Source organism: Lytechinus pictus, chromosome 5 (assembly GCF_037042905.1).
Source record: "Lytechinus pictus isolate F3 Inbred chromosome 5, Lp3.0, whole genome shotgun sequence".
In the NCBI taxonomy this organism is placed as follows: domain Eukaryota; kingdom Metazoa; phylum Echinodermata; class Echinoidea; order Temnopleuroida; family Toxopneustidae; genus Lytechinus; species Lytechinus pictus.
In genome coordinates, this window is record NC_087249.1 from 9396688 (window position 1) to 9517662 (window position 120975).

A 120975-nucleotide genomic window follows, 5' to 3' on the forward strand; every position below is an offset into this window, starting at 1 on the left:
TGATGGAACAGAATGAATGGATAATACATAAATGACTGAATATGACATAGTGGGGGCCTCAAATAGAATCCTGTGATCAAAACAAGAAAAAAAATACATGGGGGGTGGTTTGGGGCAATTTTGCCCTCAAAATGCTCAAAAGATACCTGGAAAATAAAGAAGCCTGGAAAATCCCCATTCCCTGCAATGTTGAAGCTTATCTAATGTTGCAAATTTAGGTTGTATATTGTGAAAAAAAGCCCCCACAAAATATTTTATCCATTTTATTTGCCTGGCTCAAAATTTTCTTTATACATATACCATTTTTATAGACAATTGAAAATATATTCCGGTAGTTGGTATAAATCATGATGGCAGTAATCGAAAGCTTCTTAATAATATGTGTGAAAATATTGGAAATATTATCATTCTACTTCCTCTCACGTACAAATTTACATGGAAACTGGCTGGGGATAGAAATTTTACTGGAACTGCTTCCAAATATTAGAATAAGTTACTTCTTTTACTCAGACAATCACCATCTGTCTTTCTTTTAAAAGGGACTTGGTACATTTCTTTTTTCCAATCCAGAGTTTTAGGATTGGAAATTTCATTTCATACTTTGACGTATTCTTTTTCTTGTTAGCGCAGTACATAAATAATGATAATAATGATAAACTAATGATAATAAGTATGATAATAATAATGATAATAATAATAACAATGATAATAACAATAACAGTTTGACTTTCCTATCTGCACATGACTGAGTTGTGCACTGTTTTGTGAAATATGAGCAAAGTTTTAAAATGTCATAACTTTCTTATTTACATCCAATTTTTATGAAATTTTCTTCTTTGTGCTAGATTTTTCTCTCCTGATTCAAATCAACTCATTTCTAGGGTGGATTTTAGGTTTCATTTAATGGTAAAAACAACCTTCTTTTATCACTGCTCATTATTTTGCAATAATTACAAACCATCTTTAATGTTCTTTGAAAACCCATTACCCGTAAAGTTCTTATGTCACCCACCAGCCATTAAATTGGTCATCAAAAAATCCTTTAGAGATATGGCCTCAAAGAATTGACAAAGACCTATATAGGTCTATACCTGGAGAAACACATAATTGTTTCCTGATCGTTCTAGACAGAATCGATTCCAATCTCATCCAATTATTATTTTCTGACGTAGGAACACCCTCGCACGTTGTTTTACGTACGTATAAGAAAGCTCATTACTCAACAAGACCGGCCAGTGGGATTAACAAGAGGCAACGAGGTGTGGCACGCAAGAGTATACGGTGGTCCAGATTGGATATACACTAAGGAGTCAGTTCTAGGTAGAATATAGGAGTTGTTACCCCTCTAGTCCTCCAAACTAGGTGTCACCTATTCGATTGGGGTCATCAATATATGATAACAGTCATCCCAATGAATTTATATCTTCACTGGAACTAGTACTACCCATGGGGGGAGGAGGGGGTGTTTCAGAAAAGTTTAAAGTCACACTAAATTCCTACTTGGGTAGGATACAGTTCATAATACATCATGGCATTGGTCGATAGGTGTTGAGGGGATGTGAGCTTTCAGTCGATAAGACAATGTTTGTAGTCAGCATCATAAGTTGTTAAAAAAGAAAGGAATTTTTATAGCAATGTTGGATGAGTGAATAAAACCAACACAAAAATTTCAGTTAATGCAATTATGCATGACCTTTAGTCTATATCCTTCTACAAAACTCTGTTATTTTTTATTAATTTCATATTCTCAGGGTACAATTTAAAGGTGCAGTCAATGTTTGACCCAACTGAAGAATCATTTAAAGTGGTAGCAACTAAAATATTTTAGTTATTAAACTACTTTAACAGATATACTGCAGACAAGTAGCAAACTATATAACATTATCATTAATGTTACATGTACCAAAACATAACAAAAGTTGGATTGATCTATCTTCATTAGATATTGAGTTATCAAACTGATTTTATATTTTGATGCTCTATTTGGTTCTAGGAGATACCATACTTGAGGTAAGCCCCCAAATAAAGACTAAACAATTAGATTTACCCACATTGTGCTGCACTCAACCCAGGTGAGGTGAATGGATACCCGGCAGGATGGATTCCTTGAATGCACTGAGCGCTGAAAGGCAGCTCGAGCTAAAGCCGGGGTAGTGTTAATAAGAACAATGGGCCTCAGAATAGATTATTTCTAGTTAGATGGCACTACATAAATACCTATTATTATCATTATTATTTATAAATTTGAATCAAAATAAATTCATTCTTACAAATCTACAGAAGATGTAAAGTTATCAGATTGAATCAATTTATCACGCTGTTTGTCTGCAGACATATTTCTAGAATTTTTATTTTTCTATCTTGCGATTTGCTTTAATATACTGCACACCCTAAAAGCATGTTAGCCAAATTTATTTGAAGAAAAATAAAGTTTAATCTACGGTAGATGTGAACTTGCCATAATGGATTCTGATATATTTCACTCTACCGCTTCTATCTTCCAGGTGACATCAACATTTGTTGGTCCAATGTACAATTTTATTCACCAAAATCCCCTAATAGAATTAAATTTTATATATAAAAGAAAGATCTAGAGTAGATGTTAAGTAATTATATTTGAAATTTGTATTCATGCAACAAACATTTTTATACATACAATGACCTTCGACCTATGACCTCATAAAACCACCAAATCTACACAGATCATCTCGGCACCCACATCCATACATAAGCTACATTTGATGTTGTCAATTGGCTCTTTGTTCTATGACCTTTGACCTTTAACCCAGTGGCCCTCAGTTCAGATCAGTCTCACTCCAACATGCTTTCATGAAGCAAATTTTGAGTTGATACCTCTTTATTTTTTTTGATGAACCCAAACATTATGGCACCATCTACAGTGGGCAGAGAGCATAAAAATGATCATATGCTCTTTAAGAGTAGTATATATGTATAGTGAAATTTAAAATCAAACCAACTTTATGGCCTATCATAAAGGAATGTGGCTACCCTAACACCTACACGTACTTGTACTTCATATTAATAATAAAGTACATTGCTGTTTCTATGGCAACAAACCACAAACAACGTCCCACCCACGGAACTTAGCGTGACTGAGCAATATATCCAAGTCGTATCCCTCATTGCATTGTGTGTTTTACACACCATCGTCATTGAATTTGTTAACCTTCAAGGTGTATTCATATCGCAGGACACCGCGGCTATTTGCCACAATGCTGCATGGGATCAGGCTACAAATTGCTAAATTGCATTGGCTTTGATTTGGAGAGAAAGCGATGCGGTCCTGTGTTGTCTGTCGGCATGGTAACTGCATCCACAATGTCCATGCCGCGGAACAATCAACGGTAGCCTTGGCATGGTAGGATAGGCTAAGGTGAAATGAACTTGGATGCAGTGGTGGTGAGCTTTGATTCCAGGCTTGTTTGGCTTTGTTAATTAAAAGACAATGTCGGCAATGGTGTTCATCTTTGGATGGAATGTAGCCGCGTGAGAATTTCACTCCTAACAGAAATCCACCAATAAAATAATAATGACGACAGTGATGATATTTTTTTTAGCTGTAAATTAAATGTTGCTTAAAGAAAAAAGGCAATTCATCAAATTTGATTGTGTGTTGTTGTTGCTCTTGAGCTAAGCCCTGTAACGCACATGTATAAGTTAGCAATTAATCATGGGGCTGGTTTTTACAATTGATCATACACAATAATCAATGCAATCAATCGTAGAAATGAGGGCAACAATCAAATCCCTAAGCTAAGCTTTATTTTATAGGCTTCTATAATCTTGAAAAGTTAAAGATTGGTTAAAATTCATCTAAATTAGCTCCTATTTTTGTAAAAGAACTGAGACTGACTTTAATCAGTCACAATCATTTCTTATTATCTCTGAGAGCTTCCAAATCAATCAATGGTGTTAAATGAAACCTGTTGGATATATATATATATCTTCTTATAGGCTGCAATGGCAAACTAAAATAACACTTATAATTGTGCTTGCTCATGTATTGCTAATAAGAACTTTCTTAATAACACACAATAATGCAGCTTAATTTTCCTGGCATTTCATGTAGATGTAGCTTCCATCGGTTTATAGCTATCACCAATCCACCATTGATGTTTAAAAAGAACCTGAAAAACCTGTGGAGACATTTATCCAATTAATTCTGACTCACCTTACGAACATTCAGAAGGACCTCTGCTACGTTTATATTTGATATCTCAGAAAACGCCGACTCACTGAGCAGACAATTTAATTTCAAACCAACTGATCAACTTCCCTCCTTCCCACCCCCTCCCTTCACGTCTAATCCTACACCCCAGACAATATTGTGACAGCCGTTAGAAGGCATCCATGCGATTAAGTCGCAGCGAATCAATCAATCCGTGTTCATTTTCCCGATTAAGTGCAAGCGTTACATCAGCACATCTCTGGTGTCGTCAGATCACAGATACCGGGGGGTTAGTAAGCGGAGTAATCGCTCCTCTCCCGTCATTGTTTGCATCAACTATGGTGTCATCGCCGGAGGGGAGAGCTCATTTCATGTCCATTTCCCCATGTTTTTTAATGTCAAGTGTCGATGCCACAAAAGCATGTTGATATGGAGGATCGTTAGTGCTCTTTTTTTCTTTCGTTGAGGCCGGTACATGAATGTTCTCAGTTGCACTAACATTCTCAAATTCCACTAGAATCAATAAAGTATACTACTTTTTTCTGTCAAACTTAATATATGTAGAATTTGAGGACCTAATCTAAGTACTAGCACTGATAAAAAATAAGTGGACTGAAATACTAGATGTAGAATGAATGCTACTATGACTACTTCAGTTATGAGAGTTCTATCACATAGTCGTGATTCTACGACTGCATCCTCACTTGCTACACGTAACACTTGAAAACAAATATTTGCTCCCTTTGTCTATATACTCGTCTAGCAGCGAGTAAAGAGCTGCATCATCTTTCATTACTTTACCCGTTTTGCCAACTCATCAATATTAAGGTCAAAGCTTAGGGAATAACTTTCTGTGACAGCTTCGGCCAGCATTGACAAATGACTGGTGATTATCCTTCATATATTCCCAGAATGCACCAGCTCTGATTGACCCCCATGATCACTGGGTGTCTAACCAAGGAGATATCACTCTATCTCCTTGGTCTATCTCCTTGATCAATCCAGTTCTAACTGGTTCCAATACCTGTGGATCTTCATAGAGTTGAAGACGAAAGAAGAAAAGTATAGCAAGTGTGTGTACACGCTTGAGAGGAAATCAATTTAAAAAAAATCAAAAATATTATAGGCCTTTAAATTATTCATTTTTATAAGTGCAATGGACAGAAGAATTCAAAGGAATGAAAGATTCCGTCCATTGTACGAGTAAAAATAAATCATTATTTGTTTTATATGACACCTACAAACAGACCATTTGACATTCATGAATTTGGATGCAAAAGTGCATGCAGCTGAAGCTGAGCACGCGCGTTCTATTAATTGTCACAAATAGTAATACATGCTGAAAACAGGATTACGCGTAGTGAGTGTGCAATGAACAAAATCGTATGGATCATATATTGCACAAATGATGACGATCATGACGTCATTGTAAAATGGGCTGAATAATCAATATCAAACAACCAATCAAATAACAAGAATCTAGAAAAGATTTCTTATTCTTATAACTCTATAGAAGAAAAAAAAAACATTGACACTGTCCTCACTACCTTCCTAAAACTAGTTTAACGTGTAATGAGAATGGTCGAAGCGATCTTCCAAACCGGTTCATAATACCACCTCGCGATGTAGTTTTCAAGATTGCTTTGCCTTGTTAAATTGGGTTAGCGCAAGTGAGGACACAACCGTTCTTCTGGAGGCGATCTTTGCACATTTTGAGCGCGCTACTCCACACGGCAGGTGTAAAATGCCTGTGCTGCGGTTTGAAATTTCACGCAAAACATGTCACCCCACTGACAGCGTTTCCATAGCAACAAGATCGCTTCACGTGAAGTGATTTTGAAAACCACTTTCGGGTGATCAAATGGGAACGCTAGCAAAGCGATCTTCCAAATTGGTTTCTTGAACTGGTTTCCATTAAACTAGTTTTAGAAAGTGTAATGAGAACGGTGTCATACTCCCTGACATTTTTGTTTCCCATTGTTTTTTAAGTTCTACTTTCTACAGACATTCCCAATATTAATTGACTTGCATAACTCCTAATACCTGAGTAATACTTGATGCATTAGAGAAGAGCACTTGGAGACTTCTCATAAAGTAAAAGTTTAAAGCACTACATACATGCTAATACTATCATTATTATTGTTTATTATCAGGAAGGAGGTGATAGAAAAGCAAATTTCAAAGGCATTAACAAAGATGACACCCACTCACGTTGCCCATAATGTTTATATTTATAAGAGAAATATGAAATGCCAATAAAGCCAGGCTAATCACCAGTGGTATATTTCTAGAAGGCGTCATCAAGGCATCACTTGAGAATCTATATAGAATGTTCTGTAATGTTCCTTCCATATTTAGGGTTTAATGACTTCATGTAATACCCCACAAGGACAGGGGATTAGAGCAAATGTGGCACTTTTTTTCAATGGCATGGTTATCAAAAAGGGGGTCATTCCTTGAGCTGGAGCTAGCTACGTACTAGATCGGAACTGTTAAAGTATTCAATGATTTTCTAGTTCTTCTGCTTTCAGGAGCCTGTTTCATAAAGACGTAGATAATTTGCCATTATGGTTTTTATCATCGAAACCTCCATCTTTATCAGGTGCTGAGCCCTGTTTTGGCATGGTAGTAACCATAATGACAAGGTTAGTTAATACAAGTCATTAAGATACAGGGGCCCCTGGGCAGGGCTGGAATATTTTACACAATCTCGATTCACCACTTTGAGTCTATCAATTGGTCCTCTCACAAATTCTTACCTTTATTTCAGATCTGAAAAGCATAAAATGATCGATAAGTCCAAATCCAAACCTAGATCTATAACTTCCGAGTTCAATCCTTAAATCCACAGACAGAATCAGCTCTCCATTAAAATCATGGGGAAATGTATCTGATACTAAATTAATACATCTGAGGGGGAAAAAAGGTCATTATACACATAGGGAAAAACATTGTCTATAAATGGTTGGACCAAAAAGGCACACGTCGTATGTGCCCCCCCCCCCCCCCCCATTCCTCATCTGCCCATCAAAATGATTGTGGTCAAATTGACTGGACTTACCATCCGTCTGACGTCTGGTAGTGTGAAGTAGAGTAGGTATACCAACGGTGCAAGAAGGATGTAAGTCACACGTTTCCTCCATCCCTGAGGCCAACTGATATCAAGAGGCTCTTCGACTTCCATGTCGGCCATGTCGGGCTGCAATGGGGAATGCAATCACAGAATTTTATCAGTCAATGAAATATAATCAATGCATCAGCCATGTCATGCTGCAATAAGGAATAAAAATAATAATAACTACATTTCTAATGTGCACTTATCCACTCCATGGAATGCTCAAGGTGCCTACCTGATAATGTTATTATCATCATTACCCCAGCTTTAGCCGCACTACCTTCAAGCGCTCAAACATTTGAGGAATTTCTTTCTACCGATACCCATTTACCTCACCTGGGTTGAGTGCAGCACAATGTGGGTAAATTTCTTGCTGAAGGAAAACATGTACGCCATGGTTGGGAATCGAACCCACGTCCCTCATATTGAAAGACAAGAGTCTTAACCACAAGACCAACATGCCCCAATCAATCCAAGAATTTAATCACTCAATGAAATACAATCAAATCTTGAAATACAATGAATGCATAAAGTAATACCAGCCTACTTGCAATATCAAGTTTTTTCATGAATGAGGAAATTAACTCTTTTAATTAATATCCATATATTTTTATTTATCTTTTACAGCTTAAGGCCACCGCACACCTTACGACCCGACTGGTCGGCGACTGGCTTGCGACTGAGAGAGGGGAGATGAATCGCAAGGTAGTCATAAGCCACGACACCGCACACCTTGCGATCCGATTTGCGACTCACGCATGCGCTTTTTGGCATAACAACAAAGAGAATGCGTTTACTACTGCGTATGCGCATTGTTTATCACATACGCGTCGTGCAACTCTGCTGTCTGATTGGCTGGAATTTGGATTGAGCTTGCGATCCAGTCATAAGGATTCGACATGTCAAATCCTTCCGATTTTCCTTGCGACTTGTCTCTGACCGGTCTGCGACTCTGAAGCTGACATGCGCTGTGACGTCACATCTCCCCTCACTCAGTCGCAAGCCAGTCGGCGACTGGTCGGGTCGTAAGGTGTGCGGTGGCCTTTACTTATTTTGTTTTTATTATTCTTAATTTACCTTTTCCTCATTATCTTATGTACATGTATATAAATTTTCATTGCCTAAGTATTCTTGCCTATACACATATTTCTCATGTCAGTTTTTACAAACGTTACTGCTTTTTAATGTTTGAAATATGTAACGAGTCTTTTAATTGTTGTTACTTTGTATACATGACCGATTCAGCCATTTGGCTGCGACTCATGTTTTTAATAAACCTTGAATTGAATTGAATTGAATCAAATTCCATGATACTGCCTCCTCCCCTAAAATTGATGAAAAAAAGGTAATCTATCAAATATGATTGATTAATATTATGATTAAACTATGGTCTTTACATTATCCAGTGAATCTATGAATTCAACAACTCAATGATTTAAAACAGTTGCATAAAATGTAATCAATTTGTAATTTCCTCCTCATTATCAATCTATAGAAAAGTAATTATCAAAGCAACTGATCAATGGAAATGATAATTGAAAATTACAGTGAAACCTGTCTCCAAGACCACTTCATTAAACTTAAATCGATGTACATATGTCCATGAATTATAATCCAAATACAATTGATGAAAATTATTCATAGTATATAATGGAATAAAGAATGTAATCAATTAGAATAATACCAATAATCAATTTTAAACAATGTTTTAAAATGATAATTGAACAAAATATATTGATTTAGTGTTTATTCGCTACTTCAAATGGCATCAATTCCATAGAATATATCTCTCTATCAAATATTATCCAGCTCTAAAGCTTCAATTTATTACCAATGATTGCAAGCAAAAGAAACTAAACACTTGCATTGTAAACATGCAAAGTGGTACCTCTCCAATTTTCTGAGTATGTGCACATTATCTCTTTGATGTTCCAAGTATGAACACATTTTTTATTCATTGCATACCCTTCTCCTTTTACTTAAGCACCTATATGAAACTTGGGCGCCACCTTGTTTCAAGTACTACCCTTTACAGGGTGAATACTTCATGAATACTAAAGCAGCTCAAACATTTAATTTTTTATGCAGACGATTATCGGTAATATTTCATCACATTCTATTGATGTAACGGATAAGGGGAACATGGAACTTTTGCCAATTTGATGAAAACCATGTTATCACATGTAGTGTGGACAATAAATTTAGTTTCACTCAAATTATTTACAAAGAGCAAACACCCTTGTATTACGGCACTTTCTTCCTGAAACATAGACAACTTCAAAGGAAGATGTTCCGGCACTGTTATGTTCAATGTTTATTATGCATAATGAAGACTTGCTTGCTGCATACTTTATGGGTGCAGTCACCCTGTATCCGAATGCCTTTCACGTAAAACAATATCCAATTTGGAGAAGAAGATTTATTCCCCGACCACCTCGTGACAATATCGATCTTTATCTCAGACAAAATAGAGATAGAGAAAGGGAGGGAAGAGAGAGATGGGGGGGGGGGGGGGAGAACAGTGGAATGGATGCTGATTGGTATATCTTGAAGCTTTAGCAAAGCAAAAAGTGAGAATTTTCACATAAAAGCGATGAAAATGACACTCAGATGAGATGCCCTCAAATTGACAGAATTATTAAATATTAAATATACCCTTGAGGATCACTATCTTGGGGCCTTATCAGAGAACCACTGAAGTTATTATAGCTATGACGTAATTATATTGGATGTGAATAGGTAGCCTGAATGCTTCACTTAACCCATGTATGCAAGTCCCAAATTTACGCTTAAAATTTTGTTAAATATCAATGTGCATGAAAGACAGCTGTGTGTACTGTCCACTTTCTACATGAGGTCCTTCTCCTATGGATTCATAAGAAAGTCAACTTAACAAAGTCACTCATAATGAAGAGCAAACTTCAACTATTCAATATGAATCAGATTTGCAACTTGAAGTACAACTAGATTTTAATTCGTCATGCGGACGAATTAGGTGGTCTGTCGTATAGATAGATAAACAGGAAAAAAATATTTAAACAGATATTAGATTGAAAAATAGATAGACAAACAGATTTACATAATCAAACAGATACATACAAGAAAGATAATTATATTAGATGGATGGAGTGATGGATGGAGAGATAAATTATAGGTGGTTATATTAATAAAACATAGACATATATAGATAGATATAGAGAGACAGACATATAGATAGAGAGACAGACATATAGATAGATAGAGAGACAGACTTATAGATAGAGAGATAGATTGATAGATATATGGATATATAGATAGATAGAGAGATGATTGGTGGTTATATTAATAAAACATATATAAACATATAGATAGAAAGAGAGACAGACAGATAGATAGATAGACAGATAGATAGACAGACATATATATAGATAGAGAGACAGACATATCATGAAGCTATTACGAGCTATCTCGTAATAGCTTCATGCTGCGTGGTCCTATCGCGTTATGTAAGCGGGCTCTAACTTTCGCCTGGCGGCTCGCCAATTGATGTTAGATATCGTTCCTTCGCCCGAAGGAAGCGATAACAAAGGATTAAGAGAGAAATTGGAAGATGGTTCTCCTTCTCGTGATAGCTTCATGGATAGATAGACAGACATATAGATAGACAAACATATAGATAGACAGAGAGACAGAAATATAGATAGATAGAGAGACAGACATATAGATAGATATATAGATAGATAGATAGATAGATAGATAGATAGACATATAGATAGATACAGAGACAGACATATAGATTGATAGAGATCGAGACAGAGATAGATAGAGAGACAGACATATAGATGAATAGAGAGACAGACATATAGATAGATAGATAGATAGATAGACAGATAGATAGATAGATAGAGAGACAGACAGACAGATAGATAGATAGATATATAGATAGATAGATAGATAGAGACAGGCAGATGGATGGATAGATAGATAGACATATCTAAACAGATAGATACATATATATTAGACAGAGAGAGAGAGAGAGAGATAAACAGACAGATAGATATACAATGTAGGTAGATAGACAGACAGACATATGGATAGATAGAGAGAGAGGGACGTATTCAAACAGAAAGATATATATTAGACAGAGAGATAGATATGTCATGTAGGTAGATAGACAGACAGATAAATAGATATGATATAAAAAAGTAATTATAATCTGTTTTATTTTGCAATATTTTAGCTATTATTTGTTAGAATTCTTATAATTGATCGTGGGCAAGATTATGAAAGACCATTAGTGCCACGGAGAAAAAAAAACACTATTTCTACTAATCTGTTATAACAGATTACGGTATTTCTACTAATCTGTTTAAACAGATTATAATCTGTTATAACAGATTACGGTATTTCTACTAATCTGTTATAACAGATTACGGTATTTCTACTAATCTGTTTAAACAGATTATAATCTGTTATAACAGATTACGGTATTTCTACTAATCTGTTATAACAGATTACGGTATTTCTACTAATCTGTTTAAACAGATTACGGTATTTCTACTAATCTGTTATAACAGATTATAATCTGTTATAACAGATTACGGTATTTCTACTAATCTGTTTAAACAGATTATAATCTGTTATAACAGATTACGGTATTTCTACTAATCTGTTATAACAGATTACGGTATTTCTACTAATCTGTTTAAACAGATTATAATCTGTTATAACAGATAACAGATCAACAAGATACGACCTTCTTTTGTCACTTAACTTCCGCTATAGTGGCTGTGATGACGTCACCCGCACACGCTCGTTGAAACTGTCGACCACTAGCGTTCGACCAATAAAAATGAAAATAGCGACTGGAAAAAAATGAGTATTGCGTCTCCGAAATGGTGCAAACAAAAGGGAAATTGTATTTCTCCCTAGCGATATAGATTAGGATGTAGGATTGAAGGATTTGATGTGATATAATGGGGCTAGAAATAGAGATGCACGTAAATGCTTATATCTTCCCCTCTCTCCCTCTTTGTCATGTTAGTTTAATCTGCGCAAACTTCCTGTTGAACGTAGTCTCCTCATTGTTACACATCCATAATGATTAAGATTAACAGGTAGAATTCGGGTAGTTGAATAATATTAAGAAATTCGTGCTTTATTTCTAGCCCCATTATATCACATCAAATCCTTCAATCCTACATCCTAATCTATATCGCTAGGGAGAAATACAATTTCCCTTTGTTTGCACCATTTCGGAGACGCAATAGTCATTTTTTTCCAGTCGCTATTTTCATTTTTATTGGTCGAACGCTAGTGGTCGACAGTTTCAACGAGCGTGTGCGGGTGACGTCATCACAGCCACTATAGCGGAAGTTAAGTGACAAAAGAAGGTCGTATCTTGTTGATCTGTAATCTGTTATAACAGATTATAATCTGTTTAAACAGATTAGTAGAAATACCGTAATCTGTTATAACAGATTAGTAGAAATACCGTAATCTGTTATAACAGATTATAATCTGTTTAAACAGATTAGTAGAAATACCGTAATCTCTTATAACAGATTAGTAGAAATACCGTAATCTGTTATAACAGATTATAATCTGTTTAAACAGATTAGTAGAAATACTGTAATCTGTTATAACAGATTAGTAGAAATACCGTAATCTGTTATAACAGATTATAATCTGTTTAAACAGATTAGTAGAAATACCGTAATCTGTTATAACAGATTAGTAGAAATACCGTAATCTGTTATAACAGATTATAATCTGTTTAAACAGATTAGTAGAAATACCGTAATCTGTTATAACAGATTAGTAGAAATAGTGTTTTTTTTTTCTCCGTGGCACTAATGGTCTTTCGTACAAGATAGCTAAAAAAAAAAAAAAAAAAAAAAAAATCATGTTCACCCGCGGACTCGAACCCCTGCCCGCATGATGGAATGAGAAGCAAGTCTGACGCCTAACCGATTGAGCTAGAATATTTCCCATAGACTTAACACGTAAGCAAAACACCAGAATCTCAAATCCAATCTTGCAAGTGAATTACGGGCATGATCCCGGCATCTGATCGGAAAATGAAGGAAACGCAACCGAAAGCTTAGAATCTCAGCTACAACATACTAAAAGCTCAGGGATAACTAGCAACAAAAATTGGAGATATGGCTTACGAAATAGAAGAATGTAGAATCTAGTTTTGAGAAAAAGTCATGTCCCATAGAGATTACACGCAAAATGAGTAAAAATGACATGCCATTATTATTTGCAATTTTTGAGGATGATCTGTTTATCAAAATGAAAAATAAAGGCAATAACTCAGAAAGAGTAAGAACTAAGCTACAACATATCAAAAATTGGGTGAAAATTGACCAATATTCACGGAGTTAGAGCAAGATTTGCATAATTATAATGACGTCATAATAGGCAAAATGGATTTTTTGACTTCCGACGCCATTTTGATGACGTCATAATATACTTGAGGGTCAAATGAGACATGAAATTATATCTCTAGTTCATACTCTATCAAAATATGAAAAAAAAATTGGGGGTCCCCATGCGTTCTGAAGAGCTACAGCGGATTTTCTATAGGCATGTTTTTGCCCATATATGGCCTATAGTGAGAGCTCGCGCGCACACGTGCTGCAAACTTTAACGGGTGTTAATTTCCTTATTAATGGTCGTAGAAGGTTGATCAAGGTATCAAATTGCTCAAAATTATATGATCAATGCAATGAAATAAAAAAAACGGTGTTTCTGAGTTGCATTCAAGGCGTTACGCGCGGAAACGCGCGCGCATACGTTTGCGCGCGCAATTTTTTGAAATGCTTAAAATGACCTAAAACGTACTCTGTTTTGGTCAAAAAGTGATTTTTAGCATTTTAAAATTTTGACGCGCGCGTACGCGCGCGTCGTGACCTTCAGGTGACCTTTGATGACATGACCTGATGACCCTTGATCTGAAGTTTATGTCATGTGAATTTGATTGATTTTTGATAATTGATAATGGAGATATGATTGATAATGTGATTTTACAAAATGGCGTCTAGATGACGTCATGATGACGTCATGACATTAAGATTCTTGCAGAATTGAGGTCTTATTGATGTTGATATGTGGTGATATTTTGATGATTATTGAATATGAACTTTCTGAGATTTGCTGTCCACAAGAAATGGAGGAAATAAAAATAAGAAATAACTAGATTTTAATTCGTCATGCGGACGAATTAGGTGGTCTGTCGTATAGATAGATAAACAGGAAAAAAATATTTAAACAGATATTAGATTGAAAAATAGATAGACAAACAGATTTACATAATCAAACAGATACATACAAGAAAGATAATTATATTAGATGGATGGAGTGATGGATGGAGAGATAAATTATAGGTGGTTATATTAATAAAACATAGACATATATAGATAGATATAGAGAGACAGACATATAGATAGAGAGACAGACATATAGATAGATAGAGAGACAGACTTATAGATAGAGAGATAGATTGATAGATATATAGATATATAGATAGATAGAGAGATGATTGGTGGTTATATTAATAAAACATATATAAACATATAGATAGAAAGAGAGACAGACAGATAGATAGATAGACAGATAGATAGACAGACATATATATAGATAGAGAGACAGACATATCATGAAGCTATTACGAGCTATCTCGTAATAGCTTCACGCTGCGTGGTCCTATCGCGTTATGTAAGCGGGCTCTAACTTTCGCCTGGCGGCTCGCCAATTGATGTTAGATATCGTTCCTTCGCCCGAAGGAAGCGATAACAAAGGATTAAGAGAGAAATTGGAAGATGGTTCTCCTTCTCGTGATAGCTTCATGGATAGATAGACAGACATATAGATAGACAAACATATAGATAGACAGAGAGACAGAAATATAGATAGATAGAGAGACAGACATATAGATAGATATATAGATAGATAGATAGATAGATAGATAGATAGATAGACATATAGATAGATACAGAGACAGACATATAGATTGATAGAGATCGAGACAGAGATAGATAGAGAGACAGACATATAGATGAATAGAGAGACAGACATATAGATAGATAGATAGATAGATAGACAGATAGATAGATAGATAGAGAGACAGACAGACAGATAGATAGATAGATATATAGATAGATAGATAGATAGAGACAGGCAGATGGATGGATAGATAGATAGACATATCTAAACAGATAGATACATATATATTAGACAGAGAGAGAGAGAGAGAGATAAACAGACAGATAGATATACAATGTAGGTAGATAGACAGACAGACATATGGATAGATAGAGAGAGAGGGACGTATTCAAACAGAAAGATATATATTAGACAGAGAGATAGATATGTCATGTAGGTAGATAGACAGACAGATAAATAGATATGATATAAAAAAGTAATTATAATCTGTTTTATTTTGCAATATTTTAGCTATTATTTGTTAGAATTCTACGAAAGACCATTAGTGCCACGGAGAAAAAAAACCCACACTTTCTACTAATCTGTTATAACAGATTACGGTATTTCTACTAATCTGTTATAACAGATTACGGTACTTCAACTAATCTGTTTAAACAGATTATAATCTGTAATAACAGATTACGGTATTTGTACTAATCTGTAATAACAGATTACGGTACTTCAACTAATCTGTAATAACAGATTACGGTACTTCAACTAATCTGTTTAAACAGATTATAATCTGTAATAACAGATTACGGTATTTCTACTAATCTGTTATAACAGATTACGGTACTTCAACTAATCTGTTTAAACAGATTATAATCTGTAATAACAGATTACGGTATTTCTACTAATAACAGATTACTTCAAATAAACAGATTATAATAAACAGATTATAATCTGTAATAACAGATTACGGTATTTCTACTAATCTGTAATAACAGATTACTTCAAATAATCTATAATAACAGATTACGGTACTTCAACTAATCTGTTTAAACAGATTATAATCTGTAATAACAGATTACGGTATTTCTACTAATCTGTTATAACAGATTACGGTACTTCAACTAATCTGTTTAAACAGATTATAATCTGTAATAACAGATTACGGTATTTGTACTAATCTGTTATAACAGATTATAATCTGTAATAACAGATTACGGTATTTCTACTAATCTGTAATAACAGATTACGGTATTTCTTCTAATCTGTAATAACAGATTATAATCTGTTATTACAGATTATAATCTGTTTAATAACAGATTATAATCTGTTATTACAGATTATAATCTGTTTAAACAGATTAGTTGAAGTACCGTAATCTGTTATAACAGATTAGTAGAAATACCGTAATCTGTTATTACAGATTATAATCTGTTTAAACAGATAAGTAAAGATACCGTAATCTGTTATTACAGATTAGTAGAAATAGTGTTTTTTTTCCTCCGTGGCACTAATGGTCTTTCGTAGAATTCTTATAATTGATCGTGGGCAAGATAGCTAAAAAAAAAAAAAAAAAAAAAAAAATCATGTTCACCCGCGGACTCGAACCCCTGCCTGCATGATGGAATGAGAAGTAAGTCTGACGCCTAACCGATTGAGCTAGAATATTTCCCATAGACTTAACACGTAAGCAAAACACCAGAATCTCAAATCCAATCTTGCAAGTGAATTACGGGCATGATCCCGACATCTGATCGGAAAATGAAGGAAACGCAGCCGAAAGCTTAGAATCTCAGCTACAACATACTAAAAGCTCAGGGATAACTAGCAACAAAAATTGGAGATATGGCTTACGAAATAGAAGAATGTAGAATCTAGTTTTGAGAAAAAGTCATGTCCCATAGAGATTACACGCAAAATGAGTAAAAATGACATGCCATTATTATTTGCAATTTTTGAGGATGATTTGTCTATCAAAATGAAAAAAAAAGGCAATAACTCAGAAAGAGTAAGAACTAAGCTACAACATATCAAAAATTGGGTGAAAATTGACCAATATTCACGGAGTTAGAGCAAGATTTGCATAATTATAATGACGTCATAATAGGCAAAATGGATTTTTTGAATTCCGACGCCATTTTGATGACGTCATAATATAATTGAGGGTCAAATGAGACATGAAATTATATCTCTAGTTCATACTCTATCAAAATATGAAAAAAAAATTGGGGGTCCCCATGCGTTCTGAAGAGCTACAGCGGATTTTCTATAGGCATGTTTTTGCCCATATATGGCCTATAGTGAGAGCTCGCGCGCACACGTGCTGCAAACTTTAACGGGTGTTAATTTCCTTATTAATGGTCGTAGAAGGTTGATCAAGGTATCAAATTGCTCAAAATTATATGATCAATGCAATGAAATAAAAAAAAACGGTGTTTCTGAGTTGCATTGAGGCGTTACGCGCGGAAACGCGCGCGCATACGTTTGCGCGCGCAATTTTTTGAAATGCTTAAAATGACCTAAAACGTACTCTGTTTTGGTCAAAAAGTGATTTTTAGCATTTTAAAATTTTGACGCGCGCGTACGCGCGCGTCGTGACCTTCAGGTGACCTTTGATGACATGACCTGATGACCCTTGATCTGAAGTTTATGTCATGTGAATTTGATTTATTTTTGATAATTGATAATGGAGATATGATTGATAATGTGATTTTACAAAATGGCGTCTAGATGACGTCATGATGACGTCATGACATTAAGATTCTTGAAGAATTGAGGTCTTATTGATGTTGATATGTGCTGATATTTTGATGATTATTGAATATGAACTTTCTGAGATTTGCTGTCCACAAGAAATGGAGGAAATAAAAATAAGAAATAAAAATAAACTAGATTTTAATTCGTCATGCGGACGAATTAGGTGGTCTGTCGTATAGATAGATAAACAGGAAAAAAATATTTAAACAGATATTAGATTGAAAAATAGATAGACAAACAGATTTACATAATCAAACAGATACATACAAGAAAGATAATTATATTAGATGGATGGAGTGATGGATGGAGAGATAAATTATAGGTGGTTATATTAATAAAACATAGACATATATAGATAGATATGGAGAGACAGACATATAGATAGAGAGACAGACATATAGATAGATAGAGAGACAGACTTATAGATAGAGAGATAGATTGATAGATATATAGATATATAGATAGATAGAGAGATGATTGGTGGTTATATTAATAAAACATATATAAACATATAGATAGAAAGAGAGACAGACAGATAGATAGATAGACAGATAGATATACAGACATATATATAGATATAGAGACAGACATATCATGAAGCTATTACGAGCTATCTCGTAATAGCTTCATGCTGCGTGGTCCTATCGCGTTATGTAAGCGGGCTCTAACTTTCGCCTGGCGGCTCGCCAATTGATGTTAGATATCGTTCCTTCGCCCGAAGGAAGCGATAACAAAGGATTAAGAGAGAAATTGGAAGATGGTTCTCCTTCTCGTGATAGCTTCATGGATAGATAGACAGACATATAGATAGACAAACATATAGATAGACAGAGAGACAGAAATATAGATAGATAGAGAGACAGACATATAGATAGATATATAGATAGATAGATAGATAGATAGATAGATAGACATATAGAAAGATACAGAGACAGACATATAGATTGATAGAGATCGAGACAGAGATAGATAGAGAGACAGACATATAGATGAATAGAGAGACAGACATATAGATAGATAGATAGATAGATAGACAGATAGATAGATAGATAGAGAGACAGACAGACAGATAGATAGATAGATATATAGATAGATAGATAGATAGAGACAGGCAGATGGATGGATAGATAGATAGACATATCTAAACAGATAGATACATATATATTAGACAGAGAGAGAGAGAGAGAGATAAACAGACAGATAGATATACAATGTAGGTAGATAGACAGACAGACATATGGATAGATAGAGAGAGAGGGACGTATTCAAACAGAAAGATATATATTAGACAGAGAGATAGATATGTCATGTAGGTAGATAGACAGACAGATAAATAGATATGATATAAAAAAGTAATTATAATCTGTTTTATTTTGCAATATTTTAGCTATTATTTGTTAGAATTCTTATAATTGATCGTGGGCAAGATAGCTAAAAAAAAAAATAAAATAAAAAAAATCATGTTCACCCGCGGACTCGAACCCCTGCCTGCATGATGGAATGAGAAGTAAGTCTGACGCCTAACCGATTGAGCTAGAATATTTCCCATAGACTTAACACGTAAGCAAAACACCAGAATCTCAAATCCAATCTTGCAAGTGAATTACGGGCATGATCCCGACATCTGATCGGAAAATGAAGGAAACGCAACCGAAAGCTTAGAATCTCAGCTACAACATACTAAAAGCTCAGGGATAACTAGCAACAAAAATTGGAGATATGGCTTACGAAATAGAAGAATGTAGAATCTAGTTTTGAGAAAAAGTCATGTCCCATAGAGATTACACGCAAAATGAGTAAAAATGACATGCCATTATTATTTGCAATTTTTGAGGATGATTTGTCTATCAAAATGAAAAATAAAGGCAATAACTCAGAAAGAGTAAGAACTAAGCTACAACATATCAAAAATTGGGTGAAAATTGACCAATATTCACGGAGTTAGAGCAAGATTTGCATAATTATAATGACGTCATAATAGGCAAAATGGATTTTTTGAATTCCGACGCCATTTTGATGACGTCATAATATAATTGAGGGTCAAATGAGACATGAAATTATATCTCTAGTTCATACTCTATCAAAATATGAAAAAAAAATTGGGGGTCCCCATGCGTTCTGAAGAGCTACAGCGGATTTTCTATAGGCATGTTTTTGCCCATATATGGCCTATAGTGAGAGCTCGCGCGCACACGTGCTGCAAACTTTAACGGGTGTTAATTTCCTTATTAATGGTCGTAGAAGGTTGATCAAGGTATCAAATTGCTCAAAATTATATGATCAATGCAATGAAATAAAAAAAAACGGTGTTTCTGAGTTGCATTGAGGCGTTACGCGCGGAAACGCGCGCGCATACGTTTGCGCGCGCAATTTTTTGAAATGCTTAAAATGACCTAAAACGTACTCTGTTTTGGTCAAAAAGTGATTTTTAGCATTTTAAAATTTTGACGCGCGCGTACGCGCGCGTCGTGACCTTCAGGTGACCTTTGATGACATGACCTGATGACCCTTGATCTGAAGTTTATGTCATGTGAATTTGATTTATTTTTGATAATTGATAATGGAGATATGATTGATAATGTGATTTTACAAAATGGCGTCTAGATGACGTCATGATGACGTCATGACATTAAGATTCTTGAAGAATTGAGGTCTTATTGATGTTGATATGTGCTGATATTTTGATGATTATTGAATATGAACTTTCTGAGATTTGCTGTCCACAAGAAATGGAGGAAATAAAAATAAGAAATAAAAATAAACTAGATTTTAATTCGTCATGCGGACGAATTAGGTGGTCTGTCGTATAGATAGATAAACAGGAAAAAAATATTTAAACAGATATTAGATTGAAAAATAGATAGACAAACAGATTTACATAATCAAACAGATACATACAAGAAAGATAATTATATTAGATGGATGGAGTGATGGATGGAGAGATAAATTATAGGTGGTTATATTAATAAAACATAGACATATATAGATAGATATGGAGAGACAGACATATAGATAGAGAGACAGACATATAGATAGATAGAGAGACAGACTTATAGATAGAGAGATAGATTGATAGATATATAGATATATAGATAGATAGAGAGATGATTGGTGGTTATATTAATAAAACATATATAAACATATAGATAGAAAGAGAGACAGACAGATAGATAGATAGACAGATAGATATACAGACATATATATAGATATAGAGACAGACATATCATGAAGCTATTACGAGCTATCTCGTAATAGCTTCATGCTGCGTGGTCCTATCGCGTTATGTAAGCGGGCTCTAACTTTCGCCTGGCGGCTCGCCAATTGATGTTAGATATCGTTCCTTCGCCCGAAGGAAGCGATAACAAAGGATTAAGAGAGAAATTGGAAGATGGTTCTCCTTCTCGTGATAGCTTCATGGATAGATAGACAGACATATAGATAGACAAACATATAGATAGACAGAGAGACAGAAATATAGATAGATAGAGAGACAGACATATAGATAGATATATAGATAGATAGATAGATAGATAGATAGATAGACATATAGAAAGATACAGAGACAGACATATAGATTGATAGAGATCGAGACAGAGATAGATAGAGAGACAGACATATAGATGAATAGAGAGACAGACATATAGATAGATAGATAGATAGATAGATAGACAGATAGATAGATAGATAGAGAGACAGACAGACAGATAGATAGATAGATATATAGATAGATAGATAGATAGAGACAGGCAGATGGATGGATAGATAGATAGACATATCTAAACAGATAGATACATATATATTAGACAGAGAGAGAGAGAGAGAGATAAACAGACAGATAGATATACAATGTAGGTAGATAGACAGACAGACATATGGATAGATAGAGAGAGAGGGACGTATTCAAACAGAAAGATATATATTAGACAGAGAGATAGATATGTCATGTAGGTAGATAGACAGACAGATAAATAGATATGATATAAAAAAGTAATTATAATCTGTTTTATTTTGCAATATTTTAGCTATTATTTGTTAGAATTCTTATAATTGATCGTGGGCAAGATAGCTAAAAAAAAAAATAAAATAAAAAAAATCATGTTCACCCGCGGACTCGAACCCCTGCCTGCATGATGGAATGAGAAGTAAGTCTGACGCCTAACCGATTGAGCTAGAATATTTCCCATAGACTTAACACGTAAGCAAAACACCAGAATCTCAAATCCAATCTTGCAAGTGAATTACGGGCATGATCCCGACATCTGATCGGAAAATGAAGGAAACGCAACCGAAAGCTTAGAATCTCAGCTACAACATACTAAAAGCTCAGGGATAACTAGCAACAAAAATTGGAGATATGGCTTACGAAATAGAAGAATGTAGAATCTAGTTTTGAGAAAAAGTCATGTCCCATAGAGATTACACGCAAAATGAGTAAAAATGACATGCCATTATTATTTGCAATTTTTGAGGATGATTTGTCTATCAAAATGAAAAATAAAGGCAATAACTCAGAAAGAGTAAGAACTAAGCTACAACATATCAAAAATTGGGTGAAAATTGACCAATATTCACGGAGTTAGAGCAAGATTTGCATAATTATAATGACGTCATAATAGGCAAAATGGATTTTTTGAATTCCGACGCCATTTTGATGACGTCATAATATAATTGAGGGTCAAATGAGACATGAAATTATATCTCTAGTTCATACTCTATCAAAATATGAAAAAAAAATTGGGGGTCCCCATGCGTTCTGAAGAGCTACAGCGGATTTTCTATAGGCATGTTTTTGCCCATATATGGCCTATAGTGAGAGCTCGCGCGCACACGTGCTGCAAACTTTAACGGGTGTTAATTTCCTTATTAATGGTCGTAGAAGGTTGATCAAGGTATCAAATTGCTCAAAATTATATGATCAATGCAATGAAATAAAAAAAACGGTGTTTCTGAGTTGCATTCAAGGCGTTACGCGCGGAAACGCGCGCGCATACGTTTGCGCGCGCTATTTTTTGAAATGCTTAAAATGACCTAAAACATACTCTGTTTTGGTCAAAAAGTGATTTTTAGCATTTTAAAATTTTGACGCGCGCGTACGCGCGCGTCGTGACCTTCAGGTGACCTTTGATGATATGACCTGATGACCCTTGATCTGAAGTTTATGTCATGTGAATTTGATTTATTTTTGATAATTGATAATGGAGATATGATTGATAATGTGATTTTACAAAATGGCGTCTAGATGACGTCATGATGACGTCATGACATTAGGATTCTTGCAGAATTGGGGTCTTAATGATGTTGATATGTGGTGATATTTTGATGATTATTGAATATGAACTTTCTGAGATTTGCTGTCCACAAGAAATGGAGGAAATAAAAATAAGAAATAAAAACTAGATTTTAATTCGTCATGCGGACGAATTAGGTGGTCTGTCGTATAGATAGATAAACAGGAAAAAAATATTTAAACAGATATTAGATTGAAAAATAGATAGACAAACAGATTTACATAATCAAACAGATACATACAAGAAAGATAATTATATTAGATGGATGGAGTGATGGATGGAGAGATAAATTATAGGTGGTTATATTAATAAAACATAGACATATATAGATAGATATAGAGAGACAGACATATAGATAGAGAGACAGACATATAGATAGATAGAGAGACAGACTTATAGATAGAGAGATAGATTGATAGATATATAGATATATAGATAGATAGAGAGATGATTGGTGGTTATATTAATAAAACATATATAAACATATAGATAGAAAGAGAGACAGACAGATAGATAGATAGACAGATAGATAGACAGACATATATATAGATAGAGAGACAGACATATCATGAAGCTATTACGAGCTATCTCGTAATAGCTTCATGCTGCGTGGTCCTATCGCGTTATGTAAGCGGGCTCTAACTTTCGCCTGGCGGCTCGCCAATTGATGTTAGATATCGTTCCTTCGCCCGAAGGAAGCGATAACAAAGGATTAAGAGAGAAATTGGAAGATGGTTCTCCTTCTCGTGATAGCTTCATGGATAGATAGACAGACATATAGATAGACAAACATATAGATAGACAGAGAGACAGAAATATAGATAGATAGAGAGACAGACATATAGATAGATATATAGATAGATAGATAGATAGATAGATAGATAGATAGATAGATAGATAGACATATAGATAGATACAGAGACAGACATATAGATTGATAGAGATCGAGACAGAGATAGATAGAGAGACAGACATATAGATGAATAGAGAGACAGACATATAGATAGATAGATAGATAGACAGATAGATAGATAGATAGAGAGACAGACAGACAGATAGATAGATAGATATATAGATAGATAGATAGATAGAGACAGGCAGATGGATGGATAGATAGATAGACATATCTAAACAGATAGATACATATATATTAGACAGAGAGAGAGAGAGAGAGATAAACAGACAGATAGATATACAATGTAGGTAGATAGACAGACAGACATATGGATAGATAGAGAGAGAGGGACGTATTCAAACAGAAAGATATATATTAGACAGAGAGATAGATATGTCATGTAGGTAGATAGACAGACAGATAAATAGATATGATATAAAAAAGTAATTATAATCTGTTTTATTTTGCAATATTTTAGCTATTATTTGTTAGAATTCTTATAATTGATCGTGGGCAAGATAGCTAAAAAAAAAAATAAAATAAAAAAAATCATGTTCACCCGCGGACTCGAACCCCTGCCTGCATGATGGAATGAGAAGTAAGTCTGACGCCTAACCGATTGAGCTAGAATATTTCCCATAGACTTAACACGTAAGCAAAACACCAGAATCTCAAATCCAATCTTGCAAGTGAATTACGGGCATGATCCCGACATCTGATCGGAAAATGAAGGAAACGCAACCGAAAGCTTAGAATCTCAGCTACAACATACTAAAAGCTCAGGGATAACTAGCAACAAAAATTGGAGATATGGCTTACGAAATAGAAGAATGTAGAATCTAGTTTTGAGAAAAAGTCATGTCCCATAGAGATTACACGCAAAATGAGTAAAAATGACATGCCATTATTATTTGCAATTTTTGAGGATGATTTGTCTATCAAAATGAAAAATAAAGGCAATAACTCAGAAAGAGTAAGAACTAAGCTACAACATATCAAAAATTGGGTGAAAATTGACCAATATTCACGGAGTTAGAGCAAGATTTGCATAATTATAATGACGTCATAATAGGCAAAATGGATTTTTTGAATTCCGACGCCATTTTGATGACGTCATAATATAATTGAGGGTCAAATGAGACATGAAATTATATCTCTAGTTCATACTCTATCAAAATATGAAAAAAAAATTGGGGGTCCCCATGCGTTCTGAAGAGCTACAGCGGATTTTCTATAGGCATGTTTTTGCCCATATATGGCCTATAGTGAGAGCTCGCGCGCACACGTGCTGCAAACTTTAACGGGTGTTAATTTCCTTATTAATGGTCGTAGAAGGTTGATCAAGGTATCAAATTGCTCAAAATTATATGATCAATGCAATGAAATAAAAAAAACGGTGTTTCTGAGTTGCATTCAAGGCGTTACGCGCGGAAACGCGCGCGCATACGTTTGCGCGCGCTATTTTTTGAAATGCTTAAAATGACCTAAAACATACTCTGTTTTGGTCAAAAAGTGATTTTTAGCATTTTAAAATTTTGACGCGCGCGTACGCGCGCGTCGTGACCTTCAGGTGACCTTTGATGATATGACCTGATGACCCTTGATCTGAAGTTTATGTCATGTGAATTTGATTTATTTTTGATAATTGATAATGGAGATATGATTGATAATGTGATTTTACAAAATGGCGTCTAGATGACGTCATGACATTAGGATTCTTGCAGAATTGAGGTCTTAATGATGTTGATATGTGGTGATATTTTGATGATTATTGAATATGAACTTTCTGAGATTTGCTGTCCACAAGAAATGGAGGAAATAAAAATAAGAAATAAAAACTAGATTTTAATTCGTCATGCGGACGAATTAGGTGGTCTGTCGTATAGATAGATAAACAGGAAAAAAATATTTAAACAGATATTAGATTGAAAAATAGATAGACAAACAGATTTACATAATCAAACAGATACATACAAGAAAGATAATTATATTAGATGGATGGAGTGATGGATGGAGAGATAAATTATAGGTGGTTATATTAATAAAACATAGACATATATAGATAGATATAGAGAGACAGACATATAGATAGAGAGACAGACATATAGATAGATAGAGAGACAGACTTATAGATAGAGAGATAGATTGATAGATATATAGATATATAGATAGATAGAGAGATGATTGGTGGTTATATTAATAAAACATATATAAACATATAGATAGAAAGAGAGACAGACAGATAGATAGATAGACAGATAGATAGACAGACATATATATAGATAGAGAGACAGACATATCATGAAGCTATTACGAGCTATCTCGTAATAGCTTCATGCTGCGTGGTCCTATCGCGTTATGTAAGCGGGCTCTAACTTTCGCCTGGCGGCTCGCCAATTGATGTTAGATATCGTTCCTTCGCCCGAAGGAAGCGATAACAAAGGATTAAGAGAGAAATTGGAAGATGGTTCTCCTTCTCGTGATAGCTTCATGGATAGATAGACAGACATATAGATAGACAAACATATAGATAGACAGAGAGACAGAAATATAGATAGATAGAGAGACAGACATATAGATAGATATATAGATAGATAGATAGATAGATAGATAGATAGATAGATAGATAGACATATAGATAGATACAGAGACAGACATATAGATTGATAGAGATCGAGACAGAGATAGATAGAGAGACAGACATATAGATGAATAGAGAGACAGACATATAGATAGATAGATAGATAGACAGATAGATAGATAGATAGAGAGACAGACAGACAGATAGATAGATAGATATATAGATAGATAGATAGATAGAGACAGGCAGATGGATGGATAGATAGATAGACATATCTAAACAGATAGATACATATATATTAGACAGAGAGAGAGAGAGAGAGATAAACAGACAGATAGATATACAATGTAGGTAGATAGACAGACAGACATATGGATAGATAGAGAGAGAGGGACGTATTCAAACAGAAAGATATATATTAGACAGAGAGATAGATATGTCATGTAGGTAGATAGACAGACAGATAAATAGATATGATATAAAAAAGTAATTATAATCTGTTTTATTTTGCAATATTTTAGCTATTATTTGTTAGAATTCTTATAATTGATCGTGGGCAAGATAGCTAAAAAAAAAAAAAAAAAAAAAAAATCATGTTCACCCGCGGACTCGAACCCCTGCCTGCATGATGGAATGAGAAGTAAGTCTGACGCCTAACCGATTGAGCTAGAATATTTACCATAGACTTAACACGTAAGCAAAACACCAGAATCTCAAATCCAATCTTGCAAGTGAATTACGGGCATGATCCCGACATCTGATCGGAAAATGAAGGAAACGCAACCGAAAGCTTAGAATCTCAGCTACAACATACTAAAAGCTCAGGGATAACTAGCAACAAAAATTGGAGATATGGCTTACGAAATAGAAGAATGTAGAATCTAGTTTTGAGAAAAAGTCATGTCCCATAGAGATTACACGCAAAATGAGTAAAAATGACATGCCATTATTATTTGCAATTTTTGAGGATGATCTAATTATCAAAATGAAAAATAAAGGCAATAACTCAGAAAGAGTAAGAACTAAGCTACAACATATCAAAAATTGGGTGAAAATAGACCGATATTCACGGAGTTAGAGCAAGATTTGCATAATTATAATGACGTCATAATAGGCAAAATGGATTTTTTGACTTCCGACGCCATTTTGATGACGTCATAATATAATTGAGGGTCAAATGAGACATGAAATTATATCTCTAGTTCATACTCTATCAAAATATGAAAAAAAAATTGGGGGTCCCCACGCGTTCTGAAGAGCTACAGCGGATTTTCTATAGGCATGTTTTTGCCCATATATGGCCTATAGTGAGAGCTCGCGCGCACACGTGCTGCAAACTTTAACGGGTGTTAATTTCCTTATTAATGGTCGTAGAAGGTTGATCAAGGTATCAAATTGCTCAAAATTATATGATCAATGCAATGAAATTAAAAAAAACGTGTTTCTGAGTTGCATTCAAGGCGTTACGCGCGGAAACGCGCGCGCATACGTTTGCGCGCGCAATTTTTTGAAATGCTTAAAATGACCTAAAACGTACTCTGTTTTGGTCAAAAAGTGATTTTGAGCATTTTAAAATTTTGACGCGCGCGTACGCGCGCGTCGTGACCTTCAGGTGACCTTTGATGACATGACCTGATGACCCTTGATCTGAAGTTTATGTCATGTGAATTTGATTTATTTTTGATAATTGATAATGGAGATATGATTGATAATGTGATTTTACAAAATGGCGTCTAGATGACGTCATGATGACGTCATGACATTAAGATTCTTGCAGAATTGAGGTCTTATTGATGTTGATATGTGGTGATATTTTGATGATTATTGAATATGAACTTTCTGAGATTTGCTGTCCACAAGAAATGGAGGAAATAAAAATAAGAAATAAAGAAAGAAAATTCGGACAAACATAAAAGGTGATCTGTCGTTGACAGACCACCTAATTACTACACCCTTTATGACACAAATGGAGATGTCAAACACATTTCTTTGAAAGAAGTTATTAGAAAATTTTAAGTACACTAGATACAAACAACTTTAATTGTATATTTATCTCTTACCACATTTTATTCATTCAAGTTTTATTGTTTCATGAAACTCTTCTTTCCGTTTACCTTCTTGCTCATTCAATTTTAATTGTTTTTTAAAGTACCTTGTAGTCACGTTTAGTCTCTCTAGGGACACCAGTGCAGGCACATTCAATTGCCATTTCTTATCAACGACTCCTTAGAAATAATATTCTTGTAGATTCTGCTAACTTGATTTTCTGTAAAACAGTTATACAACATAAATTATGCTTTTTCTTTTCTTCAGAAATGTGGCATTACTAGTATCATAACAATACCACTTTCATTTCTGTAATATGATTTGGATATTAGGATTGTTTACAAAAGTAAAAATTGGACTCTATTTACAGGGTCTGATTGATAGATATTATATCTATTTTATCTACAAAATATACTATCAGACATTACAATATGTACATCCCCAAACAAATATTGAGTTTATGTATGCGTGGGCGTGTGGGTTGAGGGGGGGAGTGATCAGCTTTTTACTTTCAAAGAGGAACCACTAGACTAAGCAGAACATCAAAACATGTCAATCTACTCGATCAACAGGTTGTTTTAGACCATAGAGGTGTCTGGCAAGTGGCTTTTTCACGGATAGCTTTGCTATATCAGCCAATCACACGTAAGGATTTCAGTAGCTTATAACAGATGCCAGTGAAAACCACCATCAAGACCCTCCATGAACCCCCCCCCCCCCCCGCCGCCCCGATGGTGTACTGATAAACCTGTAGATAGTGGCATTCAAACATGAATAGTTCGCTGATGCACATAATCAGCAATTATGCACGACAATTCTAAGTGGGGGAAGCTATTAAAGATGGACGGCCATTGCCGGGCGCAGGTATGACCTTTTCAAGGTATTCTGGCGGGATTGCAAGTCGTGACAGAGCAAATAATTGCATAAGAATAATGCATAGTAAATGCAGTTATCTTCTCAAAAGGAAGTTTGCAAATGAATTGAGACAAAAATTGAAGAAAAAAAACATTTATGCAAAAAAGAAAGTTCTTAAATGTCCAACTTTGTAGATACCACTTACAATGGACAATATTGGGGAAAAACAATTTAACATTTCTCAATCTCACAAAATATTTCTCCTTGAAAAATGTGTATAAAGGTACTAATGCTTAAATTCCAACATCTTGTGTATCTAAATACCATTTAGTTTCAACAAATTATCTTTCTAATCATGTTTGTCTAAGAAATTAAAAAGAGCACAAAATATTAAGAAAAGTAAACTAGTACTATAGAGCAGAGGGCCATTTCATAATCATGGAATTATAATATAAACTTTGCCATTATATCAACAACCATGGGGATGCATATAGCCAATCAAAATCAAGGTTTCATATAAGTTAAAATTATGATAAAGTTACTTTGTAAAATTACCCCTAAATATAATTCATAATAACTTTATTAATTTTTTTTTTCAAGCAGATTAATAACAGACATATCTTTGATGCACTTCCCTAGGATTTTCATGTTGTTGGATGTTACTGGTCCTATTCGCCTTCGGGGGAGGGGCTGCAATAATTTTCATGACATGGCCCGCCCAGGCACTCCAATGTAAATATTCAGGCCAATATTGCTTCCTGGCACATAAATCACACCTACATGTTATTCTCATGCTTGGAATTCTAAATAGAAAAGTAATTAATTGCAAATTTAAGAGCAAAAATACATCCATGATGGAGAGCTATTTGGTAGACATACCTATAAATCAAGCAAAGTTCATCATGATTATTATGGCCATGACATGTGTGACGGACCAGTTTCACAAAGTGAATATTGATGTTCAAATTCCATATCATCCCACACAATACAAACATGATTTGATAATCTAATCTATTTTTATCAAAGCATTAAGGAAAATGAGAAGTTAATTCAAACTTTATATCCTATGAAGTACTTGAAAAAGAGACAGTGCAGTACCTAAACAGACTTTCAAATATCTGGTTTTGAGATTCACATACAGACAAAAATGTCAGTTGGCAAAGATATTTCCTATGTTATCAATATGTGACTATACATTTCTGTATTAAATATACGATGTGAGAATGATTTTAAAGTAAATCCTGTGTGTAAAAATTAAACAAAGTTGTTTTGTGGGGGAAAATTGTATTTATGTATTGACCTACTTTTCTGTTTTCTGACACATTATCGATAACAGATTTTATACATTTATGACAAATTTATTTTCAATCTCAAAGCTGACCACATGAATGATTTTCATTCCCAAAAAACACATATTTCAGACTCGTTATTGATAACAGGTTTCACAAAAACACGGGCAAGGTTTCGTATCACTCTCTGTTAATCTGCCTGTGAAGCAATCACCTACGTCATGAACATCGCTAACATAAACATAACGAGACAAAACAAAAGAGAGGGCAATTTGCTCCTCGTTTAGTGTCTAAATAAGCATCTTTCTGGACACGTTATAGACAGCCAAGAACCTCCATCTTGTCTTCCGTCAGCGTTACTTTAATGGACAAGATCATAGGAGTTCCTGGCAGTGAGGTATATTGAATTTGAAAGAGACTAATTCTATTTTGGAATTAGATTGGGTGTTTGACTTGGTTGGGCATCGGTAAAGCTAATTTGCAGCTCTCTTGGTTTCCCTGGACACACAAGGGTCGGCTAAAGGCTCTACGAGCGCGTCTTTCGCAAAAGGTTAAGTCGTGTATCATCTTCCACTTGCCGAGCTCTCTTATCTATTTCTCTTCCCTTGATACACGAATGCTCAGCCTGGGTTGTGACGTATCGCGTTGCCAGGATGCTTCAAATAAACCATCTCCCTGTTTGCGGAGAAGTTTGTTCATGCATGCATGTGTTTCGGTGTATTTTTTAGGAGTGACGGAGAGTTCATCATGGATATGAAAATGGATGAATGGAGTGAAAGAAACACTCTGTGCTATGCTGCAGTTTGAAATTTAAATGATTTTTGATCAAAATTTCAATTCTTATATGATAATGCCTGCCAGATAACAATATTTTCTTTTTCTTTTGTAACAGTTGTTCATAATAATTGAGAATTGCTTTATAAATATTCACAATATATGTGAATGGTCCATGATTTCATTTGACATTTTTTAGTAATCCCTAGCGTTTGTTTCACATGGTCAAGCACCAAGAATTCACGACAGAGGAGAAAAGAGTATCACAAATACTACTGATGTCGCCAATCTGGCACACTTAAAGAATTCATTAGACAAATAAATGAATACTTGGTTGATGTATAGTCCGTGCCTATTAGCTTCTCTCTTGCTGCACACAGGGAGGGGGGAAGATGATAAAGTAGGTTTGGGTCAGATAAATTGTATTGTGGATGGGGGGTTTTAATTGATGCATTCAGTTATGCATATATGTAATATTTTTTCTTTCTTTTTTCAATATCAAATTTCCTTTGTATTGCAATGTAAACTATTTTAATGTTTTTTATGGATCCCATGGAAGAACAGAGTATGTGTGTTAATGACTCTGAAATGGGCAATCATTTCGATTATTTTATCTATTCAACATATTTGCAATTCATTTTGTTTTTTCAATTGATGCCACCTATGTTATTTATTTATGTTATATATATTTATGTATTGTGTTTTTAATAATCAGAAAATAAATAAACAAACAAACCTTGGTACAAACTATGAACCTCAAGATATTTTCATCTCTAGGATTTCTTTCTGACATATTTTGATGTGATGGTGTAATAGCTCAGTTGGTAGGGTAATGGTCGTCTATATGACTCATGTTCAAAACCAAGGCGGTGTGCTATTGCTCTTTGGAAAAGAATATTAACACATCCCTACAAGTGACAACTGCAAAACTATCTTTCATCTGGAAAATGCAAATATTCTTGCTAACGCTATCTAGTTTGTCAACAACTTAAACTATCGATTTTCATATTTTTGGCCTAATGTCAAAACAGGACCAGTGCCATCCAGACATTTAAGTGATATTCCTCTTCTAGCATAAGGTTCAAGAATATTTTCTTGAATATATGTACAAAAATTAATGTTCTTTGACCTACCTGATCTGTACTTTCTTGAGACTCCACGTTATTGACATCAGCATTTGCTGTCAACTGCTCCGTGCTCTTCTCAAACTGCTGATCCACTCCATTAGCGATAGGTCCAACATTACTATCAGTGTTCGTTCCACCATTGGTGGCACCATTCACTATGATTGTCGTTTCGCACAAGCCGTTTCCATTGCCCTTCATATGGTCCGTTGGCTTGTTCATCTGGAGATGCGTTGCATCGGTACCGAGTTGGTCAACATCCGTAATGTTCTGATGATGTCCGTTGAGAGGTGGTAGGGGCGTCAGCGTTATCCCGTTCCCGGTCTTGACGCTAAGGGGGCTATCGCACGCTTGCGACACTGTCGTAATCTGCGTGGGTTCGTCCATGATTATGTCCCCGTTGGTGTATCCGTTGTGATACGATATTGTTAGTTTTTGATTTGACCTCGCACTCTCTGGTCTGCTTGCGGGTTGTTCGTTAGGCTGTTGAGACTTGCCGTTGCCTGTGGCTTGGGGAAGGCCAGTCTTCTGCTGTGTCTTTGCCATCACTTGGAGCTGCATAGCCTTGTCTTCAACGACGTCCGCTGATAATAAAAGATTTAATCAAACAACATGAACATTTTGGTCAGATCTACATAACCCCACCCCTCGAGAGACAATTGCATCTTTTTGTTATAATGGGCAATGGCTTTCAAAAATATCTTCCATAAATATAAGGAATCACATTTGAAAAACCAAGCTGAGTAGAATAGATTATTCAATATTATCTCTTAAATCAATTCTTTTACAAAAACTATACAGACCATGCATCTAAAAAGCTTGATTTGATTTCTTCCCAAAAAAACTTGTTAAATGAATAATAAAGTAAAATAATGAAAATAATAACAATAAAGTGTAATAGGGTAGGGGTATGTCACTTAAATATTCCAAAATTTTCCTTTATATTTTTTTTTACTCTTTTATTCCCTATAGCCTCATCTTACAAAGACTTGTAATTGATCTGATCAACCACAACTATGGACGGCCAGCAACGTCAACATCTTAAATGCAAATTTGTTCAAAGTATTTTCTGCATATAATGTATATTCACACATTAATCGCTCTCTTGAACATTCAGTGTGACTCTCTTTGTTTACTTAATGTGCAAATTTCCGGTAGAAAAAATTATGGTATGGATGGATTTCCATACAGTTGAGATTGATTGGATCAAATGTAACTCTTTGTAAGACAGGGCCCATATCTTTTCCTTGTCAGGAACCACTCCCCACCCCTGCTCTTAAAAAAAATATCTACAAATTCAAAGATTTCGATACTCACAGTCACTTAAAGGGTCCAGTGTGTGTAACATGAGCTGTAGGGCACCATGGCGGAACATGCTCGCATTGTTGCGGAAATGGGGTAGACTTACTCTCCGGTCATTCTGTAGAGGGGGATAACAAGAATGAATAAATATTCATGAAAGACAAATAAAAGATGATGATGATGAGGAAGTAAAGGAGGAAAAAATGAACAAGGAAATTTCATATGTACAAAAAACGTAGGAAAACTTGTGACACCTTGGGGAAAGACATGCAGTGGCAAATTAACGCTTTATACTATATACTATGAGCAATAAAGACAGTTCAAGGGAAAATAAAAAGTGATGAATGAAAAAAATGCTCAAAGGGCTCTGGGCCCTGTCTTACAAAGAGTTGTGATTGATCCAATCAATCACAACTATGGAAAGCCAGCAAAGTCAACATCTAAAATGCATGTTTGTTTTGGATAAAATTTAGATATGAATGTATATCCATAAATTCATTGATTTTTTGACAATTTGGTGTGTTCTTCTTTGTTTACAAAGGACATTTTGCAAATTTCCTGTAGAAAAAAATTGTGACACTGATGGATTTCCATAGAATTACGATTGATTGGATCAATCATAACTCTTTGTAAGACGGGCAGATCTTTGAAGCCTGGCAGTCTCCATGAACTACCCATGGAGGTACAGAACCTTCCTCAGGTCTATGCATTATTCAGTTTTCAATCTTCAAAACTATTTTCAGCTTATCATCTCAAATACAAGTTCACTAATTGGTCAAAATGAATGATGACCAAAAAAATTAGTTTGAATATTGTCAATTTGCATGTTCAAAAAGTTGCGTTGCTCAGAAATGACACAATATAATGCATTGTACATTCTATCCATGCTTTGATCAGGGGCCCTGGGCCCTATTTCATAAAAATAGTTGCTTAGTGATAGCTTGCTGGAATATCACCTTTCATTGGAAGAACCAATCAGGAAGCAGAATTTTCACAGCTAGACTTGTTATCATGACAACTTTTTATGAAATGCGGCCCTGATATCAACCTTCCGGAACATGAAGTTTAACTCAAAAAATTGCATTCTGCGAATGGTTCATGCATAATTCTGATTTGATAGCGATAAAAATGCAAATGAGCATGCAAGTACTGTATAATAGGCCTCTGTAAGCCTTGCAATCCACTGCAGCTTTACTGTTATTAGGGAATTTTAGCATCCCTTTCACAGATGCTTTCTACAACACATCAATTCCTTTGAAACTGGAAGTCAGGTGAAAACTGACAGATCAGAGGTCATGGTCAAAAGTTGGTGGACCAGGACAGTATGCATTGTCTCAAGATTCGGACCGGACGTCATAATTGCAATTTTTCATCTGGTCCGAATCTTAAGACAATGAGCTGTCCTGGTCCACCAACTTTCGACAATGACCTCTAATCTGTCCAATGTGATTTGACTTCCTTTTTAAGGGAATTGGTGCGTTGTAGAAAGCGTCTGCAAAGTGGATGCTAAAAAATAAACTTCTGGGATTTGATATTTAGTTGACTGGTGAAGCTACAATGTAGTCTTTGATACATAATTCTCTTTTTAAAGAGGTTTGCACTGTAATTCATGTTCACTTTACTCAATTATGAATAAAACTGAAGAAAAAATGCCTTCTCGTATCAATGAGGAAGAATCCACTTTGTAAACTCTTCATAATGACTCGATGAAAGTGATTACAAAATGAATCACTCCTTTTTTCCACAAATAATTACATACACTTCCAAAGCCAGAGAGGATAAGATCAATATTACTACAAGGCAGATTGATGCAATTACAGTAAGCATCAGAGAATGAAACTTTATTCTGATGCTCTAGCAGAGGTTGTAGAATGTCGATGATATCACTCTCCATGGGTACCCTAAAAAAGAACTTTCAGCTTTACAAATTTCAGAGTCGAATTAAGATTTCTAGCTGAGATTGGTGTTCTAATCAGGAAGCTCCTTGACAAGAAATACAATCATTTTTTTTTATCTCTATCCAATCAACAACCCCCGTAATTAAGATCAAAATTTGATTGGCATGATGAAATTATAGATGACCTTTGAAGTGTAGAGTACACGTGGCCTGGATTCAACTTACACCAAACAAACCGCCAAAGTCAATAGAGGTTTAGTATGAGATATTATTTAACCTTTTCAATGACTCGGGTACATGCAATACACACAGCTCCTCCGCTCCCTGGGGAATATTCTTGCCATGTATAATTTTACAGGCATTTGGACTGTTAAGTTCTGAGTTTTCAGACACGTTTTGACGTCATTAATGCAACAAAATGTGTTTTGTAGCACACAGATAATGTGCAGACCGATATTTCACACCCCCACTATTCCACAGAAAACTAATGACATATATCGAAACATTTGAAAAGTTTCACACAAAAAAACTCTGCATTAGGTATACCCACTTTCCATTTGACCTGAAATACAGAAATTGAGAATCAACAAGCTTTTGAAACTAACACCAATTAAGATTTTTTTTTCCCCTGAGATCAATATACCGATCAGGTCAGGATACTTGTAGGTAAGAAAGTCCATCAATTTTTAATCTTGAGTCAAAATGACTCCTGCAATTATCATGTTTTGATTGTCACGATGACGATGATCAGTGACAGTTACAAGTATATAACAAACAAAATGGCTGCAGTGCTTTGTGTGATTACTCTTTATCCATCATACATAATAGATGGCAATAGAATAAAAAAGTCTATATTTTAAATACGTATTTTTCACAGAAAAGAGAGATTATCTTGACTTTCACCTAATGAAATGCAGAAGTCAAAATATCCACTTTTTATTAATTTGTATACATGTACAAATACCATGTTTCAGCAAGTATCACCACTATTTTCAAATTAAAAGAAATACTAAGATGATTAAAAGCTTGTACATACATGTATGTGAAATATATAGCTGAGAAGTTAATGTACATTTACAATGGTGTTCCTACAAACTTACAAAATCTTTACCAGTAATAAGTTATAATAGTCATAATAATAATTGGCTTTTATATGGCGCAATATCAATCTACAAATGCTCAAAGCACTTTAAAATTATTATTACCCGGTCATTGGATTCATAGTTTTTTTCATAGCCTGTTAAACCTTCATTACACAGAGAGCAAGACCTCTGAAAGACTGCTGTAAGACCATGAAATTTGCTTGATCTTTCAAAGGTCTTTCAATCAACTTTCAAAGATCTCTGAGGTCTTTCACGATTCCTGATGGATCTTTCAGTGGTCTTTGTGGTCCTTGTGAGTCCCAAAACTTTTTGAAATGGTTCAAACAGTCTTTCAGCAGTCTTACAGGAAAATGGTCTATTGGTGGTCTTTCACCAGTCTTTCAGCGGTCTTTCTATGAACTTTCAAAGTTCTTATAAGTCTTTCCATGATCTTTCGACAGTCTCTCAATATTTTTGCAGAGATCACTGTTAGACTCGTGAGAGATCATTGAAAGGTCACTGAAAGACCAGGGAGAGTCCATGGAAAGAATTCTGAAAGATCACTTGTTGCATAAAAGATCTCTGAAAGACAATTGAGAGATATCTATAGGACTTGGAAGTATCAATCAGTCTTTCCCAGTTCTTTGAGGAGTCTTTCTGAGCCATTCCACAGAGATGACAAATTGAGTGATCTTGGAGACTGCTGTATATTAGTCCTTGCTAATTTTTGGTCTTTCAAAGGTCTTTCAAATGTCTCCCCTCTGTCGAATGGGGTCCCAAGGCACACAATTGCTAAACCAACCACAATGACGGTTGTTTCCTACCAGTACCCAGGTCTGGGTGTAAGTGGCAAAGTGTGGATTGACACACTAGCGTACCTACGGGGGGGGGGGGGGGGGGGGGGGGGGCAGAGGGGGCAGACTGCCCCCCTGACGAGTCACAACCCATGCAAGGGACATATCCCTGCCCCCCCTGACGAGTCTTGAAGACCTTTTTTTTGTTTCTTTTTTTGCTTGTCAAATTTTTTTCTGGTACGAAATCCTTTATTTGTGGTTGAAGACCTTTTTTTGGGGGGATTGACACCTTGCCAAAAGACGCTAGCCATGGTGGGATTCGAACACAGGACCCTCTTATTACAAGTTGGGAGTAAGAAACGCTATACACCACGGCACTTTCACAACATTAGTAGTTCTCATTTCACTAAACGTTTTGAAATTGAGAGAAATAATCCCCTCTTCTAAACACTTGCTTTCTCACTTATTTGAAATTATTCTAACAACGTTAATTAGATAGTTTTGGTATCAAAATGACAGAAAAGTTGCTGCTATAATCTTTATATGTACAGCTTAAGAGGAAAGCTGAGTAGAAATAATTCTGTTCAGATTTTAATGAAAAACTGCTGCAATATAATTAGACATCTCACCAGGAAGTTGCATCATGAAATGATACATCAGTTATCTGCAATCATGATGTTGAAATAATAAAAGAGTGAGAACTATAAGAATAAATTTGATAAATTAGATCCTGGAGGAGAAATTACATCCATGTTGCCATGGTAACCCCTCTAGGAGAGGTTTCTGCCATCAGTTATATTCAATCATTCCATTCATGTGCACATAATAACATTATATGCGATGCATCGCTTGATGTTTGAATGCAAATTCATTTCTACAGCATATCCCACAAAAATGCTAATGGCGCCCTAAATGAGTATAATTTGAAAATTACCAAATCACATTGTATGTAATTTTATAATCGTAAACAAGTATTTATTTTTTACAACTGGTTAAAATTTTATGGGATATAATCTATTGAACACAGAGATAAGAGTCTTCTTTAAGAACTGATCAGAAAACCTCTCAAACCAACTTTTGCATTCCAATGCAAAAGTTTGATTGAGAGGTTATGTGTAGCCAAGTTCAGCTAATTTGTTATCCATTCAAGTGGTGCAAATTATAGTTATTCATTTCAGCCACAGGCGTAAATATGCAAGAAATGCTATTCATCAGGGGAGGGGGTGAATGAATAGGTCAGCACTAAGTGCTAAACAAAAGAAAATCCATGCAGATTTATGTCCATGGCTGAATGCGAATGGATATGATTTGCACCATTTGAATAGACAACAAATCTGAATTTAACTACAACTACTTGATGCAAAACTTGGATGGAGAGGTTAGATTTAGATTTTAGATTTATTATTTTCTGTTCAACAAAATAACCAAAATACAATCAAAGTAACAGTAAATATACAAAATAGCACAGACAATTCAATAATATTACATAACAATATTGAAGATAAAGTAAACAGGAACTAAAATGAGAGCTCTGCAATTATTTTGGCTATAAAAAGTATCTGGAACAAAACGGAGGGACTTGCCAAGAAGAGCAAAGCTTGTATTAAAAGAAAGGCAAGCCCCTATAACTAAGTTTCAATACTTGATTTATAAAGACAGACAGAAGACAAGCTTTAAACAAGTAATCAACAAAATATCAAATTTCTGACATCTAATGCAAAAAATGTTCAAATCTTTTTGATTATTGGACCATATCACATAAAATTTGATCCAGTTGTAGAAAATGAATTGTAGTTTACCAGTGTTAATATATAAACAAAATAATGTTGTAATTTTAACATTATACCCATCTAGACTGCCATTAGCATTTTGTGTGGGAGACGCTGTATGTACATATAAAGATGTATCCTGATGATCTCAGTACGCCAGCTGTGAGATCTATAGATATTGACACGTTCAGAAATTACCCCCAAAAAATGTTATTTTACCAATAAGTACAGCAAAGGAGGATATTGCATCACATTACATGGGCCGGAAATGTGATGTTTGATCTCAATTTGACAAAACAAAAAAGCGTTACACTTATGATATAAAAAAATTCTAATGAATCACATCCTGGAGAAGAAATTACATCCTTGTTTCCACGGTAACCCATCAAGGTGAGGGTCCCACCACATGAGTCGATTTTATGAATAATATTCAATAATTCTACTCGTGTGCACATAATCGCTCATTGGTTGTATGTAATTCTAATTCAATTTTAAGCATAAAGGCATTATAAAGTTCCTATTATAATGCTATGAGCTGTGATGAGGGGATGGGTAAGTGTTTATGAACAAGAAAACATAACTAAAGGCAGCCGTACCAAGTGTTATAAGGATGGATACAAACAGAAATTGAAAAGTCTTGATTATTTATTGTGTTATGGCCAGCAAGGGGTCAAATTTAGATGGTGCATGATTTTAAATTACATATTGCATCCATAATCTATGTTAAACTTCATATTTACTGCTCTTGTTGTTCATCAACCTATATAATAGAATAAATGGACATTGCATCTCTGTGCATCTTCTACAAGGCTTTTCTCAGTTTCCTTATATCTATAATCTTTGCTTGTATGGGATACAAGATAGCACCAATCTCTTTTAATACTCACTTTTCAACCCCTGCTTCCTCTCTCCCTGTATTTCTCTCAATCTTTTATCTTCCTCTCTAATGGCGCAGTCACATTTCCCCTACGGCGAGTCGATAACTGGTGTTTTAACATTTTTTGTACCAGCTACATATAGGTGGTTTAAATAAAATGGCTGTTTTCAACACGCCATAGGGGAAATGTGACTGCACCATAACTCTCTCCATCTCTCTTCATGTTTATCTCTTTCACTCAGTATGTTTCAGTATCTTTCTCTCTGCATCGCTGTCTTTTTCGTTTTTGGTCTCTTTGCCTCTATATCTTCATTTACATATCTATATTACCTTCTTGTCTTTCTCTCTTTGTATTTTTCTATTCTCTCTCTCTTTCTGTCCCTCTCACATTCTCAGCCTCTCAACTTTGCTTGTCTCTTCAAATCTTACTTTCTCTACATATTCTTTTTATACACTGTCTCGCTTTTATTTTGTGTGTGTCTCTTCCTTCCCCAATACAAGTCTCCCTCACACTCTCCCTCTCTCTTTCCATAAATCTCTACCTGCTTAGGTCCTAAAATAAGTATTGCAGTCAACTGCAAATCTAGAATTGATTGCATGTCTGCTTCTTGTATAAAAAGTAGAAATATGTTTATCATTTTTAATTGATCTTTGCAATCAATAATTGAAGTTATTTTCATGCTATGTTATGTTAAGCATTACACATATTTTTTAGTCAGTCCGGCATGGGTATTCAAATTCTTTCAAATACCCCTCTTTCTTTCTTTCTTTCTTTCTTTTATCTTGCCTGGCGTTACATACTTGTCAATAATGTTTGCTGAATGTGTTTTATTTGAATTTTAATAACATGCAATTGTATATACCGAAATGTTCAATACTTTCTCAATGGTTCTTCTATAAGGGCTCGCATGCCTCTGGGCCATAGTACTTTTGCGAGCCCTGGCCCATGGAAAAAACATTTTCTTACTCTCTTCTTCTTTTCCTTAATTTCTACTTATCTATATTTAATCATTCAATTTCAAATTGTATTTTTGTATTTACATTTTACAATTTGTGTATGTTTTTTATGTCCAAATAAATAATACTATCAATATGACAAATGCTTGCAACATCTCTAAGTCTGTATGTACACGTCTCTTTGCCTACTAACCTGTTTTTTCTTTCTTTCTGAGACTCTATCTCGGTCTATTTTTTTTCTTTCTCTCTATGCCTTTCTTTTTCTCCACCTTCATTCCCCTCTGTTTACCATCCACTCATCTTTCTCATAAAATCTTTTTCTTATTTTCCCCTCTTTTCATTCATGTCTGCCTTTCACTCTCTCCAAACTCTTACCCCCCCCCCCCCCCGTATTAATCTCTTTTATTAATCATGGATGTATCGGGTTGTTATTAAATCCCATCTCTATTGACCTTTAGTTTTCCTTTACAAGGAATGAGCACTACTAGAATATCCCTTTTTTTTATTTTGTTTTACTCTGTTCTTTCTAATCAAACTAGATCTGCATTATCTTGGTTAATCTCACTCTCTTAGCTTGCAGTGGGTAATTTGTAAGAATGTATGATTCATGATGAATCATTTCACCTCCTATATCCTCCATGAGGTTTTCTACCCCCACTGAATCCACTTCAACCTGTTGACTACCAAATCATCCTAGGGTTTTCTCAAATTTGTTAACTTAAAAAAGATGCTGATTTGTGTCATGCACATTTCTCTCGTTTCATAGAAAGAAGCAATTCTTTTTTTCTAAGAAATATTTGTTTCAGAGACTAGCAAAAACATGACACATCTGGAATGTGAAATAAGCAATTGATGAGAATTAGGATTATAACAATTTACCACACCAGATACACACTGTACTTGTTATGAACTGAAAAGTATTAGCTACAGTTGAAATGGTGGAAGTTGAATTGCTGGGAGCAAAAAAACAAAAAGTCATCGAGTTCTCGCATATGCCACTGATATCCAATTTTATGAGATAGTGCCCCTGCTGTGTTGCGCAAATTTGAGGAAACAGTAGGGCTGATCAAGTTAGCTAGGCTCTATATTCTTTAGACTTTCATTACAGAATGGAAAAAAACCACATACTTGATTAATACACACCTGCATATTGCTAATTAAACCATTCATATTCTGGATAGCATCTGCCACCAGGGGAGCATTTCATGAAAGGACTTGTCAGACGTTTTATCCGACAAGTACCATTTTATCCGACAGTTACCATAGTAACAGTGCCTCACAGCCAATCAGGGTCTGGGAAAGATGTCAGATCTGACAAATTGTCGGACAAAAATGTTGATGAAACAGTCCCCAGGTTTACCAAGAAAATTCTTTTCCACTGAAGCCTGTTTAAATTCTCTTGACTTGTAAATCAGATTAATCTTGTAAACATCCAAAATATAGTTACCTGCAATCAGTGAAACTGTATCATTAAGTCTGAACCATGGTGAATACGTATATGTACACTGCAAAAACTCTGGTGTTGATTTAACACCAGCCCGGAATCTATATATGTCCACACCAGAGAAGTGTTAAACAACACCAGTTTCGTTTTCGTCTAACACCAGATTAGTATCAAAACAGCATCGGTTTGATTCCAAACTGGTGTTGTTTCAATACTTCTCTGGTGTGGACATATATAGATTCCGGGCTTGTGTTAAATCAACACCGGAGTTTTTGCAGTGTATATATTCCACATTTACAAAAATGTATCAAATGTGCAAATTACAGTAAGGGTATCAAAAACATGAAGAAAAAAATGAAAAAAAGGTATCTAATTTTGTGGTATCGAGAATTGGAAGATAGGCGGAAAAGGTAGGAAATTTTGAGGTGTCTTTCAATACCATGCAAGAAATAGAATCCCTGTCTAAAAGCTTGAATACAAAGTAGGCTCCTGTGTATGCATTGCATCCTACAATAAAAAAAACTGAGAATGGATAATGATGTATTATAATTAATCACAAATATACATATCATTGAAAAGCCAAGTCTCCTCTTCAGTTTCATGTAACTTACATGATTCCTCATTCACATCCGAGTGAGTGAAACAATTTGAAGAAAGAATACCACAATTCATTTGGGAGACAGTGTCTTTATTTGATATCATTATTAAATTAAAAGGCCCTGTTACATCGTTCCGTGCAAGCCTTGCATGTGCGTGTGACTTGGGGGTTACTATTTTTGCTACCCGCAAGTTGCCCGCATTGACAGTAGGCCTGGCTCTGTGTCTTGCTACTGTAGGCTACTGTATCGCATGTTAATCAAGTCAATGGATATGATAACTTAAAACCTCTCCTATTTTCTCCCCCCCCCCATACCATTAACGACGAAGATGCTCACTTAAGCAACGACTGGACCACCGTAACCTAGTAACGTCACATTCCCCGTTGCCAACCAATCAAAATGGAGGCAATACAAAGCTATACTTGGGAGATGCCATCACTTCTAATTTTTCCTTCTAGTGGTACTATGCCATAGCACTGAACCTACTCAATGATATCAAGGGTATAAATTGTTCAACTATCATGAATAAAATATGATTAATAATATTGAGAGTCAAAATGGTATGTTTTTTTTCTCAAAATGCCCATTAGCAAGGGTACAGTTTATTTTACTACTTATATTTTTTTCAGAAGAATCATTATATGTTAAATGAGCTATAATTAAGTCTGTATTGATAAATATTTCAGTGAAACAAAGAAAGTGTTTTCCTTCCCTATTCTGCTTGGGCTCAAGCATCATCACAGTCATTAAAAGTTCAGGCGTCAAACTTAATTTTCCTATGTCTTGTAAACATTTAGTCTTCTATGGATAATAATGTATCAAACTGTTACTCCAAATTGAAATAATTGTTTAGAAAAAAATGTTGAGAGAGCATATTTTTATTCATCCTCACTGCTCAAAATTGTGAATTTCAAGCAAAACTTTACTAACCATCGGAATCCAATTTTTCTTTTGTTTATTATAGATATATATTCAGGTATATATATATATATATATTTTCTTTCTTTCTTTTTTGGGGGCCTCAATATGCCTCTGTTGCAATATTGGCCAAATTTGAATATGTAAAGATTCAGATTTCTTAGATTGGTAAAATATTTTATGAAAAAAATTCCTGGAATCATGTAAGTTGAGCTTGATCTGAACCAAAATAATAATCATAATATGAAACACGAAGGAAATTGCTTCATTTTATTTTACTTTTCATCAATACAGAAGCCCTTTCACCAATAAGTTTGGTAATATGAGGAATTAGTATTGAACATGTACATGTTTGTGCATTGTAAAGTTGACATGTCTTTGATGTTTTCCCTGCCCCCTTCTATTTCACTCTCCCCCCCCCTTCCCTCTCTCTCTCCCTCACTCTCTCACATTGAATTTATGTGGTTGATCAGAAAGCAGTAGCTGACTACAAGTCTTCATAAAAAATAAAATAATCATTAAATCTCAAATTATTCCTTCTTTTACATTTTCCCTTTCCTCTCTCCATCTAAAAATGCAGTAATTGGCATGTCTGACGTCAGGTCTCTTAGAGACAGGAATAAAAACAATACAGCCAGGCGAGACTCCTTGAAAATAAAAGCATACAAAACACTAGAATCCCATTTTAATGAGGAAAGATGTTCTCAGCTCCTAGTACAAGTATCCAATTTTGTGCATTCTGGACCAAACAAGAGAAGGAAATTAGGTGAGTGCTTGTTTCTGCATCACACGGTATAAAACCAATGTATGAAAACATTGTACGAAAAATGGTAACCCATCTCATGAAATTTTGCCATAATGAGAAATGGAAATGAGATATGAAGTAATATGTATTCCATGCACATTTTTTTATGCACAACCATAATATCAAGAGCAAAAGGGTTTTAACCAATGAAAATGGCATTAGCTAATGATGACATCTACAGATCTGTGATTAAATTATATGAGGAAATACACGACAAATGACCCCAAAATTGTCATAAACACCCTATCAAGTTTTAAAAGAGCAAGGAAAAAATTAAACAGGAACTTGGGGCAATTTTTGCCCCCTGAAATGCTCAAAACAGCCCTGAAAAATTAAAAAAAAAGCACTGGAAAATCCCCAATCGCACTGCCAAGTTAAAGCTTACCTAAAGTAGCAGATTTAGGCAGTACATTATGAAAATAGCCCCCGGAAATAAAAATAATAGATATGTTGCTTGCCTCTAAAATGTAATAAGCATGCCTATCAAGACTTTATAAAAGACAGCTATAATTGGTACACAGTAAAAAAAGAAATAGCACATTGTGTAATCTTTTCACTCTAACAACAAGTTGTTTAAACATTTTTGTAATTGTTTAAACTTTTAAACAACTTGTTTAAAAATGTTTAAACAGTTGTCTAAAAAGTTTGTCTAAACAATAGTTGTTAGAGTGATAGGCTTAAACAACGTGCTGAAAATTTTAAACCACATTCTTACAGTGGACTATCTTCAAAACAAAACAAATACAAATAAGAAAACAAACTCTGTAAAGACACCACATCCCCCTTCCCAAATAATTGCACATCAGTTCATTACAATTAAAACATTTGTTAATTGTGAAGTAATCTTTGAAAGAATTTGATTTAGATCACTAGAAATATGCTTTTCTTTACCACATGAACATCCTATTCTGGCTCTTCATATTGTTTCGAGAGTTGTGTCAAATATTTAGCATGAATTTGTGAAACAACCCCTCCCCCCCCTTCCTCCTTTTTGTCAACAAAATGGGATTGCCAACTTAAGTTATGGTAAATGAGTCAAGTCTTGAAACAGTGATTAAGTATAATTTTAAGTAAATTATTCTAAAGTATATTTTGGGGCCGTATTTCAAGTAAGGTTTCTCCAAAACGATTGTCTTCTGCATGTATTGAACCTGGGGGATGTTTCACAAAGTTTTAGCTTTAGTTTTTGTATGACTTAAGGTCGTACACGATATGCAACGTGCAATCTTATTGATTAACACGCAGTAGTGTGCGTCCTCTTGGCATGATTTGACCAATGCGGTGATGTCTTTTATACCGGACGCAACTAGGCATTTAAGGATACTCTAAGTCATACTTAAATCTTTGTGAAGCACCCCCCAGATCATAATAATATTTCAATACTAAAATACTAGTTTCATATCTTCATTAGATGTCACTACCATAGTCTTTTAATAATAATAGCTGGATTTATAAAGCACTTTTTGCCTGAGGATAAGAAGTGCTGCTATTATTACCCCGGCCTTAGCTCGAGCTACCATCATCAGCGCTCAGTGCATGCAAGGAATTAATTCTGCCGGGTACCCATTCACCTCCCCTGGGTCGAGTGCAGCACAGTGTGGATCAATTTCCTGCTGAAGGAAAACACGCCTTGGCTAGGATTTGAACCCAGAACTCTCTGTTTGAAAGACAAGAGACAGAACCACTAGACCACTACGCACCCACCCCATTTTACACATGATCGTTGTAATGGCGATGACCATTGATTAGCTACACATTTATACAAACCAGTGGGGTGTTTTACACAGCTGTTTGTAAGTTAAGAGTGACTTTACACTCTAAATGCAAAAGAGTTAATCTGGTCCCTCACCATACTCCTCTCAGAGTGAAATGAGGGACCAGTCATTTTGTAGCGGGATTTACATCATTTGTGAGTGCATTCTAGCTCCTTGTGTGAAGTTCAGCATATCATAGAACACATCTTAACATGTTTTTTTTCAAGGTTCTATTGTTTCTGGGTAACATGGCTTAGCCGAATCAATGTTGACAGGTAATGCAGGCCGGGCTCTGAACTTCTGCAGATATATGAAGATTAATAGTACTTCTGGCAGGCTAAGCCTACAATACAGGAACAGATTAACACAGAATTGTGGCCGTTTTGACCCAAAATGGGCCGTGAAAAATAAATTAAAGCTTCTAATATATCTTTATGCAATGGTACCCTGACATGCGTGGCATGCTGCTATTCGTTGCTATTGTAGTCCTTTCTTCAAATTTTGTATACGCACTACAAAGCTGAAACAAGTCATTAATTTTCTGTTCCATCTCTAATCTGTTGAAAGCCGCTTTATAAAAAAATGAATAAAAATAAGGATTATAGCTTGAATTGCTATTTAATATTTTTGTATTAATGTATTGTGTACTTATTCTCTTCAATGATCAATGCATGGGATGTTTTAGAGATTTTTTATATACAGTAGATGATGAGAAGAACATTTAAACTGTTAGGAATCTAATATATCGACCACTGTCTTCAGTTAACTCTACCCTACGTTTTAATATGCAAATAGATTCAGTACAGTAACTTTAATACTCCACCCTCCATCTTCAAACAGGTACAATTTCACAAGAACGGGAAAATTTAAACGAAATTCTAAGAATGGTTCATTTTTATTAATGCATTTTTTTTTCTAAGCAATCCCCTAGAAATGTGTAGTGAAAAAAGAATAAACCACTGAGAATTTTTATTCTATTTTATCTAATAATCATTAAGCTTTTTTCACTACTGAGGAATTTTGGAGATGCTTATGGAATGACAAGTTCTTACGTAGTGTACTTATGAATTGTCGTTACTCTGAAATGCTCTTCATCAAGTGATTGGATTAGAAGTCATTTGAAGTGCTGCAAGTATTATGAAGTGTCGTGTCAGTGCCAGAACGCACTTAACGCCACACTTTTGTGCATCACATGCATGAAAAACGCCCTTAGCAACACGTACAGGTGCATTCAATAAAGCCGTTTCTGCACCAATGAGGTACACAAAAATGTTTAGCTAAGCGTGTTCTTGAACTGACACAACAAAATATGTGTTATAGTTGCAGAAATTGCCCCTGTTGCCAATTGCCAATGTTTTATACATATGTTTTCCCGGCTTTAGGCCAGTAGAACTTGAATATATATATATTTTTCCAGTACCTAGTTATATGTATAGCATCAAGATAATGTCAAATAGTCATGGAAATGACTTACATACCACAGACTTATTTTTTATTCATAAATAAAGATAGCCTATCGACAATTGAAATATATAAATATAGCCTGATTTGGGGCCCATAACACAAAGCTTAGCAATCATTGTAGAACATTTTTTACGATTGATGGCATTGACTATAATGTACAATCAATCGTGAAAATCAAGCCTAATATTAATTGCTAACCTTTGCGTTACAGACCTTGGACACATTCAACAGGTTATGGAATTTCAATTCAAAATCTACTTCTCCTCTTCAAATGACATCAAAAAGGGCTGGCAACATTTCCCACAATTCCTCTGAATAAATCCAATTAACTTTTTTTCTTTAAAAAAGGCTCCATGGCCAAAGCATGACGGATCAAAATCTTAATGGAGTTGGAGATTAAGCGAAAGAGGGCTGACCTTTACTTGCCTTTCCTCTCCAATTGGGAGATAGTCATCGCAAGAGTGATTACAAGATTATTGAGTTGGCAGCTAGATACCTTGTAGGAAAAAGGTTTCCAGCTTGCTCTTCTCGCCGGTCGATTTTCCAACGCTTCATCAACCATTTATCCGAGCTTCATTTCCCATGCTAACAAACTTTTTAAGTAACCTCTTTCTTTGACCCAACACCTCAGTCAACACTTGTTATTTAAGATTCAACTACAAAAGGAATGTTCTAAAAAGTAACAAAGATGGCCTAGTTCCTACCTTCAAAGCCCAAATTTGTATTAAAAAAAAAGGTTAAAAACTGAGTCATACAATAACCTACAAAATACAAAAGTCAAAAACTTGCTCATACGTACACACACTAACAAAAAAAGTAAAATAATCACGTCTGATTCAGTTTGCCTCTGTTTTGACAAATATAAACAAAATCCCTGTAAATCTACACTGACTACAAAATCTCTATGTATGGGTATGTTCTCATACAGCAGCCCACATGGTGCCTCATACCCTTCCACATGGGTTGAGATGAAGGATTGAGTCAATGCTGAAAGGATAATGAGGTTATATATACAAATGGGTCATTGTAAATGAAGATAAAGACGTGATATCTGAAATAGAATCTATTTAAAAGCAGAGTTCACTTGGATTTCTTTACACAGAAACAATCTGTGGATGTTTCAGTTCACACTTTATCTAGGTTAAAAGAACATTGGGCTTATTGGGATGCGCTATCAAACAAGAAGGAAGCGAATAAAAGGGACATTTAAAACAATATTGATATAGTCTCAACTTTATTAGAGCATACATCCCTTGTGGCTAAAATCATTTGGTTGTCATGGTAATTACAGAACAAGATCCATAGTTTGCCTCTATTGCTAAAATACAATGGGACAAAAAAATGGCTTCAAATCCCTCCAATCATCAAATGCTTTTGTAAATCCAGCTTTGATTACTTTACTAATATTCAATGTATCAAACCTGCATAAATATTTTCCCTAATTGAATTATTCTCTTCCATTTCACACTTAGCTACATGTATTTTTTTTTTTTACAATGCAAGAAAGTCCACAGACCTTGTCAAATATTGTAAACGTCAAATATATATACATACTGTATGTAGATAATGAAAAATGGATTTTCTAAATTCATAATTAACAGTGAGATGAAATCAAACTTCATTGCTAATTATAAAATTCATTCTTTTTAATGAAAATAAATACTGTAGTTTCTGTATACCATACTGAAGGGGGAAAAGTTGGCACATGCAGACAGCATATTTCCTTTTCATAGATCTACATGTATTCACTGCTGGTTAAGATGCATTGATTTCCATTCTGCAGTGAAGATGGTGGGTAATTTTCCTTGAAACTGAATATACCCCCATGTCTACTCAAACTACACCTCATGTTCATGAATCCTGAGGCCCATAACACAAAGCTATAGCAATCATCGTTAGGACTGTTTGCATTGACTATAACATACAATTCATCGTGAAATCAAGCGTACGATCAATCGCTATCCTTTGTATTACAGGATCCTGATGCTCCTAAAGATTCAAATCACTGACTTTTGTGTAACCCAAGAGATACTGATTCCAAGAATATCCTACTTAAGGGAAAAAAGTACTTGAAAGTACAAGTTACAAGGGGCTAATGAGAAAATATGAAATATGGGACGCATCATTACTCTACTCTTTCCTAGATATTACAACTGGAATCAGTCATTCTACAGTGCGTATCAAAAAAAAGTTTACACTTAGAAAAAATCCTGTAAAATGATACATTTGTAATATCCTGAAGATTTTTCCACATTTTAACATTGGTACAGATCCATTTAATCAAATGACGATATAACTGTCGAAAAATATTTCCGCTTGAGTGAGCACCACTTACTTTTGAAAAGCTGGTGAAAAATGATTTGCGCAGAACTTTGAAATAGTCATGCAAATAAAAGAAGACCTTAATCATGAAGAACACGTGGAATTTAGCTAGTAAAACTGATTTGAAGATCTTTTTAACCTTTTTTAACTTGTTTCCTTTCCCAAAACCCTTCGAAGACTGCATTGCATCCCAACCCACTCCCCCACACACCGTCGTGACGATATTTGCTTTACACTGAGCTGTGAATTACATGAAATAACCTATGCTTGATTTTCATTGTGTTAATCATTTTCAAGCTTGGGAAAAGTGTGGAGAAACAAGTATTAAATGAAAAATGAAATGTAAACCCACTTTAAATGATAAAAACTTAGTGAAAAAAATGCTGGAGATGTCTGATATTAACTTTTCTTCAGATTCAGTTATGTCCTCAGATCCACCTGGCACAAAAATGGTAAAGGTTGTGCTTACTAAGTGTTGAAATTTCAATTTGGGTGGAAAATTGTTACAAAAGGGCTGAATGTATCCGTTTTATTTCAATTGACTGAAAGTGCAAGGGAAATGTATGAGAAATTTTTTGCAAGGTAAGTTTGATTTCGCCCTTTCCCCTTGACACAACGTGAAAACAAGCATTTCTGCGCAAACAGATTTCTGCGAGCTTTACAAAAATGGACAGTGCTCACTCAAGTGTAACATTCTGTCAAAACTTTTACTTTCATTTGATAGATGAGACCCAAACCCAAGATTATATGTCAAAAAATAACCCACATGTATATTTTTTAATTCCCAGAGCTTTTTCAAACTGTAAACCTTTTTTTTAATACGCACTGTTGAATTCTACATCCTATCCAGATGAGCCATTCATGCCACGGTCATCTTAGCAAAATGGATCCCAGACCCCAGCTATTTTCAATTTCTAACAATTCTTCAGTTTTGTTGGTTTAATTGTAACAATGAATTCACATGTAGCATCATCTGAACCCACACACTCTTAAATTTTGAGGCTAAACCCTTTTAGGGATAATGAATTTAATTGAAGCCCTGGTTTGAGCAGTTCTTATTCATCAAATTTTCAACATTGGTATTCTTTTGCTCATTTTCCTTGTATAATAAACAAATGAACTTAGAAGTTTAGACTCTGTAATTTTGACATCTGCATCATGTTGCCAATTTAATAATTTTAGTGATTATTTTCCTTCTAACATTTTAGTATAGGCCTGCCTAGTATGAAAGATCATGATGCAATGTGACAATAGAAATTACATGTTTGTTCATTTGTTTTTATGATTCTTCAATCTCATGAATATTATACTACTTTTAGGACTCCACACACAAAAATATCAAAATTAAAAATTTAAAAAAATGGGCCAAACTACAAAATATGGTCATCCTGGACAGGAGTTCTCAACGTAACGCCAGACTAATTAAACACAGAACAAGATTTTACAATGGATTGCATCGGCTACAATCAATTTTGAAAAACATCTAAACAAACAGTCGCTAAGCTTAGTGTTACAGACCCTAAATGGGTTAATTTGTATTTACGCAATCTTCAAGGACACAAATTAATCCCCATTGCTCAGGTTATTTTCATCAGTATCGAAGGCAAACCTAGATCCCATTAAATGATTCGTGAAAACATCATTTCCCTTGAGAACAAAACGACAATCAAACTGTTTATTTGTCCGCCAATATCTTGCACAAACAAATCATCCTCTCTCTCTCCCTCAATGTAGGATGAATTTGTAGATTTTTTTGGTTGCAGTATGGACTGTGCTAGTTTCACAACGGGTCATATGAAAAACTCCTCATTATTATAAAAACAAATTAATTTCAAGGTCTATCTTAATAGAAGAGGGAGGATGGATCTTGTACAGATTTTCTAGACTTGAAATTAATTAGAATTTAAGAAATAAATAACAGTGATTTTGCATACTGCGAGCCTGCATAAATTTTCCACATTCTAAGCAGTATATAAGGGGTTTAAGGACCGAGCCATCCTTTCCCTATGCATTAAAAAGGACTTTATGCACTTGCAATGTCATCTTCATCATAAATAATTTCTTTCTATGGAAGAACTGGTTTATGCATGTTATAAAGTAAAATCACAGCAAACTCCTATCGTTTCATTTCCTCCTAAAGAAAAAATCTTCAAAATACTCCTAAAAGCACGCCTAGTTGCTTAACATCATCCAACCTTATTATAACCATAGTCACATGTAGCGGGAAGTGGATCCACTCCCACGCGCAGCGGCTCGAGCCGGATTTTCAAACGATCATGAGCCCCGCTTCTTGTAAATCCCAAAGTGATTGAGCAATAAGGCGGAAAAGATGAATATGTAAATTGATTGTGATGGCAAGACACACACTAAAAAAATCAAATACTCTGTGACCTCAATCTTGCATGAACAATTAATGTTGTCAATGACATTGCCTATTTATCTATTTATTATACTATTTACTTAGTATTTGGTTAAACTACTTTCTTATCTAACTCTTGATTACATTGGATATATGTTTTTGTGACTCTAAGCAATAGTATTACTGAAATCTTTGATATAACTGTAAATTTACTGTAGGCTTTTATTTCCAAAGAAAAAGACTCAAAATGCTCAAAATTACTTTTCCAGAGCAATATATGTGATAAAATGATACTTTCAATAATTTCCAACTCATAAATTATGTTGGCATCTCTTTTCCTTTATTCAGAGGTATTCATTTTGTGCATTTTCTTCAAATGAATAGGAAATTCATGAAATCATTCCAATGTGATATCAATCTTTCTTTTATTCCAGCCCCACCACTCAACTTCCGGTTAACATCTTTCACAATACATCATTTGAATGTACATGCATGACCAAGAATCCTCAATACCTCACATGGGATTTCTTATACTCATATAATGCAAGCACGTTCAAACCATAATTTTCATCCTTACCTTTCATGCCTGATTAGGATGAAAGACTCTTTTAAGCTAAATCCTTGATGCAACGAGACACCAACATCAAGCTTGCATATTTTAATAACAGGTATCGTTGTATACCATTCTTCATTTAATGGTCCGCCAATGATTAACTTTCTCCGACATCCGACCCAACCTCATTCCTATTCTTGGCTATATTGTAAATGCAATACCCTTCTGTTGCCTTTTCGATCGCTTAGCATTACACTCTTTCAGTGTCTATTATTTCTCCAGTATAATCCATCGAGCCCCTGCAATAAGGTCGTTACCATGACTGCATATATCAATAAATATTTTTCTTCATGATTATGTAGTGCATATTTTGTAAACTAGTCATGTTTTCTGAACAATAAAAGGTACCAAGATATATCAAAAAAGGGGATTTTTTTTGCTATACATGTAAGTATATCATCAGACAGTAATCAAGGATTTGTTGTTTTTTCACCTCCCCTATCACTGCATGATCTTTTCACTTGTTAGTGTGTGTCTTTGTGTTGCCAAGGTCCTAATTACATGTATGTATTTCGTGACATTTTCAGATGTCACCCCCCCCCTCTCCATTCTTGCCCCACCCTAAAAAACTTTCTATCAATGTGTCTATCAATCTCCCCTTTCCATATCTTGTCTTCTTTGTATCACCTCTTCACCTTTCTTCCTATATGCCCCCTCTCCCACTATTTGTTGCTTGTGTCCCTTTCCGTATTATCCCCCTCCCATATTGGACCACTTTACTTTCCCCATCCCTGTCCCCCCCCCCACTCACCCTTTTCAATTCTTTGTGTGCCCTCTAAAACTAGCTCCTTCTTTCCCTAACCTCCCAAATAACTTTCTCTTCCCATTCTCCCCTGACTAATTCCTACTTACCTCCATCTGTCACAATTTCCTTGTCTTTTCAACCCCCTTTTAATATTTTTTTTCTTTCATGGGTTTTATTGCATAAAAACTTACTAATACAGTAATTTTGCCATTATGGTAAAGAGAAGTTAATAGTTCCCATGGTATTTTCTATAATGGTAAATTTACTATGCTGACAATACCCTCTTTTACCAGTAACTCTGAATTAATCCATATCCCATTGAACTTGGAGATTTATAACTGTATCAAACCCAAAGGGTGGCAGAGAATTCAGTAGTCAAAGGCTTAACCCTGTTTTCTATCTGTACACCTCCAACCCCCCCCCCCCTTCCCCTCTTCTCTCCTAAATTCCTTCTTCCATCAATCTGTCCATCTCACACTTTGGCATCTCCCACTCAATTCTCTCCTCCATTCTATCACACTTTCTCCTGTCATCCTTTTTTCTTGCTCCCTCTCTCCATCTTTCTCTCCCGCAAATACCCACACATACACATACGTTACATTCTCCTTCTATCTATCTGCCCCTCTTACACACTCTCTCTCTCTTTCCCTCCCCCTATATTTCTCACATTTCCCTCTACTTTAAAAAATAATTTGTTATCCACTGCATCTACACTTGCTTTCTGTTATAATACTTAAGTGCCAGTGCATGCCACTTTACCACGAGACATGCCTTTATCCTCTCTGCCCGCTTCCTTCAAGATGGAGCTCTCCCCGAGACATCTCGTCCGAATAATTGAAGGCGACGGCCGAGAGTTTAAATATTGAGGAAGATCACCCCCTCAGCTACGATCATATATAAAGAGCAATCCTTTATGGGCATCGTATTCACAATAAAGAAAACCCTTGGGCCTATATGTCATGCTTTCCAGTGTGGAGTTAAACTTGTGAGTGGTTGGCTTGGGAATGTGTCAGCTGACACAACAAAAGCAGTGAGCTGACCAACCAAAATTATTTCCATATTTTTTTAAGATAGTCAATATACTAAATAGTTGGGTTTCATAATTTTCATTGAACCTCTGTTTTCAATATGGGGCAACCTTTGAAATTACTTGCAGACAATCATATTAACATTTGAGAGTTAGTTTCATATAAAGCAATAGCTCTAATTGCATGACTCCGTAAACGAACTTCCTTATTTGTGGAGGAGTAAAAAAAGCTTATATTTACAATAAAAAGTGATAGAGTCTTATGATGAAAATATTAGTAATATCCTAGAAATCTATAGAGCATGGCTCAACTAAATATTATAAGTAGCAATACAACACAACAAATGAAAAATAGTGTAACTATACATTTGAAGGAAATATCCAATATTTTTATGTAACTAATGTAATTCTAAGTCTGTTTTATCCACACAATTATAACAAAATGAACTTTAACAAAACAACAAGACCACTATTAATGTTATTACATATAAATAAAAAAAATTAAGTGCCAAATAATTTTGGTTTAAAATAAATTGTTATCCTCTCTTATCAGATAGGTATTTTTTCAAGCATTAATCAATGTACATGCCCATATTTGCATGTCTGTGTTGCAAATTTCATCATGCTCAGTTTTCCAATGTTTTAATTATTTCACATCATTTGGCTTGCTGAAATTGTATATGAACTTCATAGATCCAGATCTTAGATCTACATGATAATAACTCATTAATTCACCTTCGTTTGAAATACATGCTCTTAAAGCATTTGCTGCCTGAAACTCAGTTCAATTAAGTCCCTGGGCAATTATTGCAAATTAATGAATACAAATATATGTACAGGACTAAATTGAAATTTAAGAAGAATGTGTCTATGTACACATCTACTGATAATAAAACATGAAAATTGAAGAAATTGCAAAAGAGCTTTAAGTATCCAAAAGAAAAAACACACAAAAATCTAATGTATCACACAAAATAATAAGTGGAATGGTGCTTTAACTGGATCTGTATGATATCCCCCACCACCATTTTCCTTTTTAGAGTTCAACACTTGAAGGACTATATTGAATTATAAACATATTTTCAACATGAAATTCATTAATTTCTAATAGATAAAAAGAGCTTAATCTTTATGTTTAGAATAATCTTATTTTAAGAACTTTACAAGCAACATCTTTTAAGCAGTAAGCTTCATTCTTAATCCATTTTTATTCTTTCTTTCTTTTATTTTCTTGTGATATTTTTAAATGTATTTTTATTCTTAAATTTATTTTTATTCGTGAAACCAACTCCTGGGGTAATCTTAGTGAAAATGTCTGAATTCCCTTTTTTTTAAATATGTAAACATGTGGAGTCTTCTTGAATATGCTGTTTGGGAAGGGGTCATAAGGAGGGGCAATATGCCAGGATAAAAATCTTTTGGGGCTACTTTTCATTTCACCAACTAAACTTTGTTTCATTGTTTATGGGGATTTCACCAACTCTTTTCGGCGGTGAATTCACCCTACACCCCATATAATAAATTAACTCGAGCATAAGAAACTGACAACTTTATAGGCCTTTGATATTTAAGTGCAATGTCAAAGTATTCAAGAGGTAGAAAGGAATTTAGAATATACCAGAAATCTAACAGGTCAAGTAGAACCTCAAACCTTTTGTGGAAAACTCACAAGGAGAAATGTAAATATAGCATGAAAGTTAGTTGCTGCACCGAGAAAGAGAGAGAGAGAGAGATAGATTACAACGGTTAATAACTCATAAAAATAGATAAATAATGAATAATGAACTATTTAAAAAATATATCAAAGGAGAACTCAAAGAAATGTTTAGATACATTAGCATTTAGTTGAGAGACATTAATAAGAGAGAGGGAGAGATCACAAATTTTAATCTAAACAATGTCTCAAAGAAGAAAATGGAATCGTAAGAAAGCAATTCAACCACATCTTAAAATGGAATTGAAGGAGAATTACATGAAAAATAATTTGGTCAAATTGAACGAGAGAAAAATCACACAAAGAATGACACCACAAGACAGGGTGTAACTCTGCAGTGAAAAATAAAAAATTAATTGTGCAGCGGCAGAGTCAAAAGAGAGCAGAGAAGAAAATCTCGACTAAAGAAAAACCAACACTTCTAATTCAATCCAACTTACCGTTTTCACCTCATGTTGAATAATAGGAGGAATCTAAAAATATAACGATCAGAAAATGTGGAATCAGTTTAATTCTAAATCGTTATCATCCTTGCATAAAAGTTTTCGAACAGCAATGGGAGTGCCCAAAGGAATTTACACAGTAAAAATCAGTGTTTATTTTTTTTCCAGTAGCTGTTTAAACAGTTTGAACAAGTATTTAAAATCTTAAATAACAAAGTTTGAATTAAATATTTAATTCTCAATAATATTAGGCATGGTTGATTAAACTTTCAAACAACTACTATAAGATTCCTATAAATAAACAGGGTTGCATAAAATTTCAAAAAAGCGTTTTTACTGTGTAGCTATTTTATTACTAAGAATTAACTACATGTATATGGATTGAATCTGAAAACACTGCTCCAACTATATTTTACGTATGATTTTATGTCAATTATGGAAATACATTTAGTCCATGGATGTCATTGAAGCTTGGATAGGTAAAATTACTTGATCATATCCTGTTTCTAGGTCACAACAAATGCATTGTTTGAGAAACTGGATAGATTCAATAGTGCATTTCCAAGAAAGCTCATCATTAACACAGGGTTCCCAGCTTTTCAAGAAAACAAAATCCCAAATTTTTCCCTAATCGAGTTTAAAAATTCCCTGATAATTAGTTAAACCCATTCCCAGTTTCGCATATTTTTAAGTTTTTGCAGTGAATTACATGTATTTTCATTATAAAAACAATAACGTAAAACTAACCATTACCATTCATTCAATGGATGTTGCTTTGATATGCAACAAAATATAACAGAGTCTGACTGGCTACCGTGCTTTTGACTTTTGGGCATTTTCCCCTGATTTGAGGTATTTTTAAAATCAAATTCCCTGATTTTTCCCTGACCTGAAAAAAGTAAAATAATTTTCCCTGATTTCCCTGATGGGCTGGGAACCCTGTAATAATATATCTGTACAGCAAGAGGAAGTTGTTGTGGTTAAAACGTAAGCAATTTATAACAGTGGTTTATTATTATCATTACTTTTGGAGATTTCATAAAACAGAAATAGCAGCATTCTTCTTTTGAGCATGGGTCTACATGTATATTATTCAGATAAAAACCTCCAGGTATTCTTCATTTAATATTGGACTGATTTAAGCAAATGAAAATCAATCATTAACACAATTCCTTTAAAATATTCTTGAGAGACTATCTGAAGCAAAAACAAATTGTGTTTTGTGATTTTTATACGATACTGCAATATCAAAACCACATTGCATATTAGCTGGTTTATTTTTAGTAAGAGGTATTATGGAATACTTTTCTTATATCAAGAACAGTTGTATTGGTTTTGTGCTTGTGCGAGGACACGTGCAGCGGTTTAGTAAAGTTAAAATCGACTGGACAGGACATAATTCCTAATCCATTGACTACTGGAACCAGGCCATTCCTCTATAATTTCTATATAAAGTCAATGACCCGTATTCTGAAAACTGGTTTATCTTAATATTGTCGTCTAATGCTGTGCTATAATTACGGGAAGCTGAAGATGTCAACATTTTCAACACGTTTACTGCACTCTTTCACCAGGCTATAATGGCGAAGAAAACTAATTTTGCTATAATTCCCAGTTAGTTATTTATAAATCAATTAATATATGATCTGTTAAATTGAATCTGTACTGTTAGAGATTTATGTCACAATTGGCTATCCATAGTTAGACAACATCTTTAGACCAGAGTCTAAATTAAACCAGACCTTAGAATACAGGCCTATCATGTTGGAGATATACATGTATAGTTCGGTAGTGGAGAGGGTAAATCAAGCACCAAAGTAACAAACTGCTCCTTGAAATTATTTCGGTGCAACATTCAAGTGAGCAAAATAAAACAATTGACAAATAAATTCAGTCCCAACTCATGAGAATTCCTCTCTGACCTAAAATCTTCATCTTCATCTCCATCTTTTTCTTTCTTTCTGTTCATTGATCCATGTAGGGTAGTTGTGGGTAACATACCTTTTTTGTTCACATCTTCTCCTTTTTTTTTGGTGGGGGGGGGCAAGCTAACCTCTTGGAGACTGAACTACATGTAGCTTCCATTATGAGCTACATGTAGGGTCTCTGGGCATTGTGTGTTATTAGCATACATGTAAGTAGTATCCAATAAAAGGAGCAGGATCACAAATGACCACATGATCCAGAATAGCAATACAAATTTTTAAAATCATCCTGTACTTTTTAGTATTTTCAGTAAATTTACAAAAATAGTAGATCTCTATGGGAAGAACACAGAAGCATTCCCTCTACATTTGTGTCTGACAACTTTCCTTGATTGCACCGTTGCTACGTTAATTAATATTTGGATAACACAGACTTTGTCGGATAATTAGTCCAACAAGTCCTTTCTTAAAATGCTCCCCAGAGAAACTTTATTAATGGCCCTGAATAGAGTATTCTTTTAATAGGCTGTTCAAGTATTCATATTATATTATAATATTTCTTGTCAGTTTTTATACAACATTTTGCATCTTTTTAATTTCACGAAAAATAAAACTATAAAAAAATAAAGAAATGAAACCATTTCTACACAAGGCTTAAATTTTTTGTAGTGTTGCCCTCATAAGCCAAAAATAAGAAAGTTGAGTCGATCGGTTTCCCTTATTTTTAAAATACCTTCACTGCTGCACTGTACAAAGAAAATAACACATGGGATGAATAATCAAAATGCATACTAAAGTGTTTTTTTTAAAGAAGAGCAAATTCTTCACCCAAATCTGGCATTCTATATATGAAAACATTGCATGAATATTTTGGGTCTACTTTTAAAAAAAAGTGTTACTAATTATAGATTGATACAATGAACAGCTCCAACATGCGTTCTTTGGCTGTATACAGTACATCATGCATGTATCAATTCTTCACCTGTATTTTAAAATGTTATATAAACGTATCTCTGCTGCCAAGTAAACTAATGAATAATAAAATGCTTCTGTCATTTTATTTATTGAAATTAATCTACTGCTCTCCTAGTCTTCTCAATGAATGTAATTTTTAACTTGTTTACTTTATTAAAAGACCCTTTTTTATATAAAATGAAAAATGTCAGATGACAAAAAAGATCATTTATCTTTCAATTTTTCCCTTCCACTGGGAAGAAATTCCAAAATAATTATATAAAATATTAACATACATTGTAGACAATAAACATGACAAACTAAATGATAATTGATCCTAAAGCTACTGTATAGTGGAAATTAAGGACAATTGGAAAAAAATAGTCTTCACAACCTTAAAGGTCATAGAAAAATTAAAACGCAAATTCCCAACAACGTGGTATCAAAAGCAGATGCTGCCATGGCAACTAGCCATATATTGCAAACGATCTTGTGACATAATAAAGTCTTGGGTTTGCCCGATATAAAAGGCGTCGGTGACACCATGTCAACCGGGAAAACAAAATATAAAAATCATCCTATTGATAAAGAGAGGAAAAGTGAATGAAAAGAGGTAGACGGGGCTCCCTTAGAGCCATTCTTACACCGGCTGAGACGACATATTGATGTTTAGACTGACAAGTCGATCCGTATAATGGCAATTTTTGAAATTGATATTTGGCTGGCGGACCTTGCCAAGGGATCTATACTTTTAAATTAAATTGGAAGCAGTTTGTGAATTTATCATCTTTCCTTTGATGTTTGGGCCTTATTTATTGAATTGGGAGTCGGGAGGGAAGATAGGGGATAATCAGATAGAAATTGAAAAGTAATTGCATGTAAACTATAAGGTACACTAAAGGTTAACATGCTTTGAGAGCTGCTTTGTTTTGCAGTCTAAATTATTGAATCCCATTTTATTATAATTATTATGCACATTTTGCTAATTTTTACACCAAAAGTAAGAAGCTGCTGAAAACTGCTTATCTAATAAAAGAGAGCCAATGGAGTAAATTAGAAAGTCAAAAGGGGCCTAAGCTTTCGATCCTAGCAGAATCTTTGTCGGAGGCAAAAAAAAAAAAAAAAATTACATCCTTTGTTAAAAATCATTCACCGTTGCTATTTTTTAGGTAAATTTGTCATATAGTCATTAACATTTTTAATAGAATAGTATGATTCTAGGAAGTTCAAATTGTGTCGATTATCACAAAATTCATCCAAGTTTTCAAAGCAGTGGGTGTTAACTTTTGCACTGTGCTGTACATGAGTTGAATCAATTGTTATAAAGCCAATACAAGCCTATGTTTAAGTTCATATATCAACAGATCAGCTAATTAATAAAATTCAGTTCACTGTAGCGTAATAGTTTGTATGAAACATGCAACTAGTAATAGTTTGTTTTATTTATGGATACTGTCACACATGTTGAATGGCATATAGAAATACAGCTCCATAGAGTAAAATTTTGGAGTTTTGATATACCCAGCAACAGTAGAAATATTGGAACTTTGCAAATGAAGAAAAAAAAATTATCTATTAATTTTACTCTGTTGGTAAATTGGTTGATTGAAGTGGTGGGTAATTGCATTCTAATTCAATTCCAGGATCAATGACATTTACACACATAAGTTATTAAATCAAACTTAGCAACACTCCTATCTAATCACTTGTTTTGCTCACGAATTATGGTATTTAATTCCCTCAAAAGGGTTACACTTTTTCTCATATTAAGTTGCACTTCAAAGACGTACTGTAAAACTGAGACCAATTTTTAAAGGAATACTGTATCATTTCAGGAAAAATTCAAATACACTGTATTTCTGGTCAGTGACAAGCCAATGTCATTAGATAAGATGAGGGGGCAATCATGAACATCACACACCCAGGAAAGCGCACGACAGGTTCCCCATTGCGTGCATCTATCCAACGAGCAGGCAAAACCAAGAACAAAGAAACACGATCCCTACGTCATCGTCGGGCAAACATTTTACCTAAATTGTAAGGCAACATCTCGTGGGTAAAACGAGCCTAAAATGACACAAAAAAAGGGTAATCAATACATCAAGCTGACTTTGTATTGCCTACATTATTCTTTTCTCACCTAAAGATGTCACGGTTGCTCAGAGCTGACTTGGTCTGAGAAAAGTTTTTGTTCTCTATTCAGCAAAATTAATCAAACAGTTATTGGGTAGATGTGATATTGAAGTAAAGAGTTTCTTCCCTCAATATATTTTTTGCAAGGGCGTGCTTCTATATCCGCTAATTGATTAGAAGAAAAGTTTAAAAATAAAAATATGACTACTGTATGCAAGTTCTATAATGTCACGACTGAGCTAAATAATTACACCAATAGTTTTTCAAACTACATGTATTCTATCATTGCACTTGCTCGTACAGTAACTAACCCATACATGTGAAAATAAATAAATGATTAGATTCATCATTCAAAATTTAATAAATTATATCAGTACCACTGCCAGGATATTCACTCTGGTATACATGTCCAAATTGAAAATTTTCTTTGACCTCCAGAAAGTTTCATTCAGAGTTACAAAAATGTAATATTCTTCTGATATAGACTCTAGCTTGATATTTATCTGATCTTTGGAATTAAGTCAAAAGAAACTCAAATACTTTGCTTTTCAAACTTTGAAAAATACCCCCAGTTCCAATAAATTGATTTCTGGGTCAAGATTTTAATGAAGAGGTAAGATTTTTTTAAAGCTGGATAAACCCATGTAAAATCCAATCACTCGGATATAGTTTCTTATGTTGATGAACTTAGGGTAAATAATTGTTGCCCTAGATTCCCAATATAATCTCTCAGGAATCTTTACTCAAGGATCACCTTGCCTGCATCTTCGCTTCCTCCTAAATGAAAATGAGAAATTGTGACCTTTGACCTACAAGCAAGGAGGATAAACCTTCCGCAAATCAATCCACTTTATAAGATTCTTTGAGATTATCATAATTATATGCCCCCTCATCAATGGCTCCTCTTTTATCTCCTTCCATCCGAGTCCATTCTAATGTCTTCTGAACAAGATCTGACAAGCATTACAACCTACCGCGATTCCATACAACCCCACACGTCACTACTACCTATATTACATCTAGCCATATACAGCACAGGATGGTCTTCTACAATAATGACACCGTCCCCATGGCAACCCGTTTTCCATTGCAGCCAGTCTCCCGCTACATCGTGTATGGATGCTACAATAAGCCAGGTAAAGGATAAATCCAATGCGAGGTTGCAATTACACTGACTGGTGAAAGAAACAATTGATTTTATCATACAAAGTGGTTGCCATTATAAACAAATAAAGTCCCATCATGCCCTAACCCAATGAGTTAGAATCCTTGCCCTCTCCTTTGCAAAATTTATTGTTCTATATTTTCATCAAGATGATATTTAGATGATGTGCAAGATTAGAATGCCATCTTTTGTGCCTTACATGTGTATGTTTCATTGATTTCGTAATGATATTTATGCATATAATTCACAACAATCCTATGCATTATTATATTCAATTTTGTGCACGTTTTATGTTCATGGGGATACACTGTAAGAAATGAAGAGCTAATTTAGTACTTACAGTGCTTGTATAGTGACTGCACTACGAGTGCTGATTTTCTAGTTCAAATTTAAACTAGAAAATCAGCACTCGTAGTGCAGTCACTATACAAGCACTATAAGTGCTATTAAAATTAGCTCTTCATTTTTTACAGTGTATGTAACTAATCATGAATGATAGCATTAATTATGTATACCTGGTAAAAAAGGGTTTTTGGTTGCCATAAGGACAAATTTCATTTAAAAGCACACAAATTTTTAGACCAATATCTTCCGTCTCTGCAATATAATTTTTTGGCTAAACTATGTTGGCTACACTTAAATAAATCCCCAGAAAAGACGGCTATTCCTGTCAAACAAATTATGTGCTTTCTGAACTCATTATACTATATAGATTAATTATGAAACAATGCATGTAGATTAAAACAAGATTGACTCTCAATTTATTTCAATTCAATTATCAATCTGATTTGAGATGCATAATTTTATTTAAAGGATTTAAAATAATGTATGAGCAGGGTCTATCTGTAACACCAAGCACTTCCATTTTCTACTATTTTACATTTGATTTCAATCGGTATCTATTTTGTCATAGTTTTTCAAGGAGAGTCTGGAAATTAAAATCACACTTTGTATTTTGATTCAATAATAAATGCAGAAACTCCTGATAAAATGGGAAGAAAATGCTATTTCTAAATTACTGCACCTTTTCCTTTGTTCTTTTTGTCGAAAAATTAAATTGATTCTACAGGACAGTGGGTGGTAAATTACCCATAATCCTTTTCCAGATGTTGAGATATTTTATCGAGTATCGGACTACAGGAGTGCATCTTGAATTCATATCAGTGTAAATTGTTACAATTATTGAATATGACAGCATAAAGAATGAAAAATGAATCTACAGGGACCGATGATGATAAAACAGAAGTGATAGGAAAATCCCAAATTCATATAAGGATGAAGTAGGCCAACTAGCTCCTTGTGGTTACAAAAGCAAACTTGTTAAATTAGTCTGCTGGCACAGACCCTCAATGGTTTCACAACTCGCATAGTGCATTTCATATATCATATTATTTATTTCATTTTCAACAAAATATAAATCAAATAAATACAATCATAACAAGTCAACATCATAAAAAAATATACCAAGGTCATAAAATCAACTTGAAAAAGACATGTTATAAGTAATAATCATGTGTAAAGGATTTGTGATTTATAATTTGTGAAAATGGAGGATCCCACTGAAAAGCAAAGCTTGTATATTTAGGGCTCCTCAAAATATGACAAGCGAGAAATAAATTTTATATACAGTGTATACAAAGCATAATGCAGAGTCTGAAGTAGTGAGACTACATGTAGATTCACTATGTACTGTGGCTGGCTCTTACATGTATTAGACACAGACAGAGCCTTTGCTGACTAGTCTTCATTCTAGACATGGAATAATTGGTTTGAAATATCAAATATGAGTCTGTGCATGCAGACTACTGTAAAATTACAGTTTCAAATGGTACAGGACTGGCAGACGCATCTGGAAATGCCTCTACACAAAATACTAGATGGGCAAAACATAAATTCATCTCTAGTGGTAAATGGTTATGACCATTATTATATAGATCTATAAGCTTATAGGCCTATTTTTATAATAAATTGCTGTTGATGTTACATCATAGATTTTGAAAAGTTATATTTGTAATAGAATATTAATTATTTTACATGATAGACTATTTTGCTTTAATCTGATTGAGGTATGTACATGTACATGTACTAAAGACATCCCAAAAAAATTATACAATATTGTGGATCAGAGATGCATGTGTATATTGTAAGTGGAATATAGATATGACTTTTTCTGAGAATGGAAATACATAAGGACCATAAATTGACATGTGTATTTTTTTCTTCTGTTGAATGAAAACTAGACTGACAGCAGTTTAGGAATAAATGAAGGGGATCTGGATTTACTATCTTTCTTGTACATTTTTGTTGTTCATTTAAGAGTAAAGGAACCTTAAAAGCTTACAGAATGTTAAAAACTGTTCTAAAAAGTGTGCTTTTCTGAAAAGATCTACATTTATTTATTTTTCTTGGGTGGTGGATAAATATCTACAATTAAACAAAAATATAAAAGACCTGCAGCCTTTTTTATCTAATACTTTAGAAAATACCTTGATTGACAATGGCTGCAAATAACATGGTACACTGTAGGATTTTATCTTATATTTAAATGTAATATAATCTTTACAAAAATAAACACCATGGTCCTTTGCACACCATTTTGCAAACCAACAAGCATGGGGAATTGATATTACTCAAATATCGCAAACATGTCAGGTTTCAAAGTGACTCATCTTATGAAAATAAACCACTTATTTTTTTTTCTACTTCAGACAGTTTGAAGTGCCTCTATCAATCATACACAGATTCCATAATACGAATACTTGTATCCTGATTAATCATTTTTTATGTACCATAATTAATCATTCTTTATGTACATGAATGTTTACCATACCTGCTTGCGTAATCCGCAGACCTTATATCTGGTGCCAGGCAAATACGTTGTAATGCATTGGCCATAAAAATTAAAGATATTTTTTGACAAGACTAGGATATATATTCAGCATGAAATGGGGTATATTTAGCTAAAGTAAATAGATCACAGTTCAAACCTGTACAACATGTAGATCCTGCTCATGATATATGATGGTCATAAAAACCATTAAAGATAAAAATGCCTCCTTTTTTCCCTTTTTTTTGAGCAAGGAGTTACAAGCAAATGACATGTATCTATTTTTTTTCATGTGATATTATATTGGACAGTGAAGAAATATTGCCATTTCTAATATCTCTGTGTAAAAAACCAACCTTGTGAAGCAATCGCAACTGGCGGCAGTGAAATAATAAAAAGCCTTCTATTTCATTAATTTGATTTCAAGCTCAGAGCTTTTTTTTCTTCTTTCATTTCTTCTGGTACTTATCAGCGAGAATACTACATCTAAAAGTACAAAGCATCAATGAGAAAAGGGCTGATTAGAAATTTGAAGAGAATAATTATAGAAATTACATTATAAGAATCAAAGGTATTCAATTCCACAGGGCGACGAGTTGTTATATGTATGACCTGTAAGCGTTTTTATTTCAAAATGCTGAAACAAAGGAAGTCAGGGGCCCTCCTGCTAAACATCCAATCTGCAGGACATGCATGCATGGGATAACTGTCCAAGAAGTAGAGATGATTTTACTGATGTAGGCCTATCCAGAAACCAAGATCTAACCAAGGTATCAATGTGCTGCTCTGTTCTCTTTTACTGCATTGGTCACTTCTTCTAGGCAGGGAGATCCCACCTGGATTTGTTATTTAAAGATAAATACCTGGTGGGTGTTTCATAAAGCTGTTCGTAAGTTAAGAGCGACTTTAAGAACGACTGGTGATCCTTTCTTGTGGTGAATGGTATACACCAAAATGTTCATTGACGATGATTTAGTGCATAAGGATCACCAGTCGTTCTTAAAGTTGCTCTTAACTTACGAACAGCTTTATGAAACGGGCACCAGTAGTGATAACGATCTCAAAATGAGTTCGAACAGAATCCTATGAAATTACCACCAAAGTGTTTGTATGTATAAATAAAAAATATGTGCCAAATATCTCTGGAAGAAAATGTATAATTGCTGAGAAATGAGCAAAATAAGCACGGAATTCCATCAAATGTCAGGTATTTTTCGAAGCAATATTACTACATTGTCCCACATAGGCTTTTCTGTGTACATGTAGGTGATCATCAGAATTATCGATTTTGACCTAAGATTTCATAATTTTACAAAGATAAGTTTACATCAATGTACCAGAAACAGATGTATGATAATATTTTGACAATCAACCCTGATTTAAAAGACTTTCTCATGAAATAAAAAATTTTTTGCAACTACTGGTTTCTACCTTTAAAATGCTTTGCATTAAATAGCAAGCCCCTTTATTCCATTTCATATAAAGCCAGAGACTCTTGTTCACCTCAGTTCCCAATCTTTGTGATAGTTTAACTCTGTATTGTTACTTTGACTGTACTATCCCTGGTGGAAAGGACGCTTTGGCCTGTATTCTGAAGTCAGGTTTAACTTAGAGCATGGTCTAACTCTGTGCTAAAATTATGGGGAGCCAAAAATTCAAAATATTATATATTTTTTATTATATATTTTAAAATAGCATATCTTTTTTAAGACATGTATATTTGTACAAAATATTACAACTTTTTATACATGTTGATCATTGGCAGATCTAGGGACCCCCCCCCCTTTCAGATCCATAGTCAATATTTTTAATGTAAATAAGGCGTTCATAAACAAGTGTGCCCCCCTTTCAGAGTCACAGCAAATATATTAAATGGGAATTTGTTGTTCATACAGTTGAGGACCCTTTTTTTTTCTTGTAGGGAAAATAAGCCCCCCCTTTGGAAAATCCTGGATCTGCCCCTGATGTTGATTATACAAACAGTGCCTTTAACATCTGCAGCAACAACAGATGATTATAAAAGAATTGAGAAGGAATTATAATATTCCTCCGAATGCTGCTGTAATCCTCTTACGGCCATAAGCTTCTTCTATCCAGCCCTACTTGCTAAATGAAGCATAAGATGGAGGATGAAGATTTTCAAATAATCTTATGAAAGAATCCCCTCCAATGATGGCATCCTCTTCATAAGACGACATCTTGGGTATCTAAGCATCATCTCCCGTCTCTTATTAGATTTGATAGAATGCATGTTCTAATCATTTGATTACTGCTTTCCCTGTACCTCTGAACGTTGAAGTATGGAGTAAAGATGTACATTCGGATATCATTGGACCAAATGGGCTCTATATATCCCATTTCCTTTATAAGAAAAAAAATATTAAAAAATACACCTACGCATCATTATGACGGTTTCTATGTGAAAACATACAAGAAATACATGTAGCAAAGACAAAGAAATCTTATGGCTGGTATTTCCTACAAGTAGGAAATACTAACACTATCCAGTTTCCTTTCGAAAAGTATGGCTCAAAGCAATGCACATATGCACTTACGCATCATTATGAGGGTTTCTCTATCTTAAAACATACAAGAAAAACAAATAAATCTTCTAACCATTTCATGTCTATCTATATGTAGATAAAAATAAGCCTGATTATGTATTCCTCACAAGGTTCCTTTCAAAAAGTCTGGTTAAATACAAACGCACGTACGCATCACGATGAAGGTTTCTATATGTGAAAACATACAAGAAAACCAAAGAGTTCTCTTTGACATTACATGTTCTACATCAGGGGTTCTCAAACTTTTTCCTTGAAGGGCCAGATGGGACTCTAATGAAGCCTGAAAGGGCCAGAGAAAATGAGACCTACACAAAATTGAGGGGGACACAACATGTCATAGCGCATGTGGTAAAGTTTCTTAAAAGTCCCGAGAGAGCGAAGTGAGCGAGCAACATTTTTTACCTTTTTAATCTCAAAATCTATATATTAAAAAAAAAAGTCATATCTTACCCTTTTTCCTATCTGTTTTTTTTTCTTTCTCCTTGATTTTGTGTATGTCTTCACAGTACGCCAGTTTCTTCTATGTGTGCCACTTTCAGTGGGAAACTAGTGACACAATCTGTCAGCAACAAGTTGCTTAAACCTTGATTGCCAGCCGAAGTCAAAGGGTAAAATGTGCAGGGGCTCCAGTATTTCTTTAAAATGCTCATTGTGGAAAATGCACTTTTGCACCTGTATGTAGACATGGCCGTATGCAATTTTTTTTCCAGGGGGTCGGGGGGAAGACGCATACAAATTTTAAAGCGAGGGCGCGAAGCGACCGATCTTGTCATTGGGGTGTTTTTGTTTATTTCACTTTTTCTAAAGTGAAATAAAATATTTCGTGCACTCTTTGTGAAGATTTTCAGTAAAATAAATGTTAGTAATACTAATTAGTTCATTATTACGGATCGAAATAATCGCGAGAGGGTATTCATTTGTTTAGCAATCTACTATGGTCAACAAGGAAATTTGTGATAAGAAAATCTAGATTTCAAACTGCGTACGACCATGTAGTTTAGTTTAGTTTTATTCTTTATTAAAAAATCACACCCGTCAAAACCGACGGCCGGCCTAAGAAGGCCTATGAGTGATGACATCAAAATGTATAACAGTCACAAGAACATATGAAATCATAAGGTATTCACAGAGTAAACTTAACATTTCAGGAAAAAAAATCCCAATTGTGGGATACCATCCGTGTATTCAAGTTACTTACGATCTCTCATAACAGCAAATAAACAGAAATGACTCAGTGAACTCTGTTTTAAAGGAGAATGAAACTCTTGGAGCAAGTTAGCTTTTGTGAAAGCAGAAAAATCAAAGAATAAGATCAACAAAACTTTGAGAAAATAGGACTAGCAATAAAAGAGTTATGAGCATTTGAATGTCGAGATCACTAATGCTATGGAGATCCTCCCATTGGCAATGCGACCAAGATCTGTGATGTCACACACGTACAACTCTCCCATTTGGACACTGAAAATATACCCCAAAACATCTCTTTTTGCTCATTCTAATCATATGACAAACGATTCATCAATGATATAATGTTGTGAAACCTCTGTACTTGTCATATCATAAAGAGAACACCTCACCTTGTGATATAGACTCTATAAAAGTGAGAATATAAGTGAAATAAGTACTAAAGTAATGAGGGAGTTGTACGTGTGTGACATCACAGATCTTGGTCGCATTGCCGTTGGGAGGATCTACATGGCACTAGTGATCTCAATATTCGAATGCTCATAACTTTCTTATTATTCATTCAATCTTCCTCAAACTTTCAACAATACGTTTCTTTGATTTTTCTCTTTGATATGGATTCAGCTGGTTTCAAGGGTTTCATTCTCCTTTAAAGTAAAATTTATTTGACTGTCATTACTTTTATAATGGTTGCATGGACACACAATGTAATCATATTGAGACATAATATTGTGACATTAACGATATATGTGATTGATTATTCATTTTTTTAAAAGCAGAGTCTCACGGGCCGGATTGAGAAGCTCAGCGGGCCGGATCCGGCCCGCGGGCCGTAGTTTGAGAACCCCTGTTCTACATGTAGATGAAAATAAGCCTGATTTAGAATATTATGTATTTCTATAAAGGTTACTTTCAGAAAGTAATGTTAAAAGAAACACCCAATCACCTACGCATCATTATGACGGTTTCTATGTGAAAACATACAAGAAATATAAAGACAAAGAAATCCTCTGGCTAAAATTTCCTACATGTAGGATGTACTAACTCTATCCACTTTCCTTTCAAAAAGTAATGTTAAAAGAAATACATGAAAACCTTCATCCTACGCATCATTATGAGGGTTTCTATGTGAAAAAATACAAGAAAAACAAAGAGTTCTCCTTGCCCTTTTATGTCCTAGATGTAGATAAAAATAAGCCTGATTAGGTTCCTAACAAGGTTGCTTAAAAAACCATTCACCTACGCATCATTACGACAATTACTATGTGAAAACATACAAGAAATCGTAAAAACAAACAAAAAATATTTGTTTTGTTCTGTTGATATTTCCTTGGAAGGTTCCAATGTGGTTAGAAATCGACAACAGGCGTTCAAAAATAATTTAGATCGGCTGCGACCAGTCAAAATCTTGATTTATATGTAGATTAAAGAAAAGTGTAATTTTTTCAAATGTAGATTAATTAATTTGAATTTAAATATTCAAAATTAAATCTACATTTAATTGGTCATTATAAACAGCTAATAATCTTGATTCATTTGAAATCCATGAAAATTAAAGTGTATGCATTGAGACCATTCTAATAGTATAAAGTGAAAAGAGTAGTCTTTATCCATGCTGCATACTTCTTTCTGACTCTTAAAGGGATGGTCCGGGATGAAAATATTTACATCTTAATACATAGAGTAGAATTCACTGAGCAAAATGACAAAAATTTCATCAAAATCGGATAACAAATGATAAAATTATTAAAGTTTAAAATTTAGCAGTATTTTGTGAAAACAGTTGTCATGAATATTCATTAGGTGGGCTGATAATGTCACATCTCCACTTTCCGTTTTCTTATGTTATTACATAAAATCATATTTTTTTCATTATTTCATACTTGTGTGAATAATTTGTCTCCTTATAATGAAATAAATTGCAGCAATAAATATCTAATGCACTAAATCAGTTATCAATCCACTTTTTCTAGTTCTTGGAGGAAAAAAATTGAATTGACTTAATTTCACATAATAAAATACAAAAGAACAACTGGACATGTGACATCATCAGCCCACCTAATGAATATTCATGACGACTGTTTTCACAAAATATTGCTAAACTTTAAAATTCAATCACTTTGTTATTTGTTATCCGATTTTGATGAAATTTTTGGTGTTTTGCTCAGTGAATTCTACTCTATTTATTAAGCTATACATACTTTCAGCCCAGACCATCCCTTTAAGGTCACCGCACACCTTACGATTGGTCAGCGACCCAATATGGAATAAAACGTTGCCGAATTTGAAGCTTATATTGAGACATATCTTAATGAGTAATGTTCTAAATCATTGTACGAATAGGCCTACCTAGATATGTTAAGAATCTGTGACTTTGCTACCACCCTTATTTAAATAAAAGCAAATTTAATATCTACAGTAGTCATAATGTCATAGCAATCATACAGTTGGCTACGATCTGAAACCAATTTGGCCTTTACTAAAAAATAAAGGCTTGCAATCATCCAAATTTGTATTAACATTCTGTCAGCTAATTTGAACCTCAAATAAAAAGAGGCTTTTCATTCACATTTCAGAAAGTTTGTTCCAAAATCAGATTATGAACCAGTGATAAGGAGTGCGGTGGCATTTAAAACATGGTGTTGATTGGTGTATATACAGAGGAGCACACCAGTCATTTTACTCCAGTGTTAATTATTTTGTGCTTAATAGTCCAACACCTCCGGGTAGTATTTCAACACTACTTTTACACTTTTGTGTTATGTTCAGTCTCTAGAGTGTAATTCTTAACACCTCAAAGTGTTTGTGCTTGATAGTCCAACATCTACAGGTGATATTTCAACACTACTTTACACTTTTGTATTATGTTCAGTCTCTAGAGTGTTATTTTAACACCTCCAGGTGTATCCTCTAGGTACATCATATGGTGGCAATCGTAACTAACACCCTACTTTTATAGCATATGATACCACATAAAAAAAGAACGTTTTCATACCTCATGTAGAGTACACAGGACCAACAAATGGTTACATAATACCTGAAAATAAGGTACTTAAACGTTCTTTGGTGCTATGTTCAATCTCTAGGGTGTTATTTTAACACCTCAGGGTATGGTACTATAGGAACGTAATACATGTATGGTGTCAATTGGAACACCATATGATACCATATAGTCTTTTCATATATATTTAGATTAGTCTGACCCACTTCTGTTTAAAAGGCATTTCAATGATCTAGTTTTGTGCTCATCATCATTCCTGATAAAACTTTCCTCTATTTTTTTTTGCTATATATGTGAAATAGAGAGCATAAGAAATTATGTACTTTTGCATTCTTTAGTGCTAAGCTCAGTCTCAAGGCTGTAATTTAACACCTCAGGGTGTGGTGTTCTAGGGGCATCATATGGTGTCAATCGTAACACCATAGTTTTTAGAGTGCATGCATATTTATCAATCTTTATTGTTAATTTTAATCCTTATTTCAAGCCTACAATGATACTTTTCTTTAAAATTTTGAAAAACATACAAAAAATTCATTGTTCTTAGTTCTTAAAAATGTCAAAAATCCTAAATCTAGGGGAAAAAACCCTATTTAGTGCCACTTTCCCCTTAAAAATCCTATAAAAGCAGGGCAAAGTCCTACTAATTGGCAGCACTGTGTATGATACCACATACATACATGTGTTAATGTTTCAGTTTACCATGAAATCGGTCTTCATTCAATTCAATCACCACCAGTAATGCTATCATGATCATTATCATCTTCTTGACCTTCATTTTCACCATTTCCAGGTGCATCATCCTCATCCTTATAATCGACAAGTCCATTATTCAAATTATGAACAGATATTTCCATTCAGATTAATCCTGATTTGTCATTTTTTCAAGCAATGTGCTTAATATGATGACAATCTTTCTCTTGTAAATTGTGAATGTTATAATGATTTGGTCGTAGGTCATTTCTATTTGAGGTGATATTTTTAGGACTGTTTTTCTTCGATTCATGCCAAAACAGTAATCAATATATTATGTTTGTTATGTTATGATAATGTATAGAATACAACTGATATTATTGCAGAAGCAAACAATAAATCAAATCAAAAAAGTGTTTTCATATCTCATGTAGATTACAGTCTGACCCACTTCTAGTTTTGTGTTGTCATTTCTGATAACTTTTCTCTACTTTTTGATGCTACAGTATAATATGTGAAATAAAGAGCGTAATATGTACTTTGTAGAGCATTGTGGTCTATAGTGGTTCTGATGCACATCAGAAACAGAGGGTCATGGATTCAAATCCCAGTCGTGGCGTAATCTCTATCAGCGAGAAATTTCCCCCAATTGTGCTGCACTCAACCCAGGTTAGGTGATTGGATCCAGCAAGATTAATTCCTTGAATGCACAGAATGCCTTCAGCAGCTGGAGCTACAGGGCTCCGGGGTAATATATAGTGTGCCATTGAATAGGCAACAAGATTATCAGCACCTGATAATATCATTACAATAACTTTATGTTGAGTCTTTCAATGTACATGTAATTACTACTTTACCTTTCTCTGAGTGAACTGAACAATATACAGTATATTAAATTGTCATAGTGAATACTAAAAAATACAAGCCTATAATGCAATCTACAGAAAGGATACTAGTAATTGGCCATCCAAACAGTTTAATAACGAGCTCTGAATTCATTATCTTTGCTATTACTATTAGAGCAACCTACACATACCACTTGGGAGTTGGGACTGTGCTTGCCATGTAAAGCAAAGCCAATCTCTTAATACATGTAAGTAATCAAACAGCAATGGAAGGCAAACAGATGGCGCATATGAATTGCATTTTATTTAGGTTTTGAAGTGCCGTTGTCATTTGTAAAAAGTTAAATGCAAAAAAAAATCATTTTTTACCATATGGCTCAAATGGCCATCTAAAACCAGGAAAAGCATCCATATAGATTTATTATGTCTGTACAGGGTTTTTGACAATGAACGTCAAAGTACAAATATGAAGTGGAAATATGGGGGAGAGGGGGCAACGAGAGAATTGCTATAAAAGACTTGTAACCACTCTTTTAAGCTCTTGAGATAAAACGAAAGGGAATGACACCTAGCTGTCGAGATAATCATATTACAAAGAGACGAAAAGTTGAGTGCCGTGCTGGGAAAGAGATCTGACATTTCAAAGGCAGGAAGGTTGGCCTTTTCTGACAAATGACACTGCTAAAAGAGGTCTGCCATGGTACATGTATTTACACACAAGGCCAATGTATTCTTCTCTCTTTAACAGAATAAAAATCACTGCACAGGATATACGTGCATGCTTCAATACTGTTCCCCCACAAGAAACATTATTTTGGAATCAATAAAATATAGTTAACATATCTTCAAAGTAGGATTACAATACAATTTTGAAAATTGATGATAATTGATTTTTCTATTAAAAAATACATGTAGGCTCTGATTGAGCAAACATTTCAGCAGGAAAATATCAAAAACATCCTAAACACTGCTCAATTTAAGAAGAATATTTGAACAAGAAAGTGTAAAATCTCTTTTCATTCTTATTTTGTTCACTGTTCAGTATGTAATAAATTATCAGTTTTGATTCTTATTTACCATGTTAAATCATAGATGCTTATTAAGCCTCGTGAAGATAATACCTACAGATTAAGATTCACACATTCATACTTAACAAAACAACTTTCAACAACCTATCGACCTCTAGATTCCGTCATACTGATAGGTTTTGTGTAGATGGACCACCTGGTTCTAATAGGCAAAGAGTTTATAGTAGGTACATTGTATACTTCTTTGGTCATGAGTGATTTAATCACGAGATAATAATAATAATGTTTTATTTACCCAGGGTAGCCACTTCAGTTAGAAAACTGCTCTACCAGCTGGCCCTGTATAACATAATAATGTTATTATTACCCTTCTCCAATCTAAATGCTGAGCGCCTAGCAAAAAGGCAGAAGATCCCATTTTTATAAGTCTTTGGTATGACTCAGCCGAGGATCGAACCCACGACCTCCCGTTTATGAGGCGGACGCTCTACCACTGAGCTGCCATGCTGCACATTGCACATTGAATATTGCACATTCTTAAGCAAAAGGTTTAATAATAATATTAATATATAATAATAATAATACTTTCAATTACATAGTGCTTTAATACTTGCTGTTTTTAAGCGCTTTAAATTGTAATTACGTAGCATTAACCCAGTTATCGGATCCTGCTACATGTACATGCATGCCGCACAGTATATAAACACTTTCTCCACTCCCTGGGGAGCATTCCAACAAGAGTTCCAAGATTCATTTGCTGGGCATACTACAATTACAAAGGCTTCAGCAACCTACCAGCCCGGGTACCCAAATAACGCCTTGGTAGAAAGTGGTAAAGTGTGGAATTTACACAAAATTTTAGGTATTATTTTTTTAATAAAGTGATTTTATCACAAACCAGATCAAATTACAATATTGAGTAATTCAAGGAGATTTAGGAAATAACTATTACAGGTGATTACAACATTTAAAAAGACTAGAAAAAAACAGGAAAGAAAAAAAGAAGGTAGAAAATAAGGCTACAATGCATAATTAGTACCAAACAGTACCAATTGACACTTATACATGTACAAAGATCAGAATTCATACTGTAAATTCATGTGAAACTAATAACATTTTAAAACAACCTCCCTGTCATAGCCAGTGCATGTACATTTAAGTTTTCAACTGATGATGAATTTTATTCAAAAAAGCTTCCTTTTCATTTTCCTCTACATTCATATGGCTTGATTACATTGGCTTAAAATTTGTAGTCTAAAAAGTAAAACAAGTTTTTGTACAGATTCTATACATGTATGAATTTCACCTAATTTTAATCACAGTGCTTAAATAGAGAAAGGGTCCAAAAATGGATTCAGGCTCTTCTCACAGGGCCCTGTTACATGTACATGCATATTGTTGCTTGAGTTTGCACCCACTGTTTAATGCAAATTGATTTGAATGTACATGTACTAGTATAATAAAAGACTAAATGCATAGATAACCATAAATATACATAAACCATGGTTTCAATCCATAGCTTCAAAATCACATTCAAGGATTCGGCCTTTGAGAACAAATAAATTCACATGGTGTATATCACGGGGTGTCCAACGTGATTCCTGTATTCCAACTCAAGTACCCCGGCCCTGGACGTTGTCAAGTATCAGTACTCACAACTCACAATTGGAGTACCTCTTCAATGAATAAAGTATGATTAAGTATGAAAAAAGGAGAAACAGTATGAGTATTTGTCATTTTCCAATACCATCTCACATAGTTTTGGACACATTATTGAAAGCTGGAAGTGTTGTTCTCAATGTTCTGTGATTGTAGTTTTGTTTCAATTTAATTTTGCAGTGCTTATCTTTGGTAGGACTGTTAATAGTTGGATATACTGTACAAGAAAAAAATAATGAAATTATTATTTTTTTAATTCATGTTCTTTTATCAAAAATATATACAATGTATAGTCTAATGTACAACTAAATAAAGCTTCATTTAAACAATTCCTCTTCATAAAAGTAAAAGGCAAAGCTACATTTTGAATAGTGTCAATCATAATTTATATTTATCAAGTCAAAAATTTCTAGGTAAGGGTAGTACATGTAGATTAAAATGAGCAAGTGCTAACTTCTGAAATTGCATTAATGTAGAATGAGTTTATAAAAAATATGCAAAGACAGGCTTACATGTACATATACTGTGATGGGCATGTCATTCACTTATATATCCCTGCATTATATATAAATATTTTTTGCCCTAATGTACATGCATAGTTTTTTGGGTGATATCAATTATTATAACTCATATCTCAAAACTGTACCGATCAGCTTTTCAAGTACATGTATTTGGGGGAGGCCAAAGGACCATTTCATAAAACTTGTTATAATTTTACAATAGCGGTTAAAAGCTACTGAAATCCTTCAATCTGATTGGCTGATGGTAAATGTGTGATAGAAACTGTGCATTTGTTATTATGAGACCCAGAACTATATGCATCCCCCCACTCACACATGACCATCAAGCATTCAGCTCTGGCCGAGTCATTTCTCCAGCAGAACAATGAACACGTATATGTCGGCTGCGAGTAAGTTACGCCTTATAATCGTGTCACCAAGGTAACACGAAATATGGCTTTGTGAAAGATCTTGATGTGTATATGATTCCATTTAAGATGTCAGAGGGACTATTCCAGCAAGCCAGGAATAAATGATAAGATGGTTTAACTAAGGTTACACAACATAAAGACTATATAGAACAAATGATAAGATGGTTTACCCAAGATTACACAACAAGAAATAAAATTTAACAGATGAATGCTGATATCACGTAACACACTTGAATAATCTTATAGTGCAGACTTTCCTGCTATGCTTTTGCAAATAATGAAAGAAGGTGTGTTTATGTATCTGCACTGTAAATGACCTTTTTCCATTTTCCATTTTTATAATTTTCTTCTTACCGATTTTTGTACCAACCTTCAATGCAGGACTGCCAATTTCTGCATGCAATTGACATTGGCTGCTTGATTCTACTGTGTATCACCTAAGTTTGTATAATATTTCTTCCATTTTTTTTTTGAAAAGTCAAGACATACAGTACCCCCGAGAGAGATTTTACATTTCAAAAGCAAATGCGAACCAGAAGTGTGGTATAGCATCACCTCAAGTCCTGAACTACCCAAATCTGGCCAGGTTCCTACCCATTATGCAACATTCTGAACAGTGTAGTCTTGTAATATAAGCCCACTTTAATAATAGCACACTAATTCACTGCTCAATACATTCATACTGCATTAATATCATATCATCAAGTAGCTATAGCGTTATTAAAACAAACACCTAATTTCCTCTCAAATTTTTTTTTGTTCCCCGTACAACTAATATCATAGGCATTTCATTCTCTGTATTATCAACAGCTTTCTTAATAAAAGAATTGGTATATTTTGAGACTAAAAAGTAGCTATTTATGAGACACAGTCAATGAGAGAACACACATGTGGTTGGTGGATTTGCCTCCGTTCACCGTAAAATAGATATGGGAATATTAAAGGAGGACGAAGTACAGAAGGCAATAAATGACAAACATTGAATTCTTAAAAAGAAAGTGAGTATCCCCAACCCACCCCCCCCCTTAAAAAAAGGAGGGAACGGAGAGAGAAGTGGGTGAATGTGTGAGTGGGTGGGTGTCTCTGATTCGATCCTCTAAACAAGATTAACCTAAAAAGCATGTGCTGCATTTTGACTTTGGTGAAAGAAAACCCTCTCCCATTATATCTGGCACCTTATCATCAATCCAAATCCCTCCAACGAGAGGGATTGTTTTGCTTTCCGACAGTGATCAAACCGCTCATATTACCAACGTTGTATTCGCTTTCCCGGCACGTCGTGCAGGCGACCACCACCGACAAGCTTGACGAGTGAAACCCACTGCCTTTCCTGTCTCATTTGCAAACTAAAAAAGCAGTATTCATATGAGTCTGTCTTTTACCTCCAGGCATCTTATTCTTTTTTTCCTCCCTCGATATGCTATACCTCTTTAATTCATTCCCCCATCAGAGTTTTCTACACCACTGCTTTGGTCATTCAGACGTGTGCTGATGCGGTCCCACTTCTACATGCTAATATTAACAAAGAATTGCACAAAGTTCTACAGCCTCTATACATGTATCCCCCTTCATATTCATATCTGAACAAATACTTTTACATAGTAGATGCACGTCATTTTCTATTTGATATGAAACGTGCTTCAAAAGATCACTGTTACTGTTACAAATTTCATTCTGTTTATATATTCATTTGCAAATTAAGAATAATTGGAGTGAAAAATATTAAATTGTATGTTCAAGGTTTCCCTTTAAGGCATGAATGACAAAAAGAATTAAATGATCATTTGAAAACAATGTTCACTTTCCTAGAGTTTTGTTATGGCATCGTGGATGTTTGATTCTTATACCCGTATGTTTAAAATATAATGTTATCAGAATAAAAACATTTTGAAAAACATCATAAACTTGCAATCAATATAATATCCTAATCTAAAAAATACAGTATCTGAGTTTATTAATTTTCAGTTGATTTAAAAAGTGGCTTCATAAAAAATGGTGTATAGATTTGGGTTTCCATACACTTTATGTACAGTAGGTTGAGAAAAAATTAAATACACCGGCAGAATTTAATGAGTAACTAGATTTTAATTCGTCATGCGGACGAATTAGGTGGTCTGTCCTTATTCTCGCCATCATGATCACTATTACCATGTTCAAGCAGATCAATATGATCTTCATGATGACAACGGAATGTTCATTATGGATGGAATACTTGTGAAAGTCGGGAGATGATAAAGAACTGTGAAAAGGGTCTCTTTGATATATGAAAATACATGTGATATGAAAATAGTAATTATAATCTGTTTAATCTTGCTAAATTTTAACTTTCATACCTTTTAAATACCATAAAGGATCATATACGAGGTGGTAAAAAGAAAAAAAAAATGAAAAAAAAATCATCTTGTTCACCCCCAGGACTCGAACCTGCGCCCCCGAGAACTCAAGTCAAGTGCGTTATCCATTGAGCCACGATATTCCCCATAGAGGTTACACGTTCCCATAGAGATTACACGTAAGCAAATTTGAGAATTGCATATCCAATTTTGCAAGCGAAAAACGGGCATGATCCCGGCATCTGATCAAAAAATGGAGGGCACTTTTACGAAAGCTGAGAATCTCAGTTACATCATATTCAAAGCTCAGAGATAACTGACAAAAGAAAATGGAGATATAGCTCACGAAATAGAGGAATGTAGAATCTAGTTTTGAGAAAAAGTCATGTCCCATAGAGATTACACGTAAAATGAGGAAAAATGACATGCCTCTTTTCAACGCAATTTTACACCATGATGCATTTTTCAAAATGAAAATTCATGTCAACTGACGAGAAAGAGTACATTCTAAACTACAAAATATCGAAATCTGGGCGAAAAATAATCAATATTCACGGACTTATGATCAAATTTGCATAAATTTGATGACGTCATTTTTGAAAAAATGAAATTTTCAGTTTAGGCGCAATTTTGATGACGTCATGATCAAATTGAGGGACGATGGTGACATGAAATCAAATCTACAACTCATACTTTATCGATATATGAAAAAAAATTGGGGGTCAACGGACTATTTAAAGAGCTACAGTGAATTTTTAATAGGCATGTTTTTGCCCATATATGGCCTATAGTAAGAGCTCGCGCGCACACGTGCTGCAAACTTTAACGGGTGTTAATTTCATTATTAATGGTCGTAGAAGGTTGATCAAGGTATCAAATTGCTCAGAATTATATTATCAATGCAATGATATAAAAAAAAATGCGTTTCTGCGTTGCGTTGAAGGCGTTACGCGCGGAAACACGCGCGCATACCTGTGCGTGCGCAAATTTTTGAATTGCTTAAAATGACCTGAAACGTACTTTACTTTGGTCAAAAAGTGATTTTGAGCATTTTAAAAATTTGACGAGCGCGTACGCGCGCGTCGTGACCTCCAGGTGACCTTTGATGACATGACCTGTTGACCCTTGACCTGAAGTTGATGTGATGTTAATTTGATTAATTTTTGATAATTGATAATGGAGATATGATCGGCAATGTGATTTTACAAAATGGCGCCTGGATGACGTCATCATGATCTGATGACCTTGAAAAAGTTGATTTTACTTGAAATCATAGGGCTTGATGACTGACAGAAATTTGAAGGAAATTGACCATGTCGATTTCGAGTGAACGTGTGTACAAAAAAGTGTACGGAAGAAATAAAAATAAATAAAGAATAAAGAATAAAGAATAAAGAAAATTCTGGCGAAATCAATAGGTGATCTGTCATAGACCACCAGACCACCTAATGAGTAAACGTAAATGGAATAGCAAATTACTGGACAGTTTGTGTCCTCTCAGAATATACTTCATAATAGATGAAAACGTCACTCTGTTGTTATATTATATTCAGGCACGGTAGTCAAAAGACAGACCTGTATTCTAATAATGCTTCAAAGTTCAACTACAGCAGCTGTAATGTTAGTTCCAGGTGTCTATAGATTTTATAAATTTTGTCACCTATTTCAGTAAAGTGCAATTTCTTTAAAAAGACGAAAATGACTCGCTCCAAGAAGGTAACATTGTGGTTTGGAGCAAAAAGAGAGTAAATGTCAATAGTGGTGATAAAATTATTTAAGTTTATTATAGAGTAACCAATTTGTTTTTAAAATGAAAGTTCTTTGTTTTAATACTAGATTCTGTGTTCTTTGTTGACATACGGGTATACAAAACAATTGGAGAAATCATGAACCTTAAAGAAAATGTATTAAAGGTTCCATACACACACTGTAGTATGCAGATAAAATCTTGTAAACACTGGAATCACTGTCAGGGAATAATTTTGCTTTACAAATTTGAATAGCATTTTTGGTCATAAGAGAAAAGCTCTCTCAACAAAGCAATGTACAGTCCTATGTAAAAATATGCTATACAAAAGACTTTATGCATAGCAGTCTTCAAAAAATGTGGAGCGAATTGCGATGGGATACCAGGAAAATTATTCCCTGATGTGAATAAAATTGATTTGCAGATTTTCCACAGATGCGTTGTATTGTTTTATTGGGTTCCGCTATGATTGTCACTGTATTTTTTATAATTCAATTCATAAGTTTGTGAGATCGATAATTTAAAATCTTCACAAGACATTGCTAAAAAAACATTATATCGTTATATAGTGTTGACGTCTGAACAAAGATAGGCCAGAACAATTATATTCCACTACCACACTTTCAAGGGTCTGTATCATGAAAGTGGTTGTCAACTGCAAAACTTGCAATACCCAATCAGATTCGGTGTTGCAAACACATATTGTTCAACACACCCACAATCAGCCAATCAAAATCACTGTATGAAATTTATGGCTAACTGCAAATATTTGTGTTTACAGGGTCCAGGTATTAACCAATAGGATAGGAGACAGCATTAAGGTTGAAAGTCTGATTTAAGTTGCTTGAGGTGTAGGGGGAAAGTCTTTGGGCCATGGTAAAGTTGAATTACATGTATGTAGAGTGTAATACCATAGTACAACAGTGAATTACATGTACATGTAAAAGAGCATTACATTAGCATGTGACACGATGTTGTTCAATAAATCTTGAATAACAATAATTTTGAATTACAGGCATAAATGCAATGAAAGATAGGAAACATTAATGAAGATAAATTTTGAATAATTATTATGACCATACATGTACTCATTAATGAATGATTTGCATGCATTTATACATGGAACATACATTGATAATTCTTAAAAGACAATAAAAGCAAGGGGAGGAAAAAAGAAGGATATATCAAGATGCAGAATATGAGCTCATATGAGCCAGAAAGGGGGGGGGTGGAGGGATGAGCAAGGAAGGAGATAGTGGAAGAAAAAGAAGCATTATCTTAAAGGTACACATATAAATTATTTGAAAAGTTCACCCACCAGATACATTGTTTTATGTATATTTGATTTTCAAAGCTTCCTCATCACACAGTGCTATAAAAAAAGCTTCATTTGGTTAAAGGTCTAGCCAAAAAGGAAATCAATTAATGTGAATTCACAACGCTAGAGTCAAAGTAACATTCTTGAATGCCATTTTTTTTTTTTTTTATTATAATTTCAGTATCACGTAAAGGATTTAGAATATAATTGTAGAAGTTTAAACAGTAAAAAATACCACTCATTTATAATATGGGACTAACATGATATAGAGGACTTCAAGATTCAATGCTACAATAGTTTCCAAACATTCTACACTCCCTGGGGAGCATTACTCATGTAATAAATATGTACCAGAAAGAGGAGAATGAGGAATTGCAGGAGAAAACTTACCTCTTTAATTGCACTAACTTTTTTCCGTAGAAGTCTTGACTTGACCCAGCGCTCGATGGGCACATTGAACTTCATGAAGAGGACATATAAAATGTATATGAGAAGTAGGCACAAGGACTCATACCACTCTATGCGTGTGTCTGAAAAGGAGTATAGTAACAAGGACAGACTGATAGAATAAAACAAACAATCTCTGAAAAGAGGCCACCATGTTAATGAAAGAACTCCTTTACTGAAAGTTGCACACATCCCAATGACGAAAAGAATGTTGAAGACGGCGGAACCAACGATTGTCCCCACACCAACATCGCTCTGTGCAATGAAGACCCCAATGAGGCTGGTGAAAAGTTCCGGGGCGCTTCCTCCGGCGGCCATGAAAGTGGCACCGGCAACATCGTCCGACAAGCTGAGTTTATCCGTGATGACGCTTAGCGCAGGCACAAAGAACTCATCACAGACAATGGCGAGCGCGACAAACATGTAGACCATTAAAATGATGTGAAGTACGATTGCGCCATTTTTCTTCTGTTCTACTGAAAAAATATCTAAAGGATAGATTCCATTAGTTTGAGCAGTAGTTGTCACATTCATCCTTGCCGTCGTTGATTCCGTTCCTTGGTCTGTAGATGGTTCCCCCGTAAGATTTGTCTGTAATAAGTGCCTTGAGTGCCCCGAATGTTGCCATGTTTCATCAATGTGAATATGACTGTCACCGCTCTTTAGCCGCGGGATCTTGCTGCAAGAGTTCCAGAACACTTGATCGAAGTTGAAATAGAAATGGCATATCCCTCCTATCACAAAGGCTGAACAGAGGACTAAGAGTCTTGCCCATCGAGTCCTGGACCGCATATAGTGACCAATGTGCTTCATTGTTGTGATTATTTTCACATCTACTCTAGATCATATAGAGGAACACATTATCCTGTCTTGGAAGCTTCTCAAATCAACTGTATAAAAAAACACACACTTGTCAACACCATTCACATAGCATTGCGCGACACAGCAGTCAACAACCAGTAGATTTCTTGTCAATGCCTATGAATTAAATGATCCTTCACTGTGATATCACCGAAGTCCAGGTAACTGAATATCCCTGTATATGTCCGTTTGTAATTAATGAATGCCGCTTCACACAAAGTTTTGCCAAAGCGCATTCAGTTGGAGGTGGCTGGAACTGGATGGCAGCACGAGATGTGGTGTCATGTTGACATTTTAGCTCTGTGAAGCTCTCTCTATTGCTGCATACATGCCCTCCGGCTTGCCTTGCCTGTCGTTATGGTGAGCCCGCTCAGATGATTCTAACCTGTCTCTTACGAAGCTTGCCTGCCAACACCGATACTCATTATTATCACATGGGTGACATCACTGCTTTATCTGACACCATCCAATGATGTTTGCTGCCCTCAGTAGAGGATATCTTTATAACTTCCAGGGGCAGTAGTCAGCAATCTAATAAAATGAAAACAAAAATAGATACCTCCAAATATCAATAATTAATTCAGCTGAAAGAAATTATACATAATTCAATTTGATACAATGTATTGTATGCAACTTCAGCAATTAGGATGCGGAAACAAATGTAAAAGTCTCAAGCATTATTTCATCAGAATAAATTCAGACTGAAAAATACAGAATCTAAGATATGATTTGTTCTGCAAATATTCTCTTCTTGAAACAATACATAGTACAACTTTTGCACATGACATTATATGTACATCCTTTGTTGTGCATCAATCTTATTTTAAGAATCTACTTTATGTTGGTCAAAAGCATTAACTAGTATCATTTGATAGTTGTTTTTTAATTATTTGTTTTGTTTTGCACAATATTTTGTTCCTTTGTTCAACAATGGTATGAAACACACTCAAATCCACATATTCCATAGCAAAAATAATGGCAAGTTTGAATGAATGACAAGGTAATAATTATAAACAGACAACTCATTATCATGAATGCTGTAGGTGGAATTGCATGCATGTATTAAAGAGGAAGGAGAAGAAGAAGAAGAAGAAGGAAAAAGAATGGTACCGAAGATGATAAAAATCAGTAAAGATTATAAAGGAAAAGAAGAAAATAAATAAGCCATTTTAATCAATTAGAGACTTCATGCATGTGTACAAATCAAACAGAAAACACTATACATTGTATGTTGCATCATTACCACAGTAACGCTAGAGCCTGTTTCATTACAGTCTATTTGATACAGACTGATAGCAAAGTAAACACTCACAATACAATCACAATGCCTACTACTATTTTGACAGCCTGAAGCTTTGTTGCCATGACGATGTATTTGAAGGCAGTTAATGACCGGCTTCACCAAAGGACAGGAAATTGGTAGCAAAACTAGTCTTGATTTCTGACATAGTGCGTATTACCAGTGTATGAACTCAGCGTACAAAATTATAAATTATGTTCTCCATTTATTTTACATTAATTATGTTCTCCATTTATTTTACATTATTAATCTGTATAAAGAATACTTACAAAAAATGAAGTGACATTCAAATTCCGAAAGTGCTTGGTTGCAGGCGCATACATTTGTAATTCCGAAGCTTCGTTATTCCGAAGGTTCGTAATTCCGAAGGTTCGTTAGTCCGAAAACGAAGTGAGGCTCGTAATTCCGAAGGTTCGTTAATCCGAAAACGAAATGAGGTTCGAAATTCCGAAGGTTCGTAAGTCCAAAAACCAAATGATTAACGAACCTAATTTCGTTTTCGGACAAACGAACCTTCGGAACAAAGAACCTTATTTTGTTTTCGGATTAACGAACCTTCGGAACAACGAACCTTATTTCGTTTCGGATTATCGAACCTTTGGAATAACGCACCTTCGGAATAACGCCACAAATGTTCGGATTAAAGAACCCTTTTACGTTTTCGGATTAACTAACATCGAGGTATAGACAATTTTCGGAATTACGAACCTTCGGAATAAAGTACCTTCGGAATTACGAAGTGTAACCGGTTGCAGGAGGGTTAAGTTTTAAAAAGATATTGTCATGTATAAAAACATCAATTGAACACGTCATTCTATTTTATCATGGTTTTTTTTTCATTTAATTCCCTATCTATCTGTTTCTAATGATATCTTCTTGAAGGAAAGGTTTCATTCAATAATATACATTTTCAGAGAGAGAAAAAAATGATGGTATCATGCAAGCGTATATACGACAATCAATGTTACCGTTACGATCCGTCAGTGTGTACTCTATATACTTGTCATATCATTTATCGTAAATATGTTCGAACGCAAATTATTGGGAGAGGGCCGGGTGAAAACACACGCAATCCCCCGCCTGAAAAGGGGAGGTATATCCCCACCCCAACCCTATACGTGATTGATGAACAAATCCCTTATTTACGGAAACACCAAAATACATGTATGATAACCATCACTACCATCAGTCACCATGATTATCATCCTTATTATAAATTAATTATTCTTCTTCTTGTTGTTATTGTTACCATCATTATTAATTACTAAAGATCTAGGCCTAGTAATATTAATAATTGTAATAAAAATATTATTATGAAGTTCATGATCATACTTGCTTCATTAAGGGGGATAATATATATCCCCCCCCCCCCGGATTGACACAGTACGACAATACGCCAGACGGTGGCCTGTACTTATAGAGAAGAAGAAGAAGAAGACACATAATCTATATCTATTGTCAACTTTATGAGACTCTAGTCTCTATAGACTATAGCCAGGGCCCAGGTCTAACACTAACAGTACACTAAACTAACGTTAAAGTAAACACTGACTAGGCCTAAATCTATAAACAGTAGATCTAACATTATAGACTAGATGTAGCTAACTTAAGTTAGACTCTAACGTTAACACTGACTAGGCCTAACTTAAATTTAAAACTAAAAAAATAGGTAAAAGTTAGACTCTACCGCCCGGTACCGTTACTACTGGTACATGTCACAGAGATACGGTATTTAAAAAATGTTTTACTTTAGTTTAAAGATAGCTCTAAGTTAGCCACCGCAATAAGATCTATGGCTGTGTTAATGTTTTAATACGAAAATAGGATCCCTACATGTAGTTACAATAGACACTAAGTTGGACATTGTTTTGCCTAAAACCGTAGTCCGAATATCCGTCGCCGGTCGAGCGAGCAGGCAACGCGCACAGTATACGGTATATGCCAGCGCCGTTGCAGTCCGCTTTGGTTTGTTTTGGTACCGTATCGGTACGGTACCGGTACTACCGGGATCACCTTTTTTGTTTTTGCTTTGACTTTGTTCGCTTTCTCTGGCGTAATTAGGACTATCCGACTTTGCAGCCTACAAAATCTGATATAGAGTACCGGTATATGAATAAATCTAGATCTACGTAGGTCCTAGTTCAAGTAGTAATGAGCGATAGTGTATCTTTTTCTCTTACCAGTACCTAAAAAGTTAACCATCTGTGACCCCGCCTTTTCAAGTTCCCTCATGCATAGCGCATGATCACATCGATCCAGCCAGATATCCGCATATGTACGTACGGGTACGGCGCATGAAAGGCGGGGCGCGCAAAGTACAGTACCGGTACCCATCATATACTTTGACATTACCAATACCAGACTCCAAAAGCTGAGCTCCAAGCTTCCTTCCATATTTTGGTGCCGAATGTCCCGCCGAATGTACAGTAGAAAGAAGAAGAAACTGTCCCGTCCAATATACCAGTAGGCCTAGACTAAACTTGATTTTAACCAATTTATGACTGCTGAGCGACAGAAGTAAATTGTATAGGTCTATGATTTTAATATACCGCATATATACCGCATATACCACCAGTAAAGTTTATACGGTATAGGAACTTCCTGCGTATTATATTTAACAATGGATTCTAAACTGTGCCTAGAAAGTACGTACAGGAAATGGACATACGCAAATTAAATTGATATAGGCTTTTAACATGCAGTTTCTAATTAAGCATTCTAATCCCTTTTATTCCCATAATTGTCATAAAAATAAATTCACTTCACAAAATCAATTTAATGATGTTAAAATCATGTTTAAACATACTTAAAATAATGTTTGCCTTTATTTTTCTTAATGAAATGACACCCTGCTTTCCCAATCATTAAAGTCTGGTAATATATTCAGCTAGCCTACATGCTGCTAATTTATCTGCCCTGATATATTTTAATAGTTACTGACTAATTACTGTTGTTAATATTGTTTGATTGTGATCCTGAAATTTGAAACAGGTTTGCAGGGGCGGCGGAAGGAGGGGGCAGGGGGCACGCGCCCTCTAAAATTCCTCGAAGGAAAAAATGTCTTTTTTCAAAATGAAAAGTGCCCTTTTTCAAAAATAAAATGTGCCCTTTTTCAAAATGAAATACCCTTTTTGAAATAAAACATATTATTTTAGGTTAGAAAATCACTTCTTTTTGGCTCGCGTTTGCGCTCGCATCAATTATTGTTTAATCAGGTACTGGGGCCCGTTTCATAAAGGACTTGCAACTGTTGTAACTTTGCAATTATGGCAACTATACCATGGCCACCTTGATTCTGCATGATTGACTGCTGAACCCTGTTACCATGGTACTTGCCATGATAGCAAAGTTACAACAGTTGCAAGTCCTTTATGACACGGGCGCCTGATTTTGTTCTTGGTTACAAAAAGTGCTTATAATGTCAAGTTTTCAGGTTGGAATATCACAAATTTTCAGCTCGCGCTTCGCGCTCGCATTATTCGATTGGTGAGATATGTATCCTATTATTCAGTCACTAAAGGCAGTCCTAATCAGGTCCATTTTCTGGTCAATATATTAAGATTTCAGCTCGCGCTTCGCGCTTGCGTCAATTCTTTAGTTAGATAGGCCTATATACACAACTTTTCAGGGGAAGACGGATCTCTTTGCCAATTCGGGAGGGGGGGGGTCCGCTTTCCTGATGAATCGTGTCTATTGTAGGCTTAACATTGAGAGAAATTATCACGATAGAAATTGCCCTTTTATGCATGCTCCAAATGCGCTCTTGCATTTCGAGGTTACATGTGAAAAAGGGGAATGTACATAGGCCTACCTCTTTCAAGAAAGAGTTAATAAAAATCTAAGAGCGATATTCTTAATATACTGGACTGCGACTCCGTCAGCAGGGATCCAGAATACCAGTACAAACAAACAAAATAGAAAATAAAAATCAGGCACCAACTTGGTTACATCATACATGTATTTCAAAAATGGAATTCATGGTTTCTATACAGCACAGTCTGCAAAAAGTTTGCCAATTTTGTGCGACTATTCTTGACAAATTATTATGATTATGACAGCGCTGAAAATAATATAGAAAAGCCACATTAAAAAAATGTTGACCACCCCTTGTGATGTCATCACACTTGGGCCTAACAGTAACAGTGTTACTAAAACACCATTGCATCTAGTCCGGATACCGTAAACCCGGCAACCCCTCCTGTTGGTATGCCCATCTAACTCCCTTGACATGAAGTTACCATGGCAACCATTATTAACGGAGGAAGGCTTCTATGTAAACTTGAACAGAGTTAGGTAATAAAATAAATTTGACACAAATTAAACGACTGGATTACGCACAGATTGTGAAGAAATATTTTATTTTCATATAGGCCTGCACTGCACTTTTAAAACTCCAAATCAGACTCAAATACGAGGCCATTTATGTTTCACCTTTTTTCAAGGATATTCAAACTGTACGTAACAATTTTGTGTTATCAAAACCTCGAATTACAACCACCAAAAGTAATCAATAAAAGAATACACATGAACATATAGAGATTACCCCCCCCCCCAAAAAAAAAAAAATAATAATAATAATAATAATAATAATAAATAAACTAAAAAAAATAATGTTATGCATGTATGCCAAGATCCTAAATATATGTCTGCAGATTAACGCAAACCAAGATCTATACATGATTGAAAACTGATCGATTTCCGGACTCTGAACTTCTAAACCAGACATTGTCCATTGTTAATGTTAACCTAAATGTTCAATGTTGATTATTTCTGCTGAAATGTTGATTCATACCAGACATCTCATATTTTTAGTCATGTTCTTGTCAGTATTAGTGTATTTGTTATGCAGCAGCAAAAGGTAAATTTCCCGTATAGGGATAATAAGGTCTTCAATTTAAATAAATTTATTCAATTCAATATAAGGTTAAAGGAACATTCATGCATCATGATGGCATAGACGGTAGACTTTAGTAAATACCTGAAAATGCTTTGTTATTATTTTAGCTCGGGGTCATACTGAGGGACATTTGTTTTCGGGAAAAGTGAAAAAAGGTGAAAGATAACCTTTTTATGATTATTATTTGCACCAAGATCGTTTGCACCGTAAAAGTTCAAACTCTTCACCTTTAATTAGGTTGATAATATTGATGTCAAGAAAGATTGACATTTCCACCTTCCTTACATGGTTAATCTCTGCACCATTTTACCTTAGAACTCAAGGTGCACAAAATTAATAATCTTGCTTTTATTGATCAATATCTGACTTATTTGCGTCCAAGTCACTCGTTACATTTCTACGTAATCTACTTTTATAAAAATCATTATCATCATTATTATTAATTTTTATTGTTGTTATTATCATTTTCTTCTTAAATATGAATTTTATGCCGTTGCTGACATCATAATGAATTGGGCGCGGATGCTATAGTCTATATGGAAAAGGTAGAAAAGATGAAGAATTTAGTGGAATAGTCACGAGAGGGGGCTATACATAGTTTTTGCCAGTCTGTTGATCATGAATGCACAAGCATGACATGCTCTGCTCCGTGAGGATTCAATCATTTTCAACCTACTTTATTTTACGACATCGGTATACTAGTTAATCCTGACTTATTTCGATGGAATTGAAAATAAACGCGAATTGAAATACCATGAAATTATCACGCCACCGATCGAGTGATGGATAATTACAAAATAAACAATATTTGTCATTTGGCCTACTAGCTAGGTTGAAATTTATTGCAATATTTATTTTATTTATTTCATTTTATTTATTTATTTTTATTTTTATTTTTATTATTATTATTATTATTATTTTTTTTTTTTTTGGGGGGGGGGACTGTCGAGCCAAAAAAGACCTTCGACAACAAAAGCAGAGGCCGCACATTGAAGTGTACTGACATTGACCACCCCCATGACAATTATACATAGTAATTTGTATGTATTTAAGATCAGGCTCTCATGCAGCGAGACTTAACCCCGGGGACTTAGCTTCATTTTTTAAATTATATTTGTTTCCTACGATATTCCCTTTTGACTTTTCTTAAACAGGTCTAATACTGGCTGAATAAATGGCCTATGACTCCTTGTGAAAGCACAAAAAAAAAAACTCGACCCATGGAATGGGAGAATCATGGTAACGATCTATTAATGACCAATATTATAACATTATTTTGTTCCCAAAGACTTTCATGTCTTAAATACTTTCTTCAAAGAAGTTTGTTTACTACCCGTGGGCCTAAGTACGAATAAGACATGTAAGAGGTGTGATATACATATACGAAATATACCGTGGAACAGTCTCTCCATATATATCTAAGAACGATCCTCAGATAGTAGCCAAATTTTTTTTTTTAGGGGGCTATATACCTGGCGTATAGGGAAAGATTTTAAAGAATGCAAGCAGGCGAATAAAACTTTTGACCCTTTCAATAAAAATAATCTAAATTTATGATACACTAGTATTATGACATACTTTTCAGAAAATGATACCACATTTCGCCCCTGTCCCTTTCCTTTTTAATTTATTCCTTATTTTTCTTAGTCGTGAAACTTTTTTTTTTTTTGGGGGGGGCATATGAATCAAGCTCTAGGCTTATGTTGTCGCATTTCGTATTACAGTATACTTTTACATATTATCTATGTAATCTCATACATGGTATTCATAATTCCATTGTGAAATAAATAAAATAATAGTAATATAGGATTTGTATAGCGTATACGTATCCACCTTGCTAGGTGCTCAAGGTGCTCCTATATTTTTTCCGGCTAAGCCCTAGTCTACTGATTCTGGTGCGCACAGATTTTTGAGAAATTGCTTACTGCCGGTGAACAATTAAATTTTTCAATTCAATTAAATTAAATTCAATTCTTTATTCCATTTCCATTCAAAACATAATGAAAAGTAATATAAAGTAATACAAATCAAATACAATTTTACAGACGAGCATTCTTACTTCGTAAAACAAAAAACAGTATAATATTGAGCATAAATGGAAATGAGGGGGGTCCACTAAAAAGCAAAGCTTGTAAAGTGTGGACCCCCCTTGGAAATGAAGAAAATATAATCGACTTATTCATATATCCGTTTATATACACTACAGGAAAGAAAAAAGAGAAGGAACAAAAAGGTCGAAATCATATTGATATAAGCATAATTACAGAACAAGTGCAAAGTTGTTCACACAAAGAGGTCTTTGCTGTTAAGGATATGGTGCGCAATAGACAGAAGAAAAAGCAGAAAGAGGGAGGGAATGACAAGACATAGAAGACAAGACAAAACAAGAGACAGGACAAAACAAGAGACAGGACAGTACAAGACATGATAACAAAATAAGTATTAAAAAAATTAAAAGGAGGAAAAGTCAGAATGGGGAAGGGCTGACCACAAACCAGCTTGATCTGGTGAAGTAACAAAAAATGATATAACTGGACAATATAAGATGAAAAAAAAGATAAAGCAATAAGAATGAAAAATGTAAGGATGATAAGGATGATAAATCAATGAATGAATAAATAAATAAACAAATAAATAAATAGATAAATAAAAAAATTAATAAACGAATAAATAGATTAATTAATTAACAATTAATTAATTAATAAATTGATATTGATCAAGATCAATTAGGGAGGATCAGCGGGGGGTTTGGTAGGGAGCCGATCCGGGGGGGGGGGGCAAGGTTGTTAGGATATGCAGCGGCGTAACAGGGGTCGGTGGCCAGGGGGGGCAAGAGCCAAAAATTTCCCGGTCATATCATGGAACAGGCAATGGCGTCATAAGGCAAAAATTTTGAGGAGACGATATGGCGTATCGGGCAAATATATATATATATAAGCAAGCGAGAATTTTTTTTTTGACATTTTTATTGCAAAAATCAAATTTTGTGATAGATTTTGACATAATGTTAAAAAGATGATATCATATTCACCCTCCTTTTTTCTCTCATTTTTGTACGCCACGGTGAACAGGATTTTTGTTGTGATTGTGAGCATCAGGGCGAAGCTCTATATGCTCGAGGGGGGGCGAGTATGGCGCTTCTGGCAAGAAGTAGCTTAATATAGGTCCCGAGCGAGCGAAGCGAGCGAGATAAAAAAAAGCACATTTTCATGAGAATCTAACATGAAGATACATTTTAACGTCATATTCAGAAAAATATAATACACTTTCCTTTCTTTCCTCATTTTTTTTGTTTGGTTGTAGAACTTTTGGGGGCCATGGTCCAAACTCATCCATATAACAGTGCTTTATGGGTGGGGTCCAGGGCAGAGCCCCGGAACCTCTTGATATCAAAGCCATTTTAAACCTTACAGATGGCCACTTATTTTAATCAAATTGCGTGTATATTTATATAGCTTTAACACAACACATAAATTCAATGCAGTTGTGTATCGTAATCATCTTTCTCACTTGTTCTTTTTTCCTTCCTTTTCCCGTTTTCTTTCCGTTTTCCCTTTTTTATGTTTTTTCTTAGTTTTCTTTTCCCTTTTCCTTTCCCTTTCCCCTTCCCCTTTCCCCTTTTTTCTTTCCTTTCTCTCTTTCTTCCCCCTTTTTTTTCTTTTTCCTTTTTTTTTTAATTTTCCCGGTGAGCTCCGCCAGGGGGGGGGGGGGGGGCAGCTTGCCCCCCCCCGCCTGTTACGCCACTGAGGCTATGTAATATATTTTAAAAATGTTGATGGCTTCAATTCATTTATCAACTATTTGTCTTTTGAGTACATATGAAAAATCTCTCTATTTTTTGCAGGGGCGCATCCAGGATTTTCCAAAGGGGGGGGGCAATTTTTAATGGCATTTTACATTACAAATTTTTAATTTTGCTTCTCAAAAGGGGGGGGGGGACACATGCCCCCTGTGTCCCCCCTGTGTCCCCCCTGAATCCGCGCCTGATTTTTTGTTATGAATATTTGAAGAGAGTTTGCACTTAATGTATATAATAGTACGTTATTAGCATCAATATCATCTATAACTACTAGTATGTTTTGGAAGATGGAGTTTCAATGAACACTCAATAATTATTTTTTTAAAGAATTATATTAGCAATTTTTTTAAAATCATAAATCATATCACAAAGAAAGAACAGAAATATATAGTGTTAAGTATATGAACTGTCAATGTATCTCTTATTTGTAAAGAGATTATATTTCATTTGCTATACGTATTTTATTTTGTTCATGTAAAAATTTGAAGTTATTATCAAAACTTTTGAAGTTATTATCAAAATTGTAACCCCCCCCCAAAAAAAAAACGCATGCGCAATGCAATGCCACTTGTACTTTGCGGGACGTCTCAACGTTGCCAGAACTGGCATAATTATGCTTTCTGGCATAATTTCGACCCTTTCTTGTCTTGTCTTGTCTTGGGTTAAGTCGGCATATGCAGACTTGCTGTACTCCGCCAACTCAGCATAATTCATTATGCCAGCATAATTCATTATGCCGGCATAATTAGACTTTTTTTTTGGCATAATTTCGACCCTTTCAGCATAATTTGGGGCATAATTAGGCTGTTTTAAGCAAAGAATCTTGCATAATAATAGCATATTTGATCTATTTGAAGATTGAAGACCTTTTTTTTTTGCTTAAATTTTTTTGGCGGACGGTTTTGCCCCCCCTGTGGAAAATCCTAGGGTCCAAAACGGTTTGGCATAATTTTTCGTGATTTAGCATAATTTCGCTGCTCCTCTGGCATAATTTGATTTTTTTCACTGGCCACGTAGCTTAGCTGGGACGTCTGCCGAGCTAGCCAGATTTATGAGTACCGTCCGGGTAGCAGAAAACGGACGATATCAGCTCAGCCGATGTCAAGAAGTGGAATAACTGTATTTTATCGATGAAAAAGAGGTGACACAATAACTATTTTTTTTTCTGTAAAAATTATATAAATTCGTTTTTCACGAGTGGAATATTTACGTTAGTTTTAATATCTAGTCCCGTGTACTGATTTTCATGTTGTGATGACTGATATGCAGATCTTCTTCATCTCGACAACGGCGGCTGTGCATGTGCTAGCCCACTCTAGGCGACACCCACTCATGGGATCAATGCATCTCGCGTGCGAAGGATTCATATGCACATGTAGACAGGAATAACCGTCGTTTCTGGGGATTTATTCAACAATTTCTGACATTTTACTGTAATCCCCATTAACCGACGGTAGGGTATACGTGTGGGCTCGCATGTTTTCTCATTCCCACCCTTTTGTCAATTCACAGTCCAAAGTTTGATGTAATTTTACACATCGAATTTACAATCTAAGGATGTATAGCCATCAAACTTTTAAACCATGATATTTAGTGAAGACAATATTTTAAACGATATAGATTAAAAGGCATGAAAAATTATACTTTACCGATGTTTAATTGGGTTGAACACGATCAAAATAGTCAATATGGCAGCCAAACTGTGAAATATTTACAAACGAACGGAGAGGGCGTCAACAATCACGAATGTGATATCGATATTGCTTTCGATATTATACGATCTGCTCCTTATGCGAGCGAAACCGCTACGATCACAAGTAGCAGACGACAATCAAACGATCACTTTAGTTCAAGCAGCATAAACGAAAGGCCTGCATGATGGATGCTGTAGCCAAGGGGATATTCGGGGAACACTTCACTCTCAAGCCTGACCAGCGGGAAGCGCTACAGTGTTTGGAGGACGGGAGAGACCTAGATGTCCAGGGGGTAGATGTCCTAGAATCCCAGTGGGGAGCTGGACCCACAGGTCTCTCCCGTCCTCCAAACACTGTAGCGCTTCCCGCTGGTCAGGCTTGAGAGTGAAGTGTTCCCCGAATATCCCCTTGGCTACAGCATCCATCATGCAGGCCTTTCGTTTATGCTGCTTGAACTAAAGTGATCGTTTGATTGTCGTCTGCTACGATTCTAGGACATCTACCCCCTGGACATCCACCCCCCGGACATCTACCACCCGGACATCCACCCCCCGGACATCCACCCCCTTAGGACATCTACCCCCTAGGACAAGTACCCCCTAGGACATCTACCCCCCGGACATTTACCCCCCGGACAAGTACCCCCCGGACATCTACCCCCCGGACATCTACCCCCCGGACATCTACCCCCCGGACAATTACCCCCCGGACATCTACCCCCCGGACATCTACCCCCGGACATTTACCCCCCGGACATCTACCCCCCGGACATCTACCCCCCGGACAATTACCCCCCGGACATCTACCCCCCGGACATCTACCCCCGGACATTTACCCCCCGGACATCTACCCCCCGGACATCTACCCCCCGGACATCTACCCCCCGGACATCTACCCCCCGGACATTTACCCCCCCCCCCAGACAGGCTACCCCCGGGCATCTACTCACGGATATTTTGGATACGGGGGGGTAAATGTCCGGGGGGTAGATGTCCGGGGGGTAGATGTCCGGGGGGTAGATGTCCGGGGGGTAGATGTCCGGGGGGTAGATGTCCGGGGGGTAGATGTCCGGGGGGTAGATGTCCGGGGGGGTAGATGTCCGGAGGGTAGATGTCCGGAGGGTAGATGTCCGGGGGGTAGATGTCCGGGGGGTAGATGTCCGGGGGGTAATTGTCCGGGGGGTAATTGTCCGGGGGGTAATTGTCCGGGGGGTGGATGTCCGGGGGGTGGATGTCCGGGGGGTGGATGTCCGGGGGGTGGATGTCCGGGGGGGTGGATGTCCGGGTGGTGGATGTCCGGGGGGTAAATGTCCGGGGGGTAGATGTCCTAGGGGGTACTTGTCCTAGGGGGTAGATGTCCTAAGGGGGTGGATGTCCGGGGGGTGGATGTCCGGGTGGTGGATGTCCGGGGGGTGGATGTCCAGGGGGTAGATGTCCGGATACGCCCCACTGGACATGGAAAGTCGGCGATTTTCACCGTCTTTCCGATATGGAAATCAAAGGTTATTAATTTTTTAATAGGCCTACTTTATTATAAAATATTGGGAAAATGATAACTACCGTAGTATTAACTTTGACATTCAAAATGCAGCTTTCATCGTTTAGACCCAGATCTAGGTTTGTGGATCACTTAAATTCAAGCAGTATAAACATATTTATACTACATAATCGTTTCAATTGAATATCAAATGGCACTAAAACACTTATATGATGCTATATCTGCATACTAGTCTAACACTGAACATAAAATGAGTGAAAAAATGATTTTAACAGAAAATATTTTTATAGGTTAGAAGTTCCCATAGACCACTACTCCAACTGACCAGACATACAGTCCCAGTTAAATCAAATACACAATTTATTACGTTTATTTACACCTTATTCTTTCTATTCTTCTTTCATTTTACACTATTTATTTTGTGTTGGGCTATTCTGATGACTGGCCACATTGAATGCATTTGTTTATTTCAATGTTTTTAAATCTTTTCTATGTGAACACTGACTGAAATTAAGTATAACGTCGATTATTGCAATCCACACAGTCAAGTCCTGGATCTTCTCGTATAGGCCTATACGTTCAAATCGCTGTACAGAGTTGCTATGATTGTCGTCTCAGGGGGATATGAGTCAATTTTGAAAAGACATTTCCAACATCTTTATACCTATCATATTTAAATGTCTGATTAAGAAACCTTCAAACACCCCCCCCCCCAAAAAAAAAAGGGGGAACAAACTCTAAGAAATGATGTTAAAATTCTGCAATAGCTATCTATTCAAAGTGTTATTTGAGGGCTCCAATTATAGGCTTTATCATCGAACCATTCAAATTTGAAGGAAAGGGGAGTGTCTCCTTTGCGTCGCTATTATCACCACAATAGAGGCTATACTGCTTGTTTAAGACGACTCGTAATATTAGATCCATATTGACCTTTATACTCTCATGTAGGACCTTTAGGTCTAACTATTCTAAAAACGCAAAACTTTAAAGACAATCAGACCAATTAATGCTACACAGAGTGAACGCCAATTCAGATCCACCCAATCGGCTGGCAAGAAAAAAAAGGAGAGAAAGAGAAAGGAAGAAAGAAAGTGGGGTTAAAGAAGAATTATTGTCGACCTATGTTATAATGATAATAATAATGGATGTGTAATGCGCCAAATCCACTCGGCAGGGTGCCCGAGGCGCAGTGAAAGAAAGAAAAACACAGAGAGAAAAATACAAAGTATGTTATAATATATGAAATTATATTACGTGTATTTTTATTTCAGAACTATTTATGAAACATAATTTGCTTAAATGTTAGTCCCTACTGGTGCTTGCGTTGTCTGTTTGATGAGATAAATAATCCTGTTTAAGGAGATTAAATGGTTCTAAATCATCCCGTTTCCAAGTCCATAAATATACACCAAATATATTTCCTTGTATTCGGATTTTTCAAAATTATTGTATGTAGTGACATTGATTTTTTTTAATGACTACTACATTTGCCGCATTTAAGGTCTAAATATAAAACATTTCCAGTCCGTGCTTACGTTGACATTAGTGCATTGGCCATACAGTGGCGTACCGTGTGTCACGGCATGGGGGGACCAGCAAAACAAAATGAGTATACTAATAGAGGCATTCTAAGGGCAGTGCCATTAAACGGATATGTATATTACTGATAAAAAATAATGCGAGCGCCAAGCGCGAGCTGAAAATCTTTGATATTCAGACCTAAAAAGGGACACAAGCATTTTTTTGTAATTATGATACGTGCCCGTCTCGCTAAACAATGCAAAACTGCTGAAATGTTTGTATTTATTGACCCCAAACAGGGACATTTTAAGGACAATAGGCCTATTTTAGGAATCCATATCCATGTACATATCTCAAAAGCTACGTTTCTCTTCCCTTCTCCCTCTTTTTCTCCTTTTCCCGTTTTTTAAATATTTTTGCCAGCCGAGGGGGGGGGGGGGGTGCCCCCATGTCCCCCGTAGTCACTCCACTGATTGGTGAGATATGTCTACTCTTCATGACACGAGCGTAAATCCAGAGGGGGGTGGGGGTATGCATCCCCTCCCCCCACACTTTTCAACACAGAAAAAAAATATTCTTTAATTATCAAATGGTCAATAACTTTTAGTATGTGGATTTATCTTTAAATGCAGTCAAGGTGCTTAAATTGGCCAAGTTTTTCCATTTTAAAGATGAAAAATTTCTCACTCGGCCGCTCTGCCCCGCGCTTAATCTAATTTGGCCTTGACAATCACTACGTTTAGCTTATTGCAGAGGTTAATTTATATCCACTGCGTAATGGGAATATGTTTATAATAATTCAATTTTTTAATATAAGATTCCAATGACTTTTAAATATGATGATAACTATGGACCTTAAACGAATCAAACATCCTTTAAATATACACTTTCGTGAATATGGGGGAGGGGCTGTCATAACTTGGAATCTCTGTGGAAGCGCAGGAATTTTTCACCAAAATATAGGCTCAGTCTTCTTCGTTTCTTCCGAAGAAATGGCGAAGCATAGCTGGTCACTTTCACTTTCCTCCCCAGGTAAACATTGATTCTACTAATTTTCTTTAATTTGGATTTATTTTCAATTACATTTGAATTGCTTTCAGATAATTTTGAAATTATTCTGCAACATCTGTCGCAAATGAATTTTTTTGATTTTTGATCTGGTGTCACTTTAATTCCCTATGATTCGACAGCGTCAGCAGTGGTGTAATCACGGTGATCCAATTTTGCATTCAAAGATCTTCTTTTATTAGGATGATTATTCAAATTACGGTCACAATTACAACACCAGTAGTCAGCCATAATTACTAAAATGAATTAATGAATCAAATAAAATTACCACCAGCAATCAGCACACCTAACGTTATACATGGCAATATACGAATAAAATAATACGATACGATACACTACACGAAGATAAACGATACTAGTTATAATCGCGATAAATCGAGACATGAAAAAGTTAATAACGATAATGACGTCATTCAAGATGGCAACTTGCAAGAAAAACCGTCAGGTCAGGTGAAAATGTCTTAGATGACAGATTTCTCAATCATCCAGAGGATTTTTTTCAATAACTCCGGCCCAAGGTATGCAATTAGCTTAAGTTATCTATATTACACTGATAATGGAAACCATGAAAATGTCAATTTTGCCTAAAAAAAGTTTTAAATCGCGATCTATAAAACGCTAGTTCACTATACGTTGGCTGTAGGTAGGGGCCCCCTCCGCTTCAGTCTATGTATGGTGAGTGAGCCAACGCAGTTCAGCGGAACAACCAAAATACAGAGACTGAAGCTTTTGGTCTAATGCACATGGTGCACGCGAATCTTTCACACACTTTTTACTAAAATAACTATGCCATTCCTTTTTAAATAATGTTTCTAATTGTGCTATGACACTTACCGAACCATATGGATCGTTTCTTGACTTCTCTTTGGTGTGTTTTTTAATAAAATAAAAGCATTTTCTCGTGATCTTCACGTAGATGCCGCAGTATGATCGTGGGTATCAACTTTTGCCTAAAGAGGGCGCGCGATATTATTCACAAGACGTTTGTTTACGATCTGCAGCTTGTACTGCTAGCTGCATTTTAGACGCTCGGCATTATTTTCCTGTTTCTGTTTTTTTTTTTTTTTTGCTGTCAAGCGGTATTTTCGATTGTAGTGCCATCAGCGATGATGAAATGTAAAGAGTCGCCTTGTCTGAAGAAAAATTGTGTCACATTAATTCGTTAGTTTGTTTCCTATTTTTTTGCCCTTTTTCTTCTTCCTCATCTATGATCAAAGGTGAATACCTTTTTTTGATATCTGTTCTAAAAGCTGGACATTTTAAATATTTTGTTCAAATAAATAAATCAACAGGATAGTAATCAAAATGCGATAGAGCTGCCCGAGCTGAAAATTCTGATGATACAAGGACTTGAAAATAAAACATTCTGAGCACTTTTTATAACCATGATGAGGAGACCTATATGTATATATATATATATATATGTATATTTTCTCAATGAACATTTTCATCTATTTAAAGCTTTGAAAATTAATAAACAACGATTCCATAGGCGAAATCTCAATGATCATTAGGAAGGTACTTTACCCATTTTCATTTAATTGTGATTATTCCATACTAAGGCAACATATTTTGGATATGAAAATACGTGAAGGAAATGTTCCTCTTCTGTTTTATACTTTAACAGAAAACATTTTGTTCAACCAAATTATGATTTGTATTTCCAAGTTCCATGTAGTATTTTCATTGGAAAATCTAAGTTAAAGGTCAAGTGCACCCCAGAAAAAAAATGTTTGAATAAATAGAGAATTATGAAACAAGACTAACGCTGAAAACTTCATCAAAATCGGATGTAAAATAAGAAAGTTATGACATATTAAAGTTTCGCTTATTTATCACAAAACAGTTACATGCACAATTCATTGATATAAAAATGAGAGAGTCAATAATGTCACTCACTATTTCTCTTTTATTGTTCGAATTATACAATATTTCAATTCTCACGACTTTGACCAAATAGGACCCTCTTTAAGTATATACATGAGAATGAGATGCAACCTGTTGATTTTTGGTACAATTTCCTATTATGCGCCGACGACTTGAATCGAGAATGTTCGACAGGAAAAATTTGCATTTCGATTTTTGTTTACGTAATTCCCACCGCAGTATGAAGGATGACTAAGGACGAACCGAGCAAAGTATCCTGGTTGAGATTTGGAGGTAAGCGATAAAAACACCTTTATCAAAAATTTCTAATTCATTTTAAAAATGAACTAAATCATACGATCAAGATTAACATAGTGGAAAAATATTGAAAGATTTGGCGTTTCATAGTCCCTCACATTCGTGTGATGAATGAAAACGTCAAAATGCACTATGAAATCACATGCGTTGTGCGAGGTTAGTATACTAACCTCGCATGTTGTGTGAGTGGGCGACACCCCAATACTTACCCGTGTTAATAAACTGGGACTCCACTCACGCACATTTGGGCCGCCCTAGCTTGGAACTAAGCATCAATATCAATTTAAAATATATATCTACAAGTTATGTATAACCTATTTACTACTTTGATAATGTTTAATCGGTACTCACCAGTTCTTTTGCTGTATTTTCTCAAGAATTCCCAAGGATTTGTCCCAAATCTTGCGACAAACCACGTCGCGGTAGACAGCTGTACATTCTTTTTTATTTATAAATAGAGCGCCCCTTACGATAGTTGTTAACAACGCGGCCAAATCGTTAGGTTTTTTGCACTGTGTCCAAGGCGTTTTTATTTTGTTTTATTTTTTACTTTTTAATAAATATTTTGTTAAATAGCGATTTTTACGTCAAATATTAAATTTATAATTATATCACAAAATATTTTTAATTGTAGAGATATATATAATATCATGCAATTATTTATTCTATCTATATTTTATAATAAAATTTATAATTGTTGCGGTCTTTAAAAAAGGATAGTCGATAGATCAGGTGATGACTACACGTATCACGTGATCTGAAAATCAGCTTCATACCGCTTTGATCGCACTCGACGGTGACCGCACTGACTGCCAAGAAAAGATCGAAAAAGGACTCAAATGTAAGTTTCCCTTTATTTTATTAAATCTTAAAGGAGAATGAAACCCTTGATACCAGTTGAATCCATATCAAAGAGAAAAATCAAAGGAACACATTGTTGAAAGTTTGAGGAAGATTGAATGAATAATAAGAAAGTTATGAGCATTTGAATATTGAGATCACTAGTGCCATGTAGATCCTCCCATCGGCAATGCGACCAAGATCTGTGATATCACACACGTACAACTCCCTCATTACTTTAGTACTTATTTCACTTATATTCTCACTTTTATAGAGTCTATCACAAGGTGAGGTGTTCTCTTTATGAGATGACAAGTACAGAGGTTTCACAACATTATATCATTGATGAATCGTTTGTCATATGATTAGAATGAGCAAAAAGAAATGTTTTGGGGTATATTTTCAGTGTCCAAATGGGAGAGTTGTACGTGTGTGACATCACAGATCTTGGTCGCATGGCCAATGGGGGGATCTCCATAGCATTAGTGATCTCGACATTCAAATGCTCATAACTCTTTTATTGCTAGTCCTATTTTACTCAAACTTTTGTTGATATTATTTTTTGATTTTTCTGCTTTCACAAAAGCTAACTTGCTCCAAGAGTTTCATTCTCCTTTAAGTAGAAATAATATGATATTTAATGGGCAATCTTTTAATAAATGATAAACAAACGAGAAAAAAAATCGTATTTAGGGAGTAATATCATACTTGGGTGCAGGAAACAGTAACGGTTCTACTTCTAACCTGTTTTTAACGCATTGTCGCCTATGAGGTCCATACATGTAATGTTTGGACCTCATTGGTACTAGGAGTGGTGCTAGCCCACTCACACAAGCATGCGAGGTTAGTTACTAATCTCGCACAACGCAGGTCATTTCATAATGAATTTTGACGTTTTCACTCATCACACGAATGTGAGAGAATGAAACACGCCAAAATCTTCACAATATACTAAATTTATTCATCTTAATCTTATCATTTAAATTAATTTTTAAAATGTGCTCGAACGTATTTATAAAAAAAGGAATTTTAAACGCTTACCTCCAAATCTCAGCCAAGACACTCCGTCCGATCCTTAATACTGCGGTGGAAATTACGCAAAAAACAATCGAAATGCGAATGTGTATTTGAGTTTTGTCAGACGTGTATCAATCAGATATGATTATTTACGTCTGGGACCGACCTTTAACGTCACCATCCGAAAAACGGAATTTTTTCTATCGAACAGTCTAGATTCAAGTCGTTGGCGCATAATAGGAAATTGTACCAAAAAAATCAACAGGTTGCATCTCACGTATGATTTAGGGCTGGATCTTTTAGAAGGAAAGGAGAAATCTTGGAGGCGAAAGTTTCAGGTTTTTGGGCGGTACACGCAGTTGAATAGGCAACGTTCTCGCTACCACGCGTCACGGTTGGCGGGCGCCGACAACCCTGAAAATTTTCAGGGCAAATCCGCCAACCGTGAGCTTCCCCGACAACCGTGGCCGACAACTGTAAAACAGGCCTTGATCTACACAAAAAACTGAATAATATATTTTAAAAAAACAATCTGCTCTTCAGATCCTAAAATAAACTTGTCGATTATTTTGTCCACGATTTCTTCCCGGGATTTCTTTGACTCGCTACTACTATGCTGTATACGATACGACCTCGACTCGAGGCCCAATTTAACTCTCTTTCTCTTATGTAGGAAGCGCGAAGATGTTTACCTCGAATTTGCGTATCGCATTGCTCACATTATTTACGTGTAGTAAATATGCTAAAAAATAAAGTGAGGAGAGAGGGGTACCGTGGGTTACTGGGTTGGGCAATGTAATTTAGATGTTACGAATTTCAGTTGATATTGTCACTTATTTTGTCAAAAGTAAAGTGTGTCAAAAAACCAATCGAAATTTAGTTTCATCTCCTCCCAGGCCCCAGCCTTATGCATTTATGATGACACTACCGTAGAGCGAATTGAGAAAATTATTATTAAAAGATCACGTTAATAATGACAAAGCCACAGGAATGGATTGATATAACGTCCAACTCATTTACTTACAGCAAAATGATTTATTCACATTTATATTCCGATTTTACTCCATAATTTCCGAAGTCTTGATCTCTACATTGATCTTTTGAAAGTGTTGATTAATTTCGTGACGGTGTGTCTACCAAGTTCTGTGTCACTGCACTCGCGCTCGCCACGGCCACATACAGAATACAAATCGCACATGGCATCAAAATCCTTGATCCGCGGGGATCCGAGTCTTTCAAAATTAGATGGGATCCAAAACTGATTTAATTTGAATGTTTTTTTTATTTTCAGATAATTCATTGAATCTGTTATAATTTTCATAAGTAATATTAATCTTTATTAATATCATTCACACTTTTTATCATATTACGACTCATTTTTTAATGTGAGTAATACGCACAGTGTATTTTCATTTGTATTGTTCTTTTTTACTCTTTGCCTGCCAAATAAATAATGAACGCACCTGTCACGGTCCTGAGAAATGTTTTTAGTCATCACAGTGAATGCTTCATGGATTTGTTGTACAATTGCTTAACAACTCCCGGTAACAACTACGATTTAAAATAAAATATTATTTGAAATTAATTTGTGTAAAGGAGAAAGAGAATAATGGGAGGTGGTCGTGGGCAATGTAAATGAAAATGATGGGATATTTGTGACTTTGTGGGGATTGGCGAAAAGAAGTCAGTGTTCGGAACGAATGAAATTAATATTCATTTATGGATGTGTCTACTGTGATTGTGGCTGCATAATCTTTATGGCGATTGGAAAATCGACCCTTGGTCGGGAGGGGTACGTGATTCAATAGATTTCGATAGAAGTACACATTCAACAAAGTGGAATTGACAATTCACAGATATTCATTTCAGGGGCCGCGGAAACAGGGGGGGGGGCTGGGTGGGCTTCAGCCCCCCACTTTTTTTTCCAAAACCGTGTACAAAGACATAAAGTGGACCACCTGATTGTGTTTTTGCATGGTCAGCCCCCCCCCCAAACTTTCAAGACCTTTCCGCGGCCCCTGCATTTTAAGTACGAATTATTGTTGAAGTGTGAACGTTTTAGAGGATATGTATTTCGTTCGCTCACGCCCACATGAGTTGCTAGTATAATTTGAATATCGTTGGATGAATTTTTCAATTTCACTTATGTCTTTATATGTTTTATATCGGAATTGTGTTTTATATAGAGTTATCTTTACAACGTCGTTAGCCTAATTACTGCGAGTGGATGATATTTATGAAATGAGTTGGAATGTGAACGAGACGCCCCAAAGCCGATGGCACGTGATCTATTAGTATTCACTTTCTGGGTTGAGCCAATCATTGTGCTTGAAAACGGGTTTCCCCGAATTCCCGCCCTTGGAATGGGTGCCATGTGCGTGACCTGTTAACCTATTGTTTGAATGCGAATCAGCTGGTTTCGTGACCTCAAATATTCTTCATGTTGTTTACGCTGGATGGGGGCTATAAAATTAAAAAGATCTTTCTGACTATTTTTTTTTCATTTTTAATAATCTGTTCGTGAATTTCTGTAACTTAAAAACTGATGCAATTTATTGAATCATGTACCTCGATCTTCCCACTCATGGTGCAAGAAAATATTTTTAAAATTATTATTTGGCCGTCATCATCAGTAGACATGTCTATAAATATGCATTCGCTTCGAATATTGACTTCTTCACCAATCCGACACACACGTACGATCTCAACATCCCCTTTTCATTGTCCACGCCACGACCCTTCCCCTTTCGCTCTCTCCCTTCGACCATCCTAGCTACAACCCCCCCCACCTCTTCCTCTCTTTCACACATGCTGCATTTGTAGGCCTACGTAGTGCATTATTTATGAATAGAAATCTGCTTTCCTGTCAATTAAGCTTTACTTTCAAACAACCAAAAAATTACACGGGGGCGGCGGGCGAATTCGCCCCGGAAAGTCCATAAAGAGCCCCGGAAAAGGGCTAAAAACATTCACACGAGGGCGACTGCAAAACTCATAATCGCCCCCGTCAACACTACTTTTCACAGTGGCAAATTGTCCATAGACTGTGTACAACGAATAGACCGTCTCGGCTCAGCGAATCGGAGACCGCTGATTGGCCAATCGCGCAGATCACGTCATGACTACGTGGTCGCCAAAATAATTCCTTCGGACTGCGTGCGAAAGTATCGATAACGATAACGATATCCGGTCACATTGTCTACGCGGGAAATGGTCTTGGTTCGTGATTGGATCGCTCCAGTATCGATCGAAAATTATCGAGACTCGGCAATTTCATGCATATTCACGCGACGCTCCGAAACCCGGAAATCAATTGACTTTGTACACATTGCGATAGACTCTACAGACTCCAACGAACACGATGCTATATCAACGCTAATTCGTAAGATTTTGACCGAAAATCAAGAAGTAATCGAAATTCGCTTACCTGTTCGGTATCGGTGAGAAAATAGATCCTCCGAGAATACCTTTCATAATTCATATAAATTATAGGAAAGTGAAATTCTAGGTCGATTTTGGTACGAGGTGATAGAGTATTGCACACTTGTTTTGGTGGAATACTGTGTGGGGCTATGGAAGGCTTGCACTGCGCATGCTTACTATATTTTCATTCATAAATTGGCTCTCGGCAGTGGCTGGATGACGTCATGTAATAAGCAAAATATACACGCCCGCTAGCGTTGAACGCACCGCATGTACAGTACATCTTGTTAAAGCAGAGCCTGCAGCAGAGCAGCCCTGCACTGCTGACCAGCATCCCTTCAATGTGGCACACACACACACACACACCCCCACACACACACACAAACGCAAAAAAGCCGCGAAATAGCTCCAGAAATTGTAGCCCTGGAAAGTGGAAAAAGAGCCCTGGAAAATGAAAAAGTAGCCCTGGAAAATTTTTAAGTTTCTCCAAAAAGAGCCCTGGAAAGAAAAAAAGTAATTTTTTGGTTGCTTTCAAAACATTTTAAATCGCAATTAATTATAATAAGAACAAAATCGTAATATTAAAGTATTATGAATGACTAAAAATATTTCTCCCGTTCGTGATGGGCACATTAATTATTTTAGAGGTGAGTATAGAACAATACAAATGAACATAGCAATAATTGACAGTGATAAACGAATCTTGATTGGATATTATTAGTATACAAATGATGCATGGGTTAGAGTGGGTCAGTAGGAACTGTGTGCACAAGGTAACTTTGGCATGGTTTAGACCATAATGCCAAAGTTACCGCGTGCACACAGTTCCACTGACCCACGAAAGAAACCCATTCATCATCTGTTTTATAGAATGGAAAAAAATTATTGAATAAACCACAAAAATTAATGATTTACCGGATGCATAATAATTTCATGCGTCCGGTAAATTCAATTTACAGGACGCATGAAAATATTTACCGGACGCATGATTTTTTTTTTACCGGACGCATGATTTTTTTTTTACCGGACGCATGATTTTTTTTACCGAACGCATGATTTTTTACCGGATGCATGAAAATTCCAAAATGTAATGCAGACCCTTTGATAACCCTGGACAACATAGATATGTATGCCTAACTTGATAATATGTTGGCACAAAGGCATTATTATACCCAAAATGCCAGATGCAGCTTTGCATTGACTAGATCTATGAGGCAGCCTCAGACCTCCAATAGCTGTGTGTGTATGCCCGGGCCGCGCCGGGGGCCAGTGCCTACGGCTGCCTGGGCCTGCAGTGGAGATTTGGCTGTGCACAGCCAGCCCAGGGCAGTAGATCTATAAACGTATGTCTGGACTTCTCAACTAATGAGTATGCAGGCAGTTTTAATCCCTATGACAATTACGGTACCGTATTTGTACTTACAGATCATTTTGCATCCTTTATTTGATTCATTCTGCCTTGATCGAAAATTCAAAATTTTGAGGTAAACAAGCGTAACAGTACATGCGTGATGACATCACAATGACCTTTTCGGACAATAGCTTGTTTACGTGGATATCGTTTTGATTATCGGGATATCGTTCATGCAGCCCAGTAAAAATTCTTGCATAGCTCTCAACCAATCAGATTGCAGGGATTTTCTCATCCATTCTATAATATAAAATATTATATATTATAGTTTCAGTGAGTATCTGAAAACAAAACAAACAAACATGCAAATTATATAAGTTGGGGACCCCGTCTCATGAATACCGATGCCCATTATTTGGAAGCCTCGAAAGTTTTCTTCCGAGGCTTCCAAATAAAGTCGGAACAATCTTTGGATTTAGTAAGGGCGTGGCGCGGCGCAAGCTCAAAGGGCCACGCATGCGGTCCGTAGATGTAGTCGGTCATTGACACGCATTCACAAAATTAATCGCACTTTCTAAGGACGTAGCGATCTAGACATTGGAAAGTATGGAGTACATTTCAGTGGCGGATCCAGGGGGTGGCGCAGGGGGCGCGCGCCCCTCAAAAAAAAAAAAAAAAAGTAAAATAAAGAAAAGGCGCTGCTTGAAAAAATAAAAATAAAGGAAAGAAAAGAAAAGAAAAAAGGCGCCGCTTAAAAAAATTATACACTGATATAATATTAGCAACAGTAAGGAAAGACTATCCCCCAGCAAAGCACAATCATATCATCTTCCTTATCTTTTCTTTTAACTACCCTTTTCCCAACAACTTCGCCGGTTAAAAATAATCAGCAGTGCGCTGCCTGCATATAACTGGCGCCAATCAAGAATAATCAGTGCCACCTTAATCTAAATCGGCGCCGGACAAGAATAATCAGCGCCATTTGGTTATAAATCGGTGCCAGTCGAGAAAAATCGGCACTGCCAGAGTCTTAACCGGCGCCGATCAAGGATAATCTGCGCCACCTAAATCTAAATCGGCACCAGATAAAAATAATCGGCGCCATCTGGTTATAAATCGGCGCCGGTACAGAAAAATTGACGCTGCCTGAGTTCTTAACCGGCGCCGATCAAGGATAATCGATTAAATAGGTGAATAGAATGTCCCTTATTCAGGACTAAACGTCAAAAGAACTCCTGCTTCGATTTGTAATAATCTTTTGCTGGATATAATCTTGTTCTTTATTACAAACGTCCATTAAACTGTCATTTTTTCAGATCGAAATATCAAAATTTTAAGCGCGCGCTTCGCGCTCGCATCTATTGTTTTTTTTAATTACCCATCTTAATCATTGGTACCAAAAATGCATAGAATATCAAGCTTTCAAGTTGTTTGTTTGTTTGATGTAATTGTGACTCAAATGTGCATACACATACTAGAAAAAGGATTGCTGCTTTAAAGGACAAGTCCACCCCAACAAAAACTTGATTTGAATAAAAAGAGAAAAATTCAACAAGCATAACACTGTAAATTTCATCAAAATCGGATGTAAAATAAGAAAGTTATGACATTTTAAAGTTGCGCTTCATTTCACAAAACATTTATATGCACATCTCGGTCGGTATGCAAATGAGGGAGCTGATGACATCACTCACTCACTATATCTTTTGTATTTTATTATTTGAAATATGAAATATTTTTATTTTCTCGTCATTGTCATGTGAAATGAAGTTTCATTCCTCCCTGAACACGTGGAATTCCATTATTTTAACATTTTGTGCTTCAGGCAAGGAGGTCCTAATCATCAAATTCGTAAAAATTGAAATATTGTATAATTAAAACAATAAACAACAAAAGAAATAGTGAGTGAGTGACATCATCGACTCTCTCATTTGGATGTAACTGGCTCGTTCATATAACTATTTTGTTAAAAATAAGCGAAAATTTGAAATGTCATAACTTTCTTATTTTACATCCGATTTTGATGAAATTTTCAGCATTGTGCTTGCCTGATTTTTCTCTATTGATACAAATCAACATTTTTCTGAGGTGGACTTGACCTTTAATATGCTGGGCTATTTATCGCTGTACTTGTTAAGGGGGTCAAAGTAACTTAGGGAATACTTGTCAAGGGTAGCGTTTTGTTTCCAATACTTGTTACAGTTAGGGTTTTACATGCCAATACTTGTTAAGGGGTGCATTTTCAGAACATGGAAAATACTTGTTTAGGGTGCTTTTTGAAACCCCATGGCCATGCGTGGTATCCACTCGTCATTGGAAGTGCCCCCCCCCCCCCCCCCCGGGAGCCACAACACCTACCTCTTTCTAACTTTCCAAAAACATTTTTTGATAGATCTAGACATTCAAACTGTTAAGTCCCAAATGAAGTACAAGATTGTGCTGCATTTTTCTGTTTACACGCATGAACGTACAACGAGTCAAGAGCATGCAAGATCAATCATGAATGTTCAATCAATGCACACGTTGCTCAATTATTTTTCTTCCCTAATAACTTTCTTAAACAGATAGGGTTTTGCCTCCTGCATACACCAAGATGTTGGCTCCTCTTTTCTTCCTTTTCATATATTTGTTACATTTACCCCGAGTCAATTTGAAAACTAGAGCTTTAGCGATGTTATAGAGCCCTTTTTGTAGCTTTGGCATAGGCTGTGCACTGCCCTCTATATGTGACATTTGTGAAAATGGCTGTGTGATAAAAAAAAGTACCAGTACCTTGTAACTTTCTGATTGTGTTACAGACCACCATTGTATTAAAAAAGCACACACACATTTCCTAGTGCAACATCTTACATCAACAACATTTGTCCATAGAGAATTTCAAAAGATAGGTGACAAAAGGAGCCAAAAACACATTTGTAATGTTTTTTTTTTCTTTTTTAGTATTAACAAAATATAGGCAAATGTGGTTTGTCCAACTACATGTATTCCGATAGAAAATATTAACTTTGCAACGCCCCCTTTTTAAAAGTGTTCCAATCAACAGAAAAAATAAGCATTTGTTTGGGGGAATTTATCAATTCAAATTTCGATACAGATGTTATGGCACAACACGCTGACACATGATAGCCACGCAATAGACATCTATTGCAAGCTCGAGCAAGAGAGATCCCCAAAACAATGAACATGTGTACCATGGTCCACGCCTACGCACTAACTAATGTATGTACCCACATCACAGTGCTGCATACACCACAATTAGGTAAAATTCAGCAAAATAAGGGTGTGTTCAATGTCGAGTTTCAAATTTAAACAGAACATGAATCATGATTGAAAACTCAATTACAAAACACAGAACACAAACATCGGTGCACTGTTTGGTGTCGAAAATAGAAAGATGTTTATATGTTGATTGTCTTTGAATTTCCCACTTTCATTAGGGCAACTTTATTACACAGTTTGACCCATCACAAGAAAGGTCAATTTGGCACCTGCTTGTGCAGGCTTCCACTGCAGGAGCAAATTTAAAGACGTTTCAGATCTAAATCGTGTTCAATGTCGCATTCGCGATGCTGAAGGTCGTAAAATCCGAGGTGATCATGTTTACAAACTCATATTTTTTTACGTTTAAATTTTCCTTCGAATCATGATTTGAAAGATGCTTACTTTAACGGCTGGGAATGGAAGACATTGAAGTTATCGAACACACCCTTTGTTTCTCATTATTTCCGCATTTTGTAATCACTTTTGAATAATTCATGTTACCGTTTAAATTTTGAAGCTGACATTGAACACACCCTAAGAGGCTAAAGTTCAGCCCAAGTAGATATACTTACTTTTACTAGACCAGTCCTAATCATATAGGTCTAATTTTTGACCTATTTTGTTTATTTGGTCTAGTTAATAGACTATGTCTAGAAATCAATGTTTTGTCGATTGTGTGACCATTCAAATATTACATTTGGTGCAAGTTGAAGCAGTGTATTTGACTTCAACTTGCACGCTTATGTAATATTTGGAATGATCTCACTCTGAATATTTGTATACAATAATATACATGATAAACAAAATATATGAATTGCATTGTAACTAGAAATTGGCTCTTCAATAATATAGCACCTATATAGAAACATTCACTTACAATCGCCTTATTTTATATCATCACAAAATACTGCCATAGAATTATTTTTAGCAATCAGTTTCTTCTGGAAATATTATGTCTCTAACATGGCAAAGTCTGTTCCATTCAGACTACATGTACATTGACAAAAATGTTTTGAAAAATTGGGCGCAAATAGATCGAACATTATTTTTTCTTGCACATATAAGGTTTTTCAATCTGGAGATCATATTGTCATAAGTCCATAACGTAAACGACTTATTTCACATTTTAAACATCCGTATTCAAATTATGTACTTTATTGGTTTTATTATATATACTATAACTCTGTAGAACTTCTAGATGAATATCCTACTGCTTTCCCTTTAAACCTGTTACATGTGGTCATTTGAAGGATTTGGATCGGATTTATATCGTATTTCATTTAATAAGCTACCTGATTTGGATCAAATTCAAATTTATTTTTTCAACTAATCATTGTAGCATTACGTATATCTCAATGGACTGTGCACAGATTAATCTTTCCCCTTTTTTCAAAATGAATGTTTATTTCTAGAAAACATCAGATTTTAGTTACATAATCGTTTATTTAAACAGGAAGGGTATTGAAGTACCAAAGGACTTCTCATCATTTTCACGTGACTTCCAAGAAGTATTAAAACAAAAAAAGAAAGATTTTTGTACTACTGTATTATACATTGTACATTTATCAACATTCAAAATAATCCGGGACCATTGACGATGTCACTCTCAGTACAAGCCATATTGCCCACTTGATCCTTTAAAACTTTATCCTTTCAGGCAACTTTTTGCAGAAGTAACTCTTACATCAATAAAAAAAATCAATTTCATTTATGTTCTACAGTATATGAAATAAACAAAAAAACATTTTTTCTGTGAGACATCTAGATCTACATGTTCTATATACTTTTTGCAGAACCTGCTTCAGCATTTAATCTACTGAATTTCACAGTATGTTATTAAAAAGTAGCCCCTGAAATAAATGAAATGCCCAAAAAGGCATTTCTCCTCTACATGTATTGTTTCTTTTCTTCTTTCAAATAATCTAAAGCGCATAGAAACTTTTTTTTAATCATTATTGTTTAAAGACCTCCCCTCCCCATGATTCATGTAGTGCTTTAAATCACTTAGTGATTATGCACATTAATGTGACCGTCACTTGACAGTTAAATGCAATCTTTCACCCGTGTTTAGTATCATGAGTAGACTGAACAGATGCTCATCATCTAATGACTAACATTTATCCATGAGCCTAGAACACAAAGAGACACCAATTATAATCAAGCCCTTAAAGTGCAAGGTAGTGAATTAAAATCAGTGAATATAGTGTTTATTTTTAAAAGTTTGGAAAAATAGATGTGGAAGGCCTTTCATTGTTTTGTTAACCTTCTGTCTGTTTGAGTGAATAATTTGTTTGTTTGAATAAAGAAATATATCTAATAGCAGCCATTAGAATCACTTAATTTGTTTGTTGTTGATAGTTTACAATAACCAATAATTATGTTAATATTTGAATGTGTGTCATATTTATCTAACTTCATTCAAAACAAAATTGCTTTTTACTAAGAAGCCCATCTCTAAAAGTGCAGGTCATTATACCAATATATGTGTCCCAAAATTGTCAAAGTGTGATGAACATAAACTAAAAATGTGTTTTATTGGATAAATTTACAGATTTTAGGTCACAATTTAATTTGACTGGGTGCCGGATCATAAATTAAATGGTGTACATGTGTATGTAATTACCAAACCCCTTCTAAAACATGGAATGGGTTGAAAATTTCTGGATTTTTTATTTGTCAGTAGCTTTCTAATAATCCAAGTACTAAATCGGTAAAGTAATGGCATGAAGGGCTATTTGAATTGAAAATATAAACTTTGTCAGGATGTAGATCACAGCTTCAGGGGCCTGTTTCTCAACATCAACACCTGGACAAGTTAGTTAATATCTTTATCCGTCAACCACGGACTTAACCTGTTTCACGAAAGGCGTCCTCACTAGAATCTCTTGATATCGATACTATCGGCAGAAAGAGCAGACGAGATGTAGCCTTAGTCACAAAATTTTATGATAAAACTGCAATCATTGTGATGAATTTAGAAATACATCTAATGAAAATAATAGCAGGTGCAAAATATGCATCATACATAATTAAACCATGATGACAACAGCACTCAATTGCTGAGAAAGTGAAATTTTGAAGAAATCATTTCATGATTATAAAAATCACATGTGGACATTGTCGTTGAGATGGGTACCCCCGAGATATCAAATTTTAATAGTTTACGGAAGTAAACCTTCAAAGTTTCCTAATTGTAAAATGATGATAAGTATACGCTTTTTTATGATTCCAAGCATCAAAATATAGTGTAACATAAATTGTTTAAATCTTTGGATACCGAAACATGATTTGACAAATTATATGCATAAAAGTAGAGATAGAATTTATCAAAATTGGATAAGGGTCGAAACAAAGAATACAAGTCCAATTATCGATTGCCTGACATGGCAGAATCTTTATTGATACATTTATTTTACTATTTTAAAATTAATGATTTTATGGTGTTTTACAAACTGTTTTTAAATATAGATTTTGTGCATTACAATTATTGAATGAGCTATCCCACATGTTTTGCAATGTAATTTCAACTTCTATGATTGATTACGTAAGATTAAACTTGTCAAATTTCGATGCACTTTTGCATACCATAGTCTACCCACGTGATGCCACTACGTCAAATACAAAAGAAGTTATGACAGGGTCGGAGGTATCGTAAATATTTAGTCAGGTTGTTGTCCCCAATCTTGGCAAAGAGGGCTTCGTGAAACGGTTAGCGGACAAGTAGCTCACTATCTCCTATTCAGTCAAGAAGTTAGACTATTGATCGCAAATATTTTCTTGCAACACCCCAATACGGTGATGAGAAACAGGCTCCAGATTCTTAGGATTGAAAAATTGCCAAATTTAAATTCTTAAACCTGAATAGAACATTCAATGACTGCTACACTTTCATGAATATTGTCATGCTGGAGATAATTCACATTACTGACCCTTTAATACCGAATCTTCAGGTGGGCTCGAAGAACCTAATACCATCTTCGCACTGGCCAAACACATCGCTACAGTACCGGGACTGTCCCGAGACTGTAGCGGTGTTGCCTTCAGTGTGAATTCTCGGACCCGCAATAAACTATCCTGGGATAACCTCGGCTCGCTATAACTCTGCCACAAACCATCACTAGGCAAGCCATAGTAATAGCAGTGGGACAGCCCCGCGACTGTCCCGGTGTTCCGGATGAAAGCACACCGCTACAACACCGGGATAAACCACTTCTGATATGTTTACTATGATGTGGGGGCGTCTTGGTCTAGTGGTTATGACTCACATCTTTTAATCTGAAGGGCATGGGTTCCCCGCCCTCAAGTATTTCCGGTGTATCAGAGTCGGGTCACTCACGGGGTCCCAAGCCTATAGGTGTTTTGTTACCTGCTGCAGTGTGAAAGATACATGAAATTTATCCCGGGACTGTGCCGGGATAACTTATCTACTGTGAATGCATTATAGCAGGTTTATAGCGGTGTCGCCGTCCCGCGCTAGCACCGGATAAATTTGAAAACCAGTGTGAAGACGGTATTAGAAGAGCTGTTAATGGGGTAATAAATTCACACTCATTGAACCTCATTTGCATACACAAGCAAGTTTTCATCAGTCCCTTTGATAGGTTAAAATAAAATTGTAAACTCACCGATGCGTCAAAGATCTCAAAATTTTCATTAACTCCTTTGATAGAATCCAAGTTATAGTGATATATATGTATCCAGTAGGCTGTATTCTCGAGGTTTATTTTCAACCGAACATTAATCCAGAATAACACTTGATAAAGTTGTCAAGTAAATGTCACTGTATAACTTAACTTCAACTACATGTAGAGCAGAGAGTTGGCTCCGTCCATGCGATAGTTCCTAACAGTTTTAACACTTATTTGCCAAGGGTGACTTGGACCTTTTGGAATGAACTTTGATATTTAAAGCTACAGCTGGATCGCAGAAAGTCATTGATTGCGGGGAGGATTTTCTCTGATCACGGGTTCGCGATAAGTTCCAGCTCTAAAAGAACCAAAAAAAAGGGCATTTTGAAAGCTGTCCAAGTTGTTACATGCAGCTATTGTGATGTTATTGACTAATCAAGAGAATGAAGAGATCTGATTGTTCGTTGCCCCCGTGAAGGAGGACGATGTGCCCATGATTAATCAGGTTTTCTAATTAGTGACCACAGGTTTCCCCCTTCCCTTTCACTCGCTCTTCTCCATTCTCATCGATGTTCCCAGTCTCCTAAAATAGCGTCTCTGTCTCCATCTTATTCCTTTACATGTACATTGTTGGGTTTGATGTTTGTACTATTATCAATCTTTTTTCATCCTTTATATTAAACATCTCTCTGTGTGTCTTTTTTGTCAACATGTTTTTATTAATCGATAATCCCTAGGTAAAAACTACAACAAAATTTAACAATCTTCATTTTTTTTATTAACAGAAGTCTTTAAAAATATTCGCTAACATCTGAAGCAAATAATAATGGAATGACATGCCTTAAAATATACTAGTATGTTTTTAGGCATTCCATACAACCCCCTCTCTCTCACACACACACTCCCACACCCCCACCCACACACTCTCTCTCTCTTCTCTTCTCCCGTTTATAGATCTACAGTACACGTATATAACCCACATGTGGTTAAAGAAGATAAGGTTCACGACCTGCCCACAGCCCAGTTTGAATCTAAAGAGGAAGACCTGTAAATCGTTTGACTTCTCTTTTCCAAGATATTACATATTTTTCTGACCTAGCTACAGGATTTGGCGAGGGGAAATTATCAATTTTAGGGAGTGTGTCAATACATCCATGATATCATTAGCTCTGCAGTGAGGGAGGGAAGGAGGGGGGGGGGAGAGAGAGAGAGAGGGGGGCAGCTTCTGATATGATACAGTTACATGAAAGTTATTACTAGTAGTCTACTAATATAGAAACCTGGAAATGGTATGAATTATGAATCATTGTTTTATAAATAGACATGATCTTTTCTGACATTATGATAGGATAGAAAGTCATTTCTGTGCATGGTGAAACTTATTTCAAACAAATATATGCAAGAAAAACGTTCTCCTAGATTCAAAGATATTCCCAAGTATTAGATTCATTAATGTTTTCCTGCTACTACTTGTCAGCATTTTAACCATTTGTGCTGGTTGTTTTTTACTCGCATTACTGTACATCTACAAATGAATATAATGAAAACTTGTTGCAAATATTACAAAACAAGCATGCATATTAATACAATACAAAATGGAAAATACCTTGTATCCTGAATGTAAAACTTTGATGTCATCAAGTAATATTTAATGACGGCTATTCTTGCAACAGCTGCAAATTCCCTGGCTTCAAAGAGGAATAGTTTCAATCGATCACATCCTTTATGTCCCTAGTTTGACAAAATCAGTCTCCCTCAATCTGTAGAATTTAAAGTTTTAACGCATTCACAAAACCACAACTTCATTCCTGTGCGGGCCAGACTAGACACTCTGTTTGCGTTGTGCAACCCGGATGAATGGAGGGTGATATGACGTCTATGGGATGTGGAAATGATGTCAGGTTTGGGCAAAGATTGAGGCCTTTTAATAGACGTCAGTGTTTCTAACTTCTCTCGTATGCCAGGGTGCCAGTGACTATGTATATAGGTCCATGTTGTAGAGGATTGAAGCCTCTTTCACACATGACTTGACACATGTCACCTATAAACAGCAGTGCAGAAAATTAAGTTTCAAGTTGATCTATTTCTGAATTAGTAAGGAAGGTTACTTTATTTATACATGTAACTACTTTTATCTGATATTACATACAGTACATGAATATGTACGTCGATGTACCGGTATGTAGCCTGCAGAATTCAAATGCACAGTTTTTTAGTGCAGGCAGGTTTTACATGAGCATGTTTAAACTATTTCCTGTGTTTTTTTACATTGGAAATGATAATAAGCTATTGACAATTTTTATGTGTGGATATGTCTTTTACCAAAAATGTCTTTTGATAAAAAAAAGGTGAAAAGGTCGTACACATTAAATATATTTGAGAGGTATTAATATGAATTGGATTTTAATTCGGTCAGCAAAGCACTGAAAGTTTCAGATGAAAAATAATGAAGTAACATTGACAGCACTTTTCTTTTTCTTTTTTTTTTCTATTTATTTGGAGAAACAGCCATCATTAATAGCTGACGATGTATTCTCTGTACTTGTTCTTTTGTATTTTATTTGTTATATTTCAAATTTTTAGGTAAAAAAAACAAAAATGATTTTCTTATTAATCAATTGTTACTGCAACTAGAAGGTCACAATCATAGAGGAAGTCTGTTACGGGGTTTAAGCATCAATGTGTACTTCCCATTACTCATAAAAGGACTTGAATATGTTCCATTGGTTTTTTAAAGTGTGAATGGGGCCTTTTGGTGAAACAAACCACCGTAGACTCATCAGGCCTGAGACTCATACTCAGCAGAACAATGTGTCTTACCTTCCTGGTCTTATGATGAAGTAATCCCTCTGTTCACAAGTAGAGGAATCATGAATCAAGTAGAAGAATCATGACATTTAGCTTTTATGTGGGTTATGTTAATGCAAATTTCTCAATCTGTGATAACAAAAAAAGAATATTCAGACCACTAATTATCTGATAGTAAGTTTCAGTTAAGGCCAGTGCAGACTGCAGACCTTACAATTTGGTGTGCGACCCAATTTTTAAAAATGAAACATAGTAAAATTTGATTTGAATATTGAGACAAAAATATCATAACTGTGTTAAGTTCTAAATCATTGACTAATGTTCAAATCTGTGATTATGCTGCCATCATCGTCAGAATA

At 35.3% G+C, this 120975-nt stretch overlaps 1 protein-coding gene across 2 annotated transcripts; it reads right to left on the reverse strand.

Moving 5' to 3' along the window:
• Positions 1-31817: 31817 nt before the first annotated feature.
• Positions 31818-88892, reverse strand: LOC129261833 (sodium/potassium/calcium exchanger 1-like). 2 transcript variants are annotated; one of them, XM_064099767.1, is made up of 4 exons: positions 88809-88892; positions 84429-85859; positions 34148-34250; positions 31818-33414 (listed from the first exon to the last, which is right to left on the reverse strand). In XM_064099767.1, exons 2-4 carry the CDS (start codon positions 85278-85280, stop codon positions 32729-32731), a joined length of 1641 nt encoding a protein of 546 aa, XP_063955837.1. In that variant the 5' UTR covers positions 85281-85859; positions 88809-88892; the 3' UTR covers positions 31818-32728. The 2 variants fall into 2 exon arrangements, with proteins under 2 accessions (XP_063955837.1, XP_063955838.1); XM_064099768.1 differs by lacking the exon at positions 88809-88892 and adding an exon at positions 88462-88593.
• Between the last annotated feature and the right edge of the window lie 32083 nt (positions 88893-120975).

Coding starts and splice junctions, on each gene's coding strand:
- LOC129261833 (XM_064099767.1), bottom strand. CDS start 85,280: ATGAAGCACATTGGTCACTATATGCGGTCCAGGACTCGATGGGCAAGA. Junction 34,251..84,428: donor CAAGACTTCTACGGAAAAAA/GTTAGTGCAATT, acceptor CCCCCTCTACAG/AATGACCGGAGAGTAAGTCT. Junction 33,415..34,147: donor ACTGGACCCTTTAAGTGACT/GTGAGTATCGAA, acceptor TTTTATTATCAG/CGGACGTCGTTGAAGACAAG.